At 39.6% G+C, this 118535-nt stretch overlaps 1 protein-coding gene across 3 annotated transcripts; it reads left to right on the forward strand.

Moving 5' to 3' along the window:
- Nucleotides 1-19956: 19956 nt before the first annotated feature.
- On the forward strand, nt 19957-116249 carry USP9X (ubiquitin specific peptidase 9 X-linked). 3 transcript variants are annotated; one of them, XM_058825761.1, is made up of 45 exons: nt 19957-20163; nt 43694-43947; nt 47516-47661; nt 47965-48044; nt 52037-52149; nt 52484-52702; nt 53976-54091; nt 54349-54600; nt 54678-54816; nt 56286-56438; nt 60173-60277; nt 61741-61947; nt 62774-62910; nt 67981-68114; nt 72375-72462; nt 74021-74363; nt 75767-75862; nt 77460-77671; nt 79218-79458; nt 79667-79816; nt 79919-80039; nt 80500-80630; nt 80879-81157; nt 84295-84420; nt 86440-86565; nt 89231-89397; nt 92643-92751; nt 93332-93478; nt 93608-93754; nt 94535-94757; nt 97039-97259; nt 97659-97849; nt 98271-98444; nt 100330-100471; nt 100647-101397; nt 101903-102026; nt 103226-103451; nt 104502-104631; nt 106249-106434; nt 108144-108364; nt 109419-109507; nt 111870-112026; nt 112424-112636; nt 113108-113203; nt 114651-116249. In XM_058825761.1, exons 2-45 carry the CDS (start codon nt 43852-43854, stop codon nt 114783-114785), a joined length of 7659 nt encoding a protein of 2552 aa, XP_058681744.1. In that variant the 5' UTR covers nt 19957-20163; nt 43694-43851; the 3' UTR covers nt 114786-116249. The 3 variants fall into 3 exon arrangements, 2 of the variants coding, with proteins under 2 accessions (XP_058681744.1, XP_058681745.1); XM_058825762.1 differs by having other exon boundaries at nt 94535-94742; XR_009276029.1 differs by lacking the exons at nt 101903-102026; nt 106249-106434; nt 108144-108364; ... (3 more) ...; nt 113108-113203; nt 114651-116249 and having other exon boundaries at nt 104502-104633.
- Nucleotides 116250-118535: the final 2286 nt, after the last annotated feature.

Raw genomic sequence — 118535 nt, forward strand, 5'->3', positions numbered from 1 at the left:
CACTCTTCTAGAGCGGAGTTTCATTTTCTCCTTATGTACATTACCTCAGGAATGATTAAACTTTGGGCTTGGTTTGCAGCATCCAATTTCTGCTCCATCCAGCAGCTCTTGGCAGGATGTTTTTGGGATTATGTGGCACAGAGTGAGCGTTGGCAGCACTGTCCATCCACGAGGGTGCCCCTGACACATCCCAAGGGGTGTGAGGAAGAAATGCTCTCCTCTGGATTTCCCAGAAGGCTGGGGCAGGAAAGAGGGAGCTCAGAGCCACCCTCTTTGGGAGAGCAAACAAGACATCAGCTGCTTCCTGAGGTCTCCCTGGGAAACGCACAGCTCATAGGAGCTCTGGATCTGGTGGTTCCTCTCCATGAATGTTGCCTAAAAATAGAGCTGAAATGTGGCTGTGCAAGATACAGCCTTGTGGCAAACAAGGAAAGTGAGCACACAGCCATGAAAGTTTTGCTTATTTTTCTATTGTGGTCTGTAAACTGTTAAAATATATTGATTGTGCCATTTTATTTTAGGGTCAATTGCCAATAAGCTTAAGAAAATCTTCTGTTGTTCCACTAGTCCAGCTTGGTGCAGATCTCAGGGGCTTCTTGCCTGTTTCCAAGTTTTTTTTCCAGCAGGCACTTGGATTCAGTTAGCTTACAATGTAAATGTTGTTTGTAGATACATGCCAAGTACTACAGACATTTACAGGATGCTTGCCTGAAACTGTCCATTATAACTTAATTTTCAGTTGCCTATCACTTGGGTAGACATTTTCCAGAGTTTCCATCAGATTGAGAGTAGAAGCCATTTGCATGTGCATGCTGGACTCGTTCAGAGCCACAGGGAACATCCCACACTGGTCCTGCCACAGAGAACTGAGCCCATCAGGGGAGACATAGACAAAACTGATAAAGCTTTTCCAGGCTTGCTTTGTCAGGGACAGCCCTTATTCTGAAATTGCCAAACTCATCCTGAAGAATCCTTGAGTGCAGATGGCATAACCTGGGGTGTTTCCATGCCCATAGCTTTGCTTCCATATCTCAATCCATCCCAACATATTTTGGAGAAAGGCTGCTTGGGAGGGACTGCTGCTCAGGGCAGATTGTGGAGGGTCTGACACTCAGGAGTCCAGAAAGCCCAATGATGAACCTCCCTCCTTTCCCAGCTTCCTCTGGAGGAGCACAGCTCTGTCTTTCTCAGGATGCAGGAGTGGGAGGAGGGGTGACACAAGGATGTGTGAGACAGCTGAACTCAGCTACAAAAAAAGCTGCTGCCCTCCCTTGTTTAGAGATGTACACAAGCTGAACTTGCAAGCCTTGCTTTAATGATGACTCCATATCCACTGTGAGCTGCCTTCCCACTTATCCATTATATGCTGTGGAAGCAGAATAGGCTCAAATGCAGCTGAAGCTTCTCCAGCACTCTTTAAATCTGCTGTACACTCCTCCATAGGCTCCACTTTTGGGAGCTGGGATGTTTTATTTTATTCTATGTGGTCTTTAAGCCCACAACTCACCTAGGCTCTGCCAAGCTCATGCAGGCAGGTCAGGAGGCCATGCAGAGATTCTTGCATGGAACAAGGGCTCCAGAAACCTCATTTTTTTGGTCACACCACTACAGTTGTTCACCATTATTGTGCCAGAAATGGCACCTCTGGCCATTGACAGGACAAGCTGTCAGCACTGGTGGAGGAGTAAAGATGTTGGGCAGCAATACTGCCAGGTGGAAGCCATAAACTGGGCTGCTTTCCTCCTCTGACACCAAAGCATCAAAGACAGCCCAGAAAAGACAGAATGAGGACAAAACCAAGAGCATGGAGACTTGAGCAATGAGGACTCAGCAGTGTCTCTGTTAAAGGCTTCTCAAAGGTCATGTAAGCCTTTAGAGACCAATTTACACAAGTCTTTTAGGGGGCCTGCATCCCATGTCTTGCTGTCCTCCTCCCCTCAGCATGCCTGACATGTTTTGCATCTTTGGTTCCCTCACCACCACTCCCCTTATGGATATCTATCACCAGCCTAGTTCCTTTCCTAAAGAAGGAATTAATTTCCTAAATCCTTCCATCATGCCCTTGGCTTCCTCTGATTTCTCCCACATTCTTGCTGTATCTCCTTCCAGCCTGGGTAGATGATGCCTGCACATTTGTCATGCAGCAGGAATGTCACCCAGTCCATGAATGCAGCCAGGAGGACAAACTTTGTGGGTTTTTCAACCCCCTGCAACTGACTGACCCTTCCTGTCACCAATTCATCATGCTTTCATCTAGCTCTGAAAAATCCTGTTAGAGTGTTGCAGTAGGGCACCACACCAGTCTGAGATGCCTCTTCTCTTCCTTTCAGAAGAGGAAGGAAGATTTCAGAAATTTCATTTTTCTTTAGTGTCTCACCTGGAAAAGGATCAAGAAACATAACCTTGAAATAAAGCCCTGCTTTATTTCACCCAAAACTCAATATGGACAATCAGCTTTACTTTACATGTTATAAAAACCATGGTGCTGAGTGCTGTAATGTTTACAGATGTATTTTTATTAAATTTACACCTACAGTTTTTGTGCAGTCAGTCTCACAAATGACAAACACAGGCCCACTAATAAGTCAGCTGAGAACTGCACAGAGGAACCAGGCTGGGATGGAAAGGATTTTGTTGTTGTTGTTGTTGTTAAGGATGGCATGAACAAGGGGAAGCAGTGAATGCATCATCTTTCATTGGTGTGGCAGGATAAGAGCTCTGAAGGAGCCCAGGCATGCCCAGTCCATCAGAAGAGGAAAACAGAGAACTGCAGGTAACATTCTCTCCAGAGAGCAAAAGAGGAACCGAGACCGTAAGAAGATGTCCCAGGGAAGGCAGAAGTGAACACAAAGGCAGCTGGAGAGCTCCTGGAGCAGGGAAGGAGTGGGAAGGCCTGTGAGGCTGGAGATTGACTGAATCCTCTGGGCAGTCACTCTGGGCACAGCTTCTCCTCTCTTCAGGAAATTGGGTTGTGCTCCCTCAATTTCTGGCTGCATGTGCACATGGCCAGGGAGAGGCTGCAGAGGGACAGGCAGGGAACATATGGGATGGCACAATGTGGATAAAGGGAAATTTTGCCCGGGTCAAACTGTCAGGACAGAAGACAAGGTAGGAGCATGCAATGGGGTTAGATGTACTCCTGATTCTGCACAACACATGCTTTAAATGCCTCAGTCCTGAAAACACAGCATTCTGAAAGGAATCTGCCCCTTGTCCTCTCCAGCAGGCACTGGTCCCTTGTCCACCTTTCCAGCACTGCCCCTCTCTTGGCATGGCTGGGACAGAAGAACATCAGAAACTAAAGGTCCAGGGCAGCTGGAGAGAAGAAAGGGAGCCCAGAGAGAGAAAAGGCATCTCCCAGTGAAACACACAGAGTAGAGGCAGAAGGGTGAAAGGCAAGGGGTGAGAGGTAGAATGGGAGATAAAATTATGAGGAGTGGTATGGGAGAGGTAATTGTGTCACTGAAGGTCAGAGAAGGGAGAGGAGAGGAGAGGAGAGGAGAGGAGAGGAGAGGAGAGGAGAGGAGAGGAGAGGAGAGGAGAGGAGAGGAGAGGAGAGGAGAGGAGAGGAGAGGAGAGGAGAGGAGAGGAGAGGAGAGGAGAGGAGAGGAGAGGAGAGGAGAGGAGAGGAGAGGAGAGGAGAGGAGAGGAGAGGAGAGGAGAGGAGAGGAGACCAAGTGCAAAGAGAAGCCAGCAGGACTGGAGGAAGAGGAGAATATGCAGAAAGATTTGGATGATGAGATCTCCTTGGAAAGATGAGTGTGATTTTTGGGTAATGGCTTTCACAGCACTCTGGGAGGGACTCCATGACCTGCACTCATATCCAGTGGCTGATGCTGCCTTGGAACTAAAAACCTACGTGTCCTGAGTGGTGACTCTTTCTTCTGGGCAGCAAAGAAGCTCAGAAGCTGCTGCTGCTCATGCTGAGGGCGTTGGCACCAACAGGAGCTGATGCCATGTGTGGCACTGGCAGGAGCTGATGCCATGTGTGGCACTGGCAGGAGCTGATGCCATGTGTGACACTGGCAGGAGCTGATGCCATGTCTGTGACTGGCAGGAGGTGTTGCCATGTGTGTCACTGGCAGGAGCTGATGCCATGTGTGGCACTGGCAGGAGGTGATGCCATGTGCATTTACCAAGGTCCCCATCTCCAGCAGCACCCGAGCACACCAGGAACTCTCCCAAGCCAAGGCAGCCAGGAGCCTACAGAGTGTGATGGTCACTGCTAACAATTTTGTAGCTCATTGGGGCAGCCCCTGCCCCTTCTGCTGTGCACAGAGGGGAAAGCTCCCTGCACACCCATGTAACTCACATTCATAACAGATTATAATTTTCAAATATTTGTCAAGAATTATCAAGAGCTATGCCAGAAATTATCTATACATCAGAGTCACTTATAAAGTGCAGGAGAATGCCTGGAGAAGCTGAGGTTTAGATTGCAAATAATGTGGCATCATGACAGCTTTTCACTGGGAGTTGCAGCACGTGCGTTTGCACTTCTATTATAAAACCTTATTCAGCTGCTGAAGGGGCTAAAGCCTTTCTTAGGTTCTCGAAAAGATCTTTTTAATTTTCAGCTCTCCCTGTGGGAGGCTGGAGGCCAGCTATTCTTTCCACTTGAGGGGTAGGTACTTACAATTCTTGACAAGCAAAGTTCTTTGTAGGCAGACAAAAGTAGGCTAAAAGCAAATATGCCTGTTAGGAGTTTTTCACCACATGAGAAACTGAGAATTGTTGGTTCTTATCCTAACTTGTCACCCCATTTCTAACATATGCTAAAGATGGTTATTTTTGAAGAAAAGACCTTCATCATAAGGAAAAAAAATCATATTTGTATTGCTCATAACAGAGAGTATAAAATGTCACTAACAAAACTATTCAGCAAAGGCCAATAAAGTGTTTAAGTGCTCACCTATGACAATTTAAAATATTCACTCATTTATGTGTCAGTGGATGAAAAGTGAAAAGTAACCTCTCTAGAACAAGTTTATAACTCGTTTATAACAATCTTCTCCTGGGTTTGTGTCAGTGGTGCTCTCAGGTGTGTCCTGGACATGGCTGGTGGGTTTGAAATGCACATGGTCCTGATGCAGAACCCAAACCTTTGTCCTCCAGGCTGTACCCAGGAAATCACATCTGACAGATCGCAGCAGCTGGACTCCTCAAGAGCCAGGGACTTAGCTCACCATCATTGCAGTGCTGAGCTTCCTACGAAAACCTCTGAAATGTCCAGCCTCCAAACAGAATAAAAATATTCAATAAAGCATCAGAAAACTATCTTTAACACAAACACAGTTATACTTTTAAATAAATCTGATTTTGTTTTTGTAGGCAGAGTTTGTTCCTCAGTGCCTAATTTTATCTCAGGAGACTTAGTTGCCTAAATCAATATTTACTGCAATGATTCAGTAAAACCACCAAATACGACATGTTATAGAATCACAGCATCTTAATATTGTATTTTAAAATACATCAATTTTATGAACTGAGATGTACGAAATGTAAGACTCAAATTATCCATCCTAATTTTTGTGCACTAGGTAAAGTTTATTTCTATGAATGAGTACCTGTAAAGCAAGACACTATTTTTATCATCCCTTTAAATCCTGTTAGATTAATAGGTTAGGAATCATTCAGATAATAATATGGGGTTTAAGTTATAATAAAAGGAGGATTAATAGCACCAACATTATCCACATGATATATTCCTTATGCCACCAGCTCTCCATGGCCTAAGACAGCCTGAGCCTGGCACCACAGACAGGAAAACCCAGTGGCAGAACTCTTGCAGACTCCAGAGTCACTCTGGCATCCCTGAAGCACATTCCAGATTTTGCAAATGCTCTTGAGTGGAGCTGGCTCCTCACAGATAAGAAATGAAAACGTTACACAGTCAGCTCATGGCTGAATAACCTTCCCATGGGCTTTGGGGGCTGAATGATCTTAGCAGTCAGATTCTCAGAAACCAAATTTTCTAGGCCTCAGACAATGTTCTTGATACCATATCCTCCTTGTCAACAGAGAAGAAAGCAATGAACCCTTTCTTTTCTAGTACTTTTTCTTTATTTAGCAGCTTTTCCCAATGTAACATCTTAAACTGGCCCTTAAGGATGAGAAACACCTTCATGTACACAACAGCCTTCCTACAGGCAATTAATGAATCCAGAGAATGTTTTTTTTTTAAATTATAACTAATATTATATTTGAGTACGATTTAATGATCTGTTTGCTGCACATTTGTTGAAGACCATTTGATTTTTTGTTTAAACTGGAATGCACTCCTAACACAGCATGAAATATTAAACATTTATATTTTTATAATACTATTCCCCTTTCCCAGCCAGATCCCATCTGTTAAGACTTAGATGTTTCAAATGTTCATCCACTTTCAAACCAAGGTTCTCAGACTCCTGCTCCAACATATAGAGGCATGCTGTGGTTGTTTTGTTTGTTTGTTCTTCAGTTCCTCCCTAATACCCAACATTTTGAGCTTTTACATTTTAAGAAAGGCAATTTTGTCATCTGCAAGTCCATCACATTATGTTTTTTAATGCTTTTCTTAATAAAAAGGCAAAACCTGGTGCATTTCCTTTTACAATCTTGGAATGAATTTTCCAGGATAAAGAAAAATTAAACAAAGTTTCTTGCTGGTTGCATTAGAGATATTTACCCTTGGCATTAGTTACTTTTTATGAACTTTTCTCCTGCATTACCTCATTTCTTATTGGGGAGGTGAACTTTTTCATGTTATATAATGTTCTCATAAGTTTTACCACTGACAAAAATACAGCAGGAGTGAAGCTGGTGGTTTGAAGCAAACTCCTGTGTTTTACTTTCACTCTCAAGCAGAAACAGCTCTTTAAAGTAATAAGTTTTATTTTAAAGAGACACAGTGTGAGGATTTCTGGCTGTTGCATACCTTGCCTTCCAATCTATGCAGAAAATAATGAAGTTCTAACATTCCTTAGAGGAGAAGCTTTTACTTGGTAAGATGGACACAGCTGTCCATCCTTGCCTTCAAACCATCCTTCATTCCCACCAAGGGTATGAGCAGAAGAAAAGTCACAGTTGTTGAAGATTGCAGTGCAAGATGTTTTCCATTACCATCTGTATGGCAGATTATCTTTTGTCAAGTGGGCAGTTTGCTTTATCTCTCTCTTTGAGTGACCATATTCACACCTCCCTGGGAGGGGACATCTGCTGATAACAGCTATTGGATGTCACTGCAGGGCTGATAAGAACTACGGCATCCCATTGGGAGATGCGAGCCCAGAGGGAGGAGCCAAGCATTCCTACCCAGATATAATCCAGAGGTTTTGAGACACCAGCACGGCTTTCTCCTCGGGATTCCCCAGAGGAACAGCAGCTGCCTCTTCTTCCACTGGATCTTCGGAGGTAGAATACACCCTTTTCTACAGGATCCCTGCTCCAACAGAACCACACCAGCCATTCCAGCAGGGCTGCAGCCACATTTCCAATGGGACTGTCACCAACACCCTGACCCACAGGGTGTCAGCTTGGGTTCTGACTCTGTCAGTGTTGTTGTGGTGTACTGCATTGTTTTATTTCATCCTTTAATATTTTTCCTTTTCCCTATTAAAGAACTGTTATTTCCTACTCCCATATTTTTGCCTGAGAGCCCCTTAATTTAAAATTTACAGCAATTCTCAGGGGTGAGGAGGGTTTTACATTCTCCATTTCAGGGGAGGCTCCTGCCTTCCTTAGTAGACTCCTGTCTTTCCAAACCAAGACAACAGTCCAAAGTAAACCAGTCACATCCAGACTGCAGCCAGCCAAACAATGTGGAACTCAGCTACTCCTGCCCATCACCACTGCAGAGGAAATACCAGCTGCAGCAGAACAATCTTGGATCCCATCCCTCAGTGTCCAAGAATGTGACATGTTTCCTCCAGTGCATGACTGAGAGAAAGTCAAGTAAATAATCATTGTGACTCAGGGAGAATTCACACAAAATGCCCATAGGGGAAGAAACACCTACTTGGCAGTCAGTGATTGTTTCTCAAAAGGGTCATTTCATCCTAATTCTTCAGTCTGGGCCCTCAGGGGAAACCTTCTGAGGATGAGTCTGGTAACTGTGGGCTCATTTATAACTCTGCACAATCCCAGAAATAAGAGGATTTTCAGAGATACATTTTTGACATTTATAAACTCTCATGTCCACTGCTAACCTCTCCATGCTGTAAGGTTATAGACTACAAGTCTCTCTGTTTTTTTGTCCCAGAAGGGAGCAAGCCTGAAATTTCTCCATATTTCATGCATCTTTCTCCTTCAGTGAGGAGCCCCATTCTGCACAGGGACCCATCACCGGCACTATTAAGCACTATCTATAACTAACCCAAGCCATCAAATTGGTTCATATCCATCTAAGCCCTGAGCCATCATCCTCCATTCATCTTTATCTTACAGACTGAAAGAATCATGGAATAGTTTGTGTTGGAAGGGATCTTTAAAGAACATCCAGTCCAACCCCCAGATTTTTGAAATCTGTTGCTTTTATTTCAGAACAATGCCTTTGTGTGTCTGAGATATTTTCTGAATTCTTCAGCTATGACAGTTGGCATGTTAGAAAATTATTTCCTCTCCCTACAAGCCTCAGAGCTGCAGCAAAATAACCCACACTACCTTTATCTGATATTCCAATATATCTATGCCTTGTTAAGGTGCTAGAAAAGCCGTACCATACTTTACAGTCATTTTTTGGTTTTTAATTAAACATGCACAATATGTCCATCATTTAACAATACACTGAATACACAAGCATGACAGGGAGGGACTGAAGACTGTGCGGGGTTTTTTCACATTTATTCCTATGTGAAGAGCTGTGTGGTTGTACCACTGCATTAAACACTTCTATATATTTATTTAATAATTCTAATAAAATTGACACTGATACCTCATATTTTGATTACCATAGGATAGATCTTTTTACTGTAATTTTCCTGTGTGGAATACATAAGGCAACACAAAAAGCAAAATTCAAAATATACAAAAGCAATATTCAATTTCTCATCTCCCCTTTTGGTCTCACTATGAGATTAAATAGTTAGGAAACAATATTCCTTCCAGAAAATAAAGAAACAGAGATTGAGAAAACTCTTTTCCAGAGGGTTTTGAATATATCTATGCCTTGTTAAGGTGCTAGAAAAGCCATACCATACTTCACAGTAATTTCTTGGTTTTTAATTAAGAATACACAATATGTCCATCATTTAACAATACACTGCATACACAAGCATGACAGGGAGGGACTAAAGGCTGTGTGGGTTTTTTTCACATCTATTCCTATGTGAAGAGCTGTGTGGTTGTACCACTGCATTAAACACTTCTATATATGTATTTAATACTTCTAATAAAATGGACACTGATACCTCATAGTTTGATTGCCATAGGATAGATCTTTTTACTGTAATTTTCCTGTGTGGAATGCCCATTTCTGCTGTACAAAGGAACAGAATTTACAGATGAGTTCATCTTGCAGTGCTAGGGATCTCTGTGAAGTCGAAGTTCTCTGCATCCATGGAAGGAATAGCAAGGCAAAGCTAATTAGTGCAGTGAGAATCTGGGAGGAGAAATTGCTTCCTGTCTTTGAAATTTTCCACATCTTGGGTGAGCTGATCAGGCAGTGAGTGCTTTGTGACAAGCTGCAAGGCTGATTGTACACCTTCCTTTGCTCTGAGATTTAAATGATATTTCCACGCTAATATGCAGTTGTTTCCTAAGTGAGTATGTGGTGTTTACTTAGGCAAGAAAAATACTCTTTTTTTTGTATGTACAAGACAGTTGGCTTTAAAATTTTGCATTCATAGAAGCTGAGTAATGCACTTAATGGCAAGTAATTTTTTTTCCTTTACTCCCCAGTAGGTTTTAGTGAGAGAAGCTTCCTAAAGAGATGTGTCAGAAGAGAGGGAAATATGCTGGTCTTTTACAGCTATGTGGGAAACAGTAATGTAGCAATTATAATATTTATTAAGCTTCAGATTTTATACAAGCTACAACTTTTAGCTTGTATTTTTCTTTCATCAGATAAAGAAATCAGGGATTTAGCAAGAATAACAGAGCTTTCTAGCACATTCAAAATTCAGTGTGTATGAAATTAGAGATATTCCAAACAATATTCATTGAAAACCAGCTACTTTTTCTTACTTCCCATTTTTGTATCCAGACAATGTGAGTGTAAATATTATTAATCAGAAATTGAGATGGTTTTTCATGAACACAAGAAAGGGAAATGAGAAAGACAAGAATGTTTTCCTTCTTGTTTCTCTGCTTCTGTTGCTGTCCCTGTATGATATGAAGACAGCATGAAGTCTGTAAATGTGCTCCAAGTTAACTTCAGTAGTGTCACAAAAGCAATATTCAATTTCTCATCTACCTTTTTGGTCTTTCACTATGAGATTAAATACTTAGGAAACAATATTCCTTCCAGAAAATAAAGAAATAGAGATTGAGAAAACTCTTTTCCAGAGGGTTTTGAATTGATCAGGCACGTATCCCAGATAGTAAGATATAGTGGCATAAATTAAAATACTTGATACTAAATTTTGCCATTAAGGCCATCTGTATAATTTTGAAGGATGACCTTTGCATCCTATTAAAGGCATGCAAAAACTGATCAGCCACATGTAGAAATTTAAAAAAAAATGCAGGTATGATCTTGATGAATTCTTCACATGCATGAGACAGAGCCAATCTAATTTCTTTGTTCTTGCAAGCACCATCAGCATCTAAATTTTGCATTCTTAGGGCAACTCCAAGATTCTACACCTGAAAAATGTATGCAGTGTGATAGGCCCTGAATTTCCAGAGTTCACATGAAAATTTTTAAGCAATTCTTTGAAGAATAAATTTATGTGTGGCTCCCAAGGAAAGTTGGACAAAGATTTTTCAATTTACACGTGAAGCAATGGTTGTCTTGTAATTTCTACTCCCTGATAAAATGAATGAAGCCTTTTAAGGAGGGAATGAACAACAGTGAAATCGAGCAGTGAGGATCTTCCTGTGCAAGACAGACAGAAGATCAGCCAGAAGAACAGCTGACCAAAGCTGGAATCACACAAGTGACCACAGACACTAAGCAGAGGGCATAAATGTGGTTCAAACAGCTGTTTGCTATTAGAATGAGGGTTTTCAAGTACTGTGTTGGTAATGCTTGGACAGTGTAGCCCATTGTTTAGGGTAAGTTAAAGAAACCATTCCTGGAAAGAATAGTTTGTGGTCAGACTCTCGTTATCAGAGCTCTTTTCTCACCCCATCCTTCTCTCTCACTGGCTGCCCTGGCACTTCATCTGTGTCTGGTGAACCAGATAAGTGGTTGTCTCAAAGCCAGGACAGGCAGCAGCCATTCCATCTGCCCCCTGAGCACCTCTGCTGCTGTGGGCAGCACATTTCTGTTCTGTGGCCCGGGCAGTTTGTGCCCCCCGTGCTGTGTGCTATGGGGGAACTGTGGTGGGCTCACCCTGCCTGGTGCCCACCAAAGCCACTCTGTCACTCCCCTCCTCAGCTGGGCAGGGCAGAGAAAATCCACCAGAAGGTTCATGTGTGAGGTGAGGACAGGGAGAGGTCACTCACCAGTCACTGTCATGGGCAAAAAAGGCTCAACTTCAGGAAATTACTTTAATTTATCACCAATCAAATCAGAGTAGGGTATTGAGAAATAAACCCAAAGCTTAAAAAGCATTTTCCCTCCAGCCCTCCCTTCTTCCTGGGCTCAGCTTCACTCCTGATCCTCTCTACCTCCTCCCCATGGCAGTGCAGAGGGATGGGAAATGGGGACTGCAGTCAGTTCACTGCACATTTTCTCTACCACTTCTTCCTCCTCAGAGGGAGGACTTCTCAAACTCTCCCCTGCTCCAACTTGTGTTCTTCCCACGGGCTGCAGTTCTTCATGAATTGCTGCAGTGTGAGACCCTCCCTCGGGGTGCAGTCCTTTGGGAACAGCCTGCTCCAGCATGGGTCCCCCATGTTCCAAAGTCCTGCCAGCAAACCTGCTCCAGCCTGCACTCCTCTCTCCATGGGTCACAGCTCCTGCCAGGAGCCTCCTCCAGTGCAGGGGTCTCAGCCTCCTCTGGGTATCCACCTGTTCCAGCATGGGGTCCTCCTTGGGCTGCAGGTAAACTCTGCATCCCTGAGCCCCATTCTGGGCTGAGGTGATCTCTGCATCCCTGTGCCCTCCATGGGCTGTGGGGGAATTTTGGCTCCAGCCCCTGGAGCAGCTCCTGCCCCTCCTCTGCCCAGGCCTTGGTGTCTGCAGGGCTGTTTCTCTCACATCTCCTCACTCCTCTCTTTGGCTGCTGTTGAGCTACAGGGTTTTTTCTCCCTCTGTTAACTAAGTTGTGCCAGAGGTGCCCCCACCATTGTTGATGGGCTCAGCCCTGGCCAGCTGGGCTGTCAGAGTTGGTTTTGACTCACAGGACGCAGGGGAAGCTTCCAGCAGCTCCTCACAGAAGCCACCCTTGTACCCCTCAGCACCAAAACCTGGCCCCACAAACACAGGGTTCTTCCTGGCTTCCTGAGCCAGTCCTCATCTTGCTTACAGGTGCAAAAACCACTTCTGGGCAGACACCCCGCTTGCTGAGAACCCAAATTTCATTTCACCTAACATTGCCAGACTGATAGTTATGTAGCCATTCACTTTTTCTCTGCAGCTACTGGGGAAGGGAAAGCAGCTGTGGAGGGCAAAGGAGGAATATAAATTCCAGCTTTGGGGCAAGCTGTGCTCAGGGAGCGCTGCCTTTCCCCATGGTCTGCCCAGAGGTGCCAGGGAGCCACCTCTGACTGCTGCCCCATTTGTAGGTGGCTACAACCCAGTGAGATGGATACAGCTGAAATGAGCATTATTTGCCATGTTGGGAGCCTCACCCTCCTTTGAAATAGAGACAGACTGATGATGGATTTAGCCCACTAAGTAGAGGCTGGAGCTGTGCAGTCTTTCAGCCATATGGTTTTGATACTCATTCCTCGAATTAAGGTTCAAGGAAAACTTCAAAGTCTACTATTACTTGGTGAAATTAATACTATTAGAGGCATTAATCTGTGGACTTCAGTTGGATTCTCCACCTGAGAAGAATAAGGAATTAGTCTTTTGTATTGATGTGTAGTCACAAAGTCCTTAAGAACTGTTGGCCATTTGGTCCATCTTATTCAGAGGAAAAAATAAAAAAGCACAAAATATGGGTGATTTTAGATTTTTTCCTGTCATTTCAGAAAGTAAAGAAATAATTACCTTGTCTCTGGGAAGTTAAAATACATCATTTTGTCCATTTTTGTTTTGTTTTATATTTCTATTAAATAGGTTAAAATTTTCTGTTATAGATTTAAAAAACAAGAAGTATGTCTAACCATGTCTTCCTATATGTACATCTAAAAGTACAAACACAAGGAAAAAGCAGATAATTAAAGTGATGTTATGATATGAAATTTGATTCTCATTTTAACCTAGGAAATAACTAGCAATAAGCTTAAAAGCAGAAGAACTCCAGAACTATAGTAGTAGATTTAGTAGTTTAGATTTAGATTTAGATTTTTAGTAGATGTAGTAGTTTAGATTTCAAAAAGAAAATTAACTTGTAGATATCAGATTTGTCCATTTGGTCTCAATTTGTAACTGAGAGCAGTGCAAACTACAGAAGTAGTGACAAGTCAATTGTACTTCTAAAGAGCTTTTTGCTTGATATTCAAAAAAGTCAAATCACAGAAATAATCCTCTGTTTACAGCATAAACTTTAGCTTTTGTCCGTTGATGTTATTTCCACATACTTAGATTCTGAATCACACTTACCTTCCCAAAATAATGGTACAGAAAAAGAATAAAAGGAAAAGAACTAGTATGCTGAAAAAAAGCAGATTGCCTGTGGATGATAAAAGATCTACTTAAATATTGTTTCAGTAGACCAACTGATATGTCTAGTAAAAACAGCCAAGCTTTGATGCATACAAGCCTGTTTTCAGATCTAATAAAAGATATTACCCTCTCTACAAGTTCTGGCTTGCTTAATGCCTTATTCCATCCTGGCTACAAAGACACAGCCATTGCTCAAACATTATTGCTACTGTGAACCTCCCAGCCAAAATATCACTGCTGCTGCAGAAGTCCTGCTCTGAGTTACTTCACATTTATCCAACATATTTTAATGTAATCTCTCAGAAAGGCTGCAGGGCTACATAAAATACAGCGTGGCATGCAGTTAATCTGCATTGTGTTCTGAAGTGACCTGTCACAGGCACAGGATGGAACAGCAATAGCAGATATCAAAATTCAGTCCTTGCAAATCATCCATGTAAACTGGCATTTGCTTACTGTACCATTTCATCAAAAGAGAAATAATTATTATTTTGGACAATGGGAATTATTTTTGTAGGTAACTGGCAATAAAATAGATAGTGGAGAAAAACTTCTGGACAAAGTTAAAAAAAGAAAGAGTGGAGTGAAAGCACATAACTAAATGTTCCAAAATCCAACTAGTCTGCATGCTACTGTATGAAATCCCTCTTTAGACTGAAGAAAGAAAATCTTTAGTCACATGAAAGGAAAAAATCCTAGCTTTACAAAATTGCAAACTTTCTTCCTGTAAATATTTTTAGATTTAAGCCTTTCTCAGAAGCTATTTTTATAAAGCTCAGACAAAACCATTGATACAAGATCTGAAATGGATCTGTGTTTCTGTTCAAATCATGTTTGTTTCAAAATCTGTGGTTTACTCTTAAATATTTTTTTCCTATTGTTTCTGATCACAGCTTTTTTCCCCCCTTTTTTCCATTCCAAATGTGTAGTGGCAACCCTTCTCCTTTCAGACTACCCCCTTTTGAAGTTTTGAAACTTCTCATGGTTTCTCAATGACACTGGTTTCACATGAGCCCATTGTCTGGCTCTGCCTCTGCCTGTTGGTTCCCCTTGATTCTTTCAGCCAATTTCAGTAAACCCTGATTGAGGAAAAAGGGCTTTTCAAAGAGATACTAATTCCTACAAAATTTTAGGAAGAGGAGGAAGAAATGCCAAAAAAATGCCCACTGTGGGAAAGGGAAAGGAAACTCAGTTGTTATTCTTCCTGCTTGCTATTAGCCACAAAATCTCCTGCCTAGCCCAGCATATCCAACATAAAGCAGGCACTCCAGCACATGAGGGATGTCATTTGGGGTTGAAGGGAGATCAGGGCTGGGAAGGTGGAGGATGCTCAGCCCTAGGAGAAGAAGCTGCTTCCCTTCTGCTGCACCCATGGCAACACTGGTGTTTACAAACCCTGCTGAGGAGGAGAAAATGGCCATGACTGTGGTGGATGGGGTTTGTGAACCACAGCTCCCTCAGATCCCCACCAGTGCCACGACAAACACTCTGTGTGCACAGGCATTCAGAAAAGATGAGGAAATTCACAAATCTACAGAATTTCTTGCTGTTTTTTTTTTTTAACAATGTCCTCATCTAGCACATTTAGGAACAATACTGACAAGTTTTAAGAACAGTTTCCCTTCTTCCCTCACTCTGCTTTTAAGGCTGGAAGGAAGTCAAACTTCTCCAAGGTTCATGTGGATGAAGGGGACCATATGGCTGTCAAATCCATTTTTTGAACTCTGTCCAAGTCCTACGAGATAGATGCTTTTCACATGGACACCACATGGATTATCTGAGGACAGTTCAGCTAGCAATGAACTAGTCAGGGAAAATATTTTGGATTGCTCCCTCTCCAAAAGATAGGGGAGATGATACTCTTTTAGGCCTATAAACAGACTTTTTGACAAATGCTCTCTGCAACATCTTCTGAGCATTTGGTTGGCACACAGAGAATTTCTGTTCATGCTGTTCATTTAACCCATAAGTGCACAACTAAATGAATAACATGAAAATGCCACACCATGTTTCTCCTATCGCAAGAATTGTTCCTAATCAGATAACATCCCTTAATGTGAGAGACCACAGAATCTTTTTCTTATAAAAATCTACTGAATCTTTTTCTAATAAAATTTCTATGCTTTCTGCCTAAGCAATCCTTTTTTTGCACCTGTAAGTATGGAGCACAAACTGGATTTATCTGCTTCCATGAGTCTTTTAAGAGTGACATAATGTCCATTCCAACATCACTGTTAATATCTCTCACAATCAGAAAACAGAAGTTGAAAGATGGAAAGTGAGTGACCACTATGGGAACAAGTCTTACACTGATGTGAGGAATGGTAATTAAAGCAGTCACCTCAGGAGAAACTAAAATGAAATGTCTGTATTTGACCTTTATTTGCAACAGAAAAGAGATAGAGCATCACTCCAGGAGAGTTTTTACAACTTTTTGAAACATCATTATCCTGGAATTTTTTTTCCTAATTTTGAATGTTAATTAATATGTAAAGTACTGTCACCCAACCTGTTGTTTTCTGAGTGTTGGTGGACAGTGTGTGATGCCACATCCAAGGGGCTGAACCAGAAAAAAAAGATCTTTTGTGGGTCTGTGGAAAAATTCTGCTTTCTCCATCTGTTATTCCTCCTTTTGCTACCCCACTGCAAAACTCCACAGCTTTACTCTGCATCAGCAGCACTGTAAATTTCATTTTTGTCTACTCATGGAGCTGCACAGCCTCAACCAGAGTTTAAGAGCTGGGGATAAACACACCCATTAACACAGAGATTTTCTAAATTCTGAGTAATTTCCTTACCAGAATGTTTTGGTTTTCATTTTCAGCTAGTTCACAACTGGTTTCACTTTTTGTTTGATGGGCTAGCTACAGTGCTGGAGCAGGGAAGCCTTCAGGGAAATGCTTCCCTTCCCCACATTTTCACACTGAATTAAAGATGTCACAAAAGCATTTCTAATAATATCAACAATTTCTAATCATACCAACAGTTGTGTACAGCAGGGAATTAACCAGAATTCTCTCACAAAGTTTGGAGCACTTAGTCAGATTTGTGAATTCCTACTGACTTCTGTCTTCATTTCATGGGTATTCTTTAATCAGCAATTTATCTTGCTTGTGTTCTTGTGTTTCCACAGCTGCTGCACAAAGACAAACTGGTAACTTTTATTTGCAATGCTGGGATGCGTGAACCTTTTCAGGCAGAAGAGTGTAGCACAAGGTGAGCCACAGCAAAGCCCTCAGAAGCCTGAGCAAAGAGGGGCAGGCATGGATTCCTGTCTGGGCAGGAAGAATTCCCCAGCCACAAGTCCATGTGCAGATTGCTGGTTCAGGAACCACACAGGGTGATTGCAGACCCAATACCTTTTCTATTTGGTGCCATAAATAGCTGTGTGCTTCAGCCTATTGTGACCTTTGATTAGCACAGCTTCAAGCTGCTGCTCTGTCAAGGCACTCCAGAATGCACCTTTAAACCAGGCAGGAGGGCACCTATAAACAATAGTTTTGGTTTCTTCCCCATGCAAAATTCCTCTGGTATTGCTGTGCTTCTGCAGATTGTACACAAAGTAGAATCTAAAACCTGCAAAGTACCAGCAAAGGTCCTGGGGAAGCTGAAGAGGAATCAGTTCTTCATCTCTTCCAAGTCTAAGGCTTCAATTAAAAGTTAATTGAATAATAACTTAATAATCCAAGTTCCTACTCCTTCTCTTGGCTGAACAAATGCTTTTTCACAAGAGGGAATTCTTGCCACAAGTTGTACCACCATTGTTTCCACAACTACTGTTCATATTTTTTGTTGTTGTTGTTGTTGACTTTTATGTGACCTGACAGTCAATTTCTTGGTGGACAATTGCCCACATTATAAAAATCCACTGATGTGTCACTCTTTGGCTCTGCCAAAATAAAGTCATGGCACTCAGAAGGAACACAGTATTTGGCCTGTCTTTTAAACAAGGGACTATTAAACAATAAAAGAAATTACCAGCAACAAACATAGCAGTTTATTTTTAAAGTTAAGTGTCAAAATACGGGCAGCTACAATTGTCTGAGGTGTCACCATGCTTCTGTAAGTTATCATAAACAGTGAAGGGCTTGAGAGAGAATACTGTGGTGGCAAGGGAAGGTACAAGCATTGTAGGTGCAGCTATTTTAAATGCTTTCCCTGGAAAACAAAGTGGATTAATGGGAAATAGGAGGAAAAGCTGAAAGTAGTTGATAAGGGACAAAAAAAGGAGGCTACAATAACATGCCCAGAAGCATGAAAATCCCACAGATAAAAGAGCTGTTTTGATATGATTACATGTATTTCTAACCCAAACACAAAACACAGACACTTGCAAACTTTCACCATGGTTATGGCTTGTTTTTATTGCTGAAGAAAATGCACATACAGCTATTCCTTCAGTAAACGAACTGTTGCATTTGTAGTGATGAAGCAGCTGCATCCCTTGTTTTGTTTACTGAGTGGCTAACACAGCAACATACTTCAGATTTCCATCCCAAATCCATCTAATGATCAGCAAAAAACCTAATAATTCTGCTAAATTAGGAAACATCAGAATCACCACCACTTGATTTTGAGCTCCAGCTTTTTACTGAACAACACCCACCCAATGTTGCTCCATCTCCTGCAATGAGCAATTAGTATTTCAGTTTTTTAGTCTTTTGTCACTGTGTGGTCCAAAAGATAAAACATTTTGCACTGGAGTTAAGGTTGTTGGCCTGAGCCTCTCAAGCAAACTCCGACACGGGGAGGCTAAATTCCTCCTGTGCTTTCAGCTCAATATCGTATCTTTCACCTCCTGCTCCGAAATTCTTGAATGATGTTGTTAAAATGAGACTGATCCTGGAACACAGACTAACAAAACTTTAAGCACTTCAGGTATTCCTGAAGTCCGAGTTCGCCACATCTGCCAAACTTCTGTCCTGCCCCAAGCATCCTTTCCCAGGTTTTAAATCCAGGCTTGAAGTCCTCCCGGTCGCTTTATAAAGCACGCACGGACCGGGGTTCTACTGATCTCCTACTGTAGCCATGTAAAGGCAGACGTATCAAAGAAAGGAAAAAGAACCAAAGAATCTCAGAATATTCAGAGCTGGAAGGACCCATGGAGATCATGGACTCCAACCCCAGGCCCTGCGCAGGACACCCTGAGAGCCACCCATGAGCGCCTTGTCCCTGAGCTCTGTCAGGCTCGGAGCTGCGCCCGCTGCCCCGGGGAGCCTGCAAGAGGAACAAAAGCTCCGTCTGGCTTTCGGGAAGCGCCGGTGTGCCCGAGCGGGGAGGGGGCTCTGCTCTGCGGGCCCTGAGGGCCGGAGCCGCCGCCGCCGCCCGCGCCCCCGTCCCCGTCCCGCTCCCGGCCCGGCCCCAGCGCGGCGGGAGGCGGCCGCGCTGACGTCACCATCGTCACCGCCCTGACGTCACCATCCGGGCCCCGGCGCGCGCCCGGCGGCGCGGGCCACAATGGAGAGCGCGCGCGCGCCCAACCGACGCCAAGCAGGCCCCGCGCGCGCCCGCGCGCCGCTGGCCGTGCGTGCGTGCGTGTGTGTGTTTGTGTGTGTCCCGCAGCCCTCGTCCTTCCCTCACCGCCGCCACCGCCCCGCACACCGACACACCGGGGGGGGGGGGGGGGGGGGGGCGGCCGGGACCGGCGGCCCCGGGCGGGCACACGGGCGGCGCGTCACTGCCGCGCTCGGGTGGCCGAACCGCCGCCGCGCTGGGCCGGGTGCGGAAGGCGCTGCCGGCGCCGCCATCTTGCCCACGGGGCCCCGCCAGACGCGGCTGCGCCGCCGCCGCCGGGAGCGCGAGGAGCCGCCGCCACTGCCGCCTCCCTCCGCGCTGCCACCCCCGCACCGCCGAGCCCTGAGCGAGGAGCTCCCGCCGCCCGGCCCGGCCCCGCCACCCCCGCCCGGCCGAGCCCCGGGCGCGCGTCCGCCCACCCCCCCCGCGTGCGCCCGGTGCCCGGACGGGGCGGAGCGGAGCGCGCAGGCCCCGGCCCAGCCCCAGCCCGAGCCCAGGCAGGGCCGCCGCCGCCGCCGCCGGGCAGCAGCTGGTGACGCAGGAAAAACGCCCCAGAGAGAGAGAAGCGCTCAGGGCCGGCACCCGGAGCGCGGGCAGCGGCGCCGGATTTGCCCTCCCGCTTCCCGCCGCAGCGCAGCCGAGTGGGAGCCGGGGGAACGGAGCCGCCCCCTCAGAGCCGCGGCCTGGCATGAGACCGTGCCCCGCCGGCCGCCGGGCATGAGGCAGCGCCCAGGAGGGCTCCGGGCCGCCGCAGCAGCCGCCGCGGGACGAGGGGAAGCGGTGCGGGGGTGAGTGCGGAGCGGTGCCCGGGCGGGGCCGGGCCGCTGTTTGTGCTCCCCGGGGATGGGGCTCCGCGGGCCGGGGCGCGGCTGGGGGCGAGCACGGAGCTCCCCGGGACCCGCGGGGCGTGAGGCGGCGGCAGCGCCTCCCTCGGAGCCCCGGCGTGTCGGCCCCGCACCGCCGTGTTTTGGAGGGCGAGGGAAAATGGCTGACGGCTCCTCATCCCCGGCTGCCGGCGGGGGGGAGCGCCCGGCGCCCTCGGGGGGCTTTGGCCGCCTCTCCGGGGCCCCCGTGGCCGGGCCCCCCCGGTGTGCAGGGCCCGGTGCGTCCCCGCAGCGCTGCACCGGCATCGCCTCCCCTGGCTCTCGCTTCCCTTCGCCCCGAACGCCATTACTGAGGTGGAGTGATTGGGGCCGCGTAGGCCCGGGCGACGCCTGGAAATCAGGCCCTGCCGAGGCGCTTTCCCGACGGTCTCAATGAAATCCAGCAGCAGCAGCTCGTTCACGCCCGCTGTAAACACTGTTAACACGTAGGCCACTCCTCTGGCCTCGGCTTCCAGCGCCCCGGCTTCCATGTACGAAAAGCGTTCGTGGCTTTTTCGTCTAATTCCTGCAGTTCACCGCGCCGCTTCTCCTCGGAGTTGTGTCTTAGGGCTTGTCTGTAGCGATTTATTTTAGGCAGGACAGCCCTCTTCCCTTGCCCGACGTGTACGGCAGAGGTAGTTGCGTGTAGTTTGGCCGCAGATACTCAGTGTTATTGTCCTCGAGAAAACGGGATTTCACCAGTTGGATGGGTTGTTGGGGTTTTTGTGTGTTAGTTACCACTGTCTTAACATGTGCCGTCCCACTTTGTGCAGCTTTGTTTGTATACAGTGGGAATAGCTTTTGAAAATTACTTATTTTGCTCTTGAGTGATTTTTTTTTTTTCTTGTAGAGGTATCCAAAAATGTTGTGATAGTTTTTAAGATGCCATATTTAATTTCCAGCTTGCTCCTTCAGAAGTCCAGTTAGGTATTTTGAAGATTTGTAGTAGCTCGCAGCTGTACAGGAAAAAAAGAACCTTTCAGAAAAGAATTGTTCTAATTAAATGTTCAAAGGACTCCCAGGCTGGCTGCAGACATATTGTGTCTGTCTCAGCTGTTTTCATGTTATCTGTACAACTGGGTTTATATTCGCAGTTTTGCAGCTGTGTTCATATCACTGGGCGTTTGTATCAGCCCAGAGACCCTCTGAAGTCGCGGGCTCAGAGCCAGCACCAGGCCTGCTTTTGCTGACCTACTTGCAGAACTGGGGCCTGTATTTTTTTAAAAAGTTGTTGAATTGAGATACTGTTATGCATTCTTCAGTATACAGTGGCAACACTTGCTGTGACAGATCACGTAACCTGGGGTTTTTGGCAGCTTCTCCGGGGCCTGACAAATGGCTGGTAAAATTGTTACATTTAGGAAGGGGCTATTGATGGTGTTTGGGGGATTTACCTTTATTGATTATGGAATAGAAACTGTGTCCCTAGTAAGAAGGGGTTAGGGGTGGCTGAGAGCTGTAGGCAGCTAACTTTATTATTCATATTGTACTTGGGAATTTTCTTTTTTCATATTTTACTTGAGAAATTGTCAGGCCTCCCCACCAAAAGTGTTGCTGATCAAGTTGCATATTTATTTCAGCAAAACCCAAGTCATACATGAGGGAGTTGGTTTGTTTGTTTGGGCTTTTTTGTTTTGTTTTGTTTTCTCAAACAATGCTTTTGATTCTTGGAGTTGAAGTAATGTTTATTCTTCGAACCAACAGACTACAGTAGTGATACCAAGAATTTCAGGGAGGCGTACAGAATACATGCATTGATTATTCTGTTGCAATCCACCAGACAACAGTGATGCTTAATGATAGCTGTGTACAAAACCCAAAAACATAATCATAAAGCTGCAGTGGAAGAAACTCAAATTATCAGCATGTTTATGGGGAGGGAGTTAACCAGAAATAAATGTAAGATTGTATCACAGTAACTTTTCCCTCTCCAGAGGGTCTTGTACTTTCCTTTTGTGTAGTTTTCTTCAGGGAGTTTCTTTTGGGAAGCTTCTGTCTGAATCTTGCCTGGCTGCTGCTTCATGTCTTGCAGAATTTGCCTTTGTGGTAATTTCTCTGCCCATGGAATTGACAGGAAGACACATCTGGAGGTGGTAATCAATAAAGATGGTGGTAGCAAAACTGTTTTCCCTCTCTGTGGAACACTGTCACCCTTACATAAACATTTTTTCCCCCACATTGTGGTGCCTTTGTGCTCAGACCTGTGCAACTACTCTGTGTACTAAAGGCACACTTTTAGGTTTCTGCATTTTATTAATGTGCTGAAATTCATAGATGAGAGACTCAAAATAAACTAAAATAGTTATTACTGTCTATTTTGCAAAATTAAAGAGACTTCTGAGAAAATAAAGGTACCTTTGTTCCAAGACATCTTACATTTGAAATTAAAATTAATTTAGGACCTTCCAGTATGAATACAGCCCTGGGTAAGAATGGATAGGAATTCATTTATTTATTAGTTTGAACAATTTATTTTTAAATGGCTTTGAAGTTCTGTTTCTGTCAGGTGTGTATTGAAAATATATTAAATTCCATGGAAAGTAATTCTGCCCTTCCTGCTATGGTTTAGCCAAGTTCAGAACTTAGTTCAGATATTTGAATGGAAAGTACTTTGGTGTTAGGCAGTACTCTGAGTGTAGAGATATATGTGTATATAAATATATATATGTGTGTGTGTGTATGTAAATATATATATACATATATATAATATATATAATTTATGTGCATATATATTTATATACTCATAAATTTATATGTGTATATAAATATATGTGTGTGTGTGTATGTATTTACTCACTTTTTAAAAAAGAAATACAGTTTTATCTATTCTAAGAGATCAAAAATAGGTATATTTTGAAAACATCCAGATCAAGACAGGCTCATTTGTGAAGTAAATGGATGAATGAATCAAAGGTGTCCCTTACTGTTTTTAACTTAAAGCAGAATTTTATATTTTTAAGGACAATCCAAACTCTGCAAAACCTTTGAAACTATAGTACTAAGTTTAATTCTTTCTCTTGTAATCACAGGAGCCTTGCTTTTCCAGCACTTGCAGAGAAAGAAACTTTGCAGGATTTTCTGTTCATTTGAAAAGTTGTAAATGTGAAGGCTTTTGTGTGCAGGTGTTTGCTGGGTGTGAGCATTAACAGTAGTCTGGATGTGGATTCTCTTGTGCAGATATCTTAAGTTTTCTTTACTTGGATGTGTCTTCTCTTCACCCTCTGCATAGTGCACCCGGTTTTATTGTCCACATCACCCATGTTTTAAATCAGAATTCCAAGTTTGAAGCTGGACTTCAGGGTGTGTTTTGGGAGCACAGCTTGGTAGTGTCTGTGTTTCATTGCAGTCCTTGTGTTTTGCACAGCTGGCAGCACTGTGTGCTGTTGCTGTGGACTTGTCTCACATCTCACTGGTTATCTGTGAATACACAGCATTACCTTTATTCTTTAACATAACTGAGCCTTGTTCTGATTCTGCAGAGCACGGCCCAAGGAGGTCTCCTGTTAGCACATACTTGCAGTGAGACTTGAAGTTTTCTGTCTGGGAAGTTGGAGCTACTTCTGATTCTGTGTTAGAAAAACACAATTACTTTTTCCATGTCTTAAATCGAGTTTATTGTTCTCTTAGTAATGTAGGAACATCTGAAAGTTGTCACACTAATTATGAAGGTTGTAATTCATTATGAGTTTCCTTTTTAGACAGTTATGTTGTATTGGCTAGTTCTCTTATGCTTAGGGCTAAAACATGACTTGGGAATGTGCAGAGGTGTCCTCTGCACTTGGGGATTTAGATATTTTGTTTAGAGTCTTCAGTAGACAGGGCAGAAAAATGTTCTGTCACTGCCTTGCACCCTCAAAATGTCACTGCTGCCTTTCTGATACATGGCAGGGCCCCCCCGAGCCCACTGGTGCATTGAATGTGTTCTCCAGATCTGGGTTGGTGATTTAAAATGGGCTGTTGTGACATTACAGGAGAGCTGTTAATGACTGTCCTCACTGCACAGGGTAGGAGGAAAGGAAGGAAGGTCTTAAAGTAGCCACTTGTGACTTGGTATTAAACTTTTTGCTTCTCTTTTGTTTTTTTTTTTTTTTTTTTTCCTTGAGGGAACTCAACAGCACAACTGGTTTCTTCTGCATTTTGTGTTGTGAATTTTCTAGTATTTGCTTTGTTTTATAAGAAGCCATTAGTTACTCATTTTATTGGAGAGTTGAATTCAGTCTGCTTGTTATTAAGGCTTTTGGGTTGACACTTTTTCAAATAGAAATTATAATGCTTGAAATGAAACCCACTGGGATATAGGTATGTTCCCAAGCTTGCTTTTTAAAAAAACATTGTTGAAATATGATTTTCTTAAAGAATTAATTACTCTTGACTGTGAGAATGATTACTTGCTTTTGGTTGACTTTGTGTCAGTACAGCTCTGAAAGGGATCCATGGGATGTAGATTTAAGGTCTAGGTAAATTTTGAATGCTGGTATTATCAACCATTTTCATGAAGTCAGATTGAAGATGCTTTGGAAGTTCTGGGTAACTATCAGGAGTGTTACTGTGGGAAGCTTGTATTTGTAGCATCCTGGATCTGCTTACAAAACCACTATGTAACCCTGTTTGGTGACTTTGTTTTCATTACACGTGTAACTGCTAAGAGAAAAATGTGATTTTCTTGCATTTGGATCTTTGCATGGACATTTCAGCAAATCCTCCTGTTAGGTTGTTAGCATTCAGCTGTGGATTTACTCAGAGGAGGGGAATTCCACATTGCATCATTCCTTAGAGATGTGCTTTTTTTCGAAATTCTGTTTTTAAGCTGGGATTCAGGACTGTGTGGAACGCAAGACATCCTTGTTGCCCGAGTTTCCTCATATCCTCTCTGTTACAAATTGCAAAAGACTTCTTTAACACAAGTGTTCAAGTGACTGCTTCAAAGTAATGAAAAGTACGTGGAGGGAATTTCAGGGCTGTCTTTTCATTAAGCTTTCATGTAAAATACCCAAAACTCAAGTAATAGAAAATTGTCCCTGGAAGAGCCTTTAAGACAAGTAGCAGTGTTTTGCAGCAGTCGAATGGCACATGGAATGACAGAAAAATGCACATTCCAAATTCCATAGGGTTCAGTCCTTAAGTCATGTACTTGCTGCTTAACCTTTTCTCCAGCTTCAGTGGGACTGGGTGCGGGAAGAGGAAAAGGTTTGGTTTGTCTTAGCTGTAGCAACATGAAATGGTGAGAGAAGGAAAAAAAGATTGTTTAGAAATGTGTTCAGTAAGAAACGTCAGCAGTGATGTGTGTCAGGTCTGATCGCTCTGCTACCAGAGAGGCTCCTTTGGTTGGAGGGGGTGTCCTCACTGCCACTGTGCTGTGGGACGGTGGGGACAGGCCTGTGCTGGCTCTGGGTGGAACTTCAGTTCTCTTGTCCAGAGATACATTTGGCAGTGGGGTGAAAAAAGTCTCATTTTAAATATAAGACAGGAATGAACATTGTTGTCAAAATGTTCTTGGTAAATTAGCCTTGAGTTGTTTATGGTTTATGTTTTTCTGTTGTTTTAGCAATCAAGTACTTCAGTGTGTTTTTTAGTACATTTCAACAGGACAAGTTCATGATTTTGAAAGTTAAATAAGAAAGATGTATCTGTTTAACTTAATTTATAAGTAAGTATGTTGATGTAGTGCTGAAATTCTGATAAACCAAAGCATTAAGCTGTAGTTTAACCTGTATTTTAGACTTTGTGAATTTCTGATTTAGAAATAGATATTAATTGTTTGATAATTTCTGATGTTTTCTTTTAATGTGTTTTCCTGAATCCTTTAGCTGTGAGGATTTCCTTTTTTTAAATCATAAATTGTGACATAAATCCTCTGGAGGTTGAAGATCTAACTCAGGTGGCAGGTTGTGCAGTTTCAGGTTCCAGTTTTGCACAGCTCTCCATGTGTGTTGTCCTGTCTTTCAGGCAGTGTTTTATTAACCACAGTGGGGCCTTAAAATCCCAGGTGCTGTCCCTGGAATACTCCTAGTGCTGTGTGTGTATATACAGACACACATGTGCAGACACTCATGCCATGGGACTGCTTCTGGGATGATGTACTGATGTTTTTCTTAGGTGAGGTGGTAATGTCACATTTCTGAAGTGCTTTTCAGTTCTCTTGCTGTGTCAGGATGTCTTTGTGATAGTTTTGGTAATTAGGCAGAAACACAGCCTGAAAATTCTTACAGTGTGTGTTCTTGTAGCAGTTCAGGAAGGTTCTGTGGCTGACAGTTTGTCACATGTCTGGTGAAGATGCAGCTGAGAACATGAATTCCCTTTGTGCCATTTGGGAAGCTTTTTTTTTCTTCCATGTATAGGATTGCAAAACTGAGGTTGTTTTTTGTTGTTGTTTGTTTGAATGGCTGCAGCAGCCATCAGTTGAGTGATGTTCAGTGAGTTCAGTGGGAGTGAAGCCTTGCTGTGAGCCAGTGTGTAATGAAAGAACCCCAGTCAGTCCCAGCTCTGGTTAGCAGGTGTATGGCTGGAATTTTCCACTTACCTGCACCATTCTGAGAGTTTTGACTAGATGAAGAAGGGTTTGGTAGTTCATCCTGTCATGAATGTTCCTGTTATCTTCTGTCACTTTCCTGAGAATGCTGTGAATATTTGGGAGCAGTAGAACTCGGGATGTGTTGCCTGGAGGCAGCTGGAGGAGGACAGTGGCTGGTTTGGTTTCATTGTTGGCAGGTGAGAGCCAATATAAGGGTTTAATTTGAAGGTTCCACTGCACTGTGTTGGTTGATCCTTAGATGGTACTTGAGAAGATCATCTTTGAGCATGAAATTGTAGCAGCACTCAGTGCTCTGTTTGTGTCACCTTTCCCCAGGTACAAGTGTCACCCTGGAGCTGAGATTTGTGCAGGTTATGGGCTCGTGTAGGCCAGCAGTGAGTAACTCAGCAGTTGAGAGCAGGAGATCAAACTCTCTCTGTGCTCTCAAGGATGTGCTTCCACTGTGCCACACCTGAAACACACTTTGAGGGCTTGGCAGTGTTGATGAGTCGCTGCAGTTCTTTGTGGGTGTGAAAATACAGTAAATAAGTCGTAGTTCACACTTAAAATGAAGACTAACCCTGTGGTTCTACTTTCAGTTTAACAGCAAATTTGCTTTAAATGTGAGTTTATCATTGATGTCACTTAAGTTCTAAATTGCAGTTGTCCACTAGAATTCTTTATTCCATATATTTGACATAATCAGTTTCTCTATTGTTTCATCAATTGAAGTTCTTGTCTAGAACTTCCTTCCAGAGATGAAGTGGGGGGAGAAGCCTGAACAACCATGTTGACATTTAAACAGTTCACTTGCAATGATTTTTTCTTTGATAAGAATTGTGAAGAAGTTATTTTGGGGATACATTTCTGTAGGTATAACAAAACTTTGCTTCTCACATAGGCTGCCAAAGTGTTTGTTTTCTCTTAAGCTATTTTCATGGGTTTTGTGATGATTTTCTCTTAATTAGAAATTATTATTAAAATCTTTGTAGTTTGCTCCTACCTGCCTGGTTGGTCAGGTGTCAGTAATCTGCTTTCAAGGAGAGTTGTCTTGTCTCTACTGAACAGCTGATGTTCTGTTTCCCAGAATTGGTGATGCTAGGGGTGTACTTTGGAGACACTTTCCAGCTGTGAATGAGAAAGTGTCTGCATTACACACAGCTTGTCACAGGGTGCATATAATCAGTTGAGTTTTTCTTTGCCTTGGTGCAGTTGTAAATATGAGGTTGATGTTTTAGGGGCCTTGTTCTTGTACAGATTCTTGATAAATGGAAGTGAAAAGTTTGTTTTCTTCATATTATTTCATCAGGACATGGGGTTTGTATTTCAGTGATTTTCTCTACAGAACTAAAAGCTTATTTTTTAAAATGTGTCCATTATTCATTTTTTAGGTAATTGTCAGATGGCTTAGTGAAGCTACTTTAAAATTGTGTGTGGTGAAAAACAAATGATGCAATGAGCCTTGGGAAAAAATTATGAATCATGGTCTATATAAGCATTTTATAATCATTTAAGAACCATTTAGGGGGATGGCAAATGGATCCTGGGATCCAGCCTGGCCTTGAACACTTCCAGCAATGTGACATCCACAACTCTGGGCAACCTGTTGGAGTTCTTCACCACCTTCAGAGTAAAGGTTTTGTTCCTGGCCCCTCATCTAAACCCACCCCTTCCAGCTTAAAGCCATCCCCCTTGTCCTGTCTCTACCTGCCCTGGTCAGAAGTCCCCTGTATGTGCTGGAAAGTGCTTTAATGCCTCCCCAGAGCCTTCTCCAGGCTGAGCAGCCCCAGCTCTCTCAGCCTGTCTTTTTGGCAGAGCTGCTCTGGCCCTCTGGTCCTTCTCCTGATCTCCTCTGGACCCGCTCCAGCAGGTCCTTGTCTGTCTTGTGCTGGGGACCCCAGCGCTGGACACAGCATGGGTGTGGGATGTCCCCAGAGCAGAGCAGGGAACAGAATCCCCTCCTTCTCCCTGCTGCCCACACAGCTCTGAGTGCAGCCCAGGGCACGTTTCCCTTTCTGGGCTGTGGGTGCACATTGCCTGGGTTGTGTTGAGCTTCCTGTCCCCCAGCACCCCCAAGTTCTTCTCCTCAAAGCTGCTCCCATTCCATCCTTTACCTGGCCTGTACTTGTGTTTGGGATTGCTCTGACCCATATGTAGGAGCTTGTGCTTGGTCTTGAGCTTCAGGTTCCTCTAAGTTTATATCAAATGGAAAATGGGGAAATAGGGGAATGAGGCTTGTCATTAAACTGGTGTTTGCCTCACACCCCTAATTAGGAGCTCTTCCTCCTGTTGGATGGACTCATTCAGTCAGATGGAATTGGATTTCATTCAGTATTTTATCTGTGGAATTCTCTCTGTAAATGCATGTGTGACATCAGTCTGAACACTGAGTAGAATTATTTCTCTGTTAATAAGGAAGCTTGATAAGCTTGATAGGTTCTTTGGGTTCTTTCCATTCTCCTCCTGTGTGTTACCCAATCATTAATCAGAGAGCTTGTGTTGTCTTTGTGTTACTAATGAAGAGCTGAGATTCAGAGGCTGTGAACTTCAAACCTACCTCCTGCCATAGCTTTTCAGTGGATTTTTGTTAGCTATTCAGCAGTTACACAGTTTTTTGGGCTTAAGTTTCTGCTGTGCCTCCTCACTCTTTCTCAGTTTTCTCTTTCTCTCAATATCAAGAAAAATGAGGGGAAGATGAAAAGGTGAATCTGAAAAAGACCGTGTGTTCTCCAACAATGTTTTTGAACAAGACATAGATTTAACTTTGGGGATTTCTATATAGCTGCCTTATAAGCCAGAGATTTCCCTTTCATTTCTGAAGTTCTGTTTCTTTCCTTATAAAACATCATTAAACTTCTGTGACAAATAAGGTACAGACAATTTTTCTTCCTGGTGCCTCAGTTGATTACTGTTTACCCAGGAGACTTAGTTCAATGGAAATGAAATTACAGTGGAAACCAGATTACTCTGAAAATTCCAATTAGGTAGGAGAAAAATGACAAATTCAGCCTTTGACAAATACAGAGAACATGTTGTGTCTGTCTCTCATGCAATTTTGTTAAATGAAAACTTGTGAAAAAGTCCTAAGATGTTGACTGTCACAGTGGATGTGGCTGTTGTGCTCAGCTACCCATGCTCTGTCATCTCTAGTTCCATTTTGTTTTTTACCTGATTTCCAGGTAGTGTTTGAATTGTAGGGTTTTGCTTACAGTTTCATAGCTCTGGCTTTTTTTTTTTTTGTTGTCATCAGAAGTAAAATTTTTGCCACCTTCTGCGTTTTACAACTTCTGTGTTACCTGCTGTGGCTTTGTCATTAAGTTGTCTGCTTGTAGTGAGAATATTCAAAGTATTACTGCCAAATAATTTTCCTGACTCACTGTGGTCTGCTGAGTGTTCCACTGGCTTTATCATAATTTCCAGGACAGTTTGTTGCCTTCACCTTCTCAGACTTCTTGCACTTGGCATTATTTGCTGTGGCTGCTTAATATTTCTTTCATGACTGAACTTGTGCTGTTGGTGGACTGACATTCCTGGCATTTATCATCTGCTAAACAGCTTTCTCTGTGTGCATTTTCCTGTGAGATCCATTGTGTGAAGAATTTTGCTCTTTATGACTTTTCTGTGTTGTAAAGGTTCATTTGTGCTATAATGTACATGAACCTTGATTATATATTAGTTGCATATGTGCTAATTCTAATTGACTGTGTTCTGTTTCCTTCCCTTTCCCTTCTCTTCTGGGGTGTAATTTCATGAGAGCTTTGCAGTGATGCTGAAAGGGTTGGTTCTATTCATGGTTATGTGTTCTTCCTGCTTCTCCTGCCATTGTTAGTGTTCATATGGCTTATGATGCAGCTGAAAACTAAAATGATTTTATTCCTGTCCTCCAGTTACCTTTCAGAGAGCTTGGCTTCTTGATCTGGCTGGTGATGTGGTGATGCAAGGGGTGAAAAAGTGGTTAGGATGGAAGCCAGCAGGATTTCCCTCCTTCCCTTCTTGTCACACTGGAGACTTCCCTGATTTCAGATGGACTGGGAGGCTTTACCCTGGCTGAAGGCTTGTCCACATGCACAAATACAATGAGACTTATTTTCTAAAATCAGGATACAGTGCTTGTCCTGGGGGATGAGGTTGCTGTTGCCCACTGAGATTCCAGTGGCAGAAGCAGAACAGATCCATGCACACACTGTGGTAGCAAAGCCACCTTACTGGAGTTGTGTCACCCTCACGTGGTGCTGGTTTAAGCACTGTCCCTGAGGAGAGCAGGTCCTGTGCTCCTCTTGTCTCTCCTGGCCTGTTGGTAGGCTCAGCTCAGAAATGGCAGCTTTGTAGGCTGGTTTGTGATGGAATGAGGGCTCGTTAGCCAGGGCGTTTATGGGATTGGCAGTTTATGGGATTATTTCAGTGCAGGGAGAACAGCAGCAGTGTGTGTTGTGGATTCTTTTATTTTGTGTGTGGTGGGCTGTGGTTTTTATGAATGACTTTCTGGTTTTCAGATAGCTGCAACAGAATTCTTAAACCCATCCTCAGCCCTTAGGATGATTGTTTTCTCCTGCATTTCTCTATAAAGAGGGTTATGACATGCTTTTTAATAGGCTTTATGGATACAGGAATACTGTGTTTCTGGGACAGGGGTGTCACTTCTTCATTCTGTGGGGGGGAGTGAACATAGTGGAAATAATTCTCCTATTCCAGCCCTGCTTTGTTCTTAGTGTACTTTCTAGGGGCTTCTTGTTCCTTTCCAACCTCCTCTGCTATGTATCTTTTTGCATTTATATCAAACTGCAGCCTTTTGTGTTGGCAGAAGGAACATGAAGACAGAAGACAAAACTGCTGTTCTGTTGCCACTTCTTACTTCCCTATAGAGGGGCCAAGATTTTAAAGGGGAGTTGTTACACAAGTTCTCTGGAGCAGGCCGATAGTTTTCAGGGGGTTCTGGAGCATTTTCAGGGGGTTCTGGAGCATTTTCAGGGGTTTCTGGAGCATTTTCAGGGGTTTCTGGAGCATTCAGCCTGCCTGGGAAGATGGGCTTGTATGAGTTGGGTTGGAATGGAGCACGTTTAAGACAGGCAATATTAAAAGACATGAGCTATCATCTTGTAACACCTCTAGGGAGCTTGTGCAAGGTTGATTTTTCAGGCTAAGTATCTTCTGACTGAGATGGTTGTAAGGCAGCAGAAAATGTCAAAATGTTTACTTGCATTATCTGGCATGGAGCAGCACAAAAACCACCAGGCTGAGCAGGCAGTTGGTACGTTGGAACTAGTTGGAAGTTTGGCTGAGTTTGTTAAATAGTTGTGAAGGAACTTATTGAAACACAAATTTTAATGCTGGTGTCACTTTCTTCTGTATTGGAGGTATTTGAATTACACTTGACAATGATGGTAGAGTTTGGGTTCTTGTGCTTACTTTGTGCTGATTAAACATTACGTAAAAAGTAGAGTTTAAAAAAAAAGTGAAATTATTGCTAGTACAGTAACAGGAATGCTTAGATATTTCAATTTAAAGCATTTAAAAATTCCCAGGTATTTCACAAAGTTGTTAGGATTCAAGAATGTAATCTGCTTCCAGCTTAATACCTGTGTTAGGTGTTGTATCATGCTTTAATTATTTACAATTAACCAAGCAGTAAGTTGTGTTGGTTTTATACATTGTGTGAAAATTTCCATAATGTGTTGATACTGTCACAGAATATTAGATGTAAAGACTGCTACAATTAATTGATTTTCTTTAGTACAGTGTTTAACATAGTTTAGAGAAGCCATTAAGTTTTCCATAGGGAACATGAAGTGAGGCAGAAGGGCTGAGCTTTAATTTTACAGACAGTTTTAAACTCCACTTTTCTCCCAGAATCTTTGCAGTCCAGTTGCAGTGTTGGCATTGGGTGCTGCACACCACAGTGACACATCAGGAGCTGGGCATAAGCAGGGTTTGAGAAACAGTGCACAGGTAACATGTAACAACAACATTGTAGTAATATCCCTAATTTACTGGCTGAGTGACTTCAGCCAAGATTTCAAATATTTATACCCTGAGTTTTGCAAAGCCTTGAGTGCAGTATATATACTATAAATAAGGCCATGTTTTAAAGCTGCAAGTGGGGCAAATCTGCAATGCCATTATCCTTCCCTGCAGATACTTGAGAAAGAATGAAGGTAGCAAAAGCTGTTCAGCACTTACCAGTGGCCTCATAAAATGCATGAATCTCATCAGAAATTACAGAATCCACAATGTGTTTATGTATCTGAGGAGGAAACCAAGGCCAGGGATGGCACTGAACATGAGTGAGGATTTGGACCTTGGTGTGGTTTGGCACAGTCTTCCAAGCATGGAATGTTGAAGAGTTATTTTGTTTTTTACTCTGTTTCATAGGAAGAATTAGAGTTGTGAACAGTATTAAATGGCTCTAGTACCTCAAAAAGAGTGTTTGATTTAAGCTTTTCTAATTAGCTTTTTTAGGTTTTTGTCTGCGGTTAGTATTGTCTGTAATCCTGAGGCAGTTGGACTGGATGATCATTGGAGGTCCAAATGAACAAAAGAATTCTATTCTTAAATATTCCTGTGATAGAAGGAGGAAGTAAATACCTTCATCAATCCTGCCTACGAAATTGTGTTTAAAAAAAAAATCTGAGCTTTCTTTGTGAGCCCTGCAGCAAAAGAAGGAAACAACATCCAAGGAAGTTTCAGAGGTTTATCCTCTGTTTATCTTCTGCTAGAGCTAGGGTACAAAAGTTCTTAACAATTATGAAGGGTTTGTGCCCCACTCATAAAAAGAAGTGAGATATTCTGTGGATGTCTTTTGGAATTTACAGGACCCATGTTCTCTACTTAACAGTAGGACCTGGCTTAGAGAGACATTCTAGAATCTAATGCAACCTAAAATAACAGCAAAACCTTCCTGCATAAATTGCAAGTTGAATTACTATCAGTGAGTGGCTTCACCACTACTCTCACAATATTTGATACAAACCCCAATGTTTTTAGCAAGTTAAAGGTCCAGGCATTTGATGATGAAAGGAGAAAGGAGCCTTGAGCATTGCCAGAGTTGGGCATCCACAACCTCCATGGGCAGTGTGCTCCAGTGTCCCACATCCTCAAACTGAAACATTTCCTCCTAATATTTAACCTAAATTTCCCATTCAGTTTGTGCCCATTACTCCTTTTCCTGTCACTGCCATTCCTGATGAAGAGTTGCTCTCCAGTTTCCCTGTAGAACCCCCTTCAGATATTGAGAAGTTGCTGTGAGGGCTCCACTCAACCTTCTCTTCTCCAGCCCAACTTTCTCAGCCTTTGTTAGGGAGATGCTCCTCTGCTTTTACCTTGTGGCCTCCTCTGGACTTGCTCCAGCAGTTCCATGTCCTTGTACTGGGGACACCAGAACTGTACACAGAACTCCCAAGTGGGGTCTCACCACAGCAGAGTAGAGGAGGAGAATCAAAAGACTTGAGAGACTACCTGAATTTCTGTGCTGAATTGTAGCACACTTGTCTGATTAAATTTACAGGAAAAAATAGTTTAAAAAAATCAACCTTTACTGTGTGAAACCAGAATTATTAACATGATTTTAACAAACAGGAACACATTCCTAGTCAAACCCTTCACCTAGCAATTCACAATTTCATACTGTTAATATATTACCAATTACATAGATAAAACTATAAAATTACTAATGAATATTGCACATGGCACCCACAGGAATGGGGTGACAAACAGTGAGAGCACATCACAGAGTAATGTGAGTTATCTGCTAATAAAATGTGCACTAACACAGCCAAGTGTCAGGTCATTTACCCCAACAAAGCACATACAGAAAACATTGTATATATTGGTGAATGTGACAAAAAACACAGTTATTTTACAAAAGCAACTGCCTGTGAACACCACAATTGTATGTTTGTAGCAAGAATGAACCTTAGCTCTGTTTTTTAAATATAAACATAATTTTGGTCACAGAACTGATAGGAAACTTGTGAATTACAGCCTTTTACATCTAGGAAAAAAAAAGAGTAGCCAAGAAGTTCTCCCTCCACACCAATTTGCTGCTCCAGTGAGATGAGAGTGCAGTGGGATGAATCAAATATCTGAGCCCATTACAGAACATGAGAGACCATGCACTGCCAAGGTAGCCTGGCTGTTCTGGGCTTTGCAACTATTTGTCTACTCCCTTGCAGTTAGGGAATAAAGATGTCCTTTTAAGATTGCTGTTTCTGTTCTCTCTGACTTTTGGGCTTATCAAAGAAGAAAAAGAACTGAGAAATCAGCAGACAAGAACTACACAAACTGTACTTTTAACTGGCACTGTCCTTTCAAAAAAATCAGAACTGCCAATCAGGCACACAGACAAAATCAGGAAGAGCAGAAGAACCTACCTTTTCCTCCAGCTTCTGAGAAGAGTTTGCAGCATTTCCTCCACATGACATGGCATCTCCTCCTTGGTTCTGAAGCCCCAAATTATAAATACAATAAGGCATTATTTAGAGCTAGGAGCTTTTAAGCTGTGGAGTTCAAGAACAGAACCAATACAAAATGTGTGTTTTGCAGGTCTTTTAGCTTGTGCTGCAGGAAAACACCTGACTGCTTGAATTAGCACAGAGAGCTAAGAAAAGCAGCTGATACCACTAGCACCTATTTATAGATACACTTTCAATTAAGAATAATGTACATACAGAGAAACCATCTCTAAACATAACTCCTAAAGCACAAATGATAAAGAGTAACACACTCAGTAAAAGTGTTCTTTGTGCAAGTGAGAAGGGAGGATGCCAGATGCATTCCCAGAACACTGGGACTGGTTTTGCTCAAGTGTGATTGACCTTTGATGATGAATTTTGCTCCATGGCTTGCAGAGGTGTAGCTGTCACATCCATTTTTGAATTGGCTGAATCCAGGACCAAACTGTGGCTTTAACAGTCAGAAGTAAGGGACCAAGACCATTTAATCAGTCTTCAGTGCAACTTTAGACATTCTATTCTCCTGAAGTAGTGACAGATGTAAGGATACAATAACAATTACTCCATAGATGATAGATTACCAACTGCTAATGTATTGCTTGTCCTTGCCTGAACTGTTCTGTGGCTGCCTGAGAAGGACTGGGTTTGATTTGGACCTGAAGCATCAGTTCAGTCCTGATTGGCTCTGTTGCCAAGAACACGTTTTTTGGGTTGCAGAAGGACAGTTTTGTGCATAAATAAACTGTAGCATAATTGGAAAAAATATAACAGTGTGAATTGGGTCTGACTGGAACAAATTATATTCTGAAGTTCTTTGATATTTTTGTTGTTTTAGTTTTGAAGGTATTTCCTATTGTAGCTCATTCTATTAATACTAAGGTGGAAGGAAGTCTTACCCACTTCTTTGCATGTTCATTGGGAATTCAAGAAAAGGGCTTTTTAGTAAGTGAAAGTCATGGTTCAAACAATTTAGGCATTTTAAGGTCGATTTTTGCATTCACTAGATAGAAGTCACTTAGTAAGTTTGCTTTTCTGATGTGCCAGTGTGTGCATTTTCCAGTGCTTTTTATATTTACTGGATTCTGTTCTTGAAAAGTCTGGGTTATTTTACTGTCACAACTAAAATTTTCATCTCCTATCATAAAACCCCATATTATTTAGCTACTTATCAGAATGTAATTTCTTCATTGCTGGGAAATGCTTAGACCAGTAGTTTAAATAATAGAATTTTAGGGGCTGAACATTTATGTCCCTGTTCCTTCTGTCACTGAGAGACCCTGAATGTCCTTGAGGATGTGTTTTGGTACCAGTTGAACCAGTGTGACTGCCATGGAAAGCTCCTGAGTGAAGGGGTGGCTGTACAGGATGAGGCCCAGTCTTGCTCAGCCCTTTGCCTGTGGCAGCAGCCAGGGACATGCACCTGTGGTGTGACAGCAGGGCCACAGCTCCCTGAGGGGAATCAGTTCATTGGCTCAACATTTGGGGGGGTTTTGTCTAAGGCATTGACTGAGTGCTGTATATTTGGATTTGTCTCTGTTCACTGTCACATGAGCTAAACACTTCAGAACAGGAGCTGGAAGTGTTTTTCCATCTGGTAGCCAGAATGAAGTGTGTGATCTGAAGGTCTGTCCTTCCAATACATTATTTGTGAAAAAGCATCATGTGCTGTAAGTAACCAGGGGTGCACTCTCTGACTGTTGCATGTCCCAGGAATTATTGGCAGATGAATGTGTCTTTCTCTTTTGGAGAAAGACACTTGCTGCTGCTCTCTAGTTCCCTTTGAACACCTGGCCTTCAGCAATTACTGCTTTGAAGCAAGACAGTCCTTTGATGTAAAGGCTTTCCTTTTTATTTAAGTCTTTTGGAAGTTACTCCATGTGGAAGGGTCTCTCCTCTGAAGTCACACTGACGTGCTTGGGAGTGTTGAGCCTGGAGAAGGCTCTGGGGAGACCATGGAGCCCCTCCTGGTATGGGGAGGGTACTTACAGGACAGGCATGCAGTGGTAGGACAGGGAGAAGGGCTTTATACTGGGAGTAGGTTTAGAATAGATGTTAGGAAGAAATTATTTCCTGTAGTGAAACACTGGTGCAGGTTGCCCAGAGGAGTTGTGGGTGCCCCATCCTTGAAAGCATTGAAGGACAGGTTGGATCAAAGGAACAGCCTGGTCTAGTGGAAGGTGTCCTGTGCATGGCAGGGGGTTGGAGCTGGGTGATCACTGCAGTCCCTTCCAACCCAAACCATTCTGTGATGCTGTGAAATGAGTTAATACATTTTGAGTATATTGGCTTTGTTGCCTTGGTGTGCAGAGCCCAATCCTGTTGTCAGCCTTGGCTTGAATAGAGTTTGTTTTGATTAGAATTTCTTGGACTTCAGGTTTGGAAGTTCACTTTCTGTGCTCTTACTGCTTGCCTAAACTCATGTGAGTGCTGCATGTAGGAGCACCTTGAACAAGGGGAAGTTGGATACTGTTAAGTAGCTGTATCTTAGCTGAGCTTAGCCCCAACACCAAGTTTTGAAATTAAAAAGAAAAGAATCCTGAAAGAACTGAAGATTTCAGGATAATTCCCCTTTATTTTGTTACCTGAATTTGAGGACAAATAGAATTGTATGTTTACATCAATGTTCTCAGTGTTTCAAAAACTTATGCTGCAAATGATTTAATTTCAGGTGTATTATATGGAATGATCACCAAAAAAGTTTATTTGAAGTAACGTGGTTTTCAGTGAGAATAGTTTCATTTGTAACCATCACAGTTACTCAAATTCTCTCTTGTACTGTACCATTAAGACATTTATTGCTTTGAACTTTGTTGGAACCTGATGCAGTTGACTATGTCTCATATACACTCACTTCTTTAGGAGGAGAAGGAGCTTAAAGGGTTTTTTTCTGTAATATTTGCTATTTGAGATAACATTTTCTGACTGCTGCTTATCAGGTATTTTTAAATGTTGATAGTTAGACACTTCTTGCTCTTCTGAATAGTAGCTTAATGACAGGTTTTGTATTAATCATTGAATGCATTTCACTTTCACTGCATGTCAGTGTTAATGAGTGAAGTGCTGTGACCTCCAGTTCTCTATTCTGATTATGTAAATAATTTCCTCCTTCCTGAAAGATACAAGGCACAGGGAAGAAAGAAAATGGAAAATGTGTGGGGGTGTCTGTATGTTGTAACTACTGAATTAGGTCAGTGTTACAGATTTGGGGGAGGTGTTTCTGGTTGAAAAGTCGTTCTGGTTGAAATAAAGGCATGGGGTAGAAGTCTAGAATTTTTAAACTAGAATCACATCATAATCCTTGTGATGAGTCAGTACTTATTAAGGATTTAAGAAGGCAGTTCCTAGAATCCTGTATGAAACAAATCCGTGATACCTTTCAACCCCAAATTTGTATTGCTGCTGTTAAGCCTTTTTGCAGTACACATCACACTTGTAATGAAGCACATCTGTGAGCTCCCATTTCATGGGAACATCATTCTGTAAATAAATTGCTGTATGGTTGTTAGAAAGCTCTGTTGTTGCATGTTAAGCAAGTCTTACTCTGGCATTCATTGTTACCGCATGGCAAAGTAGATTTTGTGACATATGTCCTCACTTGTGTATAACCAGAATACTTTAGTTAAAGGAAAAATAGTTCTGTTCCCCTAGATAGGGCTTAGGTAATGCTCATGGATAGTAAAATGTATTTTGAGGTCTGCCTCTGTCATCTGGTACCTTGCATTTGCTTTTTTCTGAGACTCTGTATTTTAATTCAGGGAAAAGGGATGGATGTAGTGGGGTATTTCAGTTACTTTTGATGAGGAGACTTTGAGAAACTCAAATGAAGGCCATTCTAGAAGTCAGCTGTATTAGAAAAATATATTTGTTCCTTTATCATTGCATGCTGAGATGCCATCCTTTGTGTCATGCTATAACAGAGTATTGTGTACATGTTTGCTTCTTACCTAGCACTTATCCAGGAACCCACATCTGATTTTTTTTTCCCCTGGCTTTTGAAAAGCTTGATTTCTCCCCAGAACAAAATGAACCTATTCTGCCATGTAGGCATGAGACTGCAGCCTGTGGAAGCTGAGGTTCAGGTGTGCAGCTGTACTGGGTGGTTGAGCCTGGAAGTAGAGGCCCCTCCTGGAGAGCAGTGCTGTGCCTGGTGTCCTCTCTGTGGGCTCCTCTCGTGGGGCTCCTGGGTGGTGCCTTGAGAATGGGGACTATAGGGAATCAGAAAATCTATAGTTGCCTTTTTCTGGGGCTGCTGAAATTCCAGGGAGTCAGGTGGAGCAATAACTGGCTTTCACTTGTGCTTTGGTGGTCGATCAGGGTGACAAAAGGAGATGGGAAAAACATGTCAAATAGGAATTTTCTCAGTTGACATCAAAAGCAAGAGTCAGTGGGATTGATTTGACTCGGTCTTCATAGCCTCATAAACTGCTTGATTAGCGGTAGAGGAGTGAGTTTGTCACTTAGCAGGGTTCTGTCTCTATCTTGACCCTGTGTTAAAACATCCATTCAGAGCTTTGGGTAAAGGTAATTTTTTTTAATGTGACTTGTACCTGTGGTGTAGGGCAACCCTGGGTGTATGGGCAGACTGGGCAGTGAGGTACTGGAAGGCAGTGCTGCAGAAAGGGACCTGGGAGCCCTGGTCAATGGAGAGAGGAAGGTGGGTCAGCAGTGCCCTGGCAGCCAGGAGGGACATCTGTGTCCTGAGGGACATCAGGGACAGCATCACCAGCTGGGTGAGGGAGGGGATTGTCCTGCTCTGTGGTGGCCTTGCCCTAAGCTGGTGCTCAGTGATGTGAGAAAGACATGAAGTTCTTGGAGAATATCCAAAGGAGGGCCATGAGGATGGTGAGGGGAAGCTGAGTGAGGAGGGGCTGAGGTCCCTTGGTCTGTTCAGCCTGGAGGAGACTGAGGGGAGACCTCAGTGCAGTCACAGCTTCTTGTGAGGGGAACAGGAGGGGCAGGCACTGATCTCTGCTCTGTGGGGACAGTGACAGGACCCGAGGGAATGGCCTGGAGCTGTGTCAGGGCAGGTTTAGGTGGATATCAGGAAAAGGTTCTTCCCCAGAGGATGGCTGGGCACTGAACAGGCTCCCCAGGGCAGTGCTCACAGCACCAGCCTGGCAGAGCTCCAGAAACGTTTGGTGAATGTTCTTGGGCACATGGTGTGACTGGGGATGGTTCTGTGCAGGGCCAGGAGTTGGACTGGCTGATCCTTGTGGGGCCCTTCAATTCAGTGTGTTCTGTTGATTCTAGGATAGTGTGCTGAATCCAAAATCAGAAATAGTAGAAATGAGATGTATGTAAAAACTAACAGGGTACTCATTAGAGTTCAGCTGGATTGTTGAATTCAGCTGAATTGTTCTATTGGGCTATCTGTACACTTACATATACATATATGTCACTGCATCAGTTTACATTTGTTTATAAATTATCAAATTCATTATAGATAGGTATAAAGGCAATTCTTGAGCTGAGCCAAACTTGAGCTGACCCTGATGCGTTGTAACTAAAAAATTGAATTGAATAGTCTGAATTAAAGAAGTGATGGGAATTCAAAGTTTCATGCTTTATTAGTTCTAGAGAGGTTAAAGCAGTGGTGTGTTCTCTGTGGGCCTGCAGTTTGATGTTTTCTCTGAAACAGAAATGGTGAATGAGTGGCTGAAAACAGGACTGGTCAACCACTGCCTTCTAATACTGTTTAAATTACATGAATTGGATTTTAACTGCATTTACGAAAGTATGTTTGTATATTCTGTAATTAAAAGGAAAATACCTGAACAAGGATCTCTCTGCAATTGAGAGCATTCCTCTGACTACAAGAACCACTCAGATGATTTATTTGAAATGGAATGTTTTTAGTTAGCTGCAGCATAACTTGAAGTTACTATTGTGTGTCTTGAGGACATCTCATAAACTTGGAGGGAGAAGTGATGGACTCACTTAGAAAGCTGGCCTTGTCTAATGCACATGACTAAGACAAGTGAAACTCTGTGTAAGCCCTGAAATACACTTTCCTGAGAATGTAATTTAAGTAATGTCAATGGAGAATCATCATTAGACTCCAAAGCAAACAATCCCTAAATAAGGGGAAGAAAAAAATAGATGAGTCCTTCATGTAAATATTTTGTATTTACTGGCATCTACTGGCATTTCTTAGATTTTATTTCATTCTATGAATTTGTAAGATTTCGAGTAAATTGGTTATTTCAGTGGTAGCATTCTTGAATCTTTTTAAGTTGCACTGCTTGCCTTGAGCAGAATGGAGTTTACGAGAATGCTTTGCCCACATCCTTCAGCTGAGCACAGAGGCAAATCTGAGGGTAAGTTCACACTGATGTCAGTCAGTCTGGCAGGAGAGCTGCAGTTTGTCCTGGTTCCCTGGCTGGCATTAAGGTGAGTACTCTCTGGCCTTGCAGTGCACTACTTCACATAATTAAAGAAACTGAAAAATAATCAGTCTTTGTACATTTGGTGGGCTTTTGGTGTTATTTCCTTTAGGAGTCTGAACCAGCTCACTTCATGAGAATTCAGCCCAAAGCATTAGGATAGGGAAGAGCTGAAATCAAGCAGCTTGCCCTTGGCATCAGCTATTTTGGAACCACAGCTGCTGGTGGACACCTCTGGCTGCAGTTTAAGGCAGCCTGGAGCAGGACTGCTGCTGAAATGAGCTGTTTTACCATTTTCCTGCTTTGCTGCCTCGCTCCTTGTGCCAGCACAAGTGTTTTATGTGGCTGTTCTGTGACCCAGCCCTGTTAAGGAAGAGTGGTGGTGATTAAAGGAGGTTTATTGTGGTGGGGTTGGCTTAGGGCTGCGGAACAGTGCAGTGGGAGCTGGCAGCAGTTTGATTTCACTGGTTTGTGTGAGTAGCTCCAAACCTCCATCAGGTAGTGCAGAACTGACTGCATTGAACTGCAGTAGACTGCAGTGTGTGTGTTTGTGTATATCTGTGTGGCAGAAAACTTACTCTTGCTGGTACTTTCTACTTAGTGATCTTTATAAACATCAGTGAAAAACAATTAAATACTCAGGAGGGCATTTTTAAAAAAGCACAAATTAAATACCGAATACATTCATTTCAAAAATTGCATTTCAAAAATCAGTTTCTTCCTAAAGAAAGCTTTGAGTTGGTAATGCATTTGTTCTGGACTTAGTAGGCTTACTAAGCCTTATGAATATGAATTATGAAAGCTAGAGATGGATAACAGTTGAGTGTTTTGAAACAGTACAATTTTACTGAAAAGTGAACATTATTCTAATGGCATTATTAGAGATGTCTAAGTTTGTTGGCGCTGTTAGTACTAGAGACTAGGCAGAGGAGTTAGAGTGTATTCAGTCAATTTTTATTGTATATGTCATGCCTTGCAAATTCACACAATATAAGAAAAGATTTTAAAGTGTCTTGGAGAAAGATAACAGCATTGAAACTTAACTTGAGATGAGACATCATAATAAAACACTTAGGAATATGCATAGTGTTACAACAGAAATTTCACTCCAGTTGTTAACTTGAGGTTTTGGTGATTGGATCAGGAGCACAGCACTGCCAAATGCATCTTCCTGGAAACTCATACAACTCTTTGTATCACCTTACTTGGCTCTTTAACTTCCTGGGAACTGTTTTTGTTTTATGTGGTGCTTCGAAGTCTGAGTTGCTCTGGGAAATTACATTTCAGCTTCCGTGGTTATACAATGCCTGGTGCTATCGAGTGGAATTGCTGTTATAACTTGATGCAGCTCTTTTTGTCTCTGTATAACACAGTGAAGTTGAAACACAGTGAATATGGAACTGTTGGTATAGCATTGTAACTTCAACAAATCTGATGTCACAATTTTCTTCATATAATCTGCTAAACCACGTGGTGGGGATGTGATGGGCTTCATAGTGGGGCTGAAAGGCCAGTGGACCCAGGCTTTCATAGGCACATGCTGGGTAAAGGGAATGCAAGTCCAATTCCCTGGGTGAATACTGATGTGCTAAGAGGAATTCAGCTGCAGGGTCTCTATTAGTCTCAGCTGATGTAGAATCAGTCTCTCAACTCCCTCTGACATCTGCAGTTAGACACTGTCAGGAGGAGAGTATTGCAAAGATTACAAATTTGGCTTTTTAGGCTCTTAACCAAGTCATTTCTACATAGACCTTGAGCAGCACCGTGAATTCAGATGAGAATCTACTCTAGGAATTCAGGCACAAAAGAGTCAGAGCAAAGAGCTGCACACATTTACTCTGAACACAGAGTAAACAGACACACATTTGGAAGGTGTGTCAGTGCCTCAATGCTATAAAGGTGATTGTAAGTGTAATTTTTACTTAGAACATGAAAATAATGTTAAATATTTCAAATGTGACTTTGTCAGTTCTATTCAATAAGAAGAAATAATATGTCTAAAATAAAAGATTCTCTATAGCAATGTATTTGTTTCTGTAATGTTCTTTTCCAGGTGTGGATTGAGTTTCCTGTATATGTTAATACAGCATGTTGTCTTTTTTTTTCCTCTCCAGATTATGCAATGGTCTCTGCAAGATGGCATGTTCTTGAGTTGGAGATTTTTAAGGCAAGCATATGCTGGTACTTCAACTTTACTAAGTGGACTATAATTTCTTCTCTCACATCAACTACATAAGCAGACAAAATTGCAAAGATCTGCCCTGTGTCGAGTATGACAGCCACGACTCGTGGCTCTCCGGTAGGAGGGAATGACAGCCAGGGCCAGGCTCCTGATGGACAGTCCCAGCCTCCCCTCCAGCAGAATCAGGTATGGTATTAACAATCAATTCATCTCAAAATAAAGGACTTTGTTCTTTAGAAATAGTGTTCCTGAATTATTTGAATCTGTACATTTCTCGAGATCTCAAGTTAGACATTTCTGTGTGCGTGTCTGGAAGTACAACAATATTTTGAGGGGTGAAGGCAGTGGTATTGGCAAAGTAAATATGGTTAAAGATCTTGGCATTGTAAAAACGCTGCCTTTTCAGGCAATGGCATGGTTCTTTCAAGAATACCTGTTTTGGATCAAAAGGCTTCTTGGATTAATACCAGAAGCTTCCTCAGAACCACATTGCAGAACCTGCCACAGATTGGTAAAACCACACTACATCTGTGAGTTCAGTTTCTGCTCAGTTTTGCAAAAGCACTTTCTGGCTAAAGCAGCTTACTCAGGTATCAGCCCTTCCAGAGCAGCTGCATCCGGGCCTCTGTTCATTGTACTGCACTTCCTGAACAGCTTCTCATGTTCCTTGCTTTCAAAAGAAAAGCAGAAGCTTTCATATATTACATCACAGTGTAATGATTCTTTTTTGTTAGGCAAAAAAATACCAGAGAAGATGCAGTATCATGTCAAGCCAAAACCATTTAGGAGAAGAACTATGCTTTGTTATTTAATTCAGTGTGAAGATGGCATTTTTTTAATACCATAAGGTTTAGTGGTTGCTCCTTCCTGACAGTGAATTGTACTTTGATACGTGGGGAGGCCTGGCCCTGAACTGCCAAGGAAGTCTCCACTGTCTGACTCCCTCTGCCTCAGTGGGATGGGGAATTGGAAGGAAAAAGTGAGAAACTCTTTGGGCTGAGATAAATGCAGTTTAATAAATGAAAGGGGTAGGGGGAAACAAGTGATGCAAGTGCCATCACTCACTACCAGCTGATGATGCCCAACCAGTCCCCAAGCAACAGCTGCCTTGGGAAAAAAACCCCTTTGTTTTATTGCCAAGTGTGATGCTCTGTGGCATGGAGTGTCTTTTGGGTCATTTCAGGTCAGCTCTCCCGGCTGTGTCCCCTCCCAGCCTCTTGCCCTGCTGACTGTGGGGGGCAAAGTGAGAATCACGGGATGGGTAAGGTTCGAAGGGACAACTGGTGGTCATCTAATCCAGGTTGCCTGCTCAAGCAGGGTTCCCTAGACCACCCTACTGGGGATTGTGACCAGACAGTATATCTCCAGAGAAGGAGACCCCACAGCCTGTCAGGGCAATCCATTCCAGTGCTTAGTCAGCCTCCCTGTTAAGTTCTTCCTTATGTTCAGGGGGAACTTCTGTGTTTCAGTTTTTGCCTGTTACCTCTTGTCCTGTTGCTGGGCATCACTGGGCAGAGTCTGGCCCATCCTCTGACACCTTTCTGCAGATATTGATGAGATCCTCTCTAAGCCATCTCCAGGTTAAATAGGCCCAGCTCCCTCAGCCTTTCCTCAGTGAGATGCTCCAATTCCTTCATCATTTTTGCCATTCTCTGCTGGACCTGCTCCAGGAGCTCCACCTCTCTCCTGTCCTGATGAGCCCCAAATTGGACACAGCACTCCAGGTGATCCTCACAGGGCTGAGCAGAGGGGCAGCATCACCTCCCTGACCTGCTGGCAGTTCTCTTCCTAATGCACCCCAGGATCCCATTGACCCTCTTGGCCACAGGGACAAGGTGCTGGCTCAGGGGCAGCTCATTGTCCACCAGGAGCCCCAGGTCCTTCTCCCCAGAGCAGCTTCCCAGCAGGTCAGTCCCAGCCTGTCCTGGTGCCTGGGGTTGTTCTTCCCCAGGGCAGGACCCTGCATTTGCCCTTGCTGGGTTCCAGGAGGTTCTCTGCCCATCTCTCCATGCTGTTGAGGTCCTTCCCAAGGGCTGCAGGGCTCTCTGGGGTACTGGCTCCTCCTGCCAGCCTTGTGTCACCAGAGAACTCACTGAGGAGCCATCTGCCCTCAGCCAGGCCATTGATGAATAAGCAAAACAGTCCTGGGCCAAGTATTGAACCCTGGGGGCCACCAGTGGTGCCAGGCCTCCAACTGGACCCTGTGCCACCAAGTAGCAACCTCTGAGATCTGCCATCCAGGCACTTCTCAGTCCACCTCAGTGTCCACTCACCCTGTCCTCGCTTCTTGAGTTTGTGGATGCAGAGGCTGTGAGAGACAGCGCCAGAGCCTTGCTGAAGTTGAGGCAGAACAACATCCCCTGCTCTCCCCTCATCCATCCAGGTTGTTTCATCATAGAAAGCAATCAGGCTGCTCAGACATGATTTACCTCTGGTGAATCCATGCTGACCTCTCCTGATTTCCTTCTTGACTTCCATGTGGGTAGAGGTGGACTCCAGAGTCACCTCTCCAGGCGTTGAAGTGAGGCTGACTGGCCAGTAGTTCCCTAGGTCCTCCATCTTGCCCTTATTGAAGACTGGGGTGACATTTGCTTTCTTCCAGCCCTCAGGCACCTCTCCTGCCTCCCTATGATTCCAGCAGTTCTCAGCACTTGTGGGTGCATCCCATCAGGGCCCATGGACCTGTGGATTTGAAGTTTAATTACATGGTCTCCATCCAGTCTTCTCAGCCAAAGGAAACTTCTTTCCTCTAGACCATCTCCCCAGTCTCCAGGCTGAGGCAGCCACAGGACCACATCTTCCCATGTATTTATTTTGGTTGTGCTGTATTTGAAGAAGCCCTTGTTGGTACCTTTGACATCCTTAGCCAGGTTTAATTCCAAGTGGGCCTTGGCTTGCTTCATTGCTTGTATTCATACTCTGACAACATCCCAGGTGGCATTTCCTGCTTCCACCTCATGGTATCTCCTGCCTGTGTCTGAGTTCTGACAGGAGCTATCAAAGAGAAAAACAGGCCTTGAATCTGTGATAGCACAGTTCACCAACAGACAAAACACTGATGTGTTCCCAGTGCTGTTTTGGTCCCAAATCCAAAACCTAGCACCCTACAGGCTGCTGTGAAGAAAATAACACTTCCTGCCAAACAGATGTGGCACAGCAGGTGAAAAATGTTCTTGAGGTTTTGTCTTCCTAAGTCTTGCTCTTATTGTCAGTTCTTACTATTTCTGTGTATGAATAATAAGAGACATCTGCATAACGTGTTGTATTTTGCATGGCCCATCAGAGAGGATTTAACTTTGTTGTTCAAGGTTGATTAGTAGATGGTTATTGTAGTGAGTCACTCATGTTTAGCAAACTCTTTAAGAAAGTGTTTTTCATTGTTGTTTTCTTCTGTGCTTTTGTTGAAGACAGTCTCTCTACTTAAAGTGATCAACTTTTCTGGACAAGATTTATAAAAACTGGAGCTTCAGTGTATTTATTTCACCTTCTGGAAAAATGATCTGCTGAAAGTAGAAGCTGTTACCAAAAAAACCGCACTTTCCTCGCTGGGAAAGTAGCTTGATTTTTAAACTGCCATGATAGAAAAATATAGCACATTTTATGCTCTATTTTTATTAATAAATCTGAAATAAAACTATTTTATATTGATACGTACTTGAGCTGATTCTTTGGAATACATTATGACAGAAAATTGCCAAAACAAGTGGAACACAAGTGCAGGTAGTACTTGAAGTATTTTCCATCTTCATTTTAGACTTCTTCACCTGATTCTTCAAATGAGAACTCCCCAGCTACCCCGCCTGATGAGCAGGGCCAAGCTGATGCTCCACCCCAGCTTGAAGATGAGGAGCCTGCATTTCCACACACAGACCTGGCAAAGTTGGATGACATGATCAACAGGTATTTTCACACTTTTTTAAAAAGGTGTTGATAATTTGTGCAAACATCTTGATAGAGGAATCAGAATTTTTATATCTTTGTTTCACTGGACTTCATGAAATGCTTTTTTTGTTGGGTTAAAGTTGTAAAGAGAAAGAAGCTTGAAGCAGAATGTGGTTTCCTTTGCGTTGGTTAGTGTAATACTTGTCAGGGCATTTAAAAATCTGTGTACTGAGCCTATATTTAAAAGCATTACAATGGGGCAAGAATTCTTGATTTTTCAGAAGCAGAATTGAAATTGGGTTTGTTTGTTTTTGAATATAGGCCTCGATGGGTTGTTCCTGTATTGCCGAAGGGGGAATTAGAAGTTCTTCTAGAAGCTGCTATTGACCTAAGTAAAAAAGGTAACTGCAAGACCTTTGATTATTGGACTGGTGTGCAAAGTTCTTTTTTGTCTTTTGACTCCCTGGTGAAGGCTTAAAAATTGTTAATAATTTCTGTTACAACCCTGGTCTTGAAGATTGTATCAGAGTGCTATGCAAAATCTTATGAGAACTTTAAAAAAGCCATGAATGTAGTTAGGAATAGGTGCCTAAGCATGAGTTGGGAAGTTCAATAAGCTCAGAGACATAAAAATCCTGTCATTCCCTGTCACACCTGTTTTCTGTATTCACTTTGATATCAGACCTAGTGGGTTTGGTCTTTATAACAGATGCTAAAATGCAAAGAATTCTAGTTGTTTTTATTTTTTAATAAGTTTCTAGTCTACCTTTCAAATATCTTGCCAGAAATTTTTGTTCAGTTTTGGCACTCTTATGCTTCTAAGAATATCAGAGAAAAGTTAGAATTTTAAACAGCATATCTTAGACTAATTGTCCTACCAGTGTTTGCTGGTGTCTGACTTGGGAGTGAGAGGGTTCCATATCAGGACAGTGTATGTGCCTGTTAAATTGTACTGGTCAGATTGACAGCTTTGCCATGTGTTCTGCAAAGTTCTGTTCTCCTGGGAGATTGCTTGTGTTTGAGTAATAGCAAGAGTCACAGCAAAATAATTTTTTAGGATATCTGTGCTTACCAGCTCTTTGTGTTTTGAATACCGCATTACACAAAGTGCCTGCTCTTTCTTCTGCATAGGTGCTGGCCCAGGACAACTTCATTTCCATGTTAATAAATGTTATTTTTAGGCAGCTTTAAGACTAAAGCTGCTTGTGGTCATGATATTCTGGATTGTCTTGATTGCTTAGTCTCTTTTGCTTTGGAGCACTCTGTGGAGAAACAGAAGTTAGGGTGCATCCTTGTGATCCAGCAAGGATAATGACATATTGTTGCCTACACTGATTTATCAGCTCTAGTTGTGCTTGGAATTGGTGGCTTTGTGTGTAGCTGGGTCTGGCAGGAATCCTCAAGCAAGTGTAGGATGTTCAAGGGATCACATCTGTTCTGAAGGGAAAAGAATGCCAGCTTCTCAAGAGAAAGTGCAGCCACCTTTGTGTCTGTGTTGTTGGAACAGTGCAGTAAGAAGAAATTATCTGCTTGTGATTTGTGAGAGAGAAGTATATTCTACCAGCTGTTAAGTCATCTTTAAAAAGAAAAACAACCCAAAACCTGAAAGCTGTCAATGCAATGAAGTAATAAGAGCAGAATAAGATTTCTAACTACTCCTGACATCAACATACTTCCCCAAAGCATCAGGCTTAGTTGAAAGTTCCCCAAAAGAAAAGCTTATTTTTCCTGTTGAAGTTGTGAAAAACAGTGGAAACATATTCATATGCTTTTGCACTTTGATTTAATTAAGTTGTTGGTGTGCAATTCTAAAAAGTACTTCTGTGTTGCTGCTTAATTATGTTTCCTCTTGCCCTCTAGATGAATTGCTGTGTGTAAATGCTAGGATTATTGGATAAGGAGAAAACAAGTAAAGCTCTTAATATTAGTTGTTTACTGTGTTATCTTAACAGCTTCATCCTGGATTTTTGGAGGGTTTTTTGCTACTTGAAGTTACATGATGGTTAATGTGGTTCCTTTTAAATAACTTCCAGTTCCCAAGGAATATGATAGGGTGTAACTGACACTGTTTTGGTAGCTCAGAGCTTGGCAGACACTGTTTGAGAGTGGGGTATATATAGAGAAGCAATAGAAATGGTTTGGTTGTGTCTATTTCTTAATAGATTAAACTACTCCATTATCTCAGTAACATCTATAATTCAACCCTTTGCTACCTGTCTGTGGGAATTTTTCATATTCTGACAAGATCTGTTTCCAAAAGGAGGAACTGAAAGGATATACTGAGAAATAATCAGCTTTTGAATTACATAAACTCTGTATTTCTGACTGTATCCTATTTAAATGGTGAATCAACAGAAACTAGAAAGACCCTTCTACATGTTTTTGCGGGCACTATTTTCTTGTGGTTAGGGCTCTTAAAAACCTTTTATTCCTAACACAGCCCATGGCCATCAGCATTCTAGAGTGACTTCAGGGTAGCTACTTCTTTGTGACCCTGGCTGTAAAATAGGAGTGGTATTTGCATTATCTTTAAATCTTTTCAGGAACTACAATTGGACATAACTAAACTAATTGAAAGTGCTTATATGAATGAAATGTCAGCATTACCACCTTCAAGGGAAAGGAGTGAATTTGACAGAGTAGTGTGAATCCTGCTAGACTGTGACTTGCATTATTCCTGGCAGATGCACCCATTTATGGAAAATTCTCTTTTTATGTGTGGGCATCAATGTATTATTCTTTGTTAAACAATGAGCCATGAAACTATCAACAGATAGTCTGGAGTTACTTGCTAATAGAAGAAAACCTATTTGAAAAATTGCATTTAATAGCTAGACTGTTTATCTTCACAATAAGTCTGGAATACTTATGGAGTATTTTCAGTAGTGAGATTTGCTCCAGAAGTAAATGCCGTGGCGAACTGGATCCTATAAATTTAAAAAAAAAAATTGTTTCTTTTAAGGTTTTAGATTTTATAGGCAAGAATATTCTCCACCCTTTCTTCAGAAGGATTTTATTGCTCCTGACATTTACACTCAGTTTTTAACATGCTGCCAGAACTTTATGTGTCACACGCAAGCAAGATGCAAGGCAACTTCTGGAACGTATAACTAACTTAAACTGAAATTAGATTTCACTACACAATGTGAACCTTCAGACTTGACTCCAAATATGTGTTTTTGATTAATTGCATGGAATGAGAGAGGGAGGCCCTAGGGACAAAAAAATTTAAATCTGTTTATGCATGGGTGCGTGTGCATCCAAAAGCTAGGCCAGTCCAGCAATGGGAGTTGTTTCCAGCACCCTTTAAAGACCATCTCCATCTTTCTCAGGATGATTCATCTGCATTTCTGTGGGACCACTACTGAGTTCCTTACTGAAGCTCTATCTTCTGCATTTCCTTGAAATGGGTATTTTTACCTCTCTTCTCTCACTGGTTTTGCTGTTAGCAAGTAGATAAGAGAGAACATAAAGAAGAATTGTACTTACTCTTATTTTTGCTAGTATATCTATTGAAATATGTTGTAAACGTGGGGGAAAAAACCAACCCAAATCAAATTATTTTAAAAACAATTTAAAAATTATGTAAAGGAGTAATTTTTGAGGTGGTTTTGCTAGAACATTAATTCAACGAGTAGTCCATTTAAGCTTGTGTAAGTTTGTTTTCATCCAAGACTTGTTTAGAATCAATTCTGAAACTTTAAACACCAAACCTTTGAAGTCCAAATGTTGTGATTTAACCCCAGCCAGCAGCTAAGCACCACACAGCCACTTGCTCACTGCCCCTTCGCTGGGATGGGGGAGAGAATCAGAAAGGGAAAAGTTAAAAAACTCATGGGTAGGGATAAATACAGTTTAAGAGGTAAAACAAAAGCCTTCTGTGCCAGCAAAGCAAACCAAGGAATTCATGCACCACTTCCCATGGCTGGGCAGGTGTTCAGCCATCCCCAGGGCAGCAGAGCTCCATCACATGTGACAGTGACTTGGGGAGACAAACAGCATCACTTCAAACATCTCCCCCTTCCTTCTTTCTCAGCTCTGCAGGCTGATCATGACCCCATATGGTCTGGGACATCCCTGTGTTCCTTTAGGCTCAGCTGGCCCGACTGTGTCCCCTCCCAAATCCTTGTGCACCCTCAGCTTACTGCCTGGCAGGGTGGTGTGAGGAGCAGGAAAACCTTGGATCTGAGAGCCCTGGTCAGCAGTAAGGAAAACATCCCTGTGTTACCAACACTGTTTCCAGCCCAAATCAAACACAGCCCTATATCAGCTACTGAGAAGAACTTATCAACACCATCACACCAAATCTCTGCTTTCAGCATGTAAAATGTTCATGTAACAACTAATGAAATTCTATGTCTAATAGTTTGTTGTTCTTTCTTGTTTTAAATAGGCCTTGATGTCAAAAGTGAAGCATGCCAGCGATTTTTTCGGGATGGGTTAACAATATCCTTCACAAAAATCCTTACAGATGAGGCAGTGAGCGGCTGGAAGTTTGAAATTCATGTGAGTTTTTCAAGTTGTGTTTCTGATGAGTCTGGTAATTGAAAAAGGAAGGAAACTGCCATTGTGATTAGGGGGAGACTGTAAAAGCTGGAGCTAATCTTTGAAACTCAGTAGTGAGTTGTGAGAAAACTCTTGTATGCGTGGATCTGAACAGGCAGTGGGGAGTCATCTTTCTGTCAGTGTTTCACTTTATTGCCTCCAGAGTTTTGGAAGGAAATAAAACATGAGAGATGATTTGGGGGAGAACTAGAACCATGTATGTTACAAGTTTATAGTTCATATTCGTTGTACAGTCCCCTGCCACATTCTTACTTGTTCTTTTTTTTATTAACAGAGATGTATTATTAACAACACTCATAGACTAGTGGAACTCTGTGTGGCCAAGCTGTCCCAAGATTGGTTTCCCCTTCTTGAACTTCTTGCCATGGCCTTAAATCCTCACTGCAAATTCCACCTCTACAATGGTACTCGTCCCTCAGAAACAGTTCCTGCGGGGGTCCAGCTCGCTGAAGATGAACTTTATGCCCGTCCTCCTGACCCACGATCACCAAAGGTGTGAGGGCCTTTCCAGAGCCCTGTGTTTTACTCTGTGCAGTGTTACCTAATGGCACAGCAGCTGTAGAGAAGTGTTCTTAGAGTGGGGGCAAAAGCCTTCTTCATTCTTCTATCACTAAGATGTTCTGTTGCTTATGACTCCTGATTTAGTGTTCATTTCCCCTTCTTACTCCTGTCTTTGGTCCACCATCAAACTGTGTCACCTGCTTCTGTGGTAAGTTGGCACAACTCTGCTGGAATGCCATTCCTGCTGTGTTAACTGGCTTGCTTGTATTTGCCAGTTGATGCATTTACCTTCTCCCTTAACATGAAATTTTGTAGGTGACACACTTTGAGGAGGAGATTATGTGATAAATTGGGAATTTTCTCTTCCTTGCAGTTTCCAGTGGTGGAAGAAATGTTTTTTAATTGGACATGAGATACCAATGTCAGTGTGGTTTTTTCAGTGGCTTTGGTTTGGTTTTGTTTTGGGAGGATGTTGAAGGTTTGCGTTTTTTGGTTGTTTGTGTTCTGTAGTTGTGGTTTCTCAGGGTTTTGTTTTTGTTGTTTTATTTTTTTAACTGGAAGTGGAGATTAGCAATCTGTCCTGGTTCTTGAGTCTGAAATTTTCAGAATTGATCTCCAAATGGCATTGATAAGACTTCAGGAGTTAACTGAATTTTATTTATTTATTTATTTTTCATTCATTCATATATATATATATATAGATAGATAGATAGATATAGGTATATAGATCTATAGATATATAGATATATGTATACACACACACACAACTTTTTTTTTTATGGTGGGTTTTTTGTTTTAGTTGTTTGAATTTTTTTTTCTTTAGTGGAACTGCTGACTATTTACTTGTAAGAACCAAGGATAAAACACTCCAGTGTCCTTTGACTTCCCTTGCATTACTAGTTGTGTTTAGAGGAACGCTACTTTGCATTCTTAACATTTTTATATGTGACATTATCACATCCAGGACAAAGGAAAAATACCAGAACTGTCAGACTTTCTGTAATAATCTAACAGCTAAAGCTGGACCTAAATTATAGTAAACTTTATTCCTAAATAAATTTCTTGAGTAGCTCATCTGCAGCATCTGCTCTTTGACATGATAACAGAAAAGATCCTGTTGCCTGTTTCTGAGCATTTCCTTAAAACTGAATATGTAAACTGTGTAAAGACTGTTTTAAAACAAATGTTGTCATTAAAAGGTGCTTGAAAGTATTTCTAGATGGTACTTTGTGAATACCAGAAAATAACTATTTGTTTTATTACAGGGTTGGCTAGTAGATCTTATCAACAAGTTTGGCACATTAAATGGATTTCAGGTCTTGCATGATCGATTCATGAGTGGATCAGCATTGAATGTTCAGATCATTGCAGCTCTCATCAAGTAAGTTTTTTTCTAAATAATGATTTATGCATTTGCAAAAGTTGGACTCAGTATAAGATACTGTGTTAGCAGAAAGCTTAAGACTTTTATTGAAGCACTTCCTTTCACTCCATCTCTTCATTCAGCTGGTTGTGTCTGCCTTCAGCATTTCATGTGCTTCTAAGTAGATATGAGTTTCTTTAATTAATTGCACCTTATTTTCATAATGTTGCATGACAATTGATTATGACACTTCCCTTTTTTTCTTTGTTTTTTAGGCCATTTGGACAATGTTTTGAATTTTTAACATTACATACAGTGAAGAAATACTTCCTTCCAATTATAGAAATGGTTCCACAGTTTTTAGAAAATTTAACAGATGATGAACTGAAAAAAGAAGCAAAGAATGAAGCCAAAAATGATGCTCTGTCAATGATAATCAAATCTCTAAAGAACTTAGCTTCAAGAGTTCCAGGACAAGAAGAAACTGTAAAAAATTTAGAAATATTTAGGTTAAAAATGATTCTTAGGTAAGATGCTAGTCCTAATATAATATGTCACTGGTGATATTTTTTTCCACACTTCTTACATTAAATTTTTCTCACAGGTTGTTACAAATTTCCTCTTTCAATGGTAAAATGAATGCACTAAATGAAGTTAACAAAGTAATATCCAGTGTGTCATACTACACTCATCGACATGGTAATCCTGAAGAGGAAGAGTGGCTCACAGCTGAAAGAATGGCAGTAAGTGCTCCTTTTCAGTGAACTTCATTGCATAAATTTGGTTTCTCCTTTGTACTTTAACTGTAGAGGTAGCTCTGTATTGTGAATCCAGCACACATTGTTTATTTTCATATATAGTGTTAGAAACATTAGGCATCATGTCCTGGTAATAAAGCACTTTAGAGTAGCCTTTCTGTGAAAAAAAGCTGCATTTGTGTCAAAGCTGCTGTTGAGAATTACTTTTCAGTGCTGCTAAAATCATGGCTCAAAAATGGATCATTGGATAGTGTGTTTTTCATATAGAGTTTTAAAAACCCAGAGAAATCTAGATAAAACAAATGTGTTCATTTGCAACTGCAGTGTTGCAGTAACTAGAAATGTAATGGTCATTTAATTAAATATATAGTCTGGGTTTGGTGCTTCAACTTTTTCTCATCAGAGTTCTAAGTCCTCTGTTTCTCACATTTCAGAAGCTGGATGCTTCAGTACAGAAAGCTCTATAGATACCACATTTTTGTTTTAATCAATACTTTTGTATTATGAATACTGTTGCTTGAATGTATGTATAGGGAGGTATGAAAATGAGCAATTATAAAACTAAAATAAGAACTATTTTCTCTCAATTTTTGTGAAATCTAGCTGTGTTAAGTGATTTTTACACTGTTCTGCCCCATCTTTATGACTGGCCACCTGTTGTGAGGTTCGTAATCTACAAAAGGACATCTGACAAGAAAAAATAACTGCAGTTTTGACTTTTTAAAGCAGTAGGAGGAAATAGGTCTCTTTTTTACACATTTTCTACAGTTTGGCATCTCATACAAGACCTGTGTTTTTAACTGCAATTGCCTAGATTTCATTATTTCATGAGACCAGCTTGAATATTGTAAGTCTGATCAAGGACAGTGTTGGAGGTGATGATGCTGTGGGTGTTTGTTTTCTCTGTCAGTGCTCAGAGCACATCTTGCTTTGCTTCACTTGGAACAAAATGGTCTGACTGTGTCAGTGACACCACTGAGAAAATTGCATCTCCTTAAATATGACTTGAATATTTGCCTCTGGTTCAGTTAGAAACATTTAAAAACCCTAAAAGTGGCAGTACTTAAATAATCTTTTTATATTTCAGACCTTGCTTAAGTCCTTTTTATGGGATCTGCTGTAGGTGTACCAGTAGAGTACATGTCATAAACAATTTGGTTTTGATACTTAGTGACTGTGAATTGGAAAATAAAAATTTTGTTGCTTGAATAGAAGAGTTTACTCTTCTTCACATTGGCTTCTTATGTCTGAAATTGTTTAAACATTATCCAGTAATATATTGGATTATTTTAAATGGTGATTTTTTTTGAGAGAGAGGAAATTAAAGATAAAAGCCTTTCTGTTGTGCTGCATCTTTTTTAATCTGTAACAGGTTGGATTTTTGTTTTGTAGTTTAAATATTAATGATGGCACCTGAATAATTTGAGATGGCACTACTTTCTTTTTATATTCAGGAATGGATCCAGCAGAACAACATTTTATCAATTGTATTAAGAGATAGTCTTCATCAACCTCAATATGTAGAAAAACTTGAGAAAATTCTCCGGTTTGTCATCAAAGAGAAAGCTCTCACTTTGCAGGATCTTGACAACATTTGGGCTGCACAGGTAAATAATTCAGCTGCTTGTCTGCTGCTGCACGGGAGGCATCTCCTTGTGTGTTGTGTGGGGAAGAGAACCTGGGCTGCTTCTGCTCTGTGTTAGACAAAGCCACAGAAAATTTGAGGTGAAATGGTGTTTGCTTTTGGGGTCTTGGAGTTTAAAATTGTCATCTGAATTGTCTCTAGTGGAAGGGATCAGCCACAGGTATATATAAAGCCTGAGGGAACAGTTCAGAACATGGTGCAGAGATGATCTTTTTTAAGTATTAACAAACCTTCAGCATTGAGCAGAGGCATGATACAGAATAGCTTAGTATTTAAAATGCATGGAGAAATATATGTTGCTAATCTCTGAGTTCCATGCAGTTGTGTAAGATTTTCCTGGGCAGAGTGTGATTAGTAAGGCTTATTAATGATGACTGTTCTAGAAGTTATTTAGCTGCAAGTTCTTTTCCTTGTGTTGCAATAATGATTTTTGAAAAGTTACCAATTTTGCAATATTGATTTTTTTACGTACATGACTGGGAAGATGGATTTCCCTAGCTGTGGGCTGCATGATTCTAATACACAGACTAGGCAGCTGGAGAGACAAAATCATTGAGAATTATCAAGTATACAGAAAATTTAAAAAAAGAGGATTGAAACATAAATGAAGGGTAGTGAAACTCTGGTTGTACAAAAAAGTCTTCAGGCCAGTCCTTCAAGTGTGGGAAGGCCAGCTCTGGTTTCCAAGGCAGGGAGGGAGGGCTGTGCTGGTTTGGGCAGGGACAGAGTTACATTTCTCCATAGCAGCTTCTGTACTAACTATGTTATCTGAACTCTGAGTTTTCCCACTTTCCCCCTTGTCACTCTCTTCCCCCATGGAACTGTGGGGTGGAGAGCTGAGTGAGCAGCTCTGTGGTGCTCCTTTGCCAGCTGGGTTATACCCTGACAAAGGCCAATACAAGTTTGGTTATTTTGGTAACACAGTTTACATGTGTTCATGCTGTTCTGAGACCAGAACAGTTTGGCTTAAATGGACTTAATTTCAGGTTATATTTATATAAGGGAGATCCCTGGTGTTGCAAGTAATTTCATCATGCCTAGGCTTGAGTTCCAGCATGGCAGTAACTGCACAGGCTGAAGCTCAATACAGTCTTTTCTTATTATCCCAAAGTCCTGTTAAGAAAATTTCATCATGTAGCAGAGCAATACACAGATTACTTGAATTAAGGTCTGGGATCATACTCTTAGTATTTAGCTTGCAGTCTGTAGATCTTTTCACACTACAAAATACCTGTGAGGGGAAAAAAAAACCCGAAAACCACAAAACTTTGAGAGGTTAGTTTGCTTTTAGTAGGCCTCTTTTACCTGTTTTAGAGCCTCACTTTTAATAAGATGAGAAAAAGTCTGAAATTTGGGAAGAAAAGTCTTCCAAGCAATTACCTTGCTCCTAGTGCTATCCAGTAGGACATGTGGATAAACTAGTGTCAGTCAAGCTTTCTACCCTTCCAGAAAAATGTGAATACATTGTGCAACTCCTAAAAAATGGGGATAGTCCACCTTAGCAGTTGAAAAAAAAAACTAGGAGTAATTTCAGAAGGAATGTTCCATGCCCTTAAATTCCCAGCTTGCTCTGCTCGCTTCTTATGCTATGAAGTAGGTGGCTGTGCAGTGCTCTGGCTGTAATTTTGCCCTGTCCTTTTTTTGTGTGAAAGTAACTCTTATTCAGGTGGATGGTTTCACTGTGGCTTCAGCCATGGGATTATAATGGACTAAAAAATTAGGAATACTAAAATTTGCTAATACAGAATGATTTTCACCTACTTCACTACTCCCTGTGTATAGTAGTTTTTAGAAGTTCTTATTAAATGACTGCTCCTGAGAGCAGCTGGGGCATGAAATTCAGTAGTGAGGAGTTGATTTACTGTGTAGCTTTATATAACAAGCTATTTTAGCTTGGCCTCAGTGCAGCAGTGGGGGGGTTTTGCTTTCAGGCTCAAGCACTTGTGTTGCTGCCTGACTTTGGAGGCTCAGCCTGCACCTGAGACACTTTAGTATTACTAAAAGTAATGCAATTATGCTGCTTTTGCCTTTCAAAGGCAACCTAAGTTCTAATTTTATTGAAGTGTTTTCATGTCTTACAAAGGCAGTGCTCACAATATAGGAGTGCATTTGATTAAAGGAATAATGTTTTAAGTTTCTAAATGCAGGCATTAAGTTGCAGGGGAAGATCCAGCTGTACAAAATACAGAATGGCAGAGGCTGAGGTCTCATGACTTGTGTTCTGGAGTGTTTAACTGGAACTTCACAGGCATTTCCCTGTTCCTGTGCAGCAAGCTGGCAGGTCACACACCAGGTTCCTGACCTCCTCCCACTGCCTGGTTTTGCTTCCCCAGACCCTTCAGTGCTTCACAGCTTCCCCAGATCTGTTAAAAACCTCCCAAATCAGGGTTTTTACCTGCTTAATTCTTGCTTCCCCCAGGAGTTGGCCATATTTCTGTATTATAGATGCCCTTTCTGCCTTGCATGCATTCAGTTTTTCTTCCTATCCAGGAAATGGTCTGGTAGGAGGAAAAAAATTACATGATGTTTTCCAAAGTCAAGTGGAATTATGGTTTTAGTAATTTCCCCTCTTGTAATCTGACCCATAATGTGAAAACAAACATTGCTGCTTAAAATGACTTTTTTTAAAACAAAAATTTATGACACCTTATAAAGAATTTAAGGCACAGCATGTAACAAAGCTATTAGTCTGGGTTTGGTTTTTAGTTTTGGTTTTAAATTACTGATGGAAGCTTTTAGTAGGAATTGAATTTCAAAAGTGCTTATACATGTATTTTAAATAGTGTACAAGATTAATTACATCAGAATGTGTATTCTAGGTATTTGTTTTTTATTTCTCACTTACAACAAAAATTTCTACAGTATATCAGCTATTGGTTCTCATAGTCGATATTTGTTGGTTTTGACTGCAGATGTGAAGTACAGGATGTGTTTTCCAGCCTGGGCAGAAAATTTTCTTCATGCTTGGAGTTAAATGGAACTAGCTTTTTTTGCCCTCATTGTCTTCCTCCTTAAATGTCAAAATTGTGATGTACACCACACTCTTAGTTAAAACTGTGTCTAGTGTAAAACTCAGCATCTTGTCCTTAGTTGTTTCATTGCTGGATTTGTAACTTTAAAAGATGCTGGACTTCAAAACATTGTCTGGTAACGAGTTGTTTGTAATAAAAGGCTTTAGTTGTCTGTGAAACCACTAACACAAAGGAGGTACTTCAGCCTGAGAAACTGGTGAAATACTAAAAATTGATTTACACCTTAAAATACCTCAGTGAAATTCAGAAGTGGATTTTGAGTAATTTGTTATAAAAAAACCCCCAAACCATAAAAACCCACACAAAGCAACATAAAAATACCAGTTTGCAAGTTAAAATACCCTTTTAGATTTTACTGTCCTCTGTCCCAGTTTGATTTTGTAGCAGGAACAAAAAAAATAAATATTTTGATGTTGCAGTATTTATGGTCTAAATAAATACTTGTGTGCACACATACAAAGCACACTTAAATACTTACACTTAAAAGGGAAATCTAAATATTGTGAATTCCCAGTGAAGTATTCAGTTTGCTGTGATGCTCCCACAGCATCAGCTTTTTTGCTGGTCACTTCTAATAGTCTTCCTTATAAAAATTATGTAGAATGTTTTGCTGCTTGACTTAATATGTATTTTTGGTGGATTCTTTTTCTTTTCTTCCTGACAGGCAGGAAAACATGAAGCCATTGTAAAAAATGTACATGATCTCCTTGCAAAATTAGCTTGGGATTTCTCTCCTGAACAGCTTGATCACCTGTTTGATTGTTTTAAGGTAATTTTGTGTTTTGACTGTATTCAGGAAATGGGTTGTGAGGGTGTGTGTAAATTTGTGGCTTTTTCACTGTTTTTCTCCTCTTTTAAGATTTGCTCAGTTTCTGTGTGTTAAAACACATCTTAATGTGTAGAAACAGTTTGAAATATTTAATTCTAGAAAGGCTGTTCTTTAATGAGCACTCTTTGTGAGATTTTCTGTTTACTTCCTGTCTAAAACAAAGGCCTCTTATTTTTGTTTAGGAGACAGTTTTGTTTTCTGGTTTGAACACTTCAGGATAATGCAGGTCTGTGAAGCCTGTAGTATTAAAGTTACATTTAGCAATCTGAGGAATATAGAATTTTCCAAATAAAATAAGTTACTTGTCTTAGATACCTTTCTGCATTTGTTCCAAATTAAGAAGTGTTGGTGATTTAGTAAATTATGTTTTTCTCCTGGCATTAGAGTAGGTTTTGTCAGGTTTACTGGGCAGTGCTACTTTTGATCTTTTAAGTAGAGGAGATCAAGGACTTCCGTTCCCTGCTCCCCCAACTTCCTCTTTATCATGTAATAACTTTTCTCTATTTAGCTTACATACAAAATGAAACAGTCTCAGGAAGATAAAGTTGAATGTTTATAAACACACAGTGATTTGTTTGAAATGACAAAACAACTTGTTTCTGAAAGTTTATGTTATTCACTGGCTTTTATTTGCAGCTTCCAGTAGTGGTGCTCTCTGGCTTGTTTTACTGTTTCACTTTCTGGACATGATCTGCTTGAAAATGCAAGCCAGCTTTGTGGACTCTATTTTCTCTTTTTAGATAAATGCATTATAGTCATATATTGGCTTACATGCAATCTGTGCTTTGTTTAGTGTGGTCCTGTAGTTTGGTGAATGTGGGTCTAATGTTCAGCTACTTAACCCAGTGCTCAGAAGTGCTGTGTGTAAACTGTTGTGTCTGACCTCGAGATGGATATGAAGTGATGGCATATTGAAAACTTCTTCAGGGGTTAATGGAATGCAGGGGCCATGTGTTTCAGTCTGATTCAGAGGCATGAATGATACTAAAGTTTTACTTATGTAGTGATTATAAGTTACTTAAGAAATCTTTTAAGTGTAAGCACTTTTGTAAAAGCATTTAAAAGAAACAGCTGAGCCCACTCTGATTGTTGGTGCAGTTGTCAATGGTAATGTTAACTTTTACAAACACATCTGTGATGTTTGAATAAAGAGTCCTCTCTTTTTAAGCTTCAAGGTGAATATGCTGTAGATGTAAATATAATACTGAAGAGAAGAGCTCTTCAGTTGTGTCTGGCTTATGTATTGCTCTAATTTGCTATTCATTATTAATGACAGGAATTAATGGGAAAGTTCTTTATGTAGTTGCATCACTTTATTGTTGCATTGTTTGTTAACAGCGCTGGTTATGTGTGGAATTTTTAAAAAAAGACTTTTATAATATTTTTTTTAAATCCTGCCTTAGGCAAGTTGGACGAATGCCAGCAAGAAACAGCGTGAGAAGCTGCTGGAGTTAATTCGTCGCCTTGCAGAGGATGACAAGGATGGAGTGATGGCACACAAAGTGCTGAACCTTTTGTGGAATTTGGCTCACAGTGATGATGTGCCAGTTGATATCATGGACCAGGCTCTCAGTGCCCATATAAAAATCTTAGATTACAGCTGTTCACAGGTGAGTAAACCAGTATGAAATCAGTCTCTGAGTTTCCTTCCACTCCCCACAAAAATTTCAAGCTATTTGGTAATTTAACAAAAGTGTTACTTATATAAATGTGGATGGTTCTATCAACGTCCTAGTACTTTTAAAATGTTGCAGGACATATTTTAATCAACACCATTGGTGCTTTAATGGGAGAGAGAGAGTGTAATACATCAGTTTGCCTGTCTTGTTGTAGTTGGTGATATACTGTAATTAGCACACTGGAAGAATTGGAAAAGAACCCTACCTAGGGAGAAAGGAAAAGCAACCTCCCTCCCCACCCCCTTTGCTTTTTCCCAAACTTCATGCTAATTTGTTTCAGTGGGTTTTGTTGTTGTTTTTTTTTGTGCCAGTAAGTCCTTATCTGTTGTGTATGTTAGAAAGGACCTAGCAAGATCCTTTTTATACTATTATACACTCTCCTTCCCTCCCCAAACTTCTGTGAAAGTCTGTCAGAGTAGTAATTAATTGTGGTTTGAAATGAATCCATTATTCATCTTGTTAAGAAACAGTTTCTCATTGTTTTATGACAGTGAGTAGAAATAAATGGAAGAAGAAAGGAAATTATTTAAACACTTGTTAAATAAGTAGTGCTTGAGTGCAGGGAGTTGGTAACACACTGGTAGCTTCTGCCAGCGTGTAGTGCTGCTCAGACACCTCTGTTATGCTTTCATGCTTCAAAACTCAGGTGATCCAGTATTTGTTTGACCTTTGAGTGCTCCATGTTGGACACAAAGAAAGGGAATTGGGACAGTTGTGCAATATGCTTGATTTTGATGATAAACTGCTGTTCTCTAAGGATCGAGACACACAGAAGATCCAGTGGATAGATCGCTTTATAGAAGAGCTTCGCACAAACGACAAATGGGTCATTCCTGCACTGAAACAAATTAGAGAAATTTGCAGTTTGTTTGGTGAAGCACCACAGAACTTGAGGTAAGAATGGGATTCAGACAAAATTTTGTCTGTTGAAAGTTGGATGGGCTGAAATCAAATTTTTTTTTGCAAGAGGTTTGGAAAGTCTAGGTAAAACCATAACCTGTGTTGGAAGATGGTCTTGAGTTTGTTCTAGTGTGTATAAATAGTGTCTAAAAAATCAGACACCTAAGTTTGGTAAGAGAGCATTAACTGCATCTTCATACATGTTTTTAATAATTTTTATGGTAATCTAGTGGAAAATCTGGATTTCTTTTACTGTTATTAATGGAATTTCCTGCCTAACAATGGAATTAGCTTACAAAGCATAAATATGTTTTATGTGCCTGTGTGGCTGCATGCACACACATACATACACAAACATAGCTACCCATGCTTGTTCTTTGATGATAAATTCTTGCAGGTCATCTAGTTCAAATGCTTAAAATCAAAGGTAGCTTTCTGATCTGGCTGAAATTCTCTACAGATTTTCTCTCCGAAATGGAATAGATTAGAAATAAATTAGAAATTAGAAATTTTTTTTATGGGGGTGAGGGGGTTTGTTTGTTTATTTTGTCGGGGGTTGATTTGATGTTTGTTTCTGAAAGGAAGAAATAATGAGAAGCCATTATCAGTTTGAACTTGTTGAAGTATACATGATTATTTTAATTATTTTTAATGTCTTCTCAGTAAAAAGACTGAGCCCCTAGGAGTATTCGTATTCACATCAGAATTTTTACATACTCGTGAAAAACATTGTTGGCTTATCAGTGCTGCACAATTGCTTTGTTTTAATTCTTGTAAGCAGATAAAGTGTTCAAGTCAATGTTGCTATTACAGTCAGCTCACAAAAAGGATCAAATCAGGGAAAGCTGAGGAAAATAAGCTGCAGTTTGCACAACACTCTCGTCTTACTGATAGCATTTTCAGGAGCTGTGATAATGTTGCATTCCTGGCTTCTGGAGTTCTGTATATTCATTTGGTTTGCAGCATACTTTTCAAAATTTTAATATATTTTAATTCCTTGCAGTTTTTCATTAATGAATGTTTGAAGTTTATCCAAAAAAGTCACAGTTACCTGTCAATTAGCAGAAAAGTCTGTTTTCTGTGTTGTGGATTCCTTAACCTTTTTCATGCTCTAAGATCTAGGCAGACCAAGCTACCTACTTATTCAAGTTGAATACTTTTAGCACAGTGCCTTAACAAAGATATTTCCTTTAAGTAATTAATTACTGAGGCACTTCAAGCATTCAAGGCTCTGATTTAGGTTTCTGCTCCAAAGTAATCTTGGGAGGAACTAAACTTCTTTTGATTGTGGAAGTGTAGGTTTCCTGTATGGTCTATGTACAATTAAATGGTTTGAATGTCTCTCCTCTTTTTTTTTTTTATCTGACCATATCTTCCTCAGATTTCACAGCAGTCTGCATTGCAGTACGTAATAGCACCTTATTTTTATGCTGAATTTGAAAACAAATATGTCAGGAAAGTGAACTTATAATTAAAAGATTCAATCAAGGAACTTAACTTAAAATGCTTTGTTAGCAAGATACTGTTGAAGGAGTTGTTTTAGTCAGGTGGTGTTACTGCCCAGGTGACTGGGAAATGTGCAAACACAGCTTTGAAATAATCAGTGACTTTCCACTCGTCTGAGTTTTCTCATAACTCTTAATATTGATACAGTTTGGAAACTGTAATGCATGCATACAATACCTCTTCCTATCAGCTTCCCTTATTTGACTTAAAACTTTAACATCCTTCTAGAATTTGGAGTGAAAATAAGTCCAAACAGGTATTTGTGACAGCTGCCTCAAAAACATGTCACAGAGCACATATTCTTTATGCTACTCTTTTGAGGTGGGTCAGCTGACTGCCACTGCCAATGGAAAGTTCAGTCCAGATCAGGAAGTGCTGCTGATTCTTGGCAAAAATCTGTATAAATTATCTTATGCCATTGGCACTGTAGAAATTCTTTTGAGGGGGAGGTTTTAATTGTTGCTAGTTATTCATGCAGTTGAACAAAGTGATGAATTGGTTATACAATTGCTGTGGCAAAATTTAGCTCCCTGATCACAAAGAAATGCTACATGTATCAGGAAGTTCAGCTTAACCAGAATTGCAACAGAAAATAATATTTATGTAAGTACAAGGACTCTTATTGGTGCAATGATGCTTATTAATACTTAGGAATAGTCACCTTTATTACTCATAATATTGACCTTTAGTTTACAAATAATCATCATAATTCTCTCTGTGTTGGGTGGTAGAGCCTCCTGTAGACCAATATCAAATGCTTAAGTTTGACCTGTATCTACCTGAGCAGTAGAAGACCAATCTCTTAAATTACTTGCCCAGAGAATTAACTGAACACTGACAGTTCAGTGGTTTCAGAGTGCTTTAGGGCAACAATGATGCTTCAAGTCACTTTTTACCCTAAGTAGTGGAATTTGTGGGAATTGGTTGCTGCAATTTAGATTTTTCATCTGAATAATCTGCACTCTTTTAGTGGTACATAGCATTTGTTCAGTTGGCACAACTGTCATCTTCAAAAGCTGAGTTACATATGTAGTATTATATTGGGTGAGTTATATGTGTAGATAAATAATTCTTTTTATTCCATTTAAATTGTTTGGAATTTTGCCTTTGCCAGTTTGCCAGTATTTTTCTAACAAATAAGCATTCTAGCTATGTCCTTTCTCATAATCCAAAATACTTTGTTATCTCTTTAAAAATGTTATTTTCTTTTTTACACATTGACTTTTGGTATGCATTGAGTATAACACAATGAAAATACGAGTTCTGCTGTTAACTTCAGTTTTTCAAGCTCCTCAGTTATTGCTCATTAATGAATGTCTAGTAACTAATGTGTAATAATATTAAAGGTTAAATTATTGTGTCCCAGGGACAATGTCATATTAGTCTAATCTTAGATGCATAAGGAAAATTTTAATTGCATGTAGACTTTGTCTTAATGCTAGGAAATATTCTAGAAGCTCTTGTCAATCAGCTTTTTTCCTGTGCATAAAGACAGTCATTTTGCCTTTGAGTCCATCCTAGCAATGGATCAAAATAATGTTGGAAGTGTTGCTCACAATCACTGTTAAAACTCAGAGCACATAATTCTAGTTATTTCAATCATTCAGCTTTTCAAAGTCATTGCTAACCAAGATGGATCCTTGTGCATGTACTCTTTGTGCATGTGGCTGAGAAAGGAGAGAAATAAAAAATACCTAACACAGAACATTGTAGTCTTGTGCTGATAAAGCTTTGGTTTTGCTGTGCTGTGTGAGATTGATACAAATGCATAATATTATGAATATAAATACACACTCTAATATCTTTGATTCCACAAAGCACCCCAATCTTGGTTCTGTTTGTTCCTTTAGTTGTTTGCTCATATGTATTTCCCAAATAATCAGTGTTTCTCTTTTCTGTTACCCTTTGTGAATACAGTTCCCTGTCTAGAGGTAACATCTTGGGTAACCACTAAAATAAACTTCCAGCCTTTTGCTGGATTTGCTGCTGCTTTATTCTCATAAGGAGGTTGGTGGAGATGGAATGAAACACAATTAGAAAGTTTCTTAAAGTGAAAACAGAATATTTTGAATCTATGAAGTCCTCTATGTTTTCTTTTTTCATGCTTCCATCCATTTTGTTTTCTGTCTGAGAAATGTCTGGGTATTTGAGTGTTTTTCAAACTATTTTAGAAAATTTTGCATGTTATGAAATTTAATCTTCTGAAAACCACAGTGCTTAGCAGCCCAAAGTCTGTTGGTTGCAGATAACAAAATTACTGGCAGGGTGTTGCTGGCTTCTGTCTTTTAAACCCAGATGGACATTGATCTTTGGCCAATAAATCAGTTTATCTGTGCTGTTACATCTACAATGAAATGTGGTTATCAGCTGCAGAGATCACTGTCAGCTGATGCTGGAGCTGGGATTTCTTGCCTTCCCCACTGTTCTCTGAAGGTGTGGAAGTGCTGTGGGGTGCTGTAGGCCATGTGGTATGGACACCTCTTTCCCAGGAAGGGTGGAATTCCTACCTGTAATCCACTCAGCTCATTCTGAGGTCTGCTTGTTTAAGTGTTGAAAGAAAGGAGAACAGGTTGGAAATCAGATCTTTGTTTCTTTAGGGCAGGCTGTGGGATCAGCTGAACGGGAATGAGAAATGCTGCTCTTCCCCCTGACACCCACTTGTTTTCTGTTTTTCTCTCTTTGCTGTGGAAGAGCAGTTCTGGTTTATGCAGCCAAGATCAGTGCTCTGATCTACAGCTACAGCAGTTGAGAAATTGGAGAGTGTTCTGCAGAGGTGATGAGTCCTCAGGCTCTAGAATCTGGTAGTGTTCATGGCATGTGGGTCTTGGACACAAGCTCTGTACTTTGCTTCTGTCATCTGAATATTTCTAGTGTTGTTTAAGAGAAGCATTTTTGGTCAGGTCTTTATAATACACTCAAATATCAATCTAATTATTTATTTGGGATATTTCCTTTCTTGAATTTTTCTAGGGGCTTTTAGGTTATATGCTCTGTGTAACAGGTGTTTTTGCTTGTACCAACATTTTCCCATAGTTATTGTTAGGAAAAAATCAATACTATTTTTAGGGGTTTTTAAAGTATTGAAATAATTTGTTGGGTTATTGGCTAGTGTACTTTAACTATGGTAATGAGTTTTGCTTGGTGTTTTAATGTTAAATGTAGAAAATAATATCAGATGGCTGTGGGAGAAACCAGGGTTATGCATATTGTAGTTATACTGTAGTTGAAGGTCTACTGTGCATTTTGAGCAGTTGTTTATTTATCTTCTGTCTTGCTGCAGATATTCTCCCTCCAGCAGGCTGAGCTGCTCCCATTGCTCTGATGCTTTCCATACATTTTGTAACCATAAAATCCTCATAAATGACCTGCTTTAGTAACTCCTAAGAACTGGTGATACATCAGAAGATACAAAAATATTGTCAGAAACTTAATCTGTGTTCTGTTTGAGATATTGTAGGAAAATTTGGATCTTGCATCAAAGATTTGTCTCTTAAATTGATTTCTGAGCTATTTGATGCAAAGCTTTCTCTTCCTCTAACACTTGTATTTTAATTCCAGTCAAACTCAGAGAAGTCCCCACGTGTTTTACCGACATGACTTAATCAATCAACTTCAGCACAATCACGCCCTCGTCACACTGGTTGCAGAAAACCTCTCTGCCTATATGGAAAGCATGAGGCAGTATGCTAAAGGTGAGTTTGAACATCAAAGTTGCTTTGTGGAGTATAGGAGAACTCCAGTTGAAAATGGAGTTAAAAGTAAACTCCCATAATAAAATAACGATTGAGTTTATTTATTTAATTTTCAAGCATCTGTGGGGTTAATAGCCTTTGCGTTGACTGGGTAAGAAAAGCTTAAATACTAATATTTTTCTTTTTTATAATTGAAAATGTGTGTATTACAGCAGAATATGAGAACATGGCAGCCATTGTTTGTGTGTGGATTGATAAAAATCATCTTGCCCTACTTAGTTTTTTTTGTGGAAGGTTCTAGTAGTAAACTTGTAGTTTTGAATTTTGAAGGCTCCTTTGACAAGTTTTTTAATCACCTCATTTTGCAGCCAATATTTGGAATTTGGCAGGGAGAAGGACTTCAAACCACAGGGATACCATTTCATTTTCCTGTGTAACTCCCACGTCTGTTCAGGCTCTCTCACTATGTTTGTTATTGGCAGCACATTGTGTCAGTATTTTTGTATTTTAGGCTACATCCAGCTCTTTGCTGGTGAATTTACCCTCTTACTCTGGATTAACTTTTAGCTGCTGAGGTAGAAGCATGGAAATTAAGGAGAATAGTGGGCCAGGAAACTTGGTACACTGGACCACAGTTCTTGAAATATAAAATTACACCAACAGAAGTGAAAGGAGGAGATTTACACTCCTCCTTCCCCACCACTGACTTTACTGACTGGAACCAAGGACTGTTCTACCCTGGCCTCATATCAGCCTGGCAGCCTTTCTGTTGCAACTCAGAAATAACACAGGATGTTCTGCAGGGATTCAATGTAGGTCATTCAGGGAGGACAGGATATTTGCACATGGGAGAGCTTGTAGCTACCAGTGCACAGGAAAGTGGCCTTTCTGGAATTCATGTGTTTTGGAGTAATTTTTATAAATATACATATATATATATAATGTATTTTCTATAGGAGTTATCCAAAATACATGCATACATGGACTTGTGTAAATAATGGTGCTCTGTGAAGATGGTCACTTCAGCAAGGTGTAGGCCAGTGAGAATAACATTCAGTTAAATCTACATACTACTATATTTCTCCATTCAGGAGTACATGGAGTGGTTTACCCTAATTTAAGTACCTTAACTAATTATAACATTGCACTAATAATGTTAAAATAATACTAAATTATTTGGTCTGTTTTCAGTATTAGTGTAGGAACTATTTTTAATTTATCTTATTTTTTAATTTTCAAGCCAAAAGGTTGTTGAAAATACTGTTTACATATCAAATTGTTGAGGGCAGAAGAATTAGGCTGATGACTTGCATGATTCTTTTCCTTTCCCAAAAACCCACATTGCCTTGCCCCTCCCCAGCTGTAGTGACTCAGTTAAGCAGTGATACAAACATCTTCAATGCAGTAGGAATTACAAGTGTGTAAAGGGTTTAAATTTAATCTAATTACAAAGCAATTAAAATGCTCTTTCTTGAGATGAAGCTGCTGTAGAACTTCTCATTTGTATCAGAGTACAGAAGCAGAAGAATAATAGTGTGGGTTTTTTTATTAGGCACTTTATTACGTTATTAAGGGCAACCAGGAGATCTTCCTCATGTTCCAGATAACTGTGCTCAGACTGTAATCCACAGCTCCTGTGCAAAAACTCTTTAATTTTCAGTTTTATATACTAAATAGAGCAGAACATAGAATACTGTGATGTTTGTCTTCCATGCCTTCATGGAAGGGGAGAAAATATATCAGGGGGCTACATAAATGAAAGGGAATAAATGAAAAGGGAAGAAAGAAGATTATGCATGTGAAATCAGAAGGAACTGGAAGCTGTAGAATTAAGCTTGGCTGGAGAAGGTGAATGAGACAGAGGGGGAAAATTCAAGGCAAAGATACAAACAGCACAGGTCATACAAATGCCATAGAAATAAAAAATCCAGTTGTAGACAGATATTCTTGGCACTTAACACTGCAATTGCTATGTAATTTGGATATTTTAAAATTCATTTTGAATTTGCCATATGTTTGTTTTCCTTGAAGTCTTCCCTAGTTGTGTTTGGTGATGGAAAGCAGTGTTTCTAGTCTGTTATTCACTAATGCATAGTGTTTTCTGGGATACTCCCCTTTAATATGTTTGCCCTTTTAGGATTAAAGGGAAGCCTATTCTATATTTCTGAATTTTTTCCATGCTCTGTGGTTTTTCCTTCTCTTGAACTCATCCTTTCCTTCAGCTCTGCAAAGTCCTCCATGAGATGAGACAACTGCTTGTGGATTTTGTAGTCCTGAAGGAGGTCACAGTTTCATCTTTTCAAAGATGTATCAAAGATCTTTTGAAAATTTTAATTCTCCTTTATCTCTCTTTTTCTGCAGTAATAAAAAGTCCAAAGTGTTAATGAAATGGTTTTGTAGAAAGTGTATCATATGATCTTCTGTGTGTGTTTATCACTAATTATACTTAAATTTTCAACCAGCTGTTTTCTGCTCCAGTGTATAAGAGCAATTTTTAAGGAGATTACACTTTGACTTGCTGTGGGATGTACAGAGTGGAAAATAAATCTGGGAGATGTAGAAAGAATGTGATAGAGAAAATATTTAGGGAAGTAGAATTTTTTTGTAGTTCAGAGTTTTTCAGAATTCTGAAGTACATCTGCACTCCCTGTCTGCAGCTGGCTGGATTTGAGTTCTCTTGTCATTGCCACTATTGATGTTGTGTCTGTGAATTAAACTTTAGTCAGGAAGAAAAAGCCCAGGTAGTTCCCACTGTGAAAATAAACCAACACCAGCACCTCCCCCTCAACAAATGAAAATCAAACAAAAAACCCACCCTCAGCACCCAACACTTCAAGTAGTCTATTTTAATTTCTCTGCAATATGCTTATTTACTCTGATTTTTTTTATGCTGGAGACACAGCATAATTTTTCTGATGGAGACACAGCATATTTTACTTATTCTTAAATAATTTTTGTTTACATACTTTTATATTATTTCTTCAGATTCTTTTCCACATTTCTCCTTTTGCTAATTGCTCATTTAAGATCATTTCATGGAAATTATGATTTAATTTTTAAGGATTTCTGAGGAACATAATATCTTCAGTTTTGCAGACATTAATTAACTACTGGTCTTCTGTTTCCCCTGCCACTCAATATTTAAGGTAGTGTAGCTTTTACACTTGGATATAGAGAGGAGTATTTATCACAATTATTTTTCTCTTTATTTTGAAGCACTGATGTATTTATTTTTGCCCCTGCCTGATGTAATAAGAGATACTAATTTTCAGCTCTGAAGATAAATTTTAGTGTTAGTCTTGATGTTGTCATGAGATGGTCTGCCATGGCTGGGTCACCTTAGTTAAAGGCAATCTGTACATCTTTGCAAATAAAAATAAAGCATTAATTTGTTTATAATGGAGCTGTCACAATGAATGTGTCATGATGAAATACTGCTGATACAGATGAAGGTAATGCAAGTGCAGATCTAGATTGTATCCCTTTAAATAAAAAAATCTAAACAACAGCCAACCACCAAACAAAACCACACCAAAATTTTGTTCTTGTGAACAAAATTGCTGTTTGTTAAGAAAATATTATTATGAACTTTGACAAAATGCAGGTAAAAATTTGACTTCATGCCTTACTTTCAAAAGATGACTTCCGTTTCGAGCTTGTCAGTATTACAAGCATTTGGGGTTTATGTTTGGAAACTTGCAGGACATAAAGTTGTCTTATACTTTATTCCTCTGAGTGATGTTGTGTGCATAGCTGTGTATAAAGGTGGTAAAGAAATGGAGTAATGATTTCCTCTGGAGTGGAAAAAGCCTGAAAACAGAGAAATGAAATTTTGGACAAGATGCTGTTTAACAAAACTAAAGCATCCTCAGGAAAAAAGCACTGGATAATTGAGTTATATGCTTGGTATATTTCTATTTTCAACTGACTTCTGACTTCAAACTGACTACTTGAAAATAGGAAAAAATTATATGAATAAGTAGAGTGCAAGGTCATAATTGTTCTGTAGCACTTTCACTCTTCTGAACAATGAGCACATAATTGTTGATTTGATTATAGACCTCAGGAGTCTTTGCCTGTGTTTAGCATAGGAGAAGCATTAACTGGGGGCTGACTGCTGAAAACTCTTTTCACACACCTCACTGAAAATGTTCTGGGCTTGGATTATATTCAGAGTACCAAGTCTTCAAACACCCCCTGTCTTCTGGAGCCAGCATCACTTTTCTGGGTGTGTTGTCTAATGAAGTGTTGTATTTGCAGAGCATGGTGAGTATGATCCTCAGACTGTGAGACCAGGAAGCCGCTACAGCCACGTGCAGGAGGTGCAGGAGCGACTGAACTTTTTACGGTGAGCTTTACCTTGAACGTTTCTTTAACTTCTTTAGGAATATTTTGAATGCTTTTTGAAGAAATACAATTTGCATTTCTCTCTCTTCTATAGCTTTAATTTGTTTTGTTAACTTCTTTCAAAACTCAGATGCAAAAATACATAGAATGTTTTTGGTTTGGTTTGTTTCTTTTCCTGGAGGGCTTTTATGCTGCTGTTGGATATATGAAATAAAGTTTATTAGACTATTTGGAATCCAAGGCTCTTATTCTGCACTAAGATTTGTATTTTTCCCTGTCTGTGTGCAGAACCTTACTGACTGAAATACAGTGTGTGATGGATACAGTTACATTCCTCTTGGGGTAACTTAGTTTAAAATTTAAAGTATTCCAAGTAGGGATGTGGCCCTGTGTCCTTACTTGTATCACACCAGAATTAAATCCATGATCATAAACTGACACATACTTTCCTCAGTCAGTGATGATGTGTTGGCAGCAACTGAGCCCCAGAAAGAAAGCACAATAAAAAAATTATTTGGATGATTTTGGCCAGCTCCTGTTGGAGTAAAATGACAAAGCCTAAAAAGCATCAGGAAATCTGTGCTCATCATAGAGCTGCAGAATGCTGATACTTTTTAGGCTGAGTCTCTCTCAACTTTTTCCTGCTTGGTTTTAACTTTGTATTAAATGAGTAAAAATACTTGAATTGTTATGTTTGAATTATTTCTTCCTTATTTTGTAAAGGAGATTTTCTTTTACTTTTTAAAATTTTACTGAGAATTTTCATTAACTAAACTGAAGTGTTAACTGTTTAATGAAATTATACAATAGCACATGGATAGCACACTTAATGTATCACCCCTGCATGTTCCAAACTGTAACTTCCTTAGATTTAAGTTCACTGTTTCTTAATGTAGAGAAATTTATGAAATTCCATGGATGTCAAATGTAGAATATATGTAGCAATTTCTGAAAAGCAGTGCCATAACTCAGTCCCTGATTTCTTATACATAAAAAAACTAATAATAAAAATTAATCTAAAGAACTTTGATTATTATTTGTTCCTCCTGAAGCCTCCTTAGTGTTAGCTCTCTGAATTGAAGTTCTTAGTAATTGTTTCATAATAACACAAATTAAAAACTTGCTTAAATAAAAGGGAAAATTTCCAGTTCATTGATTTCTGCTTCTGGCTCTGCTCCATGCTATTGATACCTTTTTTGCAATTTTACTAGATCAGGTCTTAAAACATAGTGAATCATTGCAGAATTAATTTTTTCTCATATGTCGTTACCTGATTTTTAAACTAAATAGTGTGCATTAGGAAGTGTGCATTTCTTTGTATATAAAATGGAAACAATGCTTGGTTTTTTTGTGTATTTGGATTTGATTGGTCTTGATTCATTCAAACTTACTAAGATATCATGGAGCTGATTATGAGTGGACTGATGATGTAAATGAAGTTCTCATACGTGTGATATATACATGTATAATGTGCATATCCAACTTTGTACTTTTTACTGAATTGTAACTCTGGCTGTGTATTAGACAGTGCTGTTAATTGTCTCTTTGTTTTGCTCAAGATTTTTATTGAAGGATGGCCAGCTGTGGCTCTGTGCCCCTCAGGCGAAGCAGATATGGAAGTGTTTAGCAGAAAATGCGGTTTATCTTTGTGATCGCGAAGCCTGTTTTAAATGGTATTCCAAACTAATGGGGGATGAACCAGACTTAGACCCTGACATTAATAAGGACTTCTTTGAAAATAATGTGCTTCAGCTGGATCCTTCCCTATTAACAGAAAATGGAATGAAATGTTTTGAACGTTTCTTCAAAGCTGTGAACTGTCGAGAAGGAAAGCTTGTAGCAAAGAGACGAGCCTATATGATGGATGACCTGGAATTAATAGGATTAGACTACCTTTGGAGGGTGAGTTAATTGAAGGAAGCATCTGAAAGGTTAACTGCTAAGACTTTCTCGGTCTCTTTATGCTTTTAGTAATGTGCCATTTATTAGTAATGGACTGAAATTACAAAAATCTGCTTTTTCCAACTAAATTCATGGCTTTTGACTCCACTGCCTTCCCAGCAAGTATGCAAGTTGGTAACTTTGCAGACTGATGTTAAATGGAAAGTTATTTGAAACATAAGTACATTTATGTATGCACATGAAATTAAAAATTTGTCAGTACTATTGAAGAAGAGAAGATCCTTCCAGGTGAATTATCTGTAGAGTTCTCTTTTTTTTTCACATGCACATTATAATGAAGCTTTGTTTCCTGCACTTCATTAAGCTATTCCATGGTATTCCTTCTAGTGTGATAAACTGGAGTGATTCTAGATCAGACCAAGTGATTGCTGATTTGATTCTTCCTCCTATAACCACAACCTTTTGGCTAAGTATGGTGGTTTTCTAGGATCTATAGATTCCATATAACCATCTGTTCTCTATGTATAGAACCTTCCTTTTCAATAGGAAGGTTGAAGCTTCCTGAAGCTTGCCAAATCTGTTGGTGAAAACCATCAGTATTTAAACTGTAACCTAATTTTTTCAGAGTATTTCTAGTTCTCAAGAGCTGCATTAGAGCCCACTATGGTGCCCTGTGACATGATTATCATGGCTGTGTTTGTAAAATGTGTACAGCAGCAGTCTTCAGTAATTTTGGTTGTGGCTTTTTGAAGGGTTGGGTATTTTAATCCTGGTGATAATAGTTAAAACCAAAGTAGATCTCAATTTTTATACAACTAAGTTCACATCATGTTTGTGAACAGAGTCGCCACAGAATGTTAGCATGTTTTAGTTTGGGGAATCAACTTACTCTGATCAGCAAAACTCATGAGGGTTGCCTATAAAACCTGCTGTCAGACCTGGTGACTAGTAATTAAAGTTTAGATTATCAGGTTAGAAGCAGAATTCATTTGCTTGTCTCCTTTCCACCCATTCAGAGCCATTTAAATACTTTAAAATTCTGTCTTGTGATGCAGATTGTTGAGGTGTCTGAAGAAGTTTTCTTATTCTCTGAAACAAGAGAAAATTTGGAATGTTATGTGAACATGAACATATAAACACTGCTTTTACTCTGTTTATAGAACATCAGCCTTTTTTGCCGGCTCTGAACTTCAAAGCTAATTAATTATTAATTTTTCCTCATATAATCATCTTGAGCCTAAGTTTTATTGGTTGTGTTTTCTAACTAAGTGTTTTAGTCCCTTTCACCTCATAAAATAATTAGACATGTTGTTGTGTTGAGATTCTTATGTAGCAGTTTTGGTTTGCATTTTTACACCAGCAAGTTTAAAGAGATGTAAATGCTTTTTTTTCAATTGTGCCAGGTTGTGATTCAGGGAAATGATGACATTGCAAACCGAGCAATAGACCTTCTTAAAGAGATCTATACTAATCTTGGCCCAAGGTTACAAGTTAATCAGGTAAGAAAAAACAAGAAGAATGAATGGAATAAAAATAAAAATAGTCTTTAAAAATAGTTTTCAAATAATAGTCTTAAACATCAGTTTGGTGATATTTTTGTAGTTGAAAGATTTGAAAACAGGAAATAGTTTCTGTGTTTAGTCGGGTGAGTCCAACCATCAAATTATGGGCAGATGCAGAACTAAAGTTTTTTCTCATATTTACAGACTGAACTCTCATTAATTTTTCCTACTAAGTTCATCTGCTGTATTTGCTCTTATTACTCAGAAAACAGTTAATGTCATAAGAGGAAGGTCTTTTGTTGCACTGCAAATTGTGGCACTTACTCATATGAGTATGTTCAGGGGCTGGGTCTGTGGGGTGTTGTCACAAGCTAATGTAATCTTTTTTTTCTGGCATGCCCCTTACAAAGGGTCACTGAATTTCTGTGTAGTAGTCACGCTGAGGTCTAGCAAATCAGATGTTATCTCCCTGCATTAATATTTGCCAGGAGATGGTTCAGTGGACAGAGAAGAGATGCTGGGTTTCTGTAAGGGAAAGGGATTTCATCCACAGGGTCCTTGTCAGGCTTGGGTAGTGGACCCTTGAGAACCTTGTGAAGTTCAATAAAGCCAAGTGCAAGGTTCTGCAGCTGGGTTGGGGCAATCCCAGGCACAAATACAGGCTGAGAGATGAACAGATCAAGAGCAGCCCTGCAGAGAAAGACTTGGGGGTGTTGGTTGAGAAGAAGCCCAACATGCACTGGCAGCCCACAAAGCCACCGGTGTCCTGGGCTCCATCAACAGCAGCATGGGCAGCAGCTCCAGGCAGGGGGTTCTGCCCTTCTTGTCTGCTCTGGTGAGACCCCACCTGCAGTGCTGCATCCAGCTCTGGGATTCCTAACATGGGAAGGACATGGAGCTGCTGGTGAGAGTCCAGAAGAGGCCATAAAAATAGTCAAGGCCCCTTCCAACCCAAACCATTCTGTAATTATGTGACTGCACAAAATTAGTGGAGGAACATTGTCCTTTGGACAATCTCCAGTTGATAACTTGCCAGATGTATTTCTAAAAACTGATATTCTACTTGTCTTCAAAAACATTTTCATAATCTTCAGAGCTGCCAGTCTGCCAGGTCCAGCACAGCTGCTCTAGGTGGTGAATTCACAGCCATTCAAGCTGTATTTTCCTGCAGTGGCAGATGGCTGAAGGCTTCTCTCTTGCTGTAGGTCTGGGCTTACTAAGCGTGCATTGATCTGTCCATCTGCACATGCTTAGCTCTGACACTTCCAGAAGTGCTGGATTTACATGCTCACAAGAGTTCTTTAACATAGTCTGAGAAAAGGAGAAAGTGAAAGTTCAATTCAGTGTTTTGGGTCCAAATTTTCACTTTTTCTATATACAGTACAGTTATAGCTGCTGATAACGTGAGATTATTGAAGTGCACACTAATTTAGAGCTATCTATTGGTGGGAGTTGCTGGAATAAAACAGGTTTCTTGAATAACTTACCTGGTTTGGTTTTGGGGATTTTTTTTTTCCTTTATCATTTTGTCATTCTTCTGAAAAGATGGATTCTAATATGTCTTGTAATTACACCAATTTCTTAATGTAATTAGGTAGTGATTCATGAAGACTTCATTCAGTCCTGTTTCGACCGTCTAAAAGCCTCCTATGATACTTTATGTGTGTTGGATGGAGACAAAGACAGCATCAACTGTGCAAGACAAGAAGCAATAAGGATGGTGAGAGTGCTGACTGTTTTAAGGGAGTATATAAATGAGTGTGACAGTGATTACCACGAAGAGAGAACTATTCTACCTATGTCAAGGTATGTGTGAAAAAGCAATATCATTATTTTGATTTCTGTTAAACTAAACCAGTACTATTATCCTTGGCATTTTTACATTCTAAAGGGTTTCTCTTCAGGAAATGGTTTCACAGTGTTTCAGGATTCCCTTTTCTTTGCTAATGTATGAAACTGTATTTAATTTAAGTTTTTTTGCAAGATCAGGCAAATACAAGTATATATGAAAGGGGCAGCAGGCCTAAAAATAAACTTGGTGGTTTCTTGTATAACTAGCACAACGTACCTTGAGGCTCAATTGTTTTGGATACAATTCTTTATTTCAGATAATTACTTAAAAGCATTACTGTTCTTTACATTATCATTGGCAAAACTTTTTGTTTCTCATAGTCTTATTATACAAAAACATGTTGTAAATGTATATATTCACCTTCCAGAATTGTTTGTATATATCTCAGTCCTACTTTGCAAGATTAAATTTTTAATTATTTTTAAGTGAAATATTATATAACCTCCTCACAAAGAGGGGAAGAACAGAACCAGTACTTTGAAGTATATTTATTTTCTGTACACCTTCACTGTTCTTATACTTGTCCTTGAGTGAAAACTTAGCTTAAATCCTTGGTGTCTCTATGGATTTATGATGCAGCTAACATATTTTCAAACATGGTGGAGGTTTTTCATCCACTTACTTTAAATGACCTTTTTGTCAAAAAAATTGAAGCAATTTCTGTTTCTTCATGGTGTATCAGTAATTTGCAGTGTTGCTGCAGCTTTTTTGCTGCATATATTGATTGACTGATGAGTCCTAACAAAGTTTTCTTTTTGATTGTGCATACATCTTTTTTTTATGGGCTGCTTATTTGATTAGACTAATCTTTCACTGGCCTTGTTAGCAAGGAGCTTTATGAGGAGTTTTTGCCTTTTGTTACATGGGATTAGTTTGTTGGGCTTATCTGGGCACATCTTTCCTAATGAGCTCTCTGCCATTCTGTGGAGTGTGATCACTGCTAATGTGAAACCATTTCTTCCTTTTTTGACCACTTCAAACTTTCTTGAAAAGATTGTGATTTTAAAAACTGGAGTTCTACCATAAAATTTATAACAGTTTTTGACAGAAGGCATTAAGGCTGATTTTGACAGAAGGCATTAAGGCATTGGCAACCTGATGGATTTTTCTGATCTTGGTGTATTTAAAGCTTGAGTTGCTCTGCAAAGAGCAAAATGTCATTGCCAGTCTGACTGATTAAGCTTTGTTTGTGCTTTATGATCAGGAAGTTACAAGACAGAGAAGAGATCTAGAACTTTATAAGAGACTTCTAAAATTTCTGTCAGTGTTCATAACCTGATTGTAAATTTGACCATATGATTAATGCATTTGTACTAGTGTGGCTTCTTCAAAGATTCTGTGTATGTTGTTGCCACAGTTGCTGGGGCTTTCACTAAATCTTACACTGGAAAATACCACATAAAGATTTGATGTTGAAATGCCAGCTGCAAAAAATATGGGAAGAAAAAGAATTTATTTCATGAGGACAAAAATAACTTTCGCTTTTCTGTTTATTTTCAGGGCTTTCCGTGGTAAACATATCACACTTGTGGTTCGTTTTCCAAACCAAGGCCGGCAGGTGGAAGATTTGGATATTTGGTCTCACACGAACGACACCATTGGCCAAGTGCGGCGCTGCATCCTCAATCGCATTAAAGCCAACAGCGCACACACAAAAGTAGAGCTGTTCATTGGGGGTGAGCTGGTGGATCCTGCAGATGACAGAAAGTTAATTGGGCAGCTGAATCTCAAGGATAAAACGGTAAGTGTTGCAGGCTGGGTATTTACATCAATTCAGATGTTCCTTCCCTTTTGTAAATGCTTGAAAAATATCGTGCATGGCGTCATTTATTTTTGTGAAATAATTCCATTCTTTCTTCTTATATTATGCCATTAACATTTTATCAGATGCTTATTTGGTAAAGAATCTTAATTTTTGGAGATATTAAAACTGTAATTGTGTTTTTCAGCTAATTACAGCTAAGCTTACACAGATAAATTCTAATATGCCCTCAAGTCCAGATAGTTCTTCTGACTCTTCAACTGGTTCTCCGGGCAATCATGGCAATCACTACAGTGATGGTCCAAATCCAGAAGTTGAAAGCTGTTTGCCTGGAGTGGTAAGCATGTTCTGAAATTACCAGTTCAAACATGGTTTTTCTTACACTTTGTCTTGGCTAACAATTTTTATTTATATATTTTTTTAATTTGCTTATTTTAAGATCATGTCACTGCATCCTCGATACATCTCTTTTCTTTGGCAAGTTGCAGACTTGGGCAGTAGTCTAAATATGCCACCTCTTAGAGATGGAGCTCGTGTTCTTATGAAGCTCATGCCACCAGGTAAAACTTAACTTGATCCTTTTTTTCATCTTGTAATATGCTGTAAAATAATATCTCATCTGATACATAAAAGTGAAGATAGGGGAGTATTTTCTACTTTCTGGTAATGTATTGGTACTGTAATTCATTACTGTTATCCTAATTAGGGCTGTAAAAGATTTCCCAAGTAGTTATTATCTGCTATATGAAGCTGCATAGTTTGCAGTTGGTACTGGGGTTAATGCCACAGTGTATTGAAAATGGGGAGCATTGTATTCTAAGGTGTTTTTGTAGCACTGCTTTAATAGGAGCACTTTTGACTGTAATAATCATTGGGGAACACTCTGTAGTCTGATTTTGTCTGTAAGTTTTTGCAACAGTTCTGAGACACTTAAAATTTTTCAGATTTATAATTATAAATACTGGCCTGTTGTGGAGTACTTTTGCTGCAAAATGCTTATAAGTTGTGTTTTTATTGCAGATAACACTACGGTCGAGAAACTAAGAGCAATTTGTTTAGATCATGCAAAGCTTGGGGAAAGCAGCCTTAGTCCATCCCTTGATTCTCTGTTCTTTGGTCCTTCTGCCTCACAAGTGCTGTACCTAACAGAGGTTAGTGATGCTTTGCCTGTTCTTAAAAAATTGTCAGTTCTCTCTGTGGCAGTCCTGTCTGTAACATTATGGAAGCCTAAGATCAAATTCTGGTTTGAAATTAACAATTGAAAATACTGAACATAAACGTGTATGACCAGTGCTGTCAAAGCATTGCTTGTGTAGTATTGCTACAAATTCTCATGGTCAGTCATTCTGTGTCCAAGCTGGTGCATTTCCATTAGTTAACTCTGTATTTTCTTCTACAGGTAGTTTATGCCTTGTTAATGCCTGCCAGTGCACCTCTGGGAGAAGATGCCAGTGACTTCCAGTACAACTTCCTGAAAAGTGGTGGTTTGCCTCTTGTGCTGAGCATGCTGACCAGAAATAACTTCCTGCCAAATGCAGATATGGAAACTCGAAGGGGTGCCTACCTTAATGCTCTAAAAATAGCCAAATTATTGCTAACAGCAATTGGATATGGCCATGTTCGAGCTGTGGCAGAAGCTTGTCAGCCAGTTGTGGAAGGCACGAGTACAATTTCACCGGTAATATAAATCTTCCTTGCTGCAAATAGCAGTGTGCTCTGTGTTTTATCATGTGTGCAGCAGCATCTCCTTACTTCTCACTGACATTCTGTTCTTTGAGTGCATTGCACATCAAGGACTCAGGGTACTTTCAGATAATGTTTTGCCATTCTAAAAAAGAGATCAACTTACTAAACAAATCCTATTTCTTGGTGACTTTAAAAAGTTAGCACTTGCTCTGTGTATGATTTTCAGTGGTTTGCATGATTGTCAGTACAGGTAACTTCTCATTTTTAACTCTATTCATCCTTCTGGACAAAGTGTCCAGCACACAGCAGGATAAACACATCATGTGGTGTGTGAGCAGCTGGCTCACAGGCTGGGCACAAAGGGTTGTAGGGAATAGTGACAGAGTGGTGACCTGTCACAGTTGGGGCTCTGCAGGGCTCCATCCTCAGCCCTGTGCTCTTCAACATCTTCATAAATGACCTGGATGCAGGACTGGAAGGGATGCTGAGCAAGTTTGCAGATAATACAGAACTGAGAGGAGCTGTTGATGCCCTGGAGGGCAGGGAGGCCTTGCAGAGGTCTCAGCAAATGAGAGGAGTGGGCAATCACCAACCATACAGAGTTCAACAAGGGCTGGTGCCAGATTCTGCACCTGGGGTGGGGCAAATCTGGATATATGGACACACTGAGGAATGAGATGCTGGAAAACAGTGACACAGAAAGGGACCTGGGTGTCCTGCTTGATGGCCAGTTCAATATGAGCCAGAAGTGCCCTGTCAGCCACGAGGGACATCTGTGTCCTGAGGGACATCAGGCACAGCATCACCAGCTGGGCAAGAGAGGGGATTATCCTGCTCTGCTCTGGGCTGCAGCAGCCTCACCTCGAGTGCTGGGGGCAGTTTTGGGCACCATGAGATACAAAACTCTTGGAGAGCATTCCAAGGAGGGCCCACAGGCATGCTGTGAAGGGCCTTGAGGGGAAGCTGTGTAATGAGGTGCTGAGGGCCTTGCTCTGTTCAGCCTGGAGGAAACTGAGGGGGGACCTCAGTGCAGTTACAGCTTCTTGTGAGGGGAACAGGAGGGGCAGGCACTGATCTCTGCTCTGTGGGGACAGTGACAGGACCCAGGGGAACGGCCTGAAGCTGTGTCAGGGGAGGTTTAGGTTGGATATTAGGAAAGGTTCTTCCCCCAGAGGGTGGTTGGGCCCTGGAACAGACTCCCCAGGGCAGTGGTCGCAGCACCAGCCTGGCAGAGCTCCAGAAGTGTTTGGACAATGCTCTCAGGCACATGGTGTGACTCTGGGGATGGTTCTGTGCAGGGCCAGGAGTTGGACTTGATCCTTGTGGGGCCCTTCCAACTCAGCATGTTCCATGATAAATGTGAATTCCCCATCTGTGAGGTTTCATCTTAAATAGTTTCTTTATTTATAACCTGTCCTCAAGAATACACAGAGAGCCCCACTTCAGAGCACTTAATTCCAAAATACTGAGATCCATCTCTGAATTGGAGAAGTACATTCCCCTTAAATCTCAAACATAAGTACCTGTTCTTGTTAGCTGCATCCATTAGAAGATGCATAATTAATTATTTTTCAAGTAAATCAAAACTCTTAATGATTACAAAGAAGTGATGAGTTATGTCTCATGTTAGAGTATAACAGGAATATATTAATGCACCCTGTTTGCCACCCTCTCTTTCATCTATTTAAAATGAGTACATTTTACTGCCCTGTTTTCTTACAACAATTATTTAAAGGGCAGTTTGGAACACACATTGCATCACTTGAGTCTTGAAGTATTATTTGAAACAGACTTAGACTGACTTCTTAAGAGGTAGTAACATTTGTCTGCAGTTGCTGACTTTCACTATTTGGAGTTGCAAACATCTGATTTAATAATAACAGATTTGTTGGAAAAAACACTGTTATTCTTGCTGTCACCATCATCCTCTTTGAGGGACTTTTGGTATTTTTTATTCCCTTGGGATGCAGGTGGGATTTGTTAAAATTTTCAAATTCTCTTACCTTAAGCATAAGTACCAAAGCATAATTTCTGTCTTGGCTTTCCATCAGTATTTAAGAGAAGTAGGCAACCAAGGTTATGTATCTATAGTTTTCAGTTATTGGTCTGTTGCTGTCACTAGTACCTTTAAAATTGTTACTTTCTTCCTTGTTTTCATAGAAGGTTGAATTAATAATGTTAACTACAGTGTTCTGGTGCACAGAACTGATTTACCCCATACATATTGCTGTTGATCACTTCCAGTAGCATCCAATAGGTGAGGGACTGTGGAAGCTCTGTTAGTCTTTAGTGCAGGCTTTGTAACTTTGCTCTCTGAATCAAGTGTCTTAGAGAAGCTGACAGAGCAAGGGATGTGACCAACACCAGACCTTGCCCAGCAGCCTCACAGTGTGTCTTTTGAGATGGGCTTTTTGAATGAACTGGTACAGAAAAACGAAGAAACTCTTCTGTTTTAATTTGTAACCGCAGTACACCATCTTTTGTTTGTCTGTGAGAAGGAAACACCCATTTCAGGTTTTGTCAAAACTATGGAGCCCTGGCAGACTAACGAGAGAGGGATCTATGCTCAAACCAATACAAAAAAAAAAAGATAAAAACTTGTCTTGCTGTTTCTATTTTGAAAATATTATAAAAAAAACAGGAGGGATCATTTAGAACAGAATTCTTCAAGAGTAACTTTAATATTAAAAATGTACTTCTGTATAATAAAAACTGCAGCCATATTCTGTCTGAACACTCTTACCTAATCCAGAGGGAGCCCCCGTGTTTGACCCAACCTTTCTTTCCCACATCTACTGAAAGGGAAGGAGGCATTGTAACAGAAAAAAATTCTGTTAGCTTGAGGTAATCTGATCAATAAACAAGCCCCCAAACCTAATAAGCTTCGAGCAATGCCTTTCCTTTCAACTACTTGTACTCTGTGATTGTCCACTGCAGCAGCATAGTGTCTGCAGGTGTGATGGTATCTGTTTGAAAATGAGGAGGTTTATTTATGTTGGCCTTTGCACTAAGTTTTCCTTCCAAGATCTTATCTACTTCTATCAAACCTTTCCAAGTAAATTTAGATCTTCATATCTTTTTGCTTTTTTTTCCCATGTAAAAGTAAGTATGAGAAATACTTTCTTCCAGATAAACCAGGCTACGCATGACCAGGCAGTGGTGCTACAAAATGCCCTACAAAACATTCCTAATCCAACTTCAGAATGCATGCTGAGAAATGTAGCAATACGTCTTGCACAGCAAATATCTGATGAGGTTGGTGAATTCCTTTCTGTATCACCTTTTTCCTTATAGCATCTTTTCTATTTTCTTAATCCTTAAATTTGTTGCTTTGTAAGACAAAGATTTTCCTTTTAAAATGTTTTAGGTAATGATCATATGAAAGAGAAAAATCTCAAATCATTGCCAGTGTGTCTTTATATATTGAAGATGCTTTAATGACACAAATGAAAACCTCAGTAAGGCTAAACAATGTGCTTTGCAAACATAGTGGTCTTATGTGTATGGTGTGGCCAAAGCCCATTTGGATCTGGAATGAGGAGTCTTGTTAGAGAACATGTCAGTGAAATCACTGAGTTCAGCAGGAGCTAAAATCACAACTGCTTTACCTTCCTCTTCCACCTGCATCTGGATCCCTTGGTTTCCAGGGTAGAAGCCATAAATACAGTGTTTCTGTACTGTATAGCATGTCCACAAAACCATCCCCAAAACATTTCTGAGCTATTTAGATAGAAGGTATTACTGTATCCTCATCTTGGTGTTGACAAGTTCGCTATCCCTTGAGAACAAAGGGCAGTGTCTAAAGAAAGCACAACATGTTGCAATGCAAGACTGAGCCATCTGCCTTCCCCCAGTGGTGGTTTTGCATCCATAGGTTTAAAATCAGCCAATTCCACTCTGATTTAATCAAATTTCTTCTATAGAAGAAGTATCTTCTGAGGTGAGATGTGAGGAAAGGTTTTTTAATTCTGCCTTTGTCTTTCCTAGAGGCCTGCTAATAAATAAGTAATTTTTCATTCACCAAACACATCAAGCAAACAAAATCTGAATGTGTTTAACAGTAGTGCTGTGTAAGATTTGTCTGTAATTTTATGCAATTATGAATACTGCTGTAGATCTAAAATTCATGTGTACTGTAGTTGCCTTTGAAAGGTTTTTTGCCTTTTCATGTTTTGATGGTCAGACTCTTTACAATGGATCTCAAAATTAAAAAAAAAAAATCTGACATAGTTTCCATAGGCCAGAGAGAAGGCTTTAGCACAGAGAGGAATAATTCACCTTTTTTAAAAAAGTTGATCCTTAAAGACTTTGAAACTACAATGAGATAAAAAAACCCTGTTGTTTTTCTTGTGGCTCTGTTGCTGTAAGGTTCCTTTGCTTGTGACAAATATAAAATACCTTTTATTTTTCTTGGAAATACTGTTAATGTCCGTATCAGTTCAAGAAGGCACATTGTTCAGGTTTCCTGATGCAGATACCTACCTAGCTCAGCTTCTTAAGAGTCCCCTTTTTTATTGTCTGAGCATTAGAAAAATGAAACTTGAAATCCATCTGTCTGCCTTCTGCTTTTAGAGATTGCCTATTTTTTTTGATTATTCTGTTTTGATCTACAGACTTTAGATAAGTTTGGTAGTTTTTTTGAAAGTTGATGTGGAACCCTAAATAATAGCAGTTGGAGTGTGTTTTGTAATGTGTGTATATCAGTAGAAACTACTGGATAACTCAGACCATGCACAAAGTACTGAGGAGTGACTCTGCATTCCTTTAGTACATGAGCTGTGTTCTTATCCATGTTCAACCCTCTGTGTCTTGAACATGCAGCAATCCCTCTACAGAATGATCACATACTTGATAACATCAGTGTGTTCAGGCTGGCTATCAGCTAGCACAGCATGGGGAGAAACCCTAAAATAAGTTCAACTTTTTATGTTGCTTAAGAGGCTGGCTGCCTTCCAGATGAATGCTTGGTGGTTTCTTGGGGTTTTTTCCTAAATAAAGAAGGTTTTAGCATTGAAATTGGTAGTTACTGCTAAGTCTTAGAACCAGAGTTGCCTACATCCTACTTTAAAAAATTAAATTTTACATAAGTGAAGTATAAATACTCTTCAAGATACATCATCTGTTTTCTATTTAAGGAAAAAAAAAAATCTTTGTTTTAAGATTTTAAATCTTAAATTTTCTGTGAAATACATTTGTGGGAATTTAGAATCCATTGCAGTGTTATTTGCAGCTGTATTTTAATGTTGCTTTAGTTAATTTCTCTTTTTTTTTCAGGCTTCAAAATACATCCCTGACATCTGTGTTATCAGGGCAGTGCAAAAAATTGTTTGGGCATCAGGTTGTGGATCAGTTCAGCTGGTTTTCAGCTCGAATGAGGAAATTAGTAAAATCTATGAAAAGGTAAGAATTCCTGAACAGCTGCTTTTCTGTATTACTGTTTGTTTTTGTACAAAAGGGAGTGGGTACAAAGGGTTGACCTGGGCAGGTTTAGAGTGTGATGAGCTTTTAGGTGGCTACAGTGATGTGTTTCAGAATCAAGTATATCATTGTCATAGCACAGCTTAATTTTCTGTTCCAAATTCCTCTCCTCAGTAACCGGTGAATTGTAACTTGAATCTGGTTGAATGATTGAAGAATGCACCAGTTCTGTAACATGTTTTCAGCCCAGTTAGATTCTGCATCTAAATAAGAAATAAGCATTTCCTGCAAGGCTAATTTGTCTAGTCTTCAAACTTAAAAGGTCTGTTCTGCAGAAGTGATTCAAAGCATATGTGCAGTCTAGAATGAGAAAGAAGAGCAGTGATGTGAGAAGCATTGGGAAAAAAGATTTAATTGCTAATTCTGTATGGCTTTTCTTCTTTTATTAGTGGGCTCACGTGTGGTTTACACAGCTAGTTTGGAGTTGGGAGTTCTGTATCAGTAGATTATCACACATCTTGTGATAATTAATGTTGCTCACAGTTACAGGAAATAACAATCTGGATTTGGACAATGACTTAAAAAAATCTTCCTATTTATATCTTGTAAAATCAGGTTTAGTACTTATCAATACTTGCCTGAGAGTGAATGGAAAAGGAATATGTAGGGAGGCTTAATTCTTGATGTGTTTAAATGATCAATTGAAAGAAGAATATTTACCTCAGCAAAATGCAACACCTCTCCATTAGCTTTCATAGGGTTATAATGGCATCTGCTTCTACTGCTGTGAGCATGACTTCTTCATGAAATAAACTGGGCCTTGGGGGTTTTTTAAGGTAATACTTCCATATAAACCATGGTTTAGTTTGTGTGACAATCCAGGCATGAGAAAATAAACTATCTCTATACATGGGATGCTTTAAGAGTAGTGCACTAGAGAAAGCATACCTAAAAGAAAAGAGACCTAAATTTGCTTTTTTAAAATTCTTCTGGGTAGAAATTGTAGAGTTAAGTTCTGTAAAAATATTTTGAGATAATGGAAGTTTTAAAAGTGGTGAAATTCAAGCTGTATGTTATTGATCATCTTTCACATGATTTTGTGTGTTTTTAATTTTTGGGCTTTTTATTTTTATTCTTATTGACACTTATGTGGACATCTGTAATAAATGTCAGCTGCATTTGGTTTCTGCTATGCAAAAGCGAAAATAAAAATTGAAGGAGAAAAATTGGAAATTCAAAAGAGGAAGAAATTGTAGAAGTAATAAGAAGGGGAAATACAGTTCCCTTTGTTAACATAGCATTAAAACAGAGGAAAGTATCCTAGAAATAGAGGAATATCATGGAATGAAAGACAATTTAAGAGAACTGTATCTGGTTATAGATTAGAGGAAGCAATTTTGATGATGGCTTTATAAAGATGGAATATAGCAATGTACAGACCCCCAGCTCTGGGTGCCCAAGTGCAGGGAGGTATTTCACTGAGTGTAAAATGCACTTTGCCTTTCTCCTGGGTCCCTGCAGCTGTGCAGAAATGACTTTCCCTTCTAACCAGGGCTTCACTGCAGAGCAGGTGAAGTTCTGGATTTGCTGAAGAATTCTGCCTTTGCTTTCTGATGTTGTGTCAGGACTGCCACATCCTCCTGCTGCAGTGCAGTGACTGCCTTTGATTTTGTAGTTATTGTGCATAGACAAAATAGTGTTTGCTGCCAGAATGAGGCATATTTTGGCCTGTTCACCATTAGTTCTCTCCTCTGCATTGTAATCCCTTCTTTCTGCCTAATTAATCTTGATACCTTTTCACATATAAAACAAATATTTAGTGCCTGTAGTTAATGTGAGTAACCTGCACTCATGATTTATAAATGATAAATTGAGACCTTCTCACATTCAGTTTCTTTGGAATTTCTTGAATGTAATTACTTCTAGATGGAGAAGAGGGTTTACCATTATTCTCAAAGTATTTATTTTGAAAGAATATACCAAAATCAACTCGGTTAATTCAAGTGTTTAGTTTAAGAAGTAACCCGTGCACCAATTAGAGGTAATATTATTTTCTGTGTCAAAAAACATGACAGCAGCTATGTTTAAAACTTGAACTTAAACTCCTTCATCTTTCTGAAAAATAACAAAGTGATTAATAAATTCTAGCAGTATTAAAAAGCTTTTGGTCAAATAAGTTGTGAGTGTCAAAGCCTTGTAAAAGTGAATTGATGAATTAATTATACAGCACTATAGTGGTAGTTTAAGTAGTAGAGTTTAAGTAGTAGAGATTTCCAAATTTTAAATGCCATTTTTTGAGTGGTAAAGAAAAACAAAACAAAAAAATCCCAAACAAAACCCCAGATGCATACCAAGAAAAATTCACAGCAGTACTAACTGTAACTGTTGCCCACAGTTGTCCTATTTAACTTCTGTCTTCATAAGTTCATGCTTGGAATCCTTCAATGAGAAGCACAATTCTGGAAGTTCAAGTCATCCCACACAGTGCTTTGGCTCAGATCTGAGTGCATAAAATACTTGGCACTGATAATCATTTAGTATACAAACTGTGGTTTGTGTTTGTGTTTAGTGATATACCTTGGAGCCAGTTGGGTTTCTTGGGATTGTTTTCTGTACCCACTTTGTGCACTCTTGTTTGTTTTCACAGACAAATGCAGGAAATGAACCAGACATGGAAGATGAACAAGTTTGCTGTGAAGCCCTGGAGGTGATGACCCTGTGCTTTGCTTTGATTCCAACAGCACTGGATGCACTCAGCAAAGAGAAGGCGTGGCAGACATTTATTATTGATTTACTATTGCACTGTCACAGCAAGTAAGTTTTGGTCACATCCATTATTTTACAGTTCATAATAAATATAAAGCCTAAATGCAGAGCAGTGGCTTCAGCCCATCTGAAATTGTGATGTGAAGTACTGGGTGTTTTCAGAAACCATCCAGGTGGAAAGTTGTTAATACGTTATTAAACTTGGTTGCCAGTGCTTTGATCTGTTACTAAAGGGTTAATTTTAAATTTTTAAGATACTGTTGTTTCATTCGAACTTTTCTTTGAGAAATGACAGGGATCTGAAATTAGTGATGTCTTAAGTTTTTCAGTATGTTTTAAAGGGAGTCAGATTATGGTGCTCTCAGATGAATGGGGTCAGAATTTGAGCAGAATTTGTGTTTTGGGGTTTTTGACTTCTGGATATACAGATTGAAAGATTTTATGTTTAGAATGTGTACTTTAACAAAAGGATCAAGTATCATCAGAGCATCTCTTTACAGTGAGCTCTTTGCACACATTGGTGAAACTGGAGGGTTACCAGAAATACCACAAGCTTTATTATTTTGCAGCCTGTGGTACAGGGTGTTGAATTTTCAGTTTCACTGAAGCTTGCTTGTGTCACTCATTGTATGGAAAAATAGTTCATACTGTCAGTACAAGAAGCTACCACTTCTCTCATATGCCTATAAAACTAGAGATAAACATGATAATCTCACTTAGAATGGTGCAACTGTTCATTGTTACATGGTAAAATAGCATGAGCATGAGTGGAAACAGAAGATTGCTTTGTAAATTAAGATGGTGAAGTTGAACTGAGCTGCTGAAAAGTTCTCTTCTGAATTAATGTGGAAACAAATCGGTGTTTGTGGTGCAGAGAAAGTTTAGCAAATACCAGACAGAACTCTGAATATCCTTCCACAACTATTGTTCTCTAATCTCCTGTGCTCAATCAGAGAACAATGTGAGCAAAAATATGAATGTGAGAAAATGTTTTTGGTGCACCATAAAAGACAAAGACAGAAGGATGACCAAGTTCAGATCTCACAAATAGAATCTTTCCAGAAAAGATCACATGGATTGTTTGTTCTACAGAGTTTGGCTGGGACTTCTGTTTCCTCAGAGCAATAATCATGCTATACCTCTAAACTGAGAAATGGAATGCAAAATGTTTAATACTAAATGCTAGAGTAGCTTTTCTCCTACAAAGTAATTGATTTTGTAGTGGTGTTCTCTGAATGCAAGACCACCTTAGTTAAGAGGAGATAGCCAAACAGTCCTAAATAATCCTGGAACCCAGAAGTCTTCTGCTGATCTCTGCAAAGTGTTTGGTGGCCACATGTATGAGGCCTAAATACATTAAAATTCTTTGTGCTGTAAAGCCATGGCACTTACACCCACTGAAGGGACTGTCTTCTATGAACTGAACAGAAACCTGGAGCTCTCAGAAGGGCACGATTCAGATTGCCAGCCTTAAGGGAGGTGCTTGACCTCCAGCTATTCCTCCTGCTGAGCGTGAGTTCATTGTGCCAGCTCTGTGCTGTCATCATGTGTCTAAAACAGCATGAGATGCCTGTGCTCAGGCAGCTGCATCCCTCTCATGATTCCTTAAGAGCTCTTAGATGGTTTCAGCCTCACAGAAATGTAATACTTGTGTTCAAACACTGCATACTCAGAACCATAACAGTGTGAGGCATGTCACATTGGTCACATTTGTTACTGTAGGAAAATATCACCTTTGTCTATTTCATTCTGCCTTCAAGTGCACAGAGCTGAGGAGTGTCTATGTGATGTGTCCCGAGCAGTTGAAGGATTGTATCTTAACTTTCTGTGAGATGTTCTACAAAAACATGGGCTCAGCAATCAGACCCCATCAAATGTCAATTATTGTTAAGAACAAAACAGAGCAGCCCCACCCTACAGTCTGCTGCAACTCAGAGCAGAGTAGGAGAACTTGCAAAGATCAGGGAAGGGTGACAAGGGAGATCAAAGCTCTGCAATGACTTCCGTCTGAGGAGCAGCTGAATAGCTGGGGGCACTTCATACTGGAGGAGAGATGAATGGTGGGAGGAGAATACCACAGAGACCCTTAAAATCAGAAGTAGTAAAGGGAGAACAAATGGAGAGCTGTGCTTCTTTGTGTAAGACCTTCTTGAGCATAACATTTAAGCAGTGCAAACCTTCAGTTTGGAAATGGTTTGAGGGTTCTTTCATGAACTTGTCCAGTGAGGACTATGATATACTGCTCTTGGTAGTTTTCTTGAACCACAGATTGTTAGAAGCTGAGAGAACATTCTGGAGAAGTGTCTCTGCATGATTCCTTCTTCTTGTGCACTTTGCTTTGTGCATGGTGACAGAGATGGTGCTCAGCCAGGGGCATCTTTGCTCTGACCTCAAGGTCATCCTTATGTGGCTTTGAAATCACAGTTAGACACACATGAAAAAGGTCTGAAGGGAGGAGGATTCTTTGGTGTGCTTTAGACCCTGACTCCATGGGCACAAAACAGAGATAGCCACACTGAACAGACACTGCAAAACTCAGTTTTTCATATGTTGAGATACTTCCATAAAATCATTCATTCAGCATTCATTTGTAGTCTCTTCCCACACAAAAATAGTTGCTCCTAACAGTTTTTACAAGGCATACTGCTCAGACAGTTAATCCTACAACTTGAAAGAAAAGGGTTTGCCCTAATTTTTTAATTTTTTTTTTTTTTTTTGCTGAAGCTTATCCATTTCTGCATTACTCTAGTGATTAGATTAGATTAGGTTCTGAGGTGAAAAATTTCCTTTAATTATAGCCACTTGAATTTTCAGGAGGGTCATCATCTCTCACATCCTACTAATGATAAATTTTGATCAATTTAGAGATCCTCAGCAAACTGCTGCAGTGACACATAAAAGCAGTTTTACTGGAGTAGTTCTGGTTTGTACCTGGTTTTACCAGGTACAGCTGGTGCTTGATTAGGAAAAAAAAAATATTTAGGATTGCAAATTTTTGCGTTAAGCAATATTTACTGTCAGTTGCAAAGGTGTAGTGGCTAGGTGTTTCTAAGTTTCTTTTTCTTTTACCTTTAAATATTTGATCTGTGGAACAGTTTTGTAATACAATTTATGCTTCTGAAATTTCACTGCAAGGAGAAATAATATGATGGATAGGGAATAATTAAACTGTTCATGTTTCCTACATTATGTTCAGTTTTAGAAAATGGCATTAAGCAGATAAACACAAATTTAATTGATGTCCTGTTTGAATAGGGAGGTTGAATTTAATGTTTCTATTCAATTATTTCCAGAACTGTTCGTCAGATGGCACAGGAGCAATTCTTTTTAATGGCAACCAGGTGTTGCATGGGACAGAGACCTCTCCTTTTCTTCATTACCCTGCTGTTTACTGTTCTAGGGGTAAGTTTTCAGAGATAAAGTCTTCAGTATGGGAATGTATGTAAAAAGTAATAGGACAAAATACCTGCAAGAAAAGACAAATTGTTATTAATAACAGTCACTATAATATAAATTGTTTGTGACCTACAGACAAGCAGCACAGATGATTTCTATTTGAGCTAGAGCAGGGGAAAAGGGACTCTTTTGCATTTTCTGTAAGAACATGAACAGGTCATGGCTTTAATGTCTGCATTTGATCTTTGGTGATTGCTAACCTCTAAGTAAAAATCATTAGCAGGTTAGAGAACACCTGCAGTTAGTGCCTTCTCCTACTGGTCCTGCCAGGACTTTTCAGCTCATGGCTCTCTTGAACATTTGATCATAAGTTTTGATTTGGTTTTCTTTTTCCCATTCAGGTATAGAAATTGTTACTAAAATAGTTGAGAATTCATTCATTAGCAGCTAAATACAATTTTGAACTTGCGAAAGTTTAAACTTACACTTCTTTTCTTTTACATTTACTGTGAGATTTAGGGGAAATACGTTGGTGTTGCACTGTAAGTAGAAGCACTTATGAATTCTTTGCTTTTGGTTTGCACAGAGCACTGCAAGAGAGAGAGCTAAGCATTCTGGAGACTACTTCACCCTCTTAAGACATCTTCTTAACTATGCTTACAACAGTAATATTAATGTACCCAATGCTGAAGTGCTTCTCAATAATGAAATTGACTGGCTTAAGAGAATCAGGGTAAGTTTCAGGATCAGTTTATTCCTGATAATTAGGTTTTTGCTGCAGAACTGTAAACTTTCTTGTGAACTGCAGTTCTGAGCTTAATGTTTGCTGTTTGGAGTATCCTAACTTTCTCTTAAATGACAGGATGAAGTAAAAAGAACAGGGGAAACGGGTGTTGAAGAAACGATCTTAGAGGGTCACCTTGGAGTAACAAAAGAGTTGTTGGCATTCCAGACACCTGAAAAGAAATACCATATTGGTTGTGAAAAAGGAGGTGCTAATCTCATTAAGGTAAGTTCAAGTTTTTTGACTTCTGGAAAGGGTCTTTGTGAGGTTTTGGGGGGGATTGATTTTTGGGGTTTTTTATTGTTTGTTTTTACCTATAAATAAGAAAAAAGAAGCGTCACCTCTTGTGGGTTGTATCCATAGAAACGCTTTTGATTTGAGTTAAATGTTTTCTTTTAAAAAAATTAAATTGCGTGTTTCATTCATAAAGTGTATTTAACATTTTCATTCTTCCTTAAGTACTGTATTTAACATTTTAATTCTTATTCCAGTACTTGACCAACATCACACAAAGGTAGTGAGATACAGTCTCACTGTACAGGACTGCTTTCCTTCATTAGCTCTGTAATGGCTTTCCTGCACATGTTCTTAATTAGTGCTATTAATGCTTAGGGCAGGTTTGAACAAATGCATCACATCTCAGCATCTCTTTAATCAGACATGTTTTCTTTGTACCTCTGATATTATAGAGCAGGAGTATTGGTTTTTCAGCACTAATTGATAAAGGGCTTTGTAGATAATATTGGTTTTGCAAAAGAAATTTTTTACCAATCAAGAACAGTACAGTTTTATTTTTAACTTGGAGTGGGGAAGTGGGTTTGCAGGGAACCACTTTAGAATGGAGTTCTTCTGTCGTAAGTTTAAAAGCTCATTATGCTATTGGTCTCAATTTTTACTCTTGTTTTTTTTCTTAAGTACCTCTCTGATTCTCAGACACTCATTTATGTAATAACCCTTATAAAATAATTTCCATGGTAACCCGTGATTTATTGTCTTTTTTTTCAGGAGTTGATAGATGATTTCATCTTTCCAGCATCCAATGTTTATCTACAATACATGAGAAATGGAGAATTGCCTGCTGAGCAGGCCATACCAGTGTGTAGCTCACCAGCCACTATTAATGCTGGCTTTGAGCTCCTCGTTGCACTAGCAGTTGGATGTGTGCGAAATCTCAAGCAGATTGTAGACACGTTGACTGAAATGTATTACATAGGTACAGCAATCACTAGTATGTAATACTTTTTAATTATCTATTTTCTACTCTCTAATGTATATATCATGTACAGATTTTGTTTAGATTATCCGCTGAACCAAATGCTGAGTTTTTTAGTTCGTGGTTTGTTTGTGGTTGCTTTTAATGTTGCAAAATCAGTTTGCCAGGGTAGGCTTTATTTGTTTTTCTTTATGCAGTAAATGTACTGATCTGCATTCCATGGTCACATCCAAATTCCAGCCCAAGTCACAGTCTGACCCTTCCTGTCCCAATCTCTCCCCTTTGTCCATACCAGCTACCAGGAACTTCATTCTGTCTGTATCTTATACTTCTGTCTCATCATTTCAGGCTCTTGCTAACCAATCCCAGAGGTGCTAGCCTCACCAGGTATCTTCAGCTTTGTTTTAGAGCCAGTTTCTTGGTTGCTCACCTGGTTTGTCATCATTGCCCACACACAGACCCAGGTCCTCTGTCCTGCTTCTCTTTTTAGTTCTGAACTCATTCTCTGCTTGTCAGAGAGAATAGTCCTTTTCAGGCTCCTTTTTGACCTTATCTCAGCACAGCTCTGCACTGAAAGAGTCTTCACTCACTGGAGAAAGTGATTGCTTTCTGTTCAAAAACTTGCAAATGTTAGTGCTTCAAAAGCCAATAGTCACATGAAACTGGGCTGATTTTCACAAGGATGACAAAAGGCTTGGTTTTAGCACAGATTATTGTTGTCATAAAAAAAGCATTTCTTAAAAATTATCAAGCAGGAGGATATTTTCTCCAGCCCTAAAAGGGACACTAAAACCATTCTGCTGTAATATTAAGAGGGAAAGGGAATCAACAATCACCAAACAAAATCCAAACACCATCAAACCAAGGAAACCCAAGCTCATATGGTGGGAAAGGCTGGGAGAGGTTGGGGTTGCTCAGCCTAGAGAAGGGAAGCCTCCAGGGGTACCTCATTGTGACCTTTATTACTTAAATGTAGTTTATAAGAAAGATAGAGAAAAAGATTTGTACCAGGGCCTGTAGTTACAGGACAAGAGGCAATGATTTTAAACTGAGAATTGGACACAAGGAAAAATTTCTTCACTATGAGAATGTTAAGACACTGGAACAGGTTGCCCAGTTGTGGATGCCTCATCCCAGAAGTGTTCCAGGCCAGGTTGGATGGGGCCCTGAGCAGTCTGGTCTAGTGGAAAATATCCTGGCCCATGGCAGGGGGCTGGACAAGATGATCTTTAAAGGTCCTTCCAACCCAAACCATTGTGTGATTTAACAGATGTTTCAACTCATAGAGTTGGGCAAAACCATAAGCAACTAAAAATAGTACCCAAAAGTGGAAATTGTCTGCTGCCTCTCAGAGTGCCAGAGCTACTTGCTTGAATGGTGCCGTCAGTGAGTCACTTGAGGTTTTTCAGTCTCTTCTGTTCAGTTCCATCTCAGATGCATAAATTAAAAGGGCAGCTTTATGGTTTTCCCCTCTGCCTCATCCTTCTTTCTTCACCCTTTTCTGTTGGGAAGTAGTGTATTTCTTATCACCTCACAGTTAGGGGGATTTCATGGCATTCCCTTCCATTCAAGTGTTTGATAAGCACAACAGAACACCAGATCTGTGTGGTGTGTCAGACAGAAGAGAGAACAAATGTATGAACTGTGCATGCTCTGGGATTCATATACCAAATCTGCTTGTAAATAAATATGCATGCTCTCTTATATCAGAATTATTAATACCAAGTTTTTTGTGTTAAAACTACAGACAGAACAAGAGGTTAGCTTAGGTGATCATGAATGTTCTCAAAGAGATGTGAGGGACCTGAAAGAGAAGATCAGGAGGAAAAACATATATATATCAAGTTATATAGAAAGCATTTGCTAAAACTGTTTCCCATCCTGGCAAAAAAAGTGAGGCTTAAGTGAAATTCTATAATTTTTTGAAGGATTGTAAATCTTGTGAGAGTACTATAATTTTTAGAAGGTTTATAAATTGGTTATATATTCTGTATTCATTCAGCCGAATTCTTCAGCTAAGAAACTTGCTGGTATTGAGGAAAGGCTTCTGTTTCATATAGAAATAGACTAAATTTTTACCTGGCCACCTCTTTAGTTATGCAGTAAAAGAAAATGTTGTAATAAGATTACAGATAGAACAGTGCTTCACAGAAGTTGTGTTAATTTTAGCAATTATAAATTGCAGTGTGATACAGACTAACAATAATCTTATGCAACTGCCCTTTGTACTGCACTGATGTTGTCTTTGTTTTACAACAAACCAGTTCCCTGAGCACTCTCTGCTGTTTCCTCTTAGCTTGTGAAGCACTCACAGAATGGGAATATCTGCCTCCTGTTGGGCCTCGGCCTCCAAAGGGATTTGTGGGACTGAAAAATGCTGGTGCCACTTGTTACATGAATTCTGTCATTCAGCAGCTGTACATGATTCCAGCCATCAGGAATGGCATTCTTGCAATAGAAGGCACAGGCAGTGATGTAGATGATGACATGTCTGGGGATGAAAAGCAGGACAATGAGGTAAATTTAATTATATAAAATTGCCTAATCTTTAAATTGGAATTACTTTTTTTTATGAAAAGGTTGTAATAAATTTCAGTTGCTGATCAAACACTTTGATTTCCACTGATACCTGTGGGGAAAATAGGATAATATTTCATCCTTGAATAAGTTCACTGCCAGAGGGGCACTTTAGAAGATCCAGGTTGGCAGGGTTTGCAGAATTCCTCCTCAGGCATTTCTGCTGGAAAGCACTGCACCTTATTTCAGCCACCACAACTTTGTTAATGCAAACCAAGACAGTATTTGGGTTTTCAGCTGAGTATGAAACACCTTAGATTGTCAAATTAAACAAAGGATAAAACTAACTAGGAGACAGCTACATATGGAAGTGAATTCCACAAATTTTCTGCTTTTCAGAGCAATGTTGACCCACGAGATGACGTGTTTGGTTATCCACATCAGTATGAAGATAAACCAGCACTGAGCAAAACTGAAGATAGAAAAGAGTACAATATTGGAGTTTTGAGGCATCTCCAAGTAATTTTTGGCCATTTAGCAGCTTCCAGGCTACAGTACTATGTACCAAGAGGGTTTTGGAAACAGTTCAGGTAAGTAGAAAATTGAGTATTGATGTTGGTTCACTGGATCACTGAAGTGCAAAAAAACTAATCATAGTAGAATGGCAATGATGTAAAGTGTAAATTAGCTGAAGTTGTGCAGCTTTATCTGCCCTTTCACCACTCTGTAGAAGTCTGTTAAAAAACTATGTTTACAGCAGAGTGGTTCTTTTGAATTTCAGCAGTTTTTGATAGTGAGACTTTGAATTAAGTATAAAGTTATCCACAAGAGCTTGTTTTCACTTATCAGAAAGTGTCAGGGACAGAACAACAGGTCATGTAGTACATCAAAAACCAGTAGTCTGGCTCTTCAAGGGGGAGGGGTTAGGAGCTTGAATCATATATTTTTTCAAAAAGAAATTGTTGGCAAACAAAACAAAAAAAATTTGACAAAATATGCTTTCATTTTCAGACTCTGGGGTGAACCTGTAAATCTTCGTGAACAACACGATGCTTTAGAATTTTTTAATTCGTTGGTGGACAGTTTAGATGAAGCTTTAAAAGCTTTGGGCCATCCAGCAATGTTAAGTAAAGTTTTAGGAGGGTCCTTTGCTGATCAGAAGATTTGTCAAGGATGCCCACATCGGTAAGTGTTGAGGATTTTCATCTTTTTTTATAGAAAAACAACCCATGTTTGTGTCCTTATAAAAGTGATTAGAGTCAAGAGTGGGCTTTTTGTGGGGGTTTTTTAAGCTAATAGATTTTGCTACCTTATTTTTTCTACAGCTGAACATTGATTTGTCTACAAGTACTTAATCATTATTGCTTCTACTTCACAGATTGATTGTGAAGCATTGTGTATTGATCAAGGCAGGAAAAGATTATGCTTTTTCACATGGAAAGTGAAAACAATTGTAGGGACCAAATGCAATGTAGAAAATTTTAATACCTGGCCAGCAATTGTTGCTGTCTTTGGTTTTCCATAATGTGTGTTTAGAGTTGAGCCGAGTAGGAATCTTCAGTTCCAATGAGTAAAACTGTTCATACTCACCATGTCACCTGTAATTAAGGTCAGTGGGGTAGAAAGTTCATCTTTTTCTGAAGACTTCTGTATTTGTAGGTACCTTTAAATGTGAATGCTGAAATTCATTTTTGCAGAAGGCATGTAAGAAACCACCAATGCCAAATCAGACTGCAAGTCTGTAGCTCACTGTTTTGATGATGGTTATTAATGAAGGAATAGAACTCAATATTGTAAAGTTGTAATTCTCCAGACTTTTTAAATTATCTCTCTTTTTGTGATGGATGGTTAAAATTGCCTGCAAAATTCAGGATGGCTTAATGATTAACTTTTTCTTTTTAGCGTTTGTCTTTTTTTTAATATTGTGTTTATTTCTGTCACTATCAGTTGGCCTTCTTACTGTTCAGATCATCTATGACTCTTTAACACTACATACCTTATACCTCTGTACATTGCCATTGCAAATTCTCTTTATTTTGAAAGCTGATCATTTCCTTTAGCCTTCAGTTAGCAATTAAAATACTGGAATAAAATGACACAAATGGATTTTATTGTGGTAATCTTTCAACTTCAATTGATCTAATACATGAATAAGAATGATTTGTAAAGTGAAGATCTGAGGTTTCATGGATTACAATGAGTGATTAGAAGTGAGTTGAAATACTGCAAGGTAAAATGGTAGCACTGATTTCACCTTATATGCAATGGGTAATTAAATGGCAGATCCAGACCAGAAGCAATGTGAGTTACCATTCATTCCTGATATTATGTATTATCCTGAAGTATTTCTGTGTTTTTTGAACTCTACTGGATTTGCATAATGTTAACAAAAATGTTGTTTAGGGAGGAGGGAACTGATAGTAACTAAACTGTGGATTTGTGTATGGCAAATAAAAGCTTGTCTATATTTTTTTGTAAGCTATTTATTGGATGAATGAATATTGCTGTTGGTTGAAGAGTTTCTAATTATTTATTTATTCAGCCTTTGAATGCTTGATTGCATATCAGGGAAACAAGCCCTTCAGGGTTACACTGGAATAGATGTGGCTTTTTAAATTTATTCATCACTTCTTTATTTTAAAAACAAAAAGTTGCTTCCAGGATGTATCAGCTGGTTGTCTCTCAAGCATTGCTGGCTTATTGCTAGAGATTTGTTCACAGATTATATTTAGAACATGATGTCAAAGCCAGTCATAAACATTCAAATAGGTTTTATGAAGATGATGATTCATGGTTTTTTAGATAGAAAATAAAAAAAGCTTTTGTTGTTTTTTTTTTTAAAACTGAATTGGCATCTGTTTTGAACTATTGTCTTTAGGTGTGTTTTTGTGTTTATCATTTAATTCCTGACCATAGAAATAGTGTGCAGATACTGTAATGTAACTGTAGGAAAACTGCTGCAGTAAAAAAGAGTTCAGTTCTTTTACTGCTTACACACTGTAGCACATGTAAAACATCAAAAGTTGAACACATTCCTGCCTTTCTCATACATTTACCTGTTCATTGCTAGGTACGAGTGTGAGGAATCCTTCACAACTCTGAATGTAGATATAAGGAATCACCAAAACCTTCTTGATTCTTTGGAGCAGTACGTCAAAGGAGATTTATTGGAAGGTGCAAATGCATATCATTGTGAAAAATGCAACAAAAAGGTAATGAGTCCTTATATTTTTAATTTGTGTACAGCTGTGATGTTACAGCTGTACTAAGTTCAGTCTTAGTTCATGTTTGGGGAGAAAAATCATCCTTTCATTACTCAGTTTGATATTTGGTGAGAGTGTATGAATGGAAATTTGAGGACTGGTAACTGTTCATGTCCTTTTTTAGGTGGACACAGTGAAACGCTTGTTGATTAAGAAGTTGCCTCCAGTTCTTGCCATCCAGTTGAAACGATTTGATTATGACTGGGAAAGGGAATGTGCAATCAAATTCAATGATTATTTTGAATTTCCACGAGAACTGGACATGGAGCCTTACACAGTGGCAGGTGTAGCAAAATTGGAAGGGGATGATGTGAATCCTGAAAATCAGATAATACAAAATGAGCAGTCAGAAAATGAACACTCTGGGAGCACAAAATACAGACTTGTGGGTGTACTTGTGCACAGCGGCCAGGCCAGCGGTGGACATTACTACTCCTACATCATCCAGAGGAATGGTGGAGATGGTGAGAAGAACCGGTGGTACAAATTTGATGATGGAGATGTGACAGAGTGTAAAATGGATGATGATGAAGAGATGAAAAACCAATGTTTTGGGGGAGAGTACATGGGCGAGGTGTTTGATCACATGATGAAGCGAATGTCCTACAGGCGCCAGAAGAGGTGGTGGAATGCTTACATTCTTTTTTATGAACGCATGGACACGATAGACAAAGACAATGAACTCATAAAATATATTTCAGAAATCGCTATCACCACTAAGCCCCACCAGATTAAAATGCCCTCGGCCATCGAGCGGAGCGTGCGCAAGCAGAACGTGCAGTTCATGCACAACCGGATGCAGTACAGCCTGGAATATTTCCAGTTCATAAAGAAGTTGCTGACTTGTAATAGTGTCTACCTGAACCCTCCTCCAGGTTAGTATGGTAGTGTGATAATCATGGATTCATTTTTTACAAGAAGAGTTTTGCTTTGTGTGGCCAAGGATTTATCTAGCCAGTGAAAATTTGGTGTGTCCTGCTTTGAATACTCCTGTCCTTCTGCAGTTAAACACCTCTTGTGGAGTTGTTCATCAGTGGTAACTTGCCATAGTATTTAGCAAAAAATACTTGGATAAACTATCAGCTATTACTCAGGTGCTGTACTAAATCAAGTTAAAATACTCAAATTAGAGGGCTCTTTTTTTGAAAACAGTTCTCAAAGGTGAGATGCTGAATTTGTGAAAGATACATGTTAGCCTCCAGGTACCTGTATTAAAGCTTAAGTTTTTGAATGATACATTATAGAAACTAGAGGCTATTTTGATCAAGTTTCTCCTAAAATTGGAACACCATATCAGACAAAACAGTAATCTGAAATCAATTAAATTATTAAAAATTGCTTTTACTTTGTCTACATGTGAGTATTCTGATTTTTCTTTAGGACAAGATCATCTGTTGCCTGAAGCAGAAGAAATAACTATGATTAGTATTCAGCTTGCTGCTAGATTTCTCTTCACCACAGGATTTCATACAAAGAAAATAGTCCGTGGCCCTGCTAGTGATTGGTATTTTGTCTTTTAACAACAATTACAATTTTGGAAGTTTGATGTCTGTTAAAAGATCCCATTTAGATACATGGTGAAGGTGCACGTGGAGAGGGGGAAAGGTTTGAATAGAAAATACTGGGAAGAATTTGAGCCTTGAAATACCCTGCTGATCTGAATAGCTTCAAATTTAATTTTCAAACAGAGCTTAACTCTTGTCTTTTAAAAAGAGTAAAAGAAAAGAATCTGTCACTAGCACAGAACAGATTATGTTTTCTGACAAATTCAGAATGGTTTTTACATTGTTTTAGTAGTTTTAAACAAAGCTCTTTACAAACCATTGTTGCAGCTTATATTTGAATTCTGTTTGTGAAACATGTATAATAGTCTTTGAGACACTGTTGGCAGAGTACTTTATGTACATTGCTATAGGGCCTGTAATTCAAATCCACACTGTGACACACAGTCCCATCTTATTCATTTTAGTCCTTCAGCTGGGTTATTCTCTGCTGGGGAGAGGAGTGGGGGTTACTGCTGGTCAGATTGGAGAGAAAATCTGGTATTCGTGGCCAGTAGTTTACCAGCTACTAGTAAGTAGCTGTGTAATAATGGCAAATTCATACCCCCAGCAGCAACTTCCACAGTAGCTTAAGTTACTCCTTTTAATTTAAGGGATCAAGAAGAGTTCAAATATTCCTGCTGAAAGGACAGAGTAATGCAAGGCCTTCTCTGAAACAGATATTTTAGTCTTTGGGTATTGGTTTTTCATTTTATGGGGTTTTTAAAGGTCTCTAAATGAGACTACAAATTCTTGTTAGGTTACATATTTAGTTGTGTGTTGTATATGAAATCCACCTGTGTTCTCTGCTGCTCACCCTCTCCCTCAGTTCCAGTACAGAGACAGTGGTGGCTGCCAACATAAGACCTGCTTTGAGGAGTAGTTAGGGGGTGTAATGCTGTCTTAATTCTTATAGGTGATAGAAGTAAAATTGGTTAGGTTTTTATTTGACGTTCAGTTTTTAATTGAAGGGTATGTTCCATTTCTGATTGCTCATAAGAGTATCACTAAAAGAACTACAATCTAATTAAAATCATTTTGTGAACAAAAATGAGTGGGTATCACCTTTAACACATATTTTCTTCAAACTGTGCAAAAGAACATGTCTGCCAAATTCAGAAATGTCTGCATTTGGTGCTGACTGTGCCCTCTCCTGTTGCAGGTATGATGCCCTGTGCATCCTGCTCCGGCACAGCAAGAATGTACGTTTCTGGTTTGCACACAACGTCCTGTTTAATGTTTCAAACCGCTTCTCTGAGTATCTCCTGGAATGCCCCAGTGCAGAAGTGAGGGGTGCATTTGCAAAACTTATAGTATTTATTGCACATTTTTCATTGCAAGATGGACCATGTCAATCACCTTTTGCCTCTCCTGGACCTTCCAGTCAGGTATTTAATTTTCTAATGAAAAGCTTTTGAAATTTATTCTTACTTCTTTGTTATAAGCATTTAATGTAAAGTAAACTCTGGAGCAGATGCATCAGTGTTGGCTGGAAAACTGTGCAGCCCATTTGCATTATGAAACAGGATGTAACTCAACCAGTTAGACAGTTGCTGTCAGAGGGTTCAGTTTTCCCTCATTTGCAAATCCCTGTGAAGGCTCAGTGAGACCTTTGAGCTGGGAGTGTGAAATCTGCAAAAAAAAAAAAAGCAGTGGTTATTTTAGTGAAGTAATGTCTAGGGAAGTGAACCCTTGCTTTTATTTAGAACTGTAAAACAAACCCCCACAAACAAACACGCTAACCTGAAAACTTGCAGGAGTTCCCTAACTTTTAATCCCATGTATCTTGCAACAGTGAAATTGTCAAAAATTGTAACTTAGTGTAGGAGTAGACAGTGAATTGCCTGATTTTACACTCAAACAACAACAACAAAAAAAAGCCTACATCTTATTGTGATACTTGTGATAATAATGTTAAAAAGATCAACTTTTTTGAGCGTTTGCTTTGTCATGTTTTAATGTCTCTTTTTGCTTACATGATCCCATTTACCTTCCCAGAATGTTTTCACTGCTGTGTCCAGCAAAAGAATTTGTTAAGAGTTAAGTTGAAGCTCCATAGGCTTAGGAAGTGTTCTGTGTTGTGAGGTATTTGACATATACCTGAAGAGGTGATTGGGTTGTCTTAGTCTACAAAGTTAATAGTGGAATTGCATGTGTGTTTCTTGAGTATTCAGGCCTATCTGCTATTGGAAAAAAGCCCAGTTAAAAGTTTCTGTAACTATAATTTCTTGGACTTGCATAGTATTGATGGGAGTCTTACTCCCTGTCTGTGTCTTTTTGTCTGCATGAGACACTCAAGACCAGCTGCTGCCACTTTGGAGCTTGTATAAATCCCATACCTTGTAACCAGTTCTGTTCTCTGTCACAGTAAAAAGCAGAAACTAAATCAAGATATGATAGATTCAGCCACTAACAGCAGAACTTGTTTCTCTCTGTAGGCTTATGATAACTTAAGTTTAAGTGATCACTTACTGAGGGCGGTACTGAATCTTCTGCGAAGGGAGGTATCCGAGCACGGGCGCCACTTGCAGCAGTATTTCAATCTGTTTGTGATGTATGCCAATCTAGGTAAGCAAATTGCTTTTACTGACAACACTGTAATAAACTGGGGCTTTATTGATGATCCAGTTACAGAGATAACAGCAGGAGGATCCAGTTTTCCATCCTTAGGCAGATTGTTATAGTTATGTGTCATATAAATGCTCCCTGGCATCTGTGTTCCAACTCCTTGGAGTTTGGGGCTTCAGTCTCCCTGTCATCCGTGGAACATAAACATGAGAAGCTTGGGGCTGTAAAACAGTATCCTGCTGAGAGAGGATGGGGGTGAAACTTTATAAAATACTTGACTGTTGCTGTTTATCAGCTCATGCAGGAAGTAGACAATTTGAAAGGAATTTAATTTCCCATCTCCAAAATTAATCTAGACAATTGTGTTAATTTAATTACAACTGTAATGCCTGTTGCTTTCATGTACTTTGCCTACCAAAGCATTCTCTGTCTGGCAGGTTTCTGTCATGACACCAGAGTAGAATTAGTGTCATGGCAGAGAGGAGAGATGCAATTATTCTGCTCCATCTTCTCTTTTCTTCTTCACTAGCTTTTCATTGTCAGTGCAGATCAGGCCTGTGAGTGCTCTCCTATTCCAAGGCCAGATAGGAAAATAGAATTTTATTTGTGAGTCTGATCATTATCACAATCTACCCTGTAGAGATAAACCTGGAAGTACCAACACAGTAAACAGTTGTCCTTGTCTCACTACTGTTACCTGAAGGCTTCTGTATGAATGTAGAGTTCATTCAGCAAAAACCACAATAACATAATTTCTGCATTTTGTGGAAAAGATTAAACTGTCTGACATTTTGAGAAATCAAATAGTAGATTGTTCACATCAGTGCAAGTGAGAGGTCAGTTCTACAGAGGATGCAACTACAAAACTGTCTAGCATAATCAGAAAAAATGCCATTATAAAACCACTTACACTCCTCCTTATCAGAAAAATGGAAGGTAAAGCCCAGTTGTATTTTAGAATAAGACAGACTTGGAAATGTATGAAAAATCATTACTTTTAAGCAAAATAAGCAACAGAATGCAAGAAGGGATGTAGTGAATTTCCTGGTGAGTACTTGTGTACTACATGCATGGTATTCTTGCAGTAAAATCAGATGTAAGTTTGGATTTTTTGGTTTGGTGTTTTGGAGGTTTTCTTATTTATTTTGTTGCTTAATTTACATTTATTACATCGTGTGGCACAGTTAAAAATGTCTTAAGTTTGTGATTGATGTATCTAGGACATGATAGAAAAATAAGAAAACACACTGTGGGGGTTGTTTTTCCTATCCTGGGCCTCACAATAAAAGGATTAATTTATTGTCCAAAAGACTTCTCTGAGGCTTTGCTATTAACACAGATGCTACTTGTGCTTAGCTTAAGTGCTAATGAGCACTGTGAAGAAATGGTAGTAATTTACAACTCTCCTTCAATGTGATTTTTCACCTGTATATAATTTTCTTCTGCATCCTGATTGATTTGATTTTTTCCCCAGAAGGTATAAATGAGGGTTTAATAGAAGCCAAGAACTAAAAAGTTACAAGTCATGTAAACTCCTATTATTTTTCTTTTAAAATATTCTAAAAATATTTTCAGTGCCAGAAACAATTTTTTTTTTCCATTCCCTGCCCCATAAAGGTGTAGCAGAGAAGACACAACTTCTGAAACTAAATGTTCCTGCAACCTTCATGCTTGTGGCTCTGGATGAAGGTCCAGGCCCTCCAATTAAGTACCAGTATGCTGAGCTGGGGAAGCTGTACACCGTGGTGTCCCAGCTGATCCGCTGCTGCAACGTCTCCTCGAGGATGCAGTCTTCTATTAATGGTACAGTGAATCCTCAGTTTGCTTTAGATCCAGTGACTAAACCAGTAAATGTCTTTTTGTGCATGTTTAGCTATTATTTATAAAGTGGATCAGCTGGAAAAATGTTTTCCATTTATGTTTAGCAGCTCCTTTCATTGAAAGAAACAAATCTGTTTGTTGTAAGCAAAACTGATTTGTTACACTAAAAAGACCAAAACAGAAATCTGTTCTGTATAAAATACAGATATTTTATACTGCTTGGCTTATTCCTTAAAAATATAGGGAAATAATTAGTAAAGTAGGAGGCTGTTCATTACAAAGTAGCAGTGCTTTGAGAATAGTTCAAGCCCATTGTTGACTTAAGCTATTCTAAAAGCATTACTATTTTGTTACTATTACTAAAGAGTTGTCCAGAAGATGTTTTTATCCTGAAAAACAGATGACAGAAATAATCTGTACAGGAAAAGCATCACAGCAGGTTTTGAGATAACTGATAGTGCTTAGCACTGAAGAGATGTTGCATTGTTTTGGCTCTTGAATATGATTTGATGTTCACACTCAATAGAGCAAACAGCAGCCAGCGCTTCAATTTATGAAGGATAAAGAAACACTTAGAAATTGATTAACCACAGTGTAAATCATTAACATTTCCAATAGCTGAATAGAGTGAAGTTATTTTTGAGGAATGGTGACAGGATATTGGGCCATGTGGACTTTATAGCCTGTATCTGTACACGTTCTGCTAAGCATATTTTAGAAAACCTAATTAGAAATCTGTAGAGAAGCTATTTAATGGGAAACTCATTACAGCTTGATGTGTCAGGCTATAAAGTCAATAGGCTAGACTGTGCTGTAGTGAGATTAATGAACTGAAAATTTTATTGCGCTGTAATAAGCTTCAGAATCATGTGGCAATTTTGGTTGGAATTTTTTCCAGTGCATTACTTGAAGCTTAAACTGAAAAGGTAATCTACCTTTGAAAAACAGTTGTATATTCAATATATTAATAATATTATACTAAAAAATATTATTTTTATAAACTTTACTTTGACTATTAATTATTATTATTATTTACATAATAAAGTTATTTTTTCTTCAGCTTATGAAGCTAGAAAAGTTCTCCCTAGTCTTCTGGGCATCTTCAAGCAATAACTCAAAACACTGCTAAATTTAGGAACATCAGGAGCAAATCAACGGTCTTTCACTACACAAAATGAAGCTGACTAAATAAGATACATTAATTACAAAAGCATGTTTATTCTCTACACTCCAGAGATTCAAATGGGACTGTTCTAACATAGATACTCCCCTGAACACTTTTGCATTGTCTTGTGAAGTAGACAGATATTATGTCCCTAAAATATGGCTTGGGCTGTGTTACACAAGCAGTGAAGTAGATAAATGCAGGAGATAAGAGGATTTCTCTGAGAAATCTCAGTGAATTCTCCTCTGGCATGTGAATATGTCTCCAGCTGTTCTGCTTTGATTGTCACTGCATATTCTTATCAGAGAGGGAGAAGTAGCTCTCTCAGGCAGTAAGTGTCAAGCTTCACAAACATAAAAATTAGTTATTTCTTACTATTTTTTTTCAAAGAAAGTCAGCTGTTAAAGGGGGGGGGGTGGTTTTTTTCCCTCTGTGTTCTTTGATGAGTTACACCAGTTTGTATTTTGGAGTATCTACACTGAAGGTACTTCAGCACCTTTTAATCTGTAATAACTGTTTATTCCAGGTAATCCCCCACTTGCCAACCCTTATGGTGATCCTAATTTATCTCAACCTATAATGGCACTTCAGCAGAACGTAGCAGACATTCTGTTTGTGAGAACTAGTTATGTAAAGAAAATTATTGAAGACTGCAGCAACTCTGAAGAGACCATCAAATTGCTTCGTTTCTGCTGTTGGGAGAATCCTCAGTTCTCTTCCACAGTCCTCAGTGAACTACTTTGGCAGGTAAAAATAAAAAGCTAGGAGAAAGATGGGAATAAAAAGATGAATGATTCTGAATTTATATGTGAGCATGTTGTACTAAATACTGAATGGGTGCTTGATAAATAAATTTCCTCAAGATGGCATCCTCTGTCAGTATTTACAGTCTTAGGTCTGTACATCACACTGGAGCACTGTGGGAAGTGCTCTGTGAATTTAGGGAAGCACTCAACCTTTAACAAGTCAGGAAGGATGTGTTAAGGGTGGAAAGTAGACTGAGGTGGTCTTTGTGTATTTCAAGAGCATCTGCTAAAACTTTCTGTCATTATTCATGAAAGAGATTCATAGATGACATGAAAAGTTGGAATAACTTCCTTAGATCTCCCTTGTATTTATTTCAAGTATGTTTGTTAAGTCAGGTTTTTTTACAAGTCTGCAGAACTTTTTTGGCTTCAGACTCAGCAAAGAATCTTTGATACTGTCTTATAATTCCATTGTAATTTCTGTAAGGTCAGTTACACTTTTCCACTCCAAATACAATTCTTTACTTCTGTTAGCCCCTCTTTATATTTGCCCTTTTTCTTTCATTTTCAGGGACATTTTTCTATGTCCTTTTGTTTGACACTTGAAAGATTCATAATACAAATCACTTCATTGATATTTTGCTGGCCATATATTTTACATTCTAGGATAACCTGTGAAACCAAGCTTTGTACATACTGCCTAAAAGTAGCAATATCAGTGAAAAGTGCCATTTTAAAATTTTTCTTTTCTAAAGGTATTTTTAAGGTACTTTCTTCAGCATGTCATGCTTGGGGCTTCAGATCAACTGTGTCAGAAAATCATAAAGACACATTTTTTCCTTTACAGAACCTACTGTATTTAAAAACAAATAAAATTAAATTGCAAACCACAAAATTCCTGACACAACCAACACTTTCTAGAAAAGAAGTGTTGTATCTAGAAATACCCTTTGAATTACAGTAAATTTCAAATGAATTGTGTTCTTGTATTTCACTGTGTAAGCTGTCTGCCTCAAGAAATGCTTTCTTGTGTTCTCTGCATTTTGACATTTTAGGTTGCATATTCATACACATACGAGCTTCGACCTTATTTGGATCTGCTTCTGCAAATCCTGTTAATTGAGGACTCTTGGCAAACTCACAGGTCAGTATTTACCTGTACTTTTATAATTCAATATTGTTCTGTACAGGTTGTTTTTCCAGTGGCTCTGTTGCTAATCTTTTCAATATATTTGTTTTAAATAGGTATTAAATCAAAATTCACAGATAAAGCAATTTTTTGTGGTTTTATCTGAAATTTTGAGATAAGTACAATTTTTCATATTCCTTCCTATAGAGAAGTTTGCTATAAAGCCAAGATTTTTCACATAGAGAGAATATGCTGTTTAGATTAAACTCTCTGGTTTAACTTCTCTGTGAACTGCTCTGCTTTCATAGAAATGTCCCCTTGAGGTGGGTCAGCAACAGCCTGGGCTTGCTCAGGAGCACATCAGATGTAGGAGTGGTACCAGGACACACATGAAGTGTGAATGTGGGAGAAAATAATATTTCACATTTGGGTATTCTCCATATGATCACGTTTCAAGAGAATTGTAACTCAGCATATTACATATTAATCCAGTTGAAAACCTAATTTTTGTATGTCTACAGAATAAATATTTTGAAAGTTATTAAAATTGTAATTTCTGCAAATGCTATTTCTGAGAACAGTCAGTTTTTCAGAAGTTTAATACAGAAGTAGGTGATATAGCACAAATGTCATCAGTGTGCTACCTGTCAGTGTTTTACAATGTCACTGTTTCATAATAAGCAGTTTTAGGTAGTGTGGGATTTACTGAATCATTTCCAGCTCTATCTCATAGGACATTTGAAATACTTTCAGTGAGAGCACACTTGTTGGGTATGGGAGTGGACTCCTGTCTTTAGCTGTGGACGCAGACTGCTCATTTAGAATGTTTCCAATTGCCTGGGCTTATTTTAGGAGGGACTCAAAGGAGGTGCTGGTCTGGCTTAGCCACACTCCAAAATATAATGACTGAGTTGTAGGGATTTTCTTTATGGGATTTGCTATGCATATATAATGCAGTTAGCTTATATTATCTTCTTGATAAACAAATTATTCATGAACTAAACTATTCATGTCCACAGAATGCTGGAGGACAGGCATGTTTTAATAGATATGAAGTAAAACAATGGATTTTTAGGGTTGAACAGCAGGTGAGAAATCATGGAAATGGTTGTTTGGGATAATGCTGTATTTGGAATAGTGGTGTATGAAGGACATGGATTGTTGTGGTGTGGCTTTCCTAGAGAAGTACATCACTCCATGTCCCATTGTCAGGAGTAGCACTGCTCCATGGAATTGTGTTAGGCTTCCACAGAGGGTATTAAATGGCCAGCTCCAGTCATCCACTACTCACTGCCACTTCTAGCCATGGCTTGCAGTACTTGTCTCTGCCCTGTACTTGGTTTTGCTGTGATAATCAGAGAGTTTAATTATCTCATCCAGTAAAAAAACTCCAAAACCCAACAAACAACCACAAAACAGTGAAATTGTCCATTGTAAATGGTGTCTTGTAACTGCTGGGAAATGAGTCTGATCTGACCCTGGGCAGTGTGCATCCCTTGGGGCAGCTTGTCCTCTGGTACTGCAAGATCACTGCTGCTGGCCCTTGGCATCAGACCCACTCTCTTAAATTTCTCTTGATTTGACAGGTTCAAGTGCCAGGTTTGGAATGGTGCAAGTGCCATTAAATTAAATTAATTGAAATAAAGCTCATCATTGCCTTACAGATGGAGCCTGGGCTGACAGCTGCCAGGGATGTGAGGAAAGAGGGCAGTTGCTTTCCCTGCCATGAGTGTAGCTCTGTGAGACACCAGTGTGGGTTCTGTGCCCCTCTGACTCTTTTTCAAAGCCAAAAGTGTGTCAGTTCTCAGTTTTTGCACAGTTTCAGGGTAGCAATGAATTCCTCTGCCCTGTTGTAGAGCAGAAGGCACAGAAACTGGGCTTAGTTCCAGGGGATGCCCAAGTCCCTTATCCCGTGCACAGATATATGTACCACTCATTCCCCTTCAGAGGAGCTGCATGTAAAGGGTGTCTTTGAGAAGCATAGCTGAGTGTAAGTAACCTTTCTGTGAGGATTTAACTGTTCCAATTCTCTGAGGACCTACTGGGTTAACAGGGCTGATTTGTAAATGCAGTAGATACTTTAGCAATAAAATTGAACTGTTAAAGTTTATTACTGTGACTAGAATTAATCATAATTACATTTTTTATATATCTTGTTCAGTTATATTTTTAGCATGTTTGGTAATTTTTAAACTAAGTTACATATATGACATGCCAGGTTAATTTTCTGATTTTTAAAAAACCCTCTTGACTAACACCAGAAGTCAGAACATCAGCTGTCCCTTTTGTAATTACATTGTATATAGAGCCTTAATTCAAATGCTAAAACTCTGTAATACTGAAAGTTTAGTCATTGTTTTGGTTTGGTTTTTTCTAGGATTCACAATGCACTTAAGGGAATCCCAGATGACAGGGATGGACTCTTTGACACCATTCAGCGCTCGAAGAATCATTATCAGAAAAGAGCTTACCAGTGTATAAAGTGCATGGTGGCTCTCTTCAGCAACTGCCCTGTAGCTTACCAGATCCTTCAGGTGATACCTTTTATTCTGTTTCTTGCTGCTTTTTTTCCCATTTCTGTGATTAAAAAAACCCAAAACAAACCCCACCATTATTCCGTTTTTAGCCCCTTAATTAAATTAAAACTTCCAGGGACAGTTCTTTTGAACCTTCTGTATGAGAAGGTCATTATAAGGGATTGAAAACAATCTGGTTAAATTCACACTCATTTGCAGTTGTGATGCAGCTGCAAATCTGCAGACTTCATTTCAAATTTGAAGTTTTCTTTGGAGAAAAAAGGATATTTGTGACTCCTTTAAACAGCAGCAGATCGGTTGGTGGTCTCTGACAGCTGATGTATAGGAAAGGAAAAACACTTCTGTTTGCAAGAACACAGGAAATAATTGTGATTTGTTCATTTTCTGTCTGCAGAGCAATGGAGATTTGAAAAGGAAATGGACCTGGGCAGTGGAATGGCTTGGAGACGAGCTGGAGCGTAGACCATACACTGGCAATCCCCAATACACCTACAATAACTGGTCTCCACCAATCCAGAGCAATGAAACATCAAATGGCTACTTCCTAGAGAGGTCACACAGTGCTAGAATGACTCTTGCAAAGGCCTGTGAACTCTGCCCAGAGGAGGTAAGGAATTAATTTGACTTTCAGTTCAGAAATTGAGTAAAATACTTCTGTAAATAATTAACCTTAGCAACAGTCTCCACTCATTTAAGAGGTAACACATTTCATGTGTACTTTATAAGTATGGATTTATATTTTAATTTTTCAGTTGTTATTACTGTTTCTGTAGACATTTGTCTCTTAGAGTATTAGCAGTATAAAATTGAAAGTGACCATTTGAAGTAGATTATGAATGGGTCTGTATTTCCAGTAATATATTGATAGAGGGAATTTTTATTACAATACAAGCTATAGGTGACAGGGTGGCGTGGAATTTTTCTCTGAAGGTCTAAAACATGACTCTAGCATTTCTCTGAATGTCTAAAGCATGACTCTAGATTGTCTGAAACAATCATTTGCATAGGATTGGTTTGAGCTAGAATAATTGTAATATGTTTTTAAGGAGTAAATTAAATGCGGTGTTTCAAACTTTAGGAACCAGATGATCCTGATGCCCCAGATGAACATGAGTCTTCTCCACCTGAAGATGCCCCACTGTATCCTCATTCACCTGGTTCCCAGTATCAACAGGTAAAAGCTCTGAGTTGAACTATTTATTCAGAGTTTCAGGTTTGCTTTTTGTTTTAGTATTTATGGTGACTTAAATTATAGGTATTTAGCCAGAAGCATGTTATTGTCAAATACCGTGTTTAGAGGAATAAAGGTACAGCTCCATTTCACCAGGAGCAGTTTCACCATCAGAGCTTCAAGTAGGAATTTTATCAGATCAAGGATTAATCATGCACAGAAAGGGCAGAGAGATTGATGTAATCACAGCCTAGAGCATACTGAATTTAGATTCTGTTGTTTTTCTTGACATTGATAATATTTTGTGAGCTGCTTTCTTGTTTTCAAATATAAGATCAAATCTCAAGGCCTGAATTTGGATAAGTGGAAGACTTTTGGAAAAAAAGTAGATGGCTTTGTGGCCATGTAACTCGTGCTATGAACAGTGATCTCAAAATTTTAAGTACATATAAAATCCAAATCTGTTTTTATGTTAAATGGCTACTTTGTTAATACTTTCCAGTGGAAAGCCAGATCTGGAAGAAATCATAACCAGGGTCTTCTTATAGAATTGACTAAATTATGGGATCCCTCACTTAGTAGCCATATTTTGTTCCAATTCATTTTGTATATTCCAAATCTGCTAATTTAATTTCCTTTCCTGCCCAAATCCATTTTCCCCTCCATCTTGCTTTCCTTACTTGATGTTCTCAGCAGAGCAGTTGGTAAGTCATGCAGATTTCCCCACTCCTTCCTGAGCTCCCGAGTTCAGACACATTCCATAACCTCACCATTGCCCTTGTTATGTGTTCACTTTCTTGCAAGAGACAGCATTTCTCACTAACACACACCCAATCCTCAAACTCTTGGTTTCTCCACAAACTCTGCAAAACAGTAGATAAATGAGGTGGTTTTATTTGCCAGATCTGTGTGTGACTTCTTAAATTGGGGCAGAGCATTTGTAGAAAACTGCTGGTCTAGGTTTCATTCAGTTCTGTAACATTGAGGTTTCCCCCTTAAAAATTAAAGTATGCAGCATAAACACAAGGTTGCTTTTTCCATTGTTTTAGGGAAAAAAGTCAAGCTGGTTGAATCTGTTAATAAAATATGTGCACAGTGTAATGTGGCAGCACATAGGCAACCTCTCTTGGTCTCCTTTTTTCCTTTCTTGCTGCTTTTGCTTTGCATGTAATTGTTTGTGATTCAAAAGCTGGGATTACTGTTTCACGTGATCCTTTTATCTTTACAAGTTGAAAGTTTGTTTCCCTTGTGTGTAAATTTGCCAGGTAAGTGAAAGGTGTGACTCAGAGGAATGAAGCAGCTGGGATGTGTGTTCATACCATGTGGGTACACAAGAAGTTGGTGTGCTTGAGGACACTTCCCAGTGGTCTGAGTGGAGAGGGGGAAAGCAGGGAGTCAGGAGACAGCCCACAGAGTTAAATCCCTTTGAAATGTGTGTGCTTTGTTGCAGAATAACCACGTGCATGGACAGCCATATACGGGCCCGGCAGCACACCACATGAACAACCCTCAGCGAACCGGCCAACGAGCACAAGAAAACTTCGAAGGCAGTGAAGAAGTGTCCCCGCCTCAGACAAAAGATTAGTGAAATGCACATAATCAATTAACTTGCTCCATCAAGACTGTGCACCCAGGCCTTACAGTCCAACTTTTCTCTGTGTCTGGCTAATATTTAAAACTAGAAAAACTATTCCTAATCAACATGGAGTGGAGAGTCTATTCACTGTCTTATCTGCAGAAAATTGCTGTCAATATATAACCCGCCTGCAGTGGAAAGTGTATAGTGTTTTGTAATAAATGGCCTGATGCTAATGTGTAAATGGCAAAGGTGTATATAGTATATTAATGTTTGACTGTTAATTCTTGAGCAAGAAACATTTTTTTTTTTGTCTTGATGAGACTCACAGATCTACAAAAACAAAAAAATAATTTCTTGATATATCTGCTGCGCTCTGCAACCAGTGTTGCCTGCCTCATGGCAGTTGGATCAACTCCTTTACGAAAAAGCCTATCCATGTCAACCACAAAAATAGTTTCATGTTAATTCTTTGCCACTGGAGTCGATTTTACTATGAGCAACGTAATGGCTGGTAACCTTTTAATTATTTGGTTGATGTGGAAAATTGGTGATGTAACATTGTTTCTAGATCTTTTTTCATTGCCTTTTTCATTCTGGTATTAGGTTAATCACTTTGAAGCTATAGTTATGCTGTAACATTTAGCATGGCTTCACACCAAGTTAGTGTAGCCAATGAGGGGAAAAAAAAAAAAAAAACAAGCGTGACAGCAGTTGTCCCAATGTGACAACTGTATTGCTCAGAACTTCTTCTTCTTACACCTAGACTATAAAATGGGGAGGGAAAATGTGACAAACAAGTGGTTTTCAGTTTCACATATGTTCCTCACATCTGATGTTTGACAGTTCTCTCTCTGGGTGGGATAAAGAACACTTAGTTTTCAGTAATAGGAATTTAAAAGATTTAAAACAAATATGCAAAAATTTGCTATGCCAGGATGCCTGGAGCATAATAGACTGTATTTGGTGTGCTTGTTTTGTTTCTTTGGTAGAGCTTATTAGATAAACTTCTAACACTTTCCTTCTACTGCATCCCAGTGAAGTGGAAGTCAACAAAATCACAGAGTACTTGTGAGTGCCACTGCACCAAGTTAACTTGCTGGTTTTCTGCTCGTTCACAGTTCTACTTGAAAGCGAGAATTGTCTTAGCTCTTTATCCATTATACAGAAAATCTTAACATTAGAAGCAGGGTTTAAATATAAAAGAAACTACTGGTTAGTCAAATACAATTCTGAGGTATCTCTATTCCAGAATAAACATTTGTTTAAAGACTTAAAGAAACGCATCAGTAAATACTGTATTTAAATGAAAATTGGTAACTTGAATGTGTGTAATTTTTTTGGAACCTGTCTAAAAACCAAATACCCCTGCAAAACAGATACAGCCCACCCTATACTATTTAAATATTTTGCTGTTTTATTTTATAGAAATTATTTTGCTGAATTCACAAATAGAATTTGATTTAAGAAGAATGTTTTGTCCTGTGGTGTGTGTTGTTTTTTGGGGTTTTGTTTTTTAATGGACTGCACAGAAAGGTGAATTCTGTGCAGTGGCACTATGCTGAATTCTGGAACAACAGTCACATTGAGATTCTGTGCACAAAAAAAAAATTGGCCCTCAAGAATAAAATAATCAGGACAATTACACTGTAAAAGTTTCTTAATGTGATTTATCTTGTACTTTTTGTATGTTTTTATATATACATATATATATTTAAGAGCACAAGCTTGATGGTGTTTTTTACAAATGAGTTGATAGAAACAAAGCTGCTTATCAAATTAAAGGTCTGTAGTTTTGAAATGAACAATGGAAAATTCAGTCCAAGTGCATTCTTAGGCATTTAGTGTAACAAGGGAGAGACACAGAAGATTTTTGAATATGCTGTGTAGCGATGATCACTTTTATGCTTCCATGTTTTTCCTAGTGCTCAAGTTAATTCAGATTTTCTTCATAGTTTTTTAGTAATACCATTTTACCTGGATTTAGTACATTTGGATAACGTGTTCCCATTTATGTTTGGGGATGCTTGTTGGAGGTTTTAACTACAAAAATTCTACCCTGAGTTCTCAAGTTGAAATATTTATTTGGACCGGTAATTGTTAAACAGGCTATCTCAGAGGCGATTATTACGTATTTTGTACTATATAGGTAAAATATATAATGTGCTAGTTCAGCCTTGCCAAATGTGTTTGCTTTTAATAGTGCAATGATTGTAGAGACATGTCAAACCTGTGACACTTTAAGGCTGTGGCTTTCTCCAGCCATACCCAGCCCTGCCCCAGAATTGGGAATGGCTGCAGTGGCAGTTGTTTTCCAGGCAGCAAACTGAGGATTTTGTGCATCTCTGTGACATGAAGAAGGGTAAACCCATATTGTTTGCTGCAGCTGTTGCTTTTTTAACAGGCAGCTCCAGTGTAAGGTGCAATGTTTTCTTCACTCTGGGCAAAACCAGTTTGAATTGTACTTCTTAACAAATACTGTACAAGCAAAACGTTTGATATGCACGTTTCTGTCGCAGCATTTTGGCAGGGGACTCCAGGCACTGCGCCTGGTGATACCTCCTTGGTGATGGCACACTCTAAAGCAGTACCCCTCAAAGTGCCTAAGATTCCATTCCCCCATCACTGATTTCAGTCCTGTTTTCTGTTTAAACAGTTTCTAGGGAATCTCTGGTCTTCCATAAAATGAGCCAATAAATAGTAAAGCAATTCCTCGTGTTCCTGGCGGTGTAACGTGGAATACATAGAAACTGAAAATCCATGGGTGATGTTGAGTCAGGGTTAGTGTGTAGTTTGACCTTGGGGGAAATCCATAACCTTACTGAGCAGAATTTCTCCATCTTGTACATTTGGCTTGTGGTTGTTTAGTGACTAAATTCAGCTTTTAACACTTGCTACTGCCAGTGTTAAAAATAGTACAGCCATATATAAAAAGAATTCAGTCACTGTTTGTGTATCAGTAAATGTACTATGTTTTGGTCACAGAGTTGGTCACCTGCACCTGTGTTACCCCTTTGACAAGAAGGAGATGGCTCAGGGTTCTGTCAAAGCTTGTTTGTCCTGCAGGACCCAAACTGGTGGGAATGGACAAGCAGAACAGGACTCTGCTTGACTTGGAATTTTTCACATTATTTTCCCAGCTGACTACAAGCTCTGAAGATTTGAGTTCTCTGTTTTTCAAGCTTGTGCATCTTGCTGAAATCGAGCCAGAAAGAAATTAAATTCCCCCATTGATTTTTTTTTTTATTTTTCTGACTGAAACTTTAGACAACATGAGAGATTTGTGTTAATCATATTTGCTATTATGCCTTCTCAGCCACTCTGTTGTGCCTAGCTTGTGTGTTTTAGCATATGTGTCATGAAAAAGCACTTACAGTTCCAAAACTTCCTGTATATTTCCTGAGATCCAGGAGAGAATGAGATTAGCCATTCTGCCAAAGCTAAAATGGGCAAAAATTGGCTGCTGTAGCAATTTACTTCATTTTTGATTTCAATAAATTTTGTCTACCTCTTAAGTCTTTTGCCAGAAATGAATAGGCTGATGAGCTGTGTCAGGGCAAAGTGGCTCCATGTTTTTGTTGGTGTGAGTTCCAGTTACTGGGCATTGCAGGGAAGCTTTCAGTGCAATGAATTTAACTAAAAATGAAGATTGACTGTATAAATTAGAGGAAGAAGTGGCCTGTTGGGGAATTTGCAGAGTAACCAATTAAGTATTTAAATATCTTAGTTAAACCTTGTTAGCCCACGCTCTCAAATCCC

Source organism: Ammospiza caudacuta, chromosome 2, assembly GCF_027887145.1.
Source record: "Ammospiza caudacuta isolate bAmmCau1 chromosome 2, bAmmCau1.pri, whole genome shotgun sequence".
Lineage (NCBI taxonomy): Eukaryota > Metazoa > Chordata > Aves > Passeriformes > Passerellidae > Ammospiza > Ammospiza caudacuta.

What these genes read in the sequence shown, in the direction of transcription:
- USP9X (XM_058825761.1), top strand. Translation starts at nt 43,852, where the DNA reads ATGACAGCCACGACTCGTGGCTCTCCGGTAGGAGGGAATGACAGCCAG. An exon ending in ACTGGCTTAAGAGAATCAGG is followed by an intron (nt 93,479 to 93,607) that starts GTAAGTTTCAGG and finishes CTTAAATGACAG; the next exon opens with GATGAAGTAAAAAGAACAGG. An exon ending in GATGCAGTCTTCTATTAATG is followed by an intron (nt 106,435 to 108,143) that starts GTACAGTGAATC and finishes TGTTTATTCCAG; the next exon opens with GTAATCCCCCACTTGCCAAC.